The sequence below is a fragment of the Amphiura filiformis genome, chromosome 20, assembly GCF_039555335.1.
Source record: "Amphiura filiformis chromosome 20, Afil_fr2py, whole genome shotgun sequence".
NCBI lineage: Eukaryota > Metazoa > Echinodermata > Ophiuroidea > Amphilepidida > Amphiuridae > Amphiura > Amphiura filiformis.
In genome coordinates, this window is record NC_092647.1 from 10,287,481 (window position 1) to 10,423,312 (window position 135,832).

Below are 135,832 nucleotides of genomic sequence, written 5' to 3' on the forward strand. Positions count from 1 at the left end.
TAAATGGGAATGAATTTGGAACAGCAGCTTTGTTCCAAACTTGTAACATATTGTTCAATTTGATATTCTCTCAAATTCAATCCCTTGTGTGTCAAAACAAATAGAACTAACAGAAATTATTCACTCCAATGCATAGTTTTACTTCAGCGACACTCCAGATCTGTGAAGTGATAGATGGAGCAAAACCTTGACCGACAGAATATATCGATTTTTTATAGTGATCTGATAATATGTGGAGTGGTCAAGCAAAATCAGCCGGAAGTCGGACATATTTAATTCTCAGTTTCTTATAGGATTGTAAACAGCATTTGCAAAGCCACATTTTGCAGAAAACCCTATTGAATTTGGACAACCAGTTCAAAAGATATAAGCAGTTAAAGAGTTTCTAAAACAATAGGAAACAATGGCTATATCTCAAAATCAATATTTCCGACTTTGACTGATTTTGCTTGCTTTATCACATCACATATATCAGTATGATGAAACCACTGAATGATATTTGTTATATTTTCCCATCTAAAACCTCTGTCACCAAACACACACCTTGTCACCAAACACACATCTCACATTGGTCACAAATGGACTAAATCCCCAAGGATACAAATACCGTGGTCAAAACCCAGGGTCAAAACACACACATGGTCTTAAAGGCACCACATCGAATTTGTCCGATTAGGTCCCGATGACTCTATCATACCCTGGTGATGCAATTGTATCAAGCATAATAATTATACTCTGGTTGCTCTACGAAAAAGATATAAAAATCAAAACCACTAATCCCTCCAATTAGCTCCTGCTGATTTCCCATTATTTAATACACACCTATGACGTCGCGCTATTGTTTTACCGCTCCATTATTTTCCACGAATGGAGCGATGATTACAATAACACGCCATTCGTAATGCCTTTCTCTTTTTTCTGAGACCAAATACTTCTCAGTGAAAGAGTACTGGCATTTACGAATGTAGTGTTAATAACAATTGCACTTTCGAAAAGCAAGTATTTGCGAAAAGTGCAGTATTGTTATCATCACTTCATTCATGCAAAACAATGATACGAAAAACAACAAGACAATGATTTTCATTAATACAATAAATTAAGGAAGCGGATAGCAACATTTGCATAGTATTGTTACGGGACCTGAAAGCACATCAGACATATCGAATTGCATAAGGAATGTCCTTCTGATATCAAATAATTTTGATTTTGTGAAATTCGCGATAGTATAATACACATTTTATAGCAAATTATTAGTCCTCAAGTAAACTTTATAAATCTAATGACATGTAATTAAACTGTATGTAGCTGGGATGAAAAGCCGACCATCAATTGAAAATTTTGAACTTTCATATTGAACATAAACATTTTTCCAAAAAGACCTACATTTTGTTTAGTGTTTTGAGCTATTATCTTCAATAATGAAGGTCAAAATTTTCATATGATGGACGTATGCTGTTCACCCAAACATATCGTTAGATTTATACAATTACTTTGAGGACTTTTAAATTTCGAAACTATAAATTTTAATAATTTGCCATAAAATGTGTATTATATCTCGAATTTAAAAAAATCAAAATTAAGGACATTCCTCATATTCAAATTGCAATTCGATGTGTCTGATGTGCTCTCAGGTCCCACAAAAAATACGTGAAAACGTCGCTATCCGAGCCCTTAAACATAAATTTACAATGCAATCTGTGAAAAGCAAGGCAAGATCATAACGGACAGGTTAAATTGTTGGCTAAGTTGAAGGCCTACTTATTATGCAAGATATGTTTTAGCCTCACTTTGGAAAATACTTATTTTAGGCTTTAGACCCGTATACTTTTAATTATTTGGACCTTTCTTTCCACGCTCAATTTAGGTAAAAAAGGGAAGTTAAACATGTTTAAATATGTTTATAACATTTTTTCTTCTTTATATTTTTATACTACGTTTTCAGTGTCTTACTCCCTATTCCAGAAAAATACAGAACTAATTTTTTTAAATAAAAAAAATATTGTCATGTTTTGCCAAATGAAACATAGCTAAATCCTAATCCTTTAGCTAGTCTGGCAATAAAAGTCAAATTTCAATATTTGGTCAATTTGAGGTAAAATGGTCCCAAAACATGCAATTTTGCATGTTTTCTTACAATTGTAGTGACAAAATTGTAAGACTTGGCACAAGTCTAAGCATTCAAAATCTTCATAGGCTAAGAGTTAGCTCATAATTTTAATATCACATGTCATTTTTGCTAATTGGATATTAAAAAGATTGGAAAATGTGTTTTCCAAATTATTAGAAAGCATGAACTTGAAATTAGTCTTTGTTCAAGTCTTTGGGCCTGACTGTCACAGAATACGAAAAAGGTCGAAAAACACCCTAAAAATGTTTTTGGCCCTTATTTCCAAAAATTGACCAAATATTAAAATTTGACTTTCATTGCCAGTTAGGACTATAACCTAAAGGATTAGGATTAAGCTATGTTTCATTTGGCAAAACTGGATAATATATTTTAATCCAAAAAAATTATGTATTTTTCTGGAATGGGGAGTAGGTCCTACGTATAATTTGTTATTTGGGCAACATACTGCTACATTCTGTACCTATGCATTTAGGCCTATCAATCTGTTTATTTTTTAATTGTTTGCTTTGGGCATGTTTAATAATGATAAAAGCCACAGTAGGCCTATTTTCTGTATATAATTTTTATTTGGCTTTCGTACAAGCTGCGTTTTGTTTCATCTGACGGTATTTTGGCATGCTTGAATATCGATCAGCATGATCAGTAGGCCTATCCGATAATTAATTTTATAATGTTACGGATACTCCATGGGTCTGGAAGTTGAGGTCGGAGCTTTTATTTCGCGTCGAAGGCGGCGAAGTTTTCTTCTTTTTGGGGGGGGGTGGTTGTTGGTGATGGTGGTGTGTTGGTTTTTTTTCCCTCGAAGTACAGGGACATGAAGGTAAAATGGTTTGTAATACATATAGGGCCAACCAAGTTGTAGTAACTACAAATTTCGAACGTTTGAGGACTTTTAAACTCTAAACACTAACAATGTTTAATATTTAAACATGGCGTTTAAGAAATCGTTTATATCGTCAGTGTGTGCGATTTAGAGTGCGATTATTTGAAAAGGGAATGAAAGTGTTAGATTTTATTTTGGATTTGTAAGGGGACTGGAAGCTGAAGTCGGGGCTTTTATTTCGCGGCGAGGGCGGCGAAGGTTGTTTTTTTTGTCGCCAAGTTCAGGGACATGTAGGCCTAGGTAAAATGGGTTATAATAGGGCCAACCAAATAAAACAAAGTTTACACATTTACAATTCTCTTACCTTTCTTCGCCAAAAGAAGAATCATGCCTGATTTAAGTCCTTAAATGCTGAGAATCAACGATTATATCCTCGGAATGGTTCCATCATTACAATTATCTAGTCCGAATAATCAGACCCAGAACAAAATATTAATTTCTGACATGATCCTGTTCTGATCCTGTACGGCACTAACAATTATCCAAATTCAACGAAGCTAAAAAATAGTGTTCACAACTGCATGGTTGCTCAGGTATAGCGGCAGGTCTAGGTTTCTTGAGGTACACTACTGTTATGACCATTTTGCCAATTTTCCTTATTATGCAAAATAGAGACCTCAACGCAGCTACTTCAATAGTTAACACATTAGAAGTGGGCATAAAGACCTATTGATGGTCTAATCACTTGAATGATTTTGCAAATCTACGTTTATTTAATTTGTGTAACAAACATTTTAAATCTTTATAATTCAAGAGGGTGGTTACGGATGATTTGAACTAAACACCTGGATCGTGATGGGTAATTCTATAGAAATTTTACATAAAGCTAAGTCAATGTATTTTTCAATCGCACCTGCACAATCATTGTTATTATTACGGTATCAATCTGCAATTGATCAATTTGTAAATGAGCAACCTATTTCTATAACACTCCATTCGTGGAAAATAATGGAGCGATAAAACAATAGCGCGACGTCATAGATGTGTATTAAGAACTATCAAAAAGTGTGCCAACAGGTTTCATAATAACATTATTACATAGCAAATTTCTATCTTTTGGATTGTCTGCTGTGGTTTATCATTGGGGTGGGCTTGTCCAGCTGGAAGTGGAATTGACCAAAGGGGGTAATTATCAGTAATTGGGCCTGGATTAATCCCCTTTTTCGTAGCAAAAGCCAACTATAACATTGGTATCTAGCGCTATAATTTTTCATTTAAATAAAAAATGAAAGCGCTATGCAAATGTTCAGGGTATGATAGAAAGCCTATCGGGCATCAATAGTACTGTAGGACCATATGAGACATTGTGCTCAGGCTACAACCACAGGCGGGTTAACAAGAAACACCCACATCAGTAACTTTTACGATTTAGTGATAAATATTGTGATAAAATACAAGAATGATATTTTTTGAAGAAATTTCAAAAAATTTGAGGTTACTGAGCAGAAGTACACCACATTTCGCCATAATTTATTCTAGAAACGCTTGCTGTTAGAATAAGAAAAATTTTAATGCTAAATTATTGCACATTCTAGGGAAGCGTGGTTACTGTTTTGAAATAACCGAGTGAGAGGTTTTTCAAGAAAATATTTTTCCTGTCAAAACTGAAGCATCCTCTGTATAAAAGAAAATATGAATATTAACTGCACATCATATATAACTATTCGTGATACCCAATTGTGGCATATTTGAGGTCGTTTATGAGGCAGAGAATTTTATTTCAATTTTATATACGCCAAAATATTTTTTTAATTGAGCAAGAATAAGGATAGAAAAACGTTAAAAATCCTATGTATAAATAACATTAGACCCGGCAAAAGATTACTGTTTCGCTTTTTATGGTATTCTAATCTTTTATTTCCGAAGAAACATTTGGGGTCTAAAATGGATTTTTATGTAATTGATAAAAACATCGAACGTGTATACAAGAAAATGGTAGGTTCCTCTATAGTATTTTACTGACCATGCTAATGTACTGACACCGATGCAAGAGCACATGTCAAAATCGATATAATGTATTGTCCATATAGACGCGCATTTATCATTTATTATTGTTGGATTAACAACAATTGAGCGCTATTAATACACATTAATGTTTTTAGGCAAATAAAATTCCAAAATATGGTACGTTTTCTGATTTTGCTTGTCACGTGGTAGGCCTATATTGAAGTTGCGATTATATCTTCAAATAAGTTTCAAATGGATTCCATCAAGACAAGTGGCCGAGTGGTCTAAGGCGCTAGGCTCATAGAGCATATCGAAAGCGGCGTGGTCCGACGTGAGTTCGAACCCCGCCTCTGCCAAACTTTAATAGAAGTAATATTAAAATTTAACTTTTTTTAAATTTCATATTGGGGAAATGTGACTGGGAGAATTTATGTATGGCGTGGAGTGGTGTGGAGCAGAAGATATGATACTATCATTTATTCACTAAATGCAGCTAGGACCTGCAACTGACTCACATCATTTGACTGTGAATTTAATTGAATCTTTGATGAGCAAATCTTTGTTCACTGAAACCAGTTTCTTTTCTTTTCATTTTGGGTCTTTTGACAAAATATTGTGTAAATCTGAGATCTGAGAAATCATTGACCATCCACCACCCTAAATCATCATTTTATTATTGTTTGCTTAATTAAATAGCCAATCTTTTCCTACGAATCTTATGTACTTTTTTGGCAAATATTATTATATTATTTATATTCCACAATTTGCAATTTTGAGTCTTCATATAGAATAGACCTTTGCATAAAAGAACATAATTATTCATATGTTTTTATTTTCCCAGTAATTGTCTAAAAAAAGGTGAAAATTAGTGTTCTGTGAAAATGACCATGGTGACTTTTACCGTATAACAATGTGCCCTTTGACCTCAATGTTTAATCGATATAAATCTAGTAACTACATGTACTGTGATGTACAACATGCACACTGGCAACATACATGTAGTACTACATGGTTACATCTGAGGGTAGTGCATGTGGCCATTTGGGTATGTGCTACAAACATGAGTCACATTATGGGGCATTTGGTATAATCAATGGCCACTCTTTCTAGGCCAATTTTGGTACATGGTAATCATTGGGTAATTTTGTCCAAAATTTCAAAAAAACAATTAAAAAATACTCCCAATTTTCCCCCAAAATTTGGTGAAAATTGTAAAAACTCTTGACAATTTGTGCTAAATTTGGCCAAAAAAGTTTGATGGGTAACAATTTCATTAATTGGTATACATGTAGTGGTGGGTCCTGGGGGTTACTATAACATCATAACCAGTACATTAATGTACAATATCATATATCAAGGTGTTTAGACTACTGTATACGCTCTTAATATTTGTTTTATTTTCACAAAATTTTGCGAGTGGATGTGCAGTGAAGTTACTTTACACATACATAAATTATCCTGTTAAACATTTTGTACACAAAAATTACACCGTATACAATTATTAAAAGCACATAATTTTCTTGCTGTGTGCTTCAATAATGCCAAGGTTACAGAATGTACAGTAAAAAGGCTACATTACATCAAGAACCCTCTCTTATAGACCAACATTGTGCTATTCCAGTTGAAATCCATACACCCCCTATGGCATACATGACTTTAATCTCACACACACGGGTGTAGATTTCAAATAGAGTCACCCATTCTGGTAACCCGATTTGAAACTCGCACTCCCTGTGATTAAGGTCCTCCATAGGGGGGTGTTTGGCTTTCATATGGAATTCCCCAATTCTCACTGACCAACATTTGAAAGGTGATAGATACCACTATTAGAAATACAATATTTCCAAAAACATCAATTACTACACTTCCCTCAATAAAAGAATTGACTAATTACAGTATAAGTTTAATCATTGTTAATTAAATAACTTGAGTTAGCAACCACAGTTTTGTTAATAAAATTTCATTTTCATTTACAGAGATTTTTCATTGTGTTGTATAATAATACACAATTTTGTGATGAAGGTTTATTAAAAAGTTTAAAAAGACAGCTCTTTTACATAATAATAATTATACCGGTACATTGAAATTTATATTTGCTGCATTTTATCCTCTAATATCTTTGATAAAAAAAATTCCAGAACTTACATCTGAAAAAACAAAAACAAAAAAGAAGGACGTAATCTACTACTAGAGCTTTAGGATTTTTCAAAAATTTACATGTTAGATAATATATCATCAGGAAGACTTTCTATTACTAAAATTAAAAAAACCAGTCACAAGTTACAGTTGAATAGTAAAAACAATTAACTGCTACTATTTCAGTAAACAAAACTAACAAAAGTATTTTAAAATGCTTTAAAGGGAACTGATAGCTACGTTTGCACTGTATTTTGAGGGGACAAATTATTACAGTCCTTAAAGTAAACTTTATAAATCTAATGATATGAACTTAAAGTGTACGCAACTGGGAGGAAAAGCCATCCATCATTTGAAATCTTCCATCCGTATTGAAGATAATAAATGCTTTCCCAAAAAGACCTTTTCAAAAAATACTGTGCAAACGTTGCTATCCAATCCCATAACAAAACGTACAAATCAGTATTTTAAAATGCTTGTAAAAATAAACTGCATACTTGGGTTCAATTTTAGATTTTATGAAATACTGTATTGAATAAAGTTTTGAAAGGTTTTTATTTTCACTGTTAATTTCAAAACATCCACCAAAAGCATTTTGCACTGATTAACCTTTAATGTCTAATAGTTGGTAATTGCAAATATAGGAAACTGTAAAACTGCTTTACAGTTCAAATTGTGAAAAATAAATAGCGCAGAAATTTCATGCTTTACAGTATGACTTGGTATAAATTCAACATGGATATTTGCACGCATATTACTAATAATAAGAGCCAAGAAGGATAATCAACTCTTCTGAACAGTACATTTAAATATGTACTAACTACTTATATATCCCTGCTACCTTTATGCTGAAACATGGATATTTGAAAACAATTAAGTTAAATAGTCTGCATCTCAGCAAATTTCTATAAATTACCAATATTCCAACCCAACATGGTTACAACCCATATCTGTCATACATGTTGAGCACTAATGTTACAATGTTAAAGCCATAATATGCGATTTGCTCCACAGCGACGCCCTCAATTTTTGTTGGAATTTCTGCTTTTTGCATGATTGTAATGCCCAATGGTGCACTAAAATACCATCTGAAAGATTATGCCTGAAGTGTTTTAATTACAGTAAAATTTAAGTTTTTATACAGTGGAAACTCATTATAACGAACTTGTCAGGGACAGAGAAATTAGTTCTTTATTTCCAAATTCCGTTATATCAGGGTTGTAAAAACAATAAATAACAAAAGAATTTTGTATCTTGGTTCTGGAAAAAAACTTCTTTATAACAGGGTTTTTCTTGTATCAGATTTCGTTATCGAGTGCGGCTAAACACACCGTGTGTGTATTATTGAATCATTGACGTATAAATTGTGTGCTATTCGCTATTCGTCTTACGCCTTGACGATAAACTGCATATCGCTATTCGTCTTACGCCTTGTTTGTTCGTCCTAGCTGTGCAAAGCTATGCCATTATTTATGATAATAATACAGTCGGCAAGCAATTTTCTCTGGGACAATGTGATCTGTGAAAACTAACAAGTTTAAATAGGAATCTATTAATGCAAATCACACATTGTGGCTTTAACCAGTGGTGGATTTAAGCTGACATAGCCAGGACTTGTACCGATTAAGTTTTAATTTCAAAGCAATTTGCAATGGGTGCAAAATTTGATGAAAATGTTCTAAAATTCACAAAAGGTTTAAAAATCAAAACTGGGGGGGGGGGCTACCCCTTCCCTCTGGTTATGCCACATGCCCCTTTACTATCTTAATTTGCCTAAATAATGCTAACCGCAAAGACAAAAAAATGTAAAAATGTATTACTGTTTACGAGTGTAAATGTTGGCCACACTTATACCAAATGCTGATTTCTCACAACACTGAATAATTGGCACTATTTAACATTATGGAAGCTATCGACATGATGAGGATTTTGAAAACCAACTCACATAAATTAGTACGCATGCTTGTATTTAATGATAAAGTATGTAAAAATAGTATGTTATCAATATGTTTTGATGTAGACTGGCGAGATATTCTCTTTGATAACCAAATGCTCATTTCTCATAACCAAAGTATATTAAATAGTCACAATCAAATTCTTGTCAGAATAAAACATTACATTATAACATTGATGGTTTCAATTTGTAGTTAATATAATTATATAATAATTAATAGATAAACAAATTTTATGCTTTCTTGAACTTGGGAAACACTTAAAGCCATGTTGTAACATTTGCTGAGGAGGACACCGTCAATATTGTCAAAAATTCTGTTTTTACACGATTGTAATGTACTTTATTAAACTGAGATACCCTGCAGAAATCAAGACTTTAGGTGCTGTAGGTTTGTCTCAATGTGATATTTTGAATAAAGCACAGGAACTGTTGTTTAATTATTACGATGGAAATATTAGTAAAACACATACATATTAGTAATTAGTTCATAGCACAGTACATACAGGGCATGCCGTATGGTCATACACACATGTATCAAAGTACCATGCTGTAGCACAACCACAGAATGACATGCATTGGTGACATCGGCGCTGGTAGTAAATTCCAATTTTCTTTGCTTTACCTCAGTTGTTTGGCTCACAATTAAAATAGGACATAATGACAGTAGAAGCTAACATTTTATGGAAAGGAAATACTAATCTATTTTGTATGGAAATGTTACAATATGCCTTTAAAGGTGAACCTCATTGAAAATAAAGTTATATATCAATGGAAAGCTTATGATGCCATGAAGCAGAAAAGAATATTTTTTATTTGCCTAACGCACCAGGATAGACATAATCTCCATGCAAAGATTGGATATTGGCACCCCCTAAATTACAAAACGAAATCGCTCAAATTGGGCGCTTTTCGATGATGACGTCAACACGGGACACACAGTTACTTCCGGTTTGATTGTAAACACAATGTCCGTGCATTACTGTGGCATGCATCGGGCCAATGCACGAACTCAGTCATTGCCAACTTATTTTACATGAAACATATCTTCAATAAAATAAGAATATCATGAAGGAAACATCATGATCAAATCAAGAATGAAGTTCCTGAATAAAGTGTGTGGATTAAAAAATGGGAAAAGTGCTGGCCGGGGTGATTTGGGATAGGCCAAGCCATCCACGATATGCAGGGAATATTACAGTAAAGCACAAAGAGCTAAGATTAGCCAAGAACCGAATGAAAACAGATTGCAAAAATAACTGCTAGTGCTACCAGTTCAGATCGTCACACCAAGTTGAGATGGACTTATCACAATGAGAAAATGAAGGAATAGAATAAAGTACACGCACGGGATTTTTAATTATTTCTTAACTTTACAACCGGTCATGTATGATAGGCGTAAATCGTAGATACATAATGGGCGGGTGAACTCACTCAGTCGCCGAAAGTGTTCCGTATCCGCTGACTGTATGCACTGTACTTGCAGACAAAATGACCGATTTGATATTCACATTCTGATATTTCCAACTTATTGCTACTTCATCAGCAAAATTTATTCCTGTAGATGTTCCAAATATAAGGGAACGATTGATCAAATCTGCTGAAACACGGCGCAACTTGAACTTGTGCTACCGGAGAGACGGAAGCGAAGTCGCTGTGTTTGCCCACCTTGATCATGCGGCTGCCTGTAATTTCTTCAGCATAAAAGCAGCAATTTACGATCGTGTTCGGTAATCCATAAAACATGAATGTTTCACTTTTTCAGTACACTGATGGTAGTATCATTAAAAGAATCGTGACACAAGTGACAATATTTTAATTTTATTCAGATTTCAGAATTCCATCAAATAACGGTCTACTAAGCCTAAATTGTATTTATTTTATAATAAAGTATCTGTTTCTTTCAATCGTGATTGTGTGGAAAGAATGTACCGGAGAATGTATTACCGCATAATGCGCTATAATATGAAAACCTTTATGGGCTGGATTTGATGACATCGGGCGGTTTTTAATTAATTTTTGATTACTACAAGACGATATTTTTAAAAATCAGATATTTTTAAATGAATCAAGAATAGGGAATGTCACAAACAAGTTATTTAATTTGTTATTCGATCATGTTTATTCAGTCCATGACATGAACGGTATACGGTAGCAGCAATCATTTGCGCATGGAATTGATCCCAGCGAAATTCAAACTCAATTACCCAGTTATACCCAGCCAGTTATGACTGATTTTGTCAAAAATTTACGGAACATTTTCGTGTTGACAATAATTCTATTATTTCTAATATATATAGAAGGAATCAGCAACTTGAAGATTCTTCTCATTTCAAGCTTTATTGTGAAAATCAGACTTGCCGGGCAGCTTGCAAAGTACAGGAAGCAAGTCTTGTTTACATGTTTCCGAGTAGGATCACGTGATGCGAACCCTGAGCTTACGCCACGAGCATTCTCAAGGTCAAAGACGATTGATTTGGGTGCTTTTTGGGCGCCTTAAAAAGACCAAAAATTCATTCATTTTTTTAATTTTTCAGCTTTATTGGCCATCAAAAAAAATCGGAAAAAATTATTTTTAATATCCTGATATCATAAGCTTTCCATTGATATATAACTTTATTTTCAATGAGGTTCACCTTTAAGTAAACTTCTTCAGAAATGTGAATTGTCTTGCAATGATTTCAGTGCCATGTTCAAACTTGTGTGCAGTGCAAAATGGAAGAGTATCCAGTCATTTGGGGAAATGCATTGTGGGATACATGGTAAAATGGCAATTAGGCTGTCTGAACAAGATCAACCTAGTATTCTATATCGTACACAACTGCAGTAAAGATTTACATGAACATACTGAAGGAAAATTTGGTTTGAACTTTGAAACTGGCCTATACATACTACATGATCTACAATGACATACTGTGAAAGTGGCAATTTTAGCATGAAAATTTTTTCACTTTTTAAAATGGTTTCCCTTTAAATTTGCGATTTTAAGTTTCTTTTTGACTTATACACAAAAGGAATATTTTGCAGGTTGATGTTTTCGCGGTAGCAGCTTGGAACATGAAACGCGAAAATAAATCTAGTACAAAAATGTCCACTTTTACAGTATAGTTAGTGATGAACACACAATGTGATGAAAATGGGCTGTTCCATTTAAATTTGACATGCCCACTGTGGAAGATTTTGGAAATATCTTCCACAGGGAAAGTATAACATAATTATGCAGCTCCATTTGAATTTCACACACCATATGATAAAAATTCAAACTGAATCTTCTACAGAGGGTGGGTGAGTTTCAAATAAAGCTGGCAAATGTGGCAATTTCCAAACTCTTACACAGGGGGAATAAGGACTTTACATGGATTAGCCCAATATTGGTGTCAATCAACACCAATTTAATATTTTAAAGTAATTTCCTATACCTCAATCTAGCTCTAACATATAAAAGACATTGAGTCTTTTAAGATCCAAACTTTAAGTTTGTTTGGCTTATATAAGGCGAAAATTATTCAGCTTATGTTACTGCGTGCATCAATAAAGTCCCATCTCACGCCTGTGTAAATCCACATGCTTATGCACCAGTCACGCATTACGCAATGCACAACTAGCGCAAGTACGCCCACCTGTGTGTATGCCACTCTATATCAATACAAAGTGTTATGAGTCTTATTTTTTCCGCCTTATACAAGCCGAACAAACTTTAGTAGCTATATTAGCCCACTATAATGTTGGTCCTTTATTAGCCAATCACCATGGAACTATATCACAAATGTCCTGTATAAGATATTCTGCCCTAAACCAGTGCTTATAAGCCATCTAATAATTTGCCTGTTATAATTTCCCAATTACAAAAAAGTGCAACTAATGTTAAGCATTTATTTTGTTTATCCCTTCCTAATTCAATGAAATAAAAACTTAGATATCATCATTTTGCTTCCCTACATTATAGATATATTCTATTTCTGTACATACATTTTCACAAATCCACTCTAGCTTAATAAAATTCTAGCTAGAGTTAATTTTCTGCAGCTGCAGTGAAAATTGATGTGGTTATGAGCTTTTTCCAACTTTTTCCCCCACTGGCTGGCAGCAATTTGTGCTCAGAAGTGTCAATTACAGACAGTGAAAGAATTAAGGTACCAGTTAATTTCACCCCTGTATATCCTAAACAAAGACAGATATGACATGATTAGAACCAGCATCCAATAGCTGCATCTCTTATGTCAGATTTAAGACCTCATTTGTTAAAATCAGTCAAGAAATAAAGACACAGTGATCCAAAACCCCAAGGAAGATGCAAATTCAGAAGTTGCCGATTGCTCCATTGGATGCCCTATTCATTTGTGCACAAAGCGTTCTTGAACAAGCGAACTAGCACCATACTTTATCGAATAAAATATTAAAGTGTAATTGATTTCTTTCCTTCCTTGGGTTTTTGATCACCATTTCTTTAATTATCAACCAATTTAAACGAATGCGGTCTTTTAAAAATCAGAGCTAAAGGGTACAGGTATTGGCTGCTGGTTTTAATTTTGACATATTTGTCTTAGGATACACGGTGGTGAACATAACTGGTACATTATTTTTTTTACTGTCTGTATTATACAGCTCTATTCAGTACCCTATCACATAAAATAAATTCATATCTAACATATCTATACCATCACCCTGGGTTAGCTTCCTCCTTCCCTGAAGAAATTGTCTTCTTTGATTTTGATGTTTTCTGGTTTATCTAATTGGACCTCTGCTTCAGCTATATCTGATTTGATTGCTGATATTAAGTCATCTGAGAAAAGAAAATAACAAAAAGAAATTAAGTAAATAAATCTGCCCTTACAAATCAAAATGCAGTCCTGTAAAGCTTGATGTTTTCATGGCATTAAAATGTTCTCGTTTTGGAGAGAATCCATGTTTCTGTGACATGAAATTGTTGCATTTCTACATTTTCTTAAAGGGAAGTAAAATGTGACACGATCAAGGGAAATGAGTCGGATGTCGCTAATATTGATTTTGAGATATTGGCAAATAAAGTGTTAAAATTCTTTTGTTTTACATTGTTTTTAGCGATTGATAAATTGACGTAACTTCACAAAGTTGTATCAACATGGTGTTTTCAGTTTCTGAAAGCTCTTAATGTCTTCTTTAGAAACATATGTAAAACTCATTTTCAACCAGGGCCAACATGCGACTCATTCCCCTTGATCATGTCACAAATACTTGCATACATAAAAATTCATGAATCAGCTGAAATTTGCACTCCCTGTGTGGAACATTAAAGCCATAATGTACAATCTCATCATATGAAATTGGTTAATTTTTTTCAAACCTGATTTTTTTGGCATACGTGTAATGTTTACACATGTCCCAACTTGCACCTAAGTGGAATCAGCCAAATTTGTTGTGTTTGTAGGTTAACAAAGCAAAGGTCGACATAAAGTCAGAATTCAAAGAATTATGACTTAAAGTCTTCCTATAGAACTTCATATTAAAGTAAAAATGGCCAAAATAACCAGTAGGGTTTCTTTCACTTTACCTTGTTATTTCAGCTCAATATGGACAGAAACCCTTCCCGGCAATTATTTCTAGTACCATTTCAGTATTTTGAATATAGAATAATAAATTTACATTAGGGCTTTAATGTCATGTCTTCCACAGGGGGTGTATAGATTTCAACTGGAATTGCCCATTTTTGGAGCGGGATGATAAAAAAACCCACCTGCCTCTCCATTAAAAATCCAATATTTTCAATATTTCTCGTGAAACATGCCATATATTGTATTTAAAATTATTATATATATTGTTATGTTGACCTTGTGCTGACTGGGTGGGTACCTTGGGAGACTAGTGCATTGAAAGGTTTACCCAGGTTCTAAGAATGAAATAAATGTACCGAAGACAGAAGTAGACAGCTGTGTGTTATTTACTGAAGATAGCACACAGTAAATCAGGGTTACTGATTATTTTGATTTTTTTTTATTACAAGTCCAATTTTTTTAATTCCAGGAACTACTATCTGGTATTTACAGAAAATCAAAACATGTTTTTACATGTGAAAATTTCAAAGAAACATCATGGGGGAAAACCCAGTTAAATTCTGCACCTTTATGAATTTTTAGCAATGTATAAAATGGCATCATATAGGTATTTAATTGTATCCAAAAGTTGTAGAAGCATAAGGAATGAAATAAAACAGTCAATTGTGAGGGCACGGTGGCTCAGTGGTTACGGCCTTGGACTCATAATCTGAGAGCTTGCTCGACGTGCGTGGGTTCGATTCCCGTCCCCACCACCGTGTTGGCGCCCTTGGGCAAGGCGCTTTGCCTCGCTTGCCTCACCCCACCCAGGTGCAATGGGAAGCTGTTAGGGGTAGTCACAGTCGTTGTACTGATGGACCCTGCGCCACTTGTAGGCTGCAAACGTGGTTCCGACATATTCTAATGACGGCGGAATAAATGTAAAGCGCTTAGAGGCTGTTTACGGCATAAAGCGCTATATAAATGTCTACATTTATTTTTATTTATTTTTTAATTAAAAAAATTAACTTACATTGATCAAAAATGGTAAAAAATGAAAAGTTTAAATCAGTGATTTTTTTTTTGAAAAAAATCATGTGATTTAAATTGACATAATTTAAATCAAGCAACCCTGCAGTGAAAGTAGTGATGGGTCAGGCATGTCACGCTTGCTTTCTACTGAAGATAGCATACAGCAAATGTAGCCATGGTGCAGGTGTGCTATCTACTGAAGATAGCACACAGCAAATGAAGCCATGGGGCAGACGTGCTATCTACTGAAGATAGCACACAGCAAATGTAGCCATGGAGCAGGTGTGCTATCTACTGAAGTTAACACACAGCAAATGTAACCATGGGGCAGGCGTGCTATCTACTGAAGTTAACACACAGCAAATGTAACCATGGTGCAGGCGTGATATATACTGAAGATAACACATACCAAATGTAGCTATGTGGCAGGATCTACTGAAGATAGCATACAGCAAATGTAGCCATGGGGCAGGTGTGTTATCTACTGAAGATAGCACACAGCAAGCAAATGTAGCCATGGGGCAGGTGTGCTATCTACTGAGGATAACACATATACCAAATGTAGCCATTGGGCAAGTGTGCTATCTACTGAAGATAGCACATACCAAATGTAGCTATGAGGCAGGTGTGGTATCTACTGAAGATAGCACACAGTAAATGTAGCCATAGGGGCAGGTGTGCTATCTACTGAAGATAACACATACCAAATACAATACACTACTGAAAATAGCACACAGCAAATGTAGCCATGGGGTAGGTGTGATATCTACTGAAGATAACACACAGCACATGTAGCCATGGGGCAGGTGTGCTATCTACTGAAGATAGTACACAGCAAATGAAGCCATGGGGCAGGTGTGCTATCTGCTGAAGATAGCAAACAGTAAATGTAGCCATGGTGCAGGTGTGCTATCTACTGAAGATAGCACACAATAAATGTAGCCGTAGCAGGTGTGCTATCTACTGAAGATAACACACAGCAAATCAAGCCATGGGGCAGGTGTGCTATCTACTGAAGATATCACACAGCAAATGAAGCCATGGGGCAGGTGTGCTATCTACTGAAGATAGCACACAATAAATGTAGCCATGGGGCAGGTGTGCTATCTGCTGAAGATAGCACATACCAAATGTAGCTATGATGCAGGTGTGCTATCTACTGAAGATAGCACACAGTAAATGTAGCCATGGGGGCAGGTGTGCTATCTACTGAAGATAACACACAGCAAATCAAGCCATGGGGCAGGTGTGCTATCTACTGAAGATATCACACAGCAAATGAAGCCATGGGGCAGGTGTGCTATCTACTGAAGATAGCACACAGCAAATGAAGCCATGGGGCAGGTGTGCTATCTACTGAAGATAACACACAGCAAATCAAGCCATGGGGCAGGTGTGCTATCTACTGAAGATATCACACAGCAAATGAAGCCATGGGGCAGGTGTGCTATCTACTGAAGATAGCACACAATAAATGTAGCCATGGGGCAGGTGTGCTATCTACTGAAGATAGCACACAACAAATGAAACCATGGGGCAGGTGTGCTATCTACTGAAGATAGCACACAATAAATGTAGCCATGGGGCAGGTGTGCTATCTACTGAAGATATCACACAGCAAATCAAGCCATGGGGCAGGTGTGCTATCTACTGAAGATAGCACACAATAAATGTAGCCATGGGGCAGGTGTGCTATCTACTGAAGATATCACACAGCAAATGAAGCCATAGCAGGTGTGCTATCTACTGAAGATAGCACACAATAAATGTAGCCATGGGGCAGGTGTGCTATCTACTGAAGATATCACACAGCAAATGAAGCCATGGGGCAGGTGTGCTATCTACTGAAGATAGCACACAATAAATGTAGCCATAGGGCAGGTGTGCTATCTACTGAAGATAGCACACAGTAAATGAAGCTATGAGGCAGGTGTGCTATCTACTGAAGATAGCACACAGCAAATGACCATGGGGCAGGTGTGCTATCTACTGAAGATAGCACACAATAAATGTGGCCATGGGGCAGGTGTGCTATCTACTGAAGATAACACACAGCAAATGTAGCCATGGGGCAGGTGTGCTATCTACTGAAGATAGCACACAGCAAATATAGCCATGGGGCAGATGTGCTATCTACTGAAGATAACACACAGCAAATCAAGCCATGGGGCAGGTGTGCTATCTACTGAAGATATCACACAGCAAATCAAGCCATGGGGCAGGTGTGCTATCTACTGAAGATAGCACACAGCAAATGAAGCCATGGGGCAGGTGTGCTATCTACTGAAGATAGCACACAATAAATGTAGCCATGGGGCAGGTGTGCTATCTACTGAAGATATCACACAGCAAATGAAGCCATGGGGCAGGTGTGCTATCTACTGAAGATAGCACACAATAAATGTAGCCATGGGGCAGGTGTGCTATCTACTGAAGATAGCAAACAGTAAATGTAGCTATGAGGCAGGTGTGCTATCTACTGAAGATAGCACACAGCAAATGAAGCCATGGGGCAGGTGTGCTATCTACTGAAGATAGCAAACAGTAAATGTAGCTATGAGGCAGGTGTGCTATCTACTGAAGATAGCACACAGCAAATGAAGCCATGGGGCAGGTGTGCTATCTACTGAAGATAGCACACAATAAATGTAGCCATGGGGCAGGTGTGCTATCTACTGAAGATATCACACAGCAAATGAAGCCATGGGGCAGGTGTGCTATCTACTGAAGATAGCACACAATAAATGTAGCCATGGGGCAGGTGTGCTATCTACTGAAGATAACACATAGTGAATGTAGCCATTGGGCAGGTGGGCTATCTATTTATATATTTATTATAGCTATGAGGCAGGTGTGCTATCTACTGAAGATATCACACAGCAAATGAAGCCATGGGGCAGGTGTGCTATCTACTGAAGATAGCACACAATAAATGTAGCCATGGGGCAGGTGTGCTATCTACTGAAGATAACACACAGCAAATGTAGCCATGGGGCAGGTGTGCTATCTACTGAAGATAGCACACAGCAAATGTAGCCATGGGGCAGGTGTGCTATCTACTGAAGATAACACACAGCAAATCAAGCCATGGGGCAGGTGTGCTATCTACTGAAGATATCACACAGCAAATCAAAGCCATAAGCAGGTGTGCTATCTACTGAAGATAGCACACAGCAAATGTAGCCATGGGGCAGGTGTGCTATCTACTGAAGATATCACACAGCAAATAAAGCCATGGGGCAGGTGTGCTATCTACTGAAGATAGCACACAATAAATGTAGCCATGGGGCAGGTGTGCTATCTACTGAAGATAACACACAGCAAATCAAGCCATGGGGCAGGTGTGCTATCTACTGAAGATATCACACAGCAAATGAAGCCATGGGGCAGGTGTGCTATCTACTGAAGATAGCACACAATAAATGTAGCCATGGGGCAGGTGTGCTATCTACTGAAGATAACACACAGCAAATCAAGCCATGGGGCAGGTGTGCTATCTGCTGAAGATAGCACATAATAAATGTAGCCATGGGGCAGGTGTGCTATCTACTGAAGATAGCACACAGTAAATGAAACCATGGGGTAGGTGTGAAATCTCCTGAAAATAGCAAAGAGTAAATGTAGCCATGGAGTAGGTGTGCTACCTGCTGAAGATAGCACACAATAAATGTAGCCATTGGGCAGGTGTGCTATCTACTGAAGATAACACATAGTGAATGTAGCCATTGGGCAGGTGGGCTATCTACTGAAGATAACACATAGTGAATGTAGCCATTGGGCAGGTGGGCTATCTACTGAAAAGAGCACTTACCAAATGTAGCTATGAGGCAGGTGTGCTATCTACTGAAGATAGCACACAGCAAATGTAGCCACGGGGCAGGTGTGCTATCTGCTGAAGATAGCACACAATAAATGTAGCCATTGGGCAGGTGTGCTATCTACTGAAGATAACACATAGTGAATGTAGCCATTGGGCAGGTGGGCTATCTACTGAAAATAGCACTTACCAAATGTATCTATGAGGCAGGTGTGCTATCTACTGAAGATAACACATAATAAAGATATCACACAATAAATACAGCCATGGCACAGGTGTGCTATCAACTTTTAGATAGCACACAGCAATTGTAGCCATGTGACAGGTATGCTATCTATTGAAGATAACACACAATAAATGTAGCCATGGGCATGCAGGGACAAATGATTTATAGCCAATTGCACTGAAAAAACCCCAAGAAACTGTGTGGAAATGCGCGTAAAAAAACACCCAGCTAATTGCGCACAGAGAACGCGAAACTTTAATACCTAAAACACACATATAAAACAGGCAGAAAAACAAGGCTGACATTACAATAAAGACAAATAAAAGACCATTTTTGTTCACATTTCATAGTGAATTGTGCTGAAAAACGTAAATTTTGTGGAACAAATGTAATTGCGCGGAGAAAGGAAAATTTCATGGCAGGTGTGCTAAATGAAGATAACAAATAATAAAGATAACACAATAAATTCAGCCATGGCACAGGTATGCTATCTACTTATTAAGATAGCACACAGTATTTGTAGCCATGTTGGTGGTGTGCTATCTACTGAAGATAGCACACAATAAATTCAGTCATGGCACAGGTGTGCTATCTACTGAAGATAACACATAGTGAATGTAACCATTGGGCAGGTGGGCTATCTACTGAAAAGAGCACTTACCAAATGTAGCTATGAGGCAGGTGTGCTAACTACTAAAGATAGCACACAATAAATACAGCCACGGCACAGGTGTGCTATCTAAAAGGTGTGCTATCTACTTTTAGATAGCGCACAGTAATTGTAGCCATGTGACAGGTATGCTATCTATTGAAGATAACACACAATAAATGTAGCTATGGGCATGCAGGGACAAATGATTTATAGCCAATTGCCCTGAAAAAAACACACCAAGAAACTGTGAGGAAATGCGTGTAAAAAACCAGCTAATTGCGCACAAAGGCGAAACTTAAAATACATAAAACACACATATAAAACACAGGCAGAAAAACAAGGCTGACATTACAAAACAGACAAACAAAAGACCGTATTTGTTCACATTTCATAGTATATTGTGCTGAAAAACATAAATTTTGTGGAACAAATGTAATTGCGCAGAGAAAGGAAAATTTCATGGCCATGATGGCAGGTGTGCTAAATGAAGATAACAAATAATAAAGATAACACAATAAATTCAGTCATGGCACAGGTATGATATCTACTTATTAAGATAGCACACAGTAATTGTAGCCATGTGGCTGATGTGCTATCTACTGAAGATAGCACACAACAAATGTAGCCATGGGGCAGGTGTGCTATCTACTGAAGATAGCACACAACAAATGTAGCCATGGGGCAGGTGTGCTTTCTACTAAAGATAGCACACAGTAATTGTAGCTATGTAGCAGGTGTGCTATCTACTGAATAAAACACATATGTAGCCATGGAACAGGTCTGTTTTCTACTGAAGATAATACACAGCAAATTCAACTATGAGGTACAAAAAAAACACACGCAGAATCGCAGATAAAACATGGCAAATGTAGCCACTGGGCAATCATGTTATCTACTGAAAATAACATGTAGTATACAGACAACAACGTGCAATTGAATTGATCTTCACATATTTACAGCACTGCTGCTTTCATCAATTTTTATTACTTTTGGATGGATAAAATACTGGTATTTTCAAAATGAGAATATTGATAAGTCATTTTCTTTTAAGCTTTCAACATGATCACTGATAGTATGTTTACCATCACATTTGTACACCATAAGACTTACCTAATGATTTGAAGCTCTTTTCAGGTCTGACATAGCCAACTACTGCTATACTTAATGTGCAACCATAGAAATCATCCTTGAAAGTGTGCATTATATGTGTTTCCTGTATGATGATACAAAAAAGGAAAAAAGTGAGAAAAGGTACTACAAACAAGTTTACTCTAAAAAAAACCCTTACAAATCACATCTATATACATGTAACTTGGATTTGAACACTTACTGCCCCAGAGTGGGGTGGGGTGGGTGGGGTGGGGTGGGATGTGTTATTCAAACAATTTTGTACAAGGATATGCCATGTGCACAGACTTTCGGATGCTGACTTTCTCTTAACACCTATTTTTGTTTGCAACTTTTTCCAGTCAACCAATTGGGGGCAATGTAAGCTATCTTATCTGGTTTTTGAGAAAAGTGCCAAATTTGATTTTCCATATCAATTTTTTTCAGTCCACCATAACCCTAAGTATCCAAATTGACAAAAATTGCATATTGTGTTCTAAACACACAAATCTAGAATGTGTTTCTCAAATGTTTGAATTTATCCTTCTTTCTAAAAACATAGGTCAAAAGGATCAAAATTAGACTTTTTTCATTTTGACCAAAATTTTGGAAGGTATATATATTTAAGACAAAAAAAAATTCAAAAATTGATACGTATTTATTTTAAAACCAACATGTATATTAAAATAGAATAATACTTTCATTTTTATCTGTTAATCTCTTTCTTCCTCATCCCATATCTTAAATGCAAATCACTGTTCCAATCTTATTGCAATCTTACACATGTAATGCAGTACTGGGCTATTCCAGTTGAAATCCACCCCCCCCCCCTATGGAAGACATGACCTTTATCTCCCACACAGTGGGTGTAAATTTTGAATGGAGTTGCCCATTCAGATAACCCTATTTGAAATTCACACTCCCTGTGTGACATCCATAGGGCGTGTATGGGGGAGGGTTACAAATGGAATGACCCATTCCCTCCGGATATCCTATTATGAATAAACTACTGTCAGAGAGGATATCTTTCCCTTCCCAGAATCCTTTGCAACATGAAGCATCACCACTTTCCAGTAAATGACACTCCTATTACTTTGAACAGATTCCTTTTGTTTTCATGTTGAGAATAGTCTGGCTAAGCAGGGTCAGAATTTTGGCGTGAATCAGAGATCCGGATCAATTCTAGCAAAGATTCTTGTAAACAGTTTTGTGTGAATCAAAATTGGTTCCCGCAAACGTTTGTAGTTTACACAGAAGTTGATTTGCGGGAATCAAATGATTCCCGCAAACAGGGATGTAGCTACAGTGGGCGGTGGTGGGCGGCAGAGCCCACCACTGTTTTAGAGCCCACCACTCCGCTGAAATTTTGGCACTGGAGCCCACCACTCAGAGGCCAAAATTGCACAATTTTATTGAATTAGTCAAGAATTTGGTCCATTTTGGCAAAAAAATGGCCAAATATGCAAGATTTTCATTAAATGCCGCCCACCACTAAAACTTTTTTAGTTACAACCCTGCCCGCAAATTAATTGAATTGCAAGAATCAAGATTGATTCTCACACTGTGAAATGAAATTCTGACCCTGGATAGTCAAGAAATAAACATATTTTGCAAGATCTGGATCAGTACAGGAAATTAAATTGGAAGAAATGCATTGTGGGAAGTGTAAGACATCTTCTCAACCTACATGTAAACACAACCACTTTATACAACAACTTATTTGATACAATTCTATGTGTTCCAGCTGAAGCATTTTTTGAAGGTTTATGCAGTGAGTTGAATCTTATATACAATCGTATGCACTGATTTAATCCAGCTGTGCACACCATCAGATCTTTTGGGACAATTCTATTTAAATAAAACTTGCTGTGTTATCTGTATTGGGCTGTGGCTTGGATGTATGTATACATACATATTCTCTCTTACACAAGCTATACATGTATAAGGAAAACAATTCATGTAAACTTTCATGTAAAATTCATGGCAATCATAACAAAACATTGGTCGGCGCAAGCAAAGCACCGCGTATGTCGCTCATTAACAGGGCGCTCGTGTCAATCTGAGCAAGGGACTGCCGTTCTTCTCTGAAACTGAGTGTAAGAAATAATAACCACCACCCCATGACCTTAGGATTAGGCTATTCCAGTTGAAAACCCTCTATAGAAGATGTGACCTTGATCTCCTAAACAGGGAGTGTGGATTTCAAATGGATTCACCCATCCAGATAACTCCATTTGAAATTCACACTCCCTGTGTGGGAGATTAAGGTCACATCTTCCATAGGGGGTGTATGGAGTTCAACTGGAATAGCCCATTAGGGTTCAGTTTAGGATTAGGATTAAGACATTTGGATACTGAGGATTAAAGCCATGGTTGGGGTGATGGCCACAAGTCTAAACTATAATAAAACACCAGCTCAGTCCTTATGAAAAAAAATCTACTATCTACAACATAGACCCACGTCTACACTGATCCAAAGTGAAAATGTTCCAGTACTAAATTTGTGATTCCGAATAAATCACTTGAGCAAAGACATTCAAGACTTTTGTTTACTTGTATAAGTTCAAGTTGTATTTCAATTATTTCAAAGAAAGTCCCAAATACTACACTTCCTTTTCATGTTGATCCAAGATTTTCCATTTCCTTATTAAAAAGCTCCTTCCATGTTGGCAAGACGTCATCGATTTCATAACCAAAATATTTTACCAAATCTTAAGTGGGTGGATTTGTAAATCATCTGCATGACCCAGCACTTCAATTATTTGCATTAGCCAGCATCTGAGACTTTACACCATCTCTGCTTACATCACACTGTCTCCTCTTCACTATATAAGCCAAAATGGCCTCATTTATCATGACAAAGTTCCATAATCTCAATTCAGCAAACATAGCCTGAAAGTTGACCTGGAGTTGTGGAGTATGAGTTTTTGTACCCAATACATTTAAAGGTCACTAAATACTGCACAAGCATATTGGGGTTCAAGAATTGTGCCCTTGGGGATTGGAATGTATGAGGATCTGAAACATGCTCATCTACCCATGGCACAGTTCCTTAAACCCAACATATTTTCATATTATAACAGAATGACCGTTGGATGTGTTGGAGACAAACACTCATACTCCATGACTCAAGGTCAATTGTTTTTGAGATGTGATAGTTATGGAGATTACTAGTGAACTGTGCCACTGGGAATGCAACTATTGTTGAGTGTTATTTGACTCAATTGCAGCTAACATGCGACACGTGCCTTCCAAATATAATCAATGCTAAGCTATTTATTTTCACTTTTCCACTGTTTGGAGGTCATAACTTTGCTTTTATAACAATCACAGCTAACGTGTGACACGTGCCTTTCCTCCCAATACAGATGACATGCTACCTATTTATTTATTTTCACTTTTCCACTGTTTGGAGGTCATAACTATGCTTTTACAACAATCACAGCTAACGTGCGACACGTGCCTTTCCTCCCAATACAGATGACAGGCTATCTATTTATTTATTTTCACTTTTCCACTGTTTGGAGGTCATAACTATGCTTTTACAACAATCACAGCTAACGTGTGACACGTACCTTTCCTCCCAATAAAGTCTTAAAGGAAGTGTAAAATAATATGTATTGCAGTGAAGGGCAAGTCATTAAAATTGTCATTACAGGGCCTACTTATGCAATGAAAACTTGAGCAAAAACATATGGCAAACAGCAGTATTAGTTGAAGCCCCATTCAAATAGATACATGTACCTACCTTCTCTATTGTGGAATAGCAGGATCCATATTTTTTCAGTTTTATTAAAAAAACCTGCAGCATACTCTTAATTAATACATTGATCTTGCAGCAAATGGTCGAGTCATAAAAGACACCAATAATAACATAATATTTCCATGCAATGCAGGTGGTGGCCGCATTGCATTCTCTAAATTCAGTATATTTTCATCGTCAACCGTGTAATTGAATGGGATTATTTTGACATTTTAAAATGCTTGAAATATCACAAACAAATAGGCATATGTTGATAAATAATATAAATACAAGCTAAAACCGTTGGGGTTCGATAATCGAACCCCACAAAACTAACCGAGTATATGGAAAATGCCATACGGCCGGGCGGTTTCACAAGTTGCCGGCTCGATCATGTCATCCACCGCCTGATGCAATGTATGTCTTGCACTTATTGAATTTTAATTCAATAAGTTCAATTCAATTTTTTAAAAAGGCCAATAAATTAAAACAGACGTTTTGGGCATGTTCACCCGCCCGAGAACAATCATAGCAAAATCTGGTTGACTTTTAAGATTTTCCGAATGAGCAAATCGCTGTCTGCTGATAATGCCTCTAAATGAGAGGAGATTTATTTATTTTCACTTTTCCACTGTTTAGAAATCATTACTTTGCTTTTAAACTATCACAGCTAATGTGTGACACGTGCCTTCCTCCCATGGCAGGCAATTTATTTCTGGTAATCACTTTTCCACTGATTTGAATCCATTATTTGCAATCAATGTTGACACCTGTACACTTTTCATAATCAATTGTGTTTTCTTTTCTGCTACTTTCAAGATTACCTTTTCACTCTCTTTTATTATTAACCCTCTCCATGCTTGTGTCGACTGCAAACAACAAATTTCAAATTTTCTTTAAAAATTCAAAATTGTCAGAATTATACATTTTCATGATCATATTTGGAATCAGCATGAAAAATGCATTAAAATGAGTACAAACAAGCCTAGTATTGGTTCAGTGGTTCTTGAGACAGCTCTTGATATTTTGAGAAAATATCACAAAACTTGGTACTTTTTATGCTGAAGCATATGGCCAGAATGCAGAGCATTAAAATAACGGGTGTAGATAAATCAGAATCTAAACATCTATTTAGACAGGATGTGAATACTTAGGTGATGGTATCTACAGGGTTCTAGCTATGCGGGTTGGCAAAACTTTGAAAACAAACAAACATTTTGAGAAAAATTGGTGAAACTTGTGTTAAAGTTGGCCCACAATCTGGGCCTTAGGTATAGAAAATTAGAAATAGGTCCCACATTTGTAGAAAATTGGTATATAATGTGCCCACCCTCAACCATGGTCTTGGTCTTGAACTAGGTGGTCTCGGTCTTGGGTCTCAGATTGCCTGATCTCGGTCTCAGGCCTGCTGGTCTCAGATAAGCCATTTTGACTAAAAACAGTGGCGGCACCAGAATTTTTTTTTTTCTGGGGGCATGGGGGGGGGGGCAAAGTGAATTTCCGGGGGGAAAAATCGACAAATATTATGCAAAATTGCAGCAAAAAGAGGAAATGTACGTAATTTGGGACGTTTTGCCTCAAAACTGGGGGGAAGAAAAATACTCACCATGGATTTCTTTTCATTTTTATAATACGGATTCCATCCAATACTCATACACATTTTATGTACATCGCCACCGTCCACTGCAGCCCAACCATAGTACACGCCTGTCAGAAATTCCCTGGTAATTTGTCCACTACATCTTCTGGATAATTTGCTGTAAAGAGAGAAAAGGTTTTACACAATGTATGTGTACATTAATTAAATATCAAACGCACATTCAGTACATTGGGGAAAGGCGACATACAAAAGAACATAATGTTCTACAGTTAGACAGACTTACCAAGTACACGTAGGGTTGGTTGGTGAATGGTTGGGATTGTATTTTTTTGGGAAGAGGCTATAATTGAAGACCAAATTAAAAAGACCATTTCGCGGTGCATGATTGGTTGCTGACCTGCGAGTATAAAACCATTTAGTCTACACTCATTCTGGAATAGTTATATAGGTAGTTCTCAACTTGCCTGCTTTCGTGATTGATCCCACCCCACCCCACCGCACCCTACTCCAGTTACACTATTCCAGTCACCCTATCCCACCCCACCTGACTCCACCCTACCCCGCTGCCCTACCCTTCTACATGTACATGTTTAACCCCCACTGCTCTACCTGACTCCCTAAAACTACCAACTCATACCACACCCCACCCCTTCTTATCCCACTACTCTCACCACCCTAGTTTTCAATTGCCTGCCTGCATCAAATGTTTATGCTTGCCAAAATTGTCAATTGATTTTATTTTGAACAACATGCATTTTTTATTTTAAGATTCTGTACCAAACCCAGCAGTAAAATCCCTCTTGTCCTGATGATGATTTTATCAGTTTCAACTTAACAGAGCTCTATTAACAGGGGAGGCATGGGTACCCTGCTATAAATAACTTTAAAAAGGCAAAATTATTACACAGGGCCGTAGCACTAGCAAGGTTGAAAAATGTGGGGCGGCCATGACAAATGTGGGGCGGCCAAAATGCAAATATATGCCCAAATTAAAATAAAGATATAAAGAAAAACATAACAAATTTCTCAAAAAGTGGGGCGGCTATGGCATCCTTGGCTGCCCCGCTTGCTACGGCCCTGTTATTACACATTGGAGGATTTCTGATGTTATGATAAACAATATTTAAAATTATTATTTATATTCAGGCTTTTGAGTGATACAATAAAACTGTATATTGTACAATATTTTCAAAATACCCGGATGCAATACAATATTTCTTTAATATTGTACGCGTATCGCGTACGCGTTACCATGGTGACGGCACCAACACGCGTCATGATACAACAGCACAACAATACACTACAGACATCGTGAACGGCTCACAGGAGATTTCGTACTGTATAAACAAGTAAAATCACAATTCGCGGCAATTCTGGATGATGATAACCTTAGGAAATATAATCCACATCTACAAATAAACATATATATAATTATTCCGAAATTGTCTTTGGAGAGTAAAGAGCAGAAAACAAGAAGATCCAAAGGTAAGCTTACATTACAATACATATTGGTTAAAGGCTAGGTAAGCTTAAATTTTCATTTTAGCGCATAGCAAAAGCCTGATATAAATAATAATAATAATATTGAATGGCTTATTTTTGTTTGATACAAGAATATATTGCACTTGATAGAAAAATATTGCAGTACTCGTCTTCGACTCGTGCAATATTTTTCTATCTCGTGCAATATATTCTTGTATCACACTAAAAGCCATTCAATATTATATAAGTATTTGCAGACGGAAAAAATATTTATTGAAAGAAATGTTTACAATAATATCACAAAGTTAAACAAAATTTGCTGCACAATCTGGTGTCGTTTACCGCCTTTTACATTTAAAATGTACCGCATAAAAATACTGCCGCCGTGCAGAAGGTCACTTCCAGACTTCCTGTCTACAAGCTGTTATGGCAGCACTGAGGTGACCAGGTGCGTATTTATAAATATGCATAAATTTATAAATATAGTTGAAGTACACTGTATTTATCAAGCATGTTCTAAACTAATACAACACCCAGTACAATACATGAAGTTTGGGGTTAGGGTTAGCATTTGGGCAAAATAATTTATGCCCCTTGAGGCAAAATATTCATTGCAGTTCTGAGCTTGGCGTGACAATGATAGACTTGCCATGATCATGAAGTTAAATGAAATGTTAACTGTGCATGATTTTGTTATAATTTGCAAGCTATGAGGCTAAGCAAAAACAAATTATGTCTCAAAGCACATGAATGCTGAATGCATTTTTTTCTAAAGATTTTTTTTATTTTTTAAAGATTTTTTGAAAATTTTTAAAATTAAGATGTCATTTGTGAGTGTTTTTAAACACTCAAAAATGACATCTTAATTTTAAAATTTTTCAAAAGAAAGTACAGCATAAAATTGTGGTTGATTTACACAACTGAAGTAGGAATATCAATTGTTTTATACCTAAACAATGCGAGTATCAAATCAATTAACTTTTCTTCCAAATTTGTCTGAGAATAAAAAAAAAAAAAAAAAGCAAATAAAAAATAAATTTGCCATTTCAGCTGACATATACATGAACGTCCTAAGAAAAATGAAAGCGCAAGCAGCAGCTTTGAGACATAACAATTTCTTTTAGCCTGAAGGATTCATGAAATTTTCATGCAAATTTTATGTGTACATGTATGTCTATGTTTTTCTGGTCAATAAAACTGAACCTGAAGTATTTCCTCAAAGCATTCAATGCTATCAATCTTTAATCCTCAAAAGATTGATGATATTGAATGTATTTTTAACAACAAAACTAGTTTGATAAGGTTATAAATGTTGATTACATGCTCGTTTAAACATCAATGTTAGTGTTACCATGGTTACCTGCTATTTTTGACCCATTTCCAACAGCAGGGAGGGGTCAGCTATGAAACAAAACTATTAACCTCCTATCCTATGTGCTTTTGGCCCCTGAACATGTTTAAAACAAAACTGCCAACAGGTTACATACATGTAGGAGGTTTTGCTTTAAACATGTTCAGGGGCCAACATATGGGTTGGGATTCCGAAAGGTGGTTTAAACCTAGGTTTAGCTAAACCCAGGTTTAAACCTAGGTTTAAACCAAAGTTGCGTTTCCCGTAGCTGGTTTAAGTTAAACCTGGGTCTAAAGCTGAGTACTAAAGTCGCAAAAGCCGGGTCTAACTTAAACCTGGCAGGTGGTAGGTTTAAGTCCAGGTTTAAGTGCATTTGTCTGCATGCCAACCACTGAAGCCTGCTTGTTACGGAAGCGGACCACTGCAATTCGTGGTATTTGCAACTGGAAAAATGTGCCACAGAACCAATTTGTGGAAGTCATAATAAAAGGATTACGTTCCATAATGAATAGAGAAGAGTTGTGACAATTGTAACCAGAGTTTGAAAGCGGAGGTGATCGGCCAAGCTTGTACACAGCTGCAATCATGGGCATGGCAGTGGCAGTACAATACACGGCAGTGACAGTCATACCGATACCGGTACTCACGGCACAGTGCAATAGCATAGGGCAGCGTCATGACAGTGAAGGTAAGAAAGGTCGGCTTATTCGTGACATATTAATACTGTTTTACCACCTAAAAGCCCCTATATAATGCAAATCACTCATTTATATTGGTGACGATTTTAGGCTGTGGTATTGTTTTAGTCAAGCTTAGGAATCGATTAGGTTAGGCTTAACAAATTACATGTTAATACCGTGTACAGGAGAATAGCTGCCCTAGCCGAGGCTTTGTGGATTTTTATCAGCAAACGAAGCTCGCACAAAGCCTTTTCAATGTTCCCTTGTAAGTCCGGGCTTTTTTCCAATGAGTTTCAGCTTGAAATGAAGCAGCTTGAAATGAAGATGTAAGGACTCAGGAGTTTAATACTCACGGTAGAGTGATGTCGTGGTGTTAGAAGCCGTGTAGAAGAAGTAAAACGTTTAGGCCTACCCCATCAGGCGGCCCTGGCCTGGTCATGATGGTCCTAGCTGGCTAGCCTAGGGCTTAGGATATCATGGGATGGGCTGTAGCCATGGTAGCCTAGGCAAAAACTGTATCAGTACCGGTACCCACTAGACAGATATTTTCCGTAGGCCTATGTTCTTCAAGATGTAGGATTTTGTCTATGTAAATAATAGGTCAAGGCTTCAAGTTCAAGCTTGGTAGTGGAACATCCTAGGCCCTAGCCTTAATACCGGTCTGTACCATTTATTGGGGCATAGGCCTATGGCATAATTATGTGATGATATGCCTGCCCTACATAGGCCCTATGTTTACAGGCTGGCTAGGCCTGGACTCAGGCTGTTCCAGGCTTATTATTGAACTTGAAGCTCTGCCTAATTAATTATTTTAATATGAAATCTAGGCCTACCGTTTGTTTAATATTTTGTCGGACTCGTGCTAGAGCATTTATCAGGTCATCGTGGTATAACTGGTGGGCCTACTAGGCTTTGGTTTGGTCAAACATTGCTCATCATTCCTGTGACTGATTAATTTTATTGAATTCTCAGTGCTCACTGAAGTATATTTTTAGATACCATCATGATCATGTAGGCCTAAATATTACTACAAATTGCAAATTTTAAATGCATGAAACTCTGCGACTGATTAACAGCAGCACAAAATAAAATGGTATGCTTTGTTTTGTTTTTTTTTTTTTTTTCCCGGTTTACAGGTCAAACTGTCAATGTCATGTCAAGAGGAATGTTTTCTAATCTGAGTGATGATTCCCATGCACCATAACTTGAGGTTATTTTGGTAAGTTTAAAAGTATGGCAATGTAGGTATGAGGTAATTTACTGCCCCATTCCACAAAAAAAAAAAGCACTGATTTTATTGGATTAAAAAACCCATCAAGTCTGACAAACGAAACATAGCTAGCTCAATCGTAATCATTCATTTGGTACTGACTGTAGATATAAATAGAAAACGTTTACTATTGTACTAATTTCTTGGGGGGAAAAGCCAAAAACATGTTTTCTGACAATCGAGTCACAATTTAAATCAAATACTTGGAACATGTCTAAGCATTCAAAATCTTGAGTATATGCCACAATTTTGCTCTAATTTTTACTTTTTGTGTGTTACCTTTGAAACGATTGGTTAAAAGAACAAAACATGCTTTTTCCAAAAATTAGAATGCATAAATTTAAATTAGACTTCGTACAAATCTTTATACTTTTTGTTCATGAATATGATACCAGGCCTAGTAAAAGAAACATCTCAACAGAAAACAGCAATAATTTTATGAGAAAATTATAAATTTTCTTCACATGCCAAAATCTCAAAATTGAGAGTGGGGGTGTGTGTGTGGAGGGGGGGGGGGGGGCAGAGTTGGATATAGTTCTAATTCATATTTTAAACATACTATTTTTTTTTCTTTCTTTCATTACAGAACAATCTACATGATGAAGTAACCGCGATCCCCGGCTGAGATCCACTGGCCATCAAAGTTAGGACCACAGAATCGATATCGATGAGCAGTACAACCACAAGTGTTATGAAACTTTTTACCTTGCTAAATGTTATAGGCCTTTAACATGTTTAAGCCTAGTGTAACACAAACATGATAACATATGAGACTTCTGGTATCGATATTATTACTCCGGAATACTAGTTTGTGTACACTACTCAATGGAAATGAAGACAAGTTTTGTATGTTGCACGTTTTACACACTATCGTAATTATTATTAAGTCTTAGAAAGGTATTAATAATTTTAAACATGTCCTTTAATAGGTAACATGGTCTTCACTACTTTCCTATATGAAACCAGTACGGGCGTCAACCCCTGGAGGGGGACATAATATCAAATGTCCGAGAAGGCCTATGCCCCCTTCGCATTTTGGTAACTGAATCAATATAGTACCGGGGTAGTCTACAGTATAATAGCCATTTTGAGATATGCATAAAAATAATGTAAAATGTCCACCAAATGACTTCAAAATTTGGACATTATTTTGCTTTTTTTTTTCAACTTCTGAAGGGGCACATCCCTCCCCGGGGCGACCACTCACATAAATGGTCTGCACGCATGCGTGACCAAAAAAACAAGAAAAAGGGGGTGTTTTTTTAGGCAAGGCAAGTTACGTGAGTGACGCATGCAGGGTCTAAAAAACACTGATTTTCTGCAACTGAACAACTTGTTTAGGGTACCTTTTCAAATATTTGGTAAATTACAAGCCCAAAAAGTGTACATTTCTTCATTTTTACTAGGCAAAAAACTCATTAGGGGGTAAATTTTATATTAAATTATAGGCCCTAGATTTGCTGGTAGGGGGTTTAAAGAAAATTTGGTCACACATGCGTACACTATCATACTTGAGTGTCCCCCAGGGCATCCCTCTCATACGTGCGGCGCTGACATATCTTTTCACATCCGTGCCCCCTCCTCCATTTTCAGAACAGATCGACGCCCATGACAACCCAGCAAACACAAAAACCTTTTCAAAACGTTTTAAATAAGTTATATTTTGACTTTTGGTTTAGGTAAAAACGTTTTAATAACATTAAAATGGCGGGTTATATAAAGGTCATGATAACGTTTTAAAGCGTTTTGTATGAAAACACACTACAAAAAAAATTTTTACCAAATATTGTGTCAATACAGCAAACACAGAAATGTTTTTTCAAAACCTTTTAATAAAATTTAAATGTCGGGTTATATAAAGGTCATGAAAAGGTTTTTAAAACTTTATTGAAAATATTTTGGACAAACATTTTTCGCACAATATTTTTTCAACCCCAAAATAACATTCTGTTTAGAATGTTTTGTATCAAGTTTTCAAGAATGTTTTTGGAATGTTATTAAAACGTTTTTATACCCTTTATATAACCCGACATTTAAATGTTTTCTGTACGTAAAAACATTTGTGTTTGCTGTGCAGTAGATTACCAACAAATGTTATTTAATGTTATGAAAACGTTTTATACCCTTAATATACCCGTTATGATAACCCGACATTTAAATGTTATCCGACAACCTTTTATAACCTTTTGCGAATGATGTCGAAAACGTTTTGTGTTTGCTGGGAACAAACCTCTATGCTACTTGAACATGTTGAACGAATTCATTCAATGTTATTATTTAATGTACAAGGTGGTTAAAAATTACTTAATCACTATTTGAAGTGATGGATTATGTATCATGTTTAACATTAATAATAAAATAAATATGCTACACAGTTTGTACTTTTATTATAATAGGTCAGTGTTTTGTTTTAATATTCTAAATCTAAATTATAGCTATTTTATGCCTGCAATAGGATACACCAGGCATCTTCAATTATATAGGCCTTACCCTCCGCGCTGTCCGTAAAAGAGAGAACCATGTGATGATGCCTCCTCGATGAGTTGTAAATGTCATGAACGAAATAAACGGACAGCGCGGAGGGTATTCCGTAGGCCCAAATTATACTAACCTTGCGGAAATTTCCAAACAGCGTGCCACTTTGAATGCCCCTCTCAGCCTGACAAAAATTGCTTGCCCCTCTCGGCCTGCTAAAAAATTGCTTGTCTCTCCCCCCCCCCCACCCCTTGGCCAGCCAAAAACATTTGCGTCACACCATGTCAAACTTGTGGGAACCCAATTTGCAAATTCGAGCGCAGTGAGCATATTGGTCATGTGAAAAACGGAAAGAACGTTTTCATACTCTGCGGGATAAGCCCCTTTTTGAGCGTGCAATGTGCAAAAAATAGCTGGGTAAAATATGCTTGCTCTTCTCTTTGGCTTGCCAAAACAGCCCCCCATTTTACCCTCCCCAGGCTTCATAATTATTGCACCGGTATTATGTGAAATATCAAGAAATGAAATTTAAAAAAAAATACCATTTCAGCTTAATCACTGTTAGGCCTACAATGATGCAACGTGAGTGTTGTTTAAACTTGGGAAAATCATAGTAAAATAAGACTGAACTTTCGTGGATTATAGATCTCCGTATACATGGTATATGGTAAAAAAATAAAAATCATTTTCATCAATAAACTCAGAAACATGAAAAAGATAACAACTCTAGGCCTTACTAGCCGCTATTTATTCACAATTTCCCACACCAATGCCTATTATAGCCTTTCAAATAAATTGGAACATCATACCCATGCACAAAGTTCCGTGTAATATGCATAAGAGCATACACCACAGTTAGTACTATGCGGCTACTGAAACCAGGTCTAAGTTTAAACCTAGGTTTAAACCCAGGTCTAACTAGTCCGAGCTTTGAATCAGTAAAAATAACTTAAACCTAGGTTTAGGCTTAAGCCGGGACTAGTTAGACCCAGGTTTAAGTTAGCACCGGTTTAAGTTAAACCACCTTTCGGAATCCCAACCATGAGGTTTTTCCTGCCCAACGATGATATGTTTATAGGACATCATTAATCTTTAATGAACATGAAATAAGAAAAAACAAACAAATCTACCCCTTTTAAGGAGAAATTTTTTCCTGGTTTCTAGTTGAGTGTTGTGTCTGAGGAGGGGACTTTAGGGGATAAAGCCTGGGTTGGGTACTCAACACCCGGGACTCAATACAAATACCCATACAGGTCTGCTCCCCCAGAAAGAACATCTGTTTTTGGACTGTGAAGCTCTCAAAGCCCCTGAATTTTGACCAAAAGAGAGCACTGAAAGAAACTTGATTTTGATAATTTCAGCTCTAATAGACCCCTAAATTGCTCATTCCTCACATGTTTTGGGTTTTTTTTTCAGGCGATTGTCAATCAGAAAGATCAGAAAGACCCTTGATTTTGACTATTTGCAGCTCCAAAATACCTCCTTTTACTTGTTCACAGCTCTAAAAGACCCCTTTTTACAGCTACATGTATGCTATCAATTCCAATAACCCTCCACCTCAAAATTCCAGGGGAGCATACCCACCAAAAATGTATGATGTGCAGTGGCGGTGCCACAGGGGGGGGGGGCATGAACCCCAGTCAGAACTCTTGCCCCCCTGTTGCCCCCCCCCCAGTAAAAACCAAAAATTACGAAAATTTCCACTTTTTACGGCATTTTTGCACAAAATTTGTTGATTTTGCCCCCTCCCCCCTGAAATTCATGTTTCCCCCTCAATGCCCCCCCTCATAAAAATTCCTGGCGCCGCCACTGATGATGTGCCCCTCCCCGGGCTAACGTTCCCTTGTTCAGGAGAGCTGTTCATTTTACACCTGGGTGGAATGGAACAAGCAATTTATATCTTGCCCACAGACACAACACTTTGGCCCTGCACTGACAGGGTTTGAACTACTCCTCTTTTCTCCAAACGGCAAGAGTTTCTAGAATGCTGCTAAAATAAGAAAACTTTTAATGCTAATTTATTGCACATTCTAGTGAAGCGTGTTGACTTAAATTGCTCTGGTACTAATGGTAGTAGGTTTTAATCTGTAATGATACAGGCACATGTATTTCACACCATTACAAGTGAAAAGGGTGCTCTGTGCACTTTGTTGTCAATAGGCTCAGCTGACTAGTTCAGGAATAGATTACAGGAGTGGTGCTGCAGAATACAGTGGGCCCATTATCTTTTAACTATCTATATGACGCTATCTTGATGTCCATGCACAAAACACAATGTGTTGATATCTGGTCATGTTTTTTGAGGTAGGACCTATAATTGTGTCACATCTTGCAATTTGTCAAAAATCAACTCCTTTTTTGTATTTCTGATTATATATTTCAAAAGATTTTCACCAAAGCTATGCAAAAGTATAGATTTTTAGAAAGCATAGATTGTGAGGAATGCAAATCTGAAGTTTGAATGGATATCCAGGGTGTGCCAAAAAATATACAGGGTGATTCCAATGAAAAATACCTAAAAAATAACATTTCTTTACCACTCCATTATTTCTACATTATACTGGAAAAAGAACTTGATATTTGGAATGTACACAATTAGTCCTTTCATTATTTATATATAGATTGCACTGTGCACTATATTTGTTTTAAAGCCCATTGTGTTATACAGAGTGTGAAATAGTTGTACTTTGAATTGTTTAAAGTTTAATGTAAAATTTCCCTTAGCTAAAACTGGCATTAATTGTAGCATTTTAGAAGCTGAAATTAATGTGTATCGCAGTACTACTGTAGTGGCCCATACAAATTACCATGTTTTGTTCATAATATGGCTTAAAAAGGAAATATGATAGATGTACATGTGTACAATGTAGGCCTATGCGAGGAGAACAATATTTTCAAGATATTAATTTTTTAATTTTAAGTAAAAAAATATCAATAAATAAATGTTAATTGATGGGATGGGTTCCAAAAACTATGGCTCAATGTTTCAAATGAAGTTTTACATGTAACTGTTTGGCAGTCAATGCATGCTATGTGAAGGTGTTGCAATAATCGCAGTACTACTGTAGTGGCCCATACAAATTACCATGTTTTGTTCATAATATGGCTTAAAAAGGAAATATGATAGATGTACATGTGTACAATGTAGGCCTATGCCGAGGGAGAACAATATTTTCAAGATATTAATTTTTTAATTTTAAGTAAAAAAATATCAATAAATAAATGTTAATTGATGGGATGGGTTCCAAAAACTATGGCTCAATGTTTCAAATGAAGTTTTACATGTAACTGTTTGGCAGTCAATGCATGCTATGTGAAGGTGTTGCAATAATCATGTGTACCGTACATCAGTGATGAAGGGGTTAATTGTTTTGGGAAATTTGAAAAAGTGAAAAGAAGGTACAAATGTAGGAATATGCTATATTTTGAAACACATCATACGATAGATCGCATAATTATTTTCTATTTTACTCACATTATGAATGTATTATTTTCCATCAAAACAAAATGATATCACATCAAAAATATAATATGCAGGCCTGCACGCTGGCCTACCTCCTCTAAAACAATTAAAATTGACTATCATTGTTCATGTGCTTAAATTGTTCATCTGGTACAAATATTTTGGCAATTGCAGGGGGGGGGATCTGGACAAATAAAGGGGGGGGGGTGGCAATCTGCAGAAATGATTTCAAAACAGGCCATTTCAAAACTAGCAGAATTAAATCCCCTCCCCATTATAATGGTACACATAATTATTACACAACCCATAGATTAAAATCAAACATTTCTTACAACTTACAAGTCTGCTCTTTAAGCCATGATGCACTGCCACTGGTCTGCTTGAGTTGTTTCAAAGATCAAGATCATAAAAGGTGGCTTAATTTGAATGTGCCATTAACTCTGTTCATATAGATTGGGTGCCCCGCCTCCTAATCTTGATTGATCTCTGGAGATGAGTATGTTACTTCAATCAATACCAACAGGAAGTTAGTATCAACAGGAAAGTTGGAATCAACCACTGAAGCAGATCAGTGCATTATCTGGCTTATGAAAAGATCGGACCTTTATAGCTATTGAAACGTCCCATACCGGTACCGTATACATGTAGTACCGTAAGTGTTTCAAATGGACGAAATGTTTGATTTTTAAAATTACTGACAATCCTGATGAACTTAAGGGGGTACTACACCCCTGGCAAATTTTGTGCCTATTTGTGCATTTTTCTAAAAATTTATAACACATTGGTGACATGTTAGATATGTATATTATAGGGGCAAGGACTACAACTACTGTACTGAAAATTCAGCAACTCAAAGCAAGTAGTTACTGATTTATTGATCAAATATTGGTTTTCCCTCATTTTTGACTGTAACTCCACAACTGTTGTCTGTGCTGAAATAAAATTTCCAGTGCAGTAGTTGTAGTCCTTGCCCCTATAATATACATATCTTACTTGTCCCCAATGCGCTATAATTTTGGAGAAAACTGCAAAAATAGTCACAAAATTGAGTAGGGGTGTAGTACCCCCTTAAGAAAACCCATGTGGATATTATATGTGGTTGTAACAGGCACAAGCTATTGGGCTATTCCAGTTGAAATTCATACACCCCACATGAAAGACATCATCTTAATCTCCCACAAAGGGAGGTGTAGATTTTAAAAGTAGTCACTTCAGATAACTCATTTGAAATTCACATTTCACACTCCCTGTGTGCAAGGTCATACAAGGGGTGTATGGATTTCAACTAGTCTAGAATAGACCATTACATGTAATTACCTGTTGGGAATCCCAATTCTTTACTACCTCTGCCAAAGACTTTCACAACCGTACCACGAATGTAATAGGGTAAAAAGGGAGCCATTGGATCTTGTTTACAAACTGACATACTCTGCAAAGTTTTTCAAGGGTTGGCTGAAGCATCTGCAGAATTATAAATCTAAAAAACACCAAATAATCAGTTCTAAGTGTTGTATTCTTTTTCTTGAAACTCTGAATATGTATGACATGTATAAACCTGAGAAAAAAACTTCATCATGTAGGCCTACATGTAATGCAGAAGCTGAATAGCTTTGTTAGTTATGCAATGATTACCCATACATGTATCCGCAGGCACTTGCTTGAGAAGTCTGCTCCACAAATTTGCTCACCGATAGCTTCATATTCGAGGCTACAATGTAGAAACATTTGCATTCAAACTCTAGTTAATTCCCTGAAGCATGACACTAAGCCCCGGCAAAAAACGCAATCTCGGTTTTCTCGCCGCAATTCTTGCTATTGAGTAATTATCTCGCTTTTACAAGCAATAAAACAAGGTGTATTATGCCACAAAATCTTCCGAAAATCATTGAGTTCCATGCCGTGTTGACAATTCATGTCATCAAGTAAGCTTAAATGCACTCGCCAGGGTGTAGTTTCAGTGCTTAATTGGTCTCTAAAATGTCATGTCAAGGTAATTGAATACTAAATTATAGTAGTTTATTGTTAAATTTATTAAACTGAGAAAGGATTTATAATGTAAACAAGATATTGAGGTGGAAATAATTGAATTTCTGTTTACGTTTTTTGTCCTTTGATCTTGAGTCGGGCGCCGTGTTTACATACATTGGACTGCTTAGACTCCCAGAAGGCAGTATTTTGTTTTATTTAATTTTTAATTGTTCAATTTTGGCGGCGATTTTCCGGGAAAATCTTGTTTTTTAAAGCAAATTTGGGGCAAATCTCGCTTTTTATTTTTTCATATCTCGTTTTTTGCCTTTAAAAATGGTGTTTTTTGCCGGGGCCTACATGACACCATGGAAGTTCAGAAGTAAACACAGCCAATGAAATTGCACTTCAACAAATTCAAAATAAGCAAATTTCACTCATAGCATTGAAATTTTCAACGTTGTCCGACCGAAAAACGATTAGCAACGTACTCTAGCATCAAATGCGTAAAGTATATGTGACACGATCAAGGGGAATGAGTCGGATGTCGCTAAAATTGATTTTGAGATATTGGCAAAAGAGTGTTAAAATTCTTTTTGTTTTCTAATATTGTTTTCAGCGATTGATAAAGTGACGTAACTTCGCAAAGAAAAGTCGTATCAACTTGGCGTTTTCAGTTTCTGAAAGCTCTAAATGTCCTCTTTAGAAACATGTAAAACTCATTTTCGACCAGGGTCGATATGTGACTCATTCTCCTTGATCATGTGTGCATGGAGTTCTCAAGAAAGACTGATCCAACAACGGTAGCCATGCACTGCAGCTAGCAGCTACAATGAATAAATCTTATCTAGCTAAATCTAAATTGATATTGTGGGAATTATTTGTGCAAAGTTAAAGGGCAAAGCCAATGAAGCATAAAGGGGTGGTGCTTGAGGACAGTGACAAGATATGCATGACTGCATCTGATATTGGTCATTGACATTGTGACATCAACTTGATCAAGTCAAGGTACAGGACGAATGAATGAAATATAGGTATGAGCATGATGAGAGACAGTAAAACACATTTGCTAAACACAAAATGGCCTAAACCGGGGCCCAAACACAATATATTACATAAAAATTTTTGACAGCTAGCTCAAGGAAACCTACATATGTTGTCTATACTTCTGACCCAAATATATGATTTTTTATGGTGATGAGACAATCGCACATGGAATTTTAGAGGGATTTTGATAGCAGTTCCACATAGAAAAGCTGCTATTAAAAAGGTTATCAGTTTTGGCTTTCTTTTACTTTACTCAAGTCAAGGCTGTAATTTGATATATAAGGCAAAATAAAAAAATAAACATGTTTCACGTCCCCTCCCGCTTCCTTTTTTGAGGTTTCCTCAAATATATTTTTATTTTTTGAAATTCAGTTATAACTTTTCAAAAAATATGTCTAGGAAGTTGGAATGCTTTCTATAGCCTTGTTAAGATACAAGAAACATTTTAGGAAGGTTTTGTGATCATTGGAGGGGGTGTAACTCTCAGAACAACAAATAAAAAAGGGCCTCCTCCTTTTTCCAGGCATTATTGTATACGCTAAAACATCTCTAAGTATGGGTATTTTACACCAATTTTGCGATAAAAATAGAAAATAAAAAAGCCCCCCTCCTCCTCCTTTTTTTCAAAAACCCGGACGTGAAACATGTTTTATTTTTTACTTGGCCTAAAATAAAAATGATGTAGTTTGATGGCAAATTTGAATTTACCTTTCATACGGTACCTATGAAATAGCAGCATTATCATAGCAATTCATGACTTTGCCAAACTTGCTTGCTAAACACTGATTAGTACACACTGATTGGTAGCAATCAAAGTCATGAAGTGAACATAACAACTATTAAAAAACCGGAAGGAAGCTCTTACCTGTGGGAATGCCCAATTCTTTACTTCCTCGTCCAAATCCTTTCACAACTTTTCCTCTCGTAAAGTAGGGTAAATGAGATGCCATTGAGGACGATAAACGTCTACATGTATTAAACATATATATGAGCAAGGTTAAGCACTATTGACAAACTGACATGTTCTATAATAACTGGTAAAATCGATCAAAAGCTTACGCTAGCTGGGGACGAAATGTCTAGAAAACACCGGCCCACCAGTTTATGTACACATGTAATCACCGTATCTTCCATAATTTACGTAACAACTTTTATTATTTCCGTCGTACGAAGTTGGACTTTAATTTACCGTTCATAAAATACGTAGCCAGAATGGTCGAAGTGTAGTGCAGTTTGTGTAACTTTTCCTTACATCGCTGGATAAAGCAATTACAATCTTTAAAGAAATGATTTAATTTGTTATTTAAAATTGATGAAATATCTATACAATTAATTTTACTTATGAAATATAAGTAGTATAATAATTTGATTTACTACTATATCAACTTAAAATAATTCTACACAACGTTAGGAATAAACGTTATTCCCTCATCAGGGCGTTATTTTATTTTGGTAAACAATATCAGCAATCGATCAAACTGCAAGGTACCAATCTGCGCTAGCTGCAATACCTGCAATCTGCATTGAATCAATCTGAGCTGCCAGCTGAGCGGATCAAAACAAACAAAAGGTCAGGAAGATAAACTTGGCTTGGCTTTAGCCCTTGATATCATATCCAATATGTATTACTGTATCTCTGTTTCTACCTTGTAGATTATAACTCAAGATAGATCCAGGCACTGGGGACTCTACGACTAAGACTTAGTCGACTAAGACTATTAAAGTGAAGATAAAATTAAAGGAGTATTTTGTGATCCTAGCATCCTCTATTTATGTCATTTTTCATTAGATATCCACAAAAAAACCTATTCCCAAAATTTCAGTTGATTCCAATTTTGCGTTCGCGAGTTATGCATGATTTAATATGTGTATTACACTGCTCCATAAACAATGGCAATGCGTTGTAATTTCGTTCTGGTGCACCAGAACGAAATTCAAATTTCACGATATCTTTGCTAAACTAATTAATCTGCAAGAAATATTTTGTACATAAACATGATGTAGCCAGAGGTTTCCAGTGATATAAAAATCTCAACTTTTTTTGAGAAAAGTGGGGGGATGAGGCTGTGGATCATGAAATGCCCTTTTAAGGTAACCCAATCAAATTTGAAATTTATATACATTGTAAGATGCTTGCTAATTTTTGTTTTGCTTTTTATTGTTTTGCTTTTTATTGTTTTGTTTTTTGTTTTAGCTGCCATACAATGTAGCCCGAAACTCTCAAGTCAGTCTTCTTCGCTACGATTTCCATTTCCGACATCTCGGATACAAAGTCTGAGCCGGAAGCAATATTGTTTTTAAATAAAGAGTTGACCAAATATTTTCCATTTGCTACATATAGTACATGTATAAATTAAATGTTCGCCAAAAAATATTTTACAGTTTTAACATTTCGACAACTTTTTTTGATGTTATTGTAGTTTTTTTCCACATGTTATTTAAAACATTAAGACCAGGGAAAAATGTAACCAGGTTGGTGCCCCTCAACATGTGTAACTTTGAATGTGATTGCCTTGGTGCCCTTACATTGTACTCCCTTCTATATGTGGCTCACGCAAGCAATACGTACGGTAGTATCGCTTGCATGGTAAAGCATGTCTATCTTGTAACTGTGAAATAATGGTTGTTTTTACTCTGTTCAAAAGCGTGAACGTGAAAATGTACCAAATACAGCCCCGAAATGGTCTACTTTTAGCGGACCTCAACTCCGATCCCGACCCATTGCTTACCTTGTGACGAATTTGTAGATCCTAAGTCTCTGTGTCGAAAAATGCCTGGTACTTGCCTGGTACAAACATAGAAATGACCACATTGCTTCAGTCCCATTAATGAATATTTCTTCCGTACTCCAATGGTTCCAGCCAGTTTGTGTCGGTCTGACGCTTGTCGATCCTAACACACACGTGATAGCCACGTACAGTCTGGTCTGAGACTAATTTTTTACGCATGCGCGATGGAGTTATTATGCCCCTGTCATACTTGCATGCCGTTTGCTGCTGCGGCAAGCGGTATGACGTATCAGCCAATCGTAAGCCTTGTTTATGTCCGTTTAGCTGCACTGCTCATGCGTCAATGCCGATCAGCGGCATGAAAGTATGAAACCAGCATTAGACCTGCCATTTTGCCATGTGCGTTCTGCTCGCTAGATATAGCGGATGAGAAAACTTTTTGTTGATCTTTATCAAAATTTTCGATAACGGATCATGCTAGAATTTCAGTTTTTATTAATGAAGTTACATGTTGTTTTGAGGAATAACACAGCTTTTTTCGGGAAGTTTCGAGTTTAATTCAACTGGTGGTGTAGGATAGCAAGGTGAGTAAATTTGTGATGAGGTTTTTTTTTTGTTTCAACGATCCGATAGTAGGATACAAGACATAGGCTAAAAAGGTCATGCATGCGCGGTGGTGTTCTTGAATTCACTGGTATCATTTGAGGCTGTCTTGGTACTGGTACCTTCCTTCTTAAATACGTGCTTACCTCAATTGTGTCATTATAGACCATCTATGATTGTTCTTACCTAGTAGGCCTTAGCAGAAGCTGCCCAAGTTGCAAATTATGCCAAAATGACCCTTTTTGTTTGGATTTGACCAAAACCAAAATGTGTTCATAACATGTTTAACGTAACTTTCAAAAGATTTTGAGTTTGCTGGGTGATGGGTGCTGGGTCCTGTTGAGTTTGGTAAGTCAAAATCTTTTACAAGAAGAGGTGCATGTTATTCAAAATAATCAACATTTTGGGAGAAATGGAAATTTTGATGCTGGCGGGCATAGCCGGGCAATTAGAAACTTTAATGTGATTCACTTCCAAAAATTTGCCCATTTGTAAAACTCACTACCGTACGTATAACAAATTGGGCTATTCCATTTCAAATCCACACCACCCCTGTGGAAGATTTTGGAAATATATTCAACAAGGGGAGTATGAATTTCAGACGGAATGAACACATTAGGCAGCTCCATTTGAATTTCATACACCCTCTGAGAAAGATTCAACCTGAATCTTCCACAGAGGGAGGGAGAGTTTCAATTGGAGCTGCTAATGTGTTCATTCCATCTGAAATTCATACTCCCTCTGTGGAAGATATTTCCAAAATCTTCCACAGGGGGAATGTGGATTTTAAATGGAACAGCCCATTACAGTATATCTTCATTTTGAACCCACAGGATATTGGTACTGATCTGCAATCCATCAGTAACTTCTTAACTTCAAACTAGTCATTCGCCATGCTATCCAACATCTGCAGGAGGACAGCATCTTTGCACAAATTACAGAAGTTAGTCAAAACTAAGTCCATCGCAACCAGAAACATCTCTACCCCATCATCCTCCCCACCCAGCAATCCATTCAAGTCAAAGTTACTAGTCTGGGGTGCGGTTGCAGGGGGCGTTGGCCTCGTTGTGTGGAGATACAGCACCACATCTGAGAACTCAAAGAAAATTGAGGAAGCTGTTTGCGAGGAAACTGATGATGAAGATGACAAGAAGGTGATGAAGAAGACTTCTTCTGATGAGAAAGTGGACAGATGTAAAGGAAATGGGGATGATTATGAGAGGAGACTTCAAGATGCAATTGCAAAGTCTCGTGATTTATTGTACAGGGCTAAGGTAGGTGTCAATCAGCCCTAATATGTGGTGTGTAAGCCTGTACGACCAAGTCGCCAATCGTCAATGTTGCGACAATTTGGCGATAGTCGCGACTACGACTATTTATTGCTAATTGGCAACTATTCCTGAAAGTTCAACAAGCAACAAAATTGAAGTAAAGATGGGTACCGGTACTAAAAGTGCTAAAAATTGTTTAAGAACTTGGACTACCGCCTTGAAAATCGTTGTGAAAGTTAGTTTTAACTCTACCTATTAGTATTATTCCTTCATGTGTATATATTTAATCAGCCAACTGTTTACTGCACAAAGAAGGTATGTTTTTAAGTATATGCTGAACAAAATAAGTAAGCTTGAACTTCAAGCAAACCTTTGATAGTCACCAATAGTCATACATGTAGTTCCGACTATTTGTGTGGCGATTAGTCGACTTCTAAAAAAGCCTATGTCGTGCAGCCCTATATACTGGTGTGATCAAGCAAAATCAGTCTGAAGTTGGGCATATTCAATTTTCAGTTTTTTACATGATTGTATAAAACATCTGCAAAGCTACATTATGCAGAAAACCTCATTGAAATTGGACATTTAGTTACAAAGATAAGAAGTGTTTCCAAAACAGTATGCAACAAAAATAAATTATTGTCTTTGTTTGGCTATATCTGAAAATCAATATTTCCGACATTCAACTGATTTTTCTTGATCACATCACATATGGTAAAAGGTGTGTCTATCTACTCCTTATTCCAGAAAAATACAACACTAATTTTTTACGATTAAAGAAATATTATCCTGGCAAAGTCAAACACTAAAATATGGCCAAGAGTTGGAAATAAAGGCCAAAAACATGTGTTTTTAGGATTTTTTTGGTATGCTGTGACAATCAAGCCGAATGACTTGTTACAAGACTAATTTCAGGTTATGCATTCTGATTAAATTATTTTTGGATAACACATTTTCTAATATCTTTTATAACCAGTTATCAAAATTGACATATTTAAAAACATTAAATTTAAGCAAAGTCGTACAATGTAGCATATACTCCACATTTTGAATGCTTACATGTAAACTTGTGCCAAGTCTTTGAATTTTGTGACTAAAATTGTAAGAATTCATGAATGCAAAATTGCATATTTTTTACCCATTTCCCCTCATATTGTGAAACTACTAAAATCGGATTTGTATTGCCAGTTAGACTAAATAAAGAATTAAGATTTAGCTATGTTTCATTTGGCAAAACAGTATTGTATTTTTTAATCAAAACAAAATTAGTGTATTACTTTGAGTCTGTCAGAAATGGCAACATTTTTAGATCCCCCATGTTACTACCAATACCCCTTGCAAAAAATATGGTACTGCTACTGGAAATGCTCTGGTAAATCACCGATATGTTTATTTATCTCTTTTACATGTAGGATGAGTACGGCACTCCTGGTATTGTAGCAGCTATCAGTGTTGATGGAAAGCCTCTATGGAGTGAAGGTAATTTCAACTATAGTTAAGGACAGAGAAAATGCGCAATGCGCAAAAAACGCCAAAAATTGCGCATTTTGGGTACAATCGCGTATTTTAGGTCCAACCGCGAATTTTAAGATTTGCCCAAAATAACTATTTTTCAAGTACTCATTTTCCAAAAACCTGAAGTTTTCACTAAAATCAAAGAATCCATAATGATCTGCAACACAATCCATGTTAAAAAAAGTAAAGAAAATATATTGCCGTCGCAAAAATTTGGAAGAAAATATAGAAGAAAAACAGTAATTTTTTTAAAAATATTGCATATATTTGAACTTTTGGGGGAGAAAAATCATGCATTTTGGTGCAAATTGCGCATTTTTGCGGATTTTCAAAAACTGGCGCGTGCATTTTACTCTCAAAAATAGCGCATTTTCCCTTAGCGTGGTATCTTGCGTGTACATATACATATACGGCACATTGATCGCAAGCATAAAAGTATGTAAGTGCACTAAGTAATGCTAAGCTAACGCATAATGCACTGAACTTCAAAGCTAGTGCCGGTGACTGATATATACCCTGTTTGCTCTAAGGTTTTTAATGGTCGCTTGTCATGCACAATTTGCAAAATCTGTTTTACTGTAAAAATTAACCTAATGGTGTATGTGGGGTCCCATGACATAACTGGAATTTTATGCGGAACTAAAAGTGCCCTCAGATAAAAAATCACCCTAGCAAATAAGGGCACAGACTGTTAAATTTTGTAGGGATTTTCAGAGGAGGGAGCTCTTTATTTGCATGTGAAATTTACCAAGGCAAAGGAGCTCATGCGCACCATTAGGTGAATGTTTACAGTATTTGTTTTTAAATGATTGGTGATTATAATTTTTGAATAATACAAAGAAAAACTAAACCAAATTGTACAAAATAAACTGATTTCAGCCAGGTGACAGCCTCAAAACAGTTATGCTATAAGGACCAATTACTGGTCCATAAAAGTGACGAAAAAGGCCTCTTGAGGTCCAAAATGTTTCAAATAAAAGCAAACAGGGTTTATATGTAATTGTGATACAATTTTTAGGGTCATTTAACCTATTACAGAAAAATTTTAAAACCAGATCAACAGACCCTACTTGCAAGTCCATCCTCACATACAGGCTTATCATTGTCACCTAAACATCTACTTTAAGCAACATTAAATCTTATTATGCAATGTCTACAAAACAGGTCTTGGTTATTCTGATGTTGAAAACCGTGTGCCATGCACATCATCTGCCGTCCTCCGTGTTGCCAGTATTAGCAAGTCTTTCACTATGGTGCTAGCAGGGATGCTCATGGAAGCAGGAAAGCTTGATATTGATAAAGATGTCAGAGATTATGTTCCAAGTTTCCCTGAAAAGAATTGGGAAGGAGAAAAGGTAATGGATATTTAAATGAGTTATTATAATATGCATCTGTGCCGTGGCTTCAAAGTGAGCAAAAACCTGAAAGCATTTCAAGGGATACAGTCATTTTATTTTGACATCCAAAATGTAGCCCGATATTTTGATATGAATGGTTTGCATGTAGATAACCCAAGGCTCAGCGACACAGAGACATATGTCCGTTAGCTGCCATAGTGTATGTGAATGATTGTATCTAGATAATCCAGGTTTCAGCAGCTCAAACTTATGCCATTCGACTTAAATGCTATATGAATGATTGCATCTAGATAACCTTGGTCTTAGCGGTACAAAGACACATGCCCATTGGCTGTGATATAAATAATCTAGATAAGGCAGGGCTCAGCGGCACAAGGCGTATGTCCATCACCTGTTATATGAATGATTGCAGCCCTATAATATGATATGAATGATTTCTTGTAACTATAGAAGACACATGTCCATAAGCTGCTATAATATGAATGATTGCATCTAGATAACACAGGCCTCAGTGGCACAAAGACGTATGTCCATTAGCTGCAGGGCTCAATGGCAAAAGATATATGTCCATTAGCTGCTATATATGAATGATTGCCAGGTCTCAGCGGTACAAATACACATGTCCATTGATTGCCATATGAATGATAAAATCTAGATATCCCAGGGCTCAGTGGCACAAAGACATATGTCCATTAGATGTCTTATGTAGGATTGTATTTAGGTAACACAGGTCTTAGTGGTACAAAGACACATGTCCATTGGCTGCCATATGAATCATTGCATCTAGATAACCCAGGGCTCAGTGGCACAAAGATGTACATGTCCATTAGCTGCTATCTGGATGATTGCACCTATATAGATAAACCAGGGCTCGGTGGTGCAAAGATGTATGTCTATTAGCTGCTAGATGTGAATGATTGTATCTAGATAACCCAGGGCTCAGTGGCACAAAGATGTATGTCCATTAGCTGCTATATGGATGATTGCATCTAGATAACCCAGGACTTAGCAGCACAAAGATATATATCCATTGGTTGCTATATGGATGATTGCATCTATATAACCCAGGGCTCAGCAGCACAAAGGCGTATGTCCATTATCTATATGAATGATTGCATCTAGGTAACCCAGGACTTAACAGCACAAAGACATATGTCCATTGGCTGCTATATGGTTGATTGCATGTAGATAACCCAGGGCTCTGTGGCACAAAGATGTATGTCCATTAGCTGCAATATGGATGATTGCATCTGGATAACCCAGACCTTGGTGGCACAAAGATGTATGTCCATTAGCTGCAATATGGATGATTGCATCTAGATAACTCAGGGCTTGGTGGCACAAAGATGTATCTCCATTAGCTGCAATATGTATGATTGTATCTAGATAACCCAGGGTTAAGTGCCACAAAGGCGTATGTCCATTAGCTGCTTTATGGATGATTGCATCTAGATAACCCAGGGCTCAGTGACACAAAGACATATGTCCTTTAGCTGCCATATGGATGATTACATCTAGATAACTCAGGGCTCAGTGGCACAAAGAAGTATGTCCATTAGCTGCTGTAAGAATGATTACATCTAGATAACCCAGGGCTCAGTGGCACAAAGACGTATGTCCATTAGCTGCTGTAAGAATGATAACATCTAGATAACTCAGGGCTCAGTGGCACAAAGACGTATGTCCATTAGCTGCTGTAAGAATGATAACATCTAGATAACTCAGGGCTCAGTGGCACAAAGGCGTATGTCCATTAGCTGCTGTAAGAATGATTACATCTAGATAACCCAGACCAGGGCTCAGCAGCAAAAAGATGTATGTCCATTAGCTGCTGTAAGAATGAATACATTTAGGTAGTCAAGGGCTCAGCGGCACAAAGACGTATGTCCATTAGCTGCTGTAAGAATGATTACATCTAGATAACCCAGGCTAGGACTCAGCGGCACAAAGACGTATGTCTATTAGTTGCTGTATGAGTCTGATCACCTAACCGTTAGTTGAGGGGAAAAAACAGCATTTAGTACTAAACATTTTTCTAAAACATTTTTCCCAATGCAGGCGAAGATCGCCACCTGGCTTTCTTACAACATTTTTGATTGATTAATTATGCACAGATATATTCGTCTGAGTGACCAATCAAAATTCAGCTTCTACATATTTATTTAAGCTCAATCCAGACCTCTTCAGCCCTACCAATCATTCGTACCATGTTCCAGATTGACTCAATAAATCATAATAGTCTTCTTGTAACCAATCAGCAGGCAGTACTCATGGGGTTAAGCCTCTTCAGCCTACCACCATTCTAACCATGTTGCTGATTGGCTCAATAAATCATAATAGTCTTCTTGTAACCAACCACCAGGGAGTACTCATGGGGTTAAGCCTCTTCAGTGTAACCACCATTCTTACCATGTTGCTGATTGGCTCAATAAATCATAATAGTCTTCTTGTAACCAATCAGCAGGCAGTACTCATGGGGTTAAGCCTCTTCAGTCCTACTACATTCTTACCATGTTCCAGATTGGCTCAATAAATCATACTAGTCTTCTTGTAACCAATCAGCAGGCAGTACTCATGGGGTTAAGCCTCTTCAGTCCTACTACATTCTTACCATGTTGCTGATTGGCTCAATAAATCATAATAGTCTTCTTGTAACCAACCACCAGGGAGTACTCATGGGGTTAAGCCTCTTCAGTGTAACCACCATTCTTACCATGTTGCTGATTGGCTCAATAAATCATAATAGTCTTCTTGTAACCAATCAGCAGGCAGTACTCATGGGGTTAAGCCTCTTCAGTCCTACTACATTCTTACCATGTTCCAGATTGGCTCAATAAATCATACTAGTCTTCTTGTAACCAATCAGCAGGCAGTACTCATAGGGTTAAGCCTCTTCAGTCCTACTACATTCTTACCATGTTCCTGATTGGCTCACTAAATCATAATATAGGCTTTTTTATAACCAATCAGCAGATACTAGTAGTACTCATGGAGGTAAGCCTCTTCAGCCCTACCACCATTCTTACCATGTTACTGATTGGCTCAATAAATCACAATAGTCTACTTGTAACCAATCAGCAGGCAGTACTCATGGGGTAAAGCTTCTTCAGCCCTACCACCATTCTTACCATGTTACTGATTGGCTCAATAAATCATAATTAGTCTTCTTGTAACCAATCAGCAGGTAGTACTAATGGAGTTCAAACCTTTTTGCTTCCCAATCCAGGTAAAGATCACCACCAGACAGTTGCTTTCTCATCTCAGTGGCATACGACATTACAGCAAAGACTACATCAAGAAACAAAGCAAATCCAAAGATAATGAACCAGAAAAGAAACCTGGAACCACCAAAGAAGATGACAAGAAAACCACCAAAGGAAAAGATGCAAAAATTGGGAAGAATGCTGAAAATGTGCTAAAAAGTATCACAATCGGATCAGAAATCCAAAGTGACAAAGGATGAAACTAGTGATATGACGATAAATAAAGACTACAAAAAGATGACGGATGGAGAAAGGAAAGGAGACGAGAGATTTAAGGAATTTTATGGGGATGGAAATTACTCCGATGTAATGAGAGCTATTGATATCTTTAAAGATGATCCTTTGGTTCATAAGCCTGGTGAGTAATAATGTACATGTAATGGGCTATTCCAGTTGAAATGCTTACACCCCCTCCGGAAGACATGAACTTAATCTTTCACACAGGAAGTGTGAATTTCAAATGGGGCTATCTGAATGGGTGACTCGATTTGAAGTCTACACCTTCTGTGTGGGAGACTAAGGTCATGTCTTCCATAGGGGGTGTATGGATTTCAACTGCAAAAGCTTGCAATAGCCCATCATATGCATTAAAATGAGTCAAAACTTACATGGAGAGGGAGTGAGTAAAATGAAGAGAATTCCTTTTCAGGGAATAGTACATAACCTGTGAATAATTTCTTTGTTCCCAATAGGTTCAAAATTTCAATACACCACCTATGGCTGGTCCTTAGTCAGTGATGTATTAGGAGTGACAGGAGAAAGACCACTCCTGAAGCAAGTTGGCAGATATATTAAAAGAGCTTATGCCATCCCATGGTTTAACCCAGGGGTGGCTTTGGGAGGGGGGAGACTGTTTACACCTAGATGTTCTAGTCAAAATAATATTGTCTGTATAAAGATTAGATTACACATAAATCGGAAAAATCTGATTTTTGAAAATGCAACAACAACAAAAATTTATTTAAAAAAAACAATTTTCAAAGTTTTCGGCAACTTTGGAGAACTACTGGACCTATTATGATGTGCTAGGATCATAAGGTAATTCGTAATTTTTTCTTCAAATTACTGGTGAATGATCCTAGCACTTCAGAATAGGTCCAGTGGTTCTCCAAAGCCACCTAAAACTTTGAAATTAAAAAAAATAATTCAACAACAATTTTTTTTTTAGTAGCAGTATTTAGGGTTTATAGCTTCTTTTTTCCAAAGTTTTGTTTCGCTTCTCACTTCACTCTAATTAGACACGACCTTAGTTCCAAAGGTTGTGCGGCGTTCTGGTGAGCGTGCTTCGCATGCACCCTGTACATATTTTTATTTTTACAATGTTGGCAGGTATGAGATTACCTCTGAGAAAATTGTTACGATTGTAAGCACTAAGCAGTGTCCTAAATAACTAATTTACATGTCGGAAGTTCTTTGCTGAGCCTTCAACAGATCGGGAAGTTTTTATGTGATTTTGTCACATTGTAGATAAAAATCAACATCTTCAGGGGCTTCTCCTTATTACTGACCCCCACATGGGTGCTCTTCCTCTTGACCATGTCATGGAGTGTGTCCCCTAGACCCCATACCATTGATCCCCCCTATTTGAAAACTCTGGTGCCACCCATGGCCTAACCTATGCTAATTTCTTCTTCAATAGGTTCCAAATTCCTCTACACTACCTATGGCTGGTCCTTGATCAGTGCTGTATTAGAGGTGACAGGAGGTAGACCATTCCTGAAGCAGATGGCAGATATATTCAGAGATCTAGACATGATGAACACTGTGCCTGATGAAAACATACCTCTTATATACAACAGAGCAAAGTAAGTAGGGTTTTAGCTCAAAACTCAGTTGGTCAACCCCAACTCCGTCTCTGCTTTTTGCCCAAGTAAATGAAATAGCTGCCAGGTGTCATATTTAGTAAATGTATATAATATAACATGCATAAATGGTCAAATATCTATTAGGGCAGCTATTTCAGATAGAAGCTCACAAAAGCAATTTAACTTATTATGTTGCCAGAGATTATAATGAGCTGTTCCATTTAAAATCCACACTACCTCTGTGGAAGATGTTGGATATACCTTCCACAGGGGGAGTGTGAATTGCAAATGAAATTAACACATTAGGCAGCTCCATTTGAATTTCATACACCCTCTGAGAAAGATTCAACCTAAATCTTCCATGGAGGGAGAGTGAGTTTCAAATAGAGTTGCTTAACACCAACTCCCTCTATGCTTTTTGCATAAGTGGAAGGAAAAAAGGAAGAAAGAAGATGAAGAGTAAAGTTGTTGCCCCCACCCGGGATTTGACCCATTGACACCTCAGGTGCCAACCAATAGAATGGGTTTAGCAAGCCACATGTGTGACCGTCGCCTGGCCAACGGTTTCGTGCCTATATGTGTCTTTATTTTTGTTTTTGTGGAATATTGAGCTAGCTTGATTTCATTACTGCTAATTGTCCCAATGTACAGAAACTCGGGGAGCTGATCCTGGTTGTGATGCTCATTCTATATGTAGGCTAATTAGGGTACTGCACCCTGTTTAGAGCTGCATCCTTAAATGATGGTAAATGAATGATAAGAATTATGTGGCTTGGACCAAAGTGGTCAGTGTCTTTCTGTAAAGTGCATTGGTTGTCAATTAAAGCTTCTGTTTTTCATGCTTAATTTTCCCTTTATTTGAATATTTTATTCCAGAGGGTACTCTCATAACAAGTGTGGTCGTCTTGTGAACACTCCCCATGTAAACCTATCCCTCAAATGGGCCGGTGGGGGGTATCTATCTACCGTTGATGACCTCATCAAGTTTGGGAATGCTATGTTGTATAGTTATCAGTACACAAATAAACATAAAGGTATGTGAACATCTTGTCATCATCAGACTGCGGTAATTGCCTATCATTTTTTCTGTCAAATTGAACCACTTTTTCAGCCAAAGTACCATGTGCATCTGCCCATGTCATTGACCAATCATGTTTATTGTTTATAGTACAATGAGCTTAGACAATAACATGTATGGTAGGAGGCTGATGATGTAGGACTTTACTTGTATTCACATCAAATCCAGGTGATGTAATACTAAAACTACTATCATACCAAATCTACTCTATTAGTCGCCCCCTTCTATTTTAAAAACATTCCCTCCATTTTATTTAAACCAAGATGTTTAAAAATTCCATGCTATCTTGTGCAAGTAAGTTAACCACGTTACACACATGATCGGTAACAGTCAAAAATGACATCGCAAACCTGGAAGTGAACCAGTTCAACCAGAAGTTATTGATCCTAAGTTCATAGTTAGTCTTTTCATGTGATTTTAAAGCTTTCACTCACACAATTCAAAAAGCTGCTGAAAACTCACTTGTACAATTTTTAGTATTTTTCATTTTGTCTTTACATTGACTTTTATTGTTTTCCACTGGCTGGTTATTGTTTGTTGTTGGTATTGTAGTTTTGTGCGTTTAGATCAATTTTTTGCATAAGCGCCTTAAATCACCTTTATGTATGTATGTATGTATGATTTTTCGGGGGGATTTATTTTTTGGATATATAGCCCATGTGCGCCATTAAGCGAATCTTTGTAGTAGTATTTTATTAAATAATTTTAATTTTGACACCTTTTTATAATTATATTCTTTTATATGCAGAGAACCACCTACCACCAGGCTACCTCAAATCTGAAACCATGACCACCATATGGAAACCAGTACCTAATACAAATGGAGCATGGGATGTTGATTCCAAATATGCAATGGGGTGGGCTGTAGTTGATTTAGATCAAGACCACGGACAATGTCGCAAAGCTAGACATCTGGTATCGCACACTGGTGGCGCTGTTGGATTTAGTAGTGTACTTCTTATTGTGCCGCCTAAAGACGAGGAATCGTCGACTCGCATAGTTGGGAATAAAAATGGCAATGATAATGGCAAAAAAGTGGATTCTCCACCACCAAAGGGCGTAGTAGTGGCTATTGTTACTAATCTTGGTGCTACAAGTTTATATAAAACTGCTGTGAAAATTGCTGATATATTTAAAGATTTGTGAGTCTGCTGGACCGGATGGTCACATTTATAAACCTATTTATGGAGTTATTAACAAGCAAATTTATTTAATTTAAAAAGTTTTTTTTCCTTTCTTGATTGGCCTGTACACAAACGACCTCATCTTTTGAAGCAGCCTAATTTGTACTAAAGGGCTATTCAATTTAAAATCCATAGCCAACTTTTTAAAACTCTATGATGATAAAACTGAATTTCTGCTCATTGGATTAAAGCAACAACTCAAAAAAAATTCTGTGCAGTACATTAAAATATGTGACCGTTCACGGCGAATGAGCCGTAAATTCCTCCCCCAGTCAATTTTGTTTTATTTCGTTTTTAAAAATAAACATCATAAACTAAAAATGGTATATGCTTCAAACGATATCCAGAAGCGGGGTTATGGTTTGTTAAACTTTGCTCCTTCAACAAAATTATAGCTTTTACGTTTTTACATGTGTCTCTTTTTCCACATTGCTGGCAATAAATATCAAACAGTCATAATTGGCGGTCATTTCAAATCATCCCCAAGTCAACGAGGTTTAAGAAAGTTCTCTCATTGTTAATTGTTGGTTATGCATACCTGTACAAAATACAATGCCTGGTAACCCACCACTTGAACAGGATTTAGCAAAAGCAAACAAAGACCAGAGCTATTAAAAGTTCTATAGCCATCTAAGATAGAAGCTTATTATCCACTTCAACAATAGGATTATTGATTAGTTTTTGACTATCAAAATGAGACAGATGTCGGGCCAGCTTAAGTTACCGATGAATACGACCTTCGTACACATTTTACACCGTAACTCAGAATACAATTTAGGGAATTTACGGCTCATTTGTGCTGCCGGGTCACATATGTGAATCAAGGGCTCCTCCAGTTCAGAAAGTTAGGAATCATAGTGTAATGTAAGACATATTTGTGACGTTTGTACCACATGTATCATTGATTGTAAAATCATCATCATTTCATAAATTTGCAATCTTGGTCATTAACGGAAATATTTGACAAATGAAGCAACTTGCACGTTTTGACTACATATACAATCCCGGGCATAATTGTTAGAACACTTTAACCTGGATACTTCAAATATGCCTCCCATTCCCCCGATCAATGTTGGTAGCAAGAAATATCCAACATTGATTGGTGGAGGGGGAGGGGTGTAGTAGTAGGGAAGGTTTCAGACTTCACACAAAAGAAAGTGAAATATTAATATGTCAAGTATAACAGAAATACGGTTTCAAACAGTTATACTTTGACACAAGTGTTCAAACTACTTATGACCGGGATTGTAGATTGGATATGGAAATCTTGCTGCTTTTTAGATTACTACACAGGTGTCGACTGCAGACTGCAAGTTTCAACTTTTTTTAATTCAAAAATTTCTGAATTGTAAATTTTCATGACCATATTTCAGCATAAAAATTGCATTAACCCTAACCCGCCTGAATACTACAAAATACTACTTGATATATGCGCTGTTCGTGCATGCATCCCACGTGGTGTGATGACGCAATCGACCTAAGTGATATATAGGCACGGTTTCGCTGGCTAGCGAAGCCCAAGACCTGTGGCAAAGTGTCGCCGACCGAGTGCTTGGCATGCGAGGGGTCTCGGGTTCGAATCCCACCCAGAGCAAACAACTTCTTTCCTTCTTTTCTCTCTTTATTCTTTCCTTCTTTCCCTTCCCGTCGCCGAAAAGCCCTTAGGGGGTTAGGGTTAGAATGAATACAAACAGGCCAAGTATTGGTTCAGTGGTTCTTAAGTGTTGAAGCCTATGGCTAGCACGCATCAGAGAAGATTTATAGGGTATCCCATGATACTAGTGAAACATCCGGGTACTTGAGAACCAGTCTACTAGAAATTTCAATTGAATGAACACAGCTGTCAACAGCGTGATGATTCTCTGCGTACACCGTGTAATGAACGCCAGCGTGTGCGTAACGCGGAAGTGAATCAAAACCTTGCCAACTTACTCATGATTGGTTAATATTTTCATTATTTTTTCCATGGTCGTGCGTTCGCATTGTACTTTGAAATATGTGACATACGAAATCGGTCGCAGCTGTTGGCAGCTGTGTCCATTAAATTGGAATTTAATTACTAGCATGAAAGTTCATCTGTGTTGGTAAACTTCGTAATTGGAAATTTAAACTTATGATCTCAACACAAAATTATAGACGTACATCAAATTTTCGGTCACAACTTTGACCTTCATCTGGAGACTGGCAACCCAAGTTTGGGATCAGTGACCTTTTGGACACTTTGACCCCAAACCCGGTCGTACACTCTTGGTAACTTGTATCGGCCCCTGTCGCGGTTGAGAATGGTTGGTTGACTCTGATGTAAATTGACTCCTTCACACCCCTTTCAAAGTATCTGAAAAATATAAGGTGGTACAGAGTGGGTACAATCATGTTATAATTATGTTAACCGATTATTAAAGAACATACATGTATATCAGTGGCTACAATCCACGCTGCATTTTGTTGCAAAAGGCTGAAATCTATAACTGTAATTTTTACAAATTGCATGTTTTCTACAAAAAAAATACTGATTTTGACCAAGGTCAAAGGTCATTCATCCAATTGATTTTTCTGAATTTTTTGTCTTTATATGACCCCTCATAATGGTGTAAGATTTGTCTGCATATAGGCCTACCTGAAGGAAAGTTGTACCTATGCCTATGTGACCCCCCCCCCCCACCGCACACAGTGTGCAAAAGTACCCTGGCCACTTAAGAGTCATTGAGCATGTTTATAGTAAGCCAGCTCATCGGTTATTTAGCTTTAAGCAAAATATTCTAGAATACTTTGGTATAAGTATACTGTGAAATCAATCAATAATCTTTCCCTGCAGCCACAGGACCAGCCTGTAGAATCTGTGACCAAATCATAGAACAAAAGTTTGAGAGTCATTTTGGGATCTTTGATTGATTCCGAATAAATTTAGCTTGGGCTCACCTCCTGAAACTTCCGGCGAGAGGTCAAACAAAGTCACATGGGGGGGTCAAATTTTCAAAATGCTCTAATTATGTTAAGTAATATATCAAATTACTCGTATGGTCATGAGGATTCCAAAAATGTATAGTTGGTTATGTGTCAGACCTTTCAGGAGGGCGCTATGACGAAAAAATGTTCATAGGTCAACGACCTTTTTGAATTCTGACCATAGTTAACAACGTCCGATTTTGGTGATTTTGGTGTCTAATTATATGTTTGCTTGCATGAGAAATACAACTACGCAACTTAAAAAACTGTACAAGGAACCGATGACCTCCTTATTACAATATGGATGCTTTTGGCAGCCATGTTGCAAAAGAGGGTCATCGGTTCCTTGTATAGTTTTTTAATTTGCTTAGTTGGATTTTTCATGCCCGGAAGTTTCAGGAGGTGAGCCCAAGCTAAATTTATTCAGAATCAATCAAAGATCCCAAAATGACTCTCAAACTTTTGTTCTATGATTTGGTCACGGATTCTACATTGATAGAAATATCATTTTGGTCCAAAATAAAAGACCACTATAATAGTGCTGTCTCTAAAACAAACATGATTTTCATAAAACATTCAAAATAAATGTAGTTCAGAACCAGAGGTGGCCCTTATTTTATGCTGTTCCGCTCCCTCTTCCACTCTCTCTTCCCTCCTCCTCCTCCTCCCCTCTTGCCTGTCCCCCTCCCTTAGTCCCCTGCCTCCTCCTTCCGTCTTCACATAAAGACATTTCTGTGTTTGCTGGGAATTATGTTTAAAAATTCAAAAATCACAATTTTGATGAAGTTAGAATATTACAGGTGATACAAGGCAGGGAATTTAGTTGTAGAATCTTATTTCTTGCATTCCATGTTTGGTCATCTTATTAAGGGATCAGATATTAACGTTTAGCAACAGTTTCATATAGTTTTTGTGGGAGCTGAGAGTACATCAGACATATCGAATTGTATTCTGAAAACGAGGAATGTGCTTCTGATATCAAATAATTTAGATTTTTTGAAATTTGCAATACATATTTTATGACAAATTATTAGAATTTCATATTTTAGCATATATTTTTTTTGCTATTTAACAGTCCTCGAAGTAAACTTGATAAATATAATGATATGTACTTAAAGTGTATGTAGCTGGAATGACCTTTCATATTGAAGATATGCATTTTTCCCCCAAAAGACATCAATTTTGTTGGTATTTTGGGGAAAAAAATTCATATCTTAAATACAATCTTAAATACAATTTTGGTCAAAATTTTCAATTGATCGCCGGCTTTTCCTCCCAGCTACATACACTTTAAGTTCATATCATTAGATTTATAAAGATTACTTCGAGGACTATTAAATATCAAAAATATCTTAATAATTTGCCGTAAAATGTGTATTATATCACAAATTTCAAAAAAATCAAAATTATTTGATATCAGGATATTCTTTGTATTCAGAATGCAATTCGATATGTCAGATATGCTCTCATGTCCCACAAAAAAATACTGTCCAAACGTTCATACCCCAGCCCTTTTTTTCATGATGATATTGTTTTTATATGTTAGAATCAGGTCACATGTTGACATGTTATGATTTGTTACTTCTGTTCATAATTTTGATATGAATAAATGTGAGGACAATCATGTGCAATGAAAACAAAATTAAATCGTTGTTATGATGATTATTTATGATGCAAGGCATTTTTTTGTCTTTGCCACCTGACCAAGAAAGCTGGCTACGCCTATGGAAGGCTTAATGTGCAATAATTTGAAAATCCAAGTTTTTCGCAGATAAACCAAGTTTTTCAACCGAAAACTTGCTTTTTCAATCGAAAATCCAAGTTTTTCCGATTGAAAACTTGGTTGAACTTGGTTTATCGGTGAAAAACCAAGTTTTTTTAATACCAGGTTTTTTGATAAACCAAGAATTTCAATTGAAAAGCCAGGTTTATCAGCGAAAACCTTTATTTTCAATCGAAAATCCAAGTTTTTGAATCCATTTGAAAAACCAAATTTTTCAAATCCATTTGAAAAACCAAGTTTTTCAATTTGAAAGTCCAGTTTTCGGTGATTAACCAAATTTTTCAACTTGAAAACCAAGTTTTCATTTTGAAAACTTGGTTTATCAATTACTGCACATTGTGTGCCGATAATCCAAGTTTTTCGGTCAAAAATCCAAGTTTTTCAAATCTGTTTGATGGACCAAGTTTGAAAAGTATTTTACCAATAAACTTGGTTTTTCGATTGAAAAACTTGGATTATCGGCACACAATGTGCAGTAATTCGATAAACCAAGTTTATTCATTTTTTTTCAATTTGTAAAACCAAGTTTTTCGGTGATTTGTTACTTCTGTTCATAATTTTGATATGAATAAATGTGAGGACAATCATGTGCAATGAAAACAAAATTAAATCGTTGTTATGATGATTATTTATGATGCAAGGCATTTTTTTTTTGTCTTTGCCACCTGACCAAGAAAGCTGGCTACGCCTATGGAAGGCTTAATGTGCAATAATTTGAAAATCCAAATTTTTCGCAGATAAACCAAGTTTTTCAACAGAAAACTTGCTTTTTCAATCGAAAATCCAAGTTTTTCCGATTGAAAAAACTTGGTTTATCGGTGAAAACCAAGTTTTTTTTAATACCAGGTTTTTTGATAAACCAAGAATTTCAATTGAAAAGCCAGGTTTATCAGCGAAAACCTTTTATTTTCAATCGAAAATCCAAGTTTTTCGAATCCATTTGAAAAACCAAATTTTTCAAATCCATTTGAAAAACCAAGTTTTTCAATTTGAAAATCCAAGTTTTTCGGTGATTAACCAAATTTTTCAACTTGAAAACCAAGTTTTTCATTTTGAAAAACTTGGTTTATCAAATTACTGCACATTGTGTCCGATAATCCAAGTTTTTCGGTCAAAAATCCAAGTTTTTCAAATCTGTTTGATGGACCAAGTTTGAAAAGTATTTTACCAATAAACTTGGTTTTTCGATTGAAAGTTTTTCAGTGATAAGACAAGTTTTTCAACTTGAAAAACCAAATTTTTCATTTCAAAAAACTTGGTTTATCGAATTACTGCACATTGCGTGCTGATAATCCAAGTTTTTCAATCGAAAATCGCACATTTTTCAACTATCTGTTCAAATCTTTGATAAACCAAGTTTTTGATTTGAAAAACCAAGTTTTTCGAATTTGAAAAACCAATGAGTTTTTCAAATTTGAAAATCCAAGCTTTTCAGTTTGAAAAACTTGGTTTATATCGACTGAGCAATTGAAAAACTTGGATTTTCAATCCATTTTCAAATGCTCTGTCGATAAACCAAGTTCTTCAAAGGAAAAACTTGGTTTATCATCAAAAATCTTGGTTTTTCAAATCGGAAACTTGGTTTATCGATACAAATTTGAATCAAAGTTTTTCGATTGAAAAACTTGATTTATCGGCGAAAAACTTGGTTTTTATCGAAAAACTTGGATTTTCAATTACTGCACAATCGCCTTCCATATCGCCCCTGTTTATAGGAAATTAGAGCATGTTTTAATTTTTGACCCCCCCTGTACTATGCCATACATGTAATAAAAATAGAAATAACTATAACTTACTAACTGGTAAATGTGAGTTTTTGGAACCCAAATTGTAGGTAAAAATGTCTCGTGGACGTTAATATTTTTAAAATACTGTAGTATCTGAACCTTGTAGTATGCGATCATTGGTATGATGGAGGAACGTCAGAGGATGATTTAAGCACTTCCCAGCAAGTCTTGCGGTTAGCCAGCTGTGTGAGTGAACATGACACCACTGCCCGCCCACTGCATACACACGTGCATGGTTAAATTTGAATTTGGACTGATATATTTACAATAAATACACATTCAAAATGCCAGTCGATTTCACATTTTATGTTATCTACAGAAGGTGTGAATTATCCTTCATGCATACATCACTTTAGATCTGAAATCGACCAAGTAATAATGACACACGGGCAATTCTAAAACAACATCTTTTGCACAGAGTTCAATGGGATTTAAAAAGTAAAGTGGCAGTTGAAACTCTAGTGATAACACTTTTACAGTGCATGATGGGGCTTCCTTAAATCATCCTCTGGAGGAACGTTATCCCTATCTTTCTATGATGTAACACATTATCAAAGCATTTGGTTTTTTTGTTTTATCAAAACAATTAGTTGAAAAGATTAAATATATGAAGTTTGCCAACATATTGTTCGATTGCGTTGCCACGACCTGATAAGGGACCGTTCACAAACACTTGTAAGGGGGGGGGGGGCCTGATGCAAAAAGGGGGGGGGGCCTGAAAATTTTTGACCCTCCTAAGGGGGGCCCTGAAAAAAATGGCCACAAATTTTTCTGGGAAAATTGAGTTTATATGCTTTCTATGGGGTTGACCGATAATTTTCATGTCAAAAGGGGGCCCTGAAATTTTCGAGGTCTGTAAAGGGGGGGCCGAAAAATTTTCGCGATAAAATTTTTTGCATCAGGCCCCCCCTTACAAGTGTTTGTGAACGGTCCCTAATTATACAAGACGAGAGAGAAGCTGGGAATTAAACAAAAAAAAGCTCTAATAATTTGAAATTGGATGCGCGCGATGAAGAGGGGCTCTAAAAACATCATTTTTTGGCCGAACTTCCTTATTACATTTTTAATAATTTCTACACTCTTATATCGAGGGGATATGAAGGAGTATCCAGGCGGCGAGCGGCATGATGGGCGGAAAGAGACGGCAAAACTGCTCAGCCGTACGGCCATTCCCTCGGTTAGTTTTGTGGGGTTCATTTTCTAACCCCATTCTGTTATACCCGCATGCGAAGCATGGACAGGTATATTGCCATCCTGTGGTTTCTTCTCCTGCTTCTTTTCCTCCATCAAACATGATTCTGTCAAGGCGAGAGCGCTAAAACTACAAGGGCCCCAGGGCCCATATGTGGTACACTTATTGGCCCTACCCCGTAGATTTAGAATTTAGAATGTTTTTACTGTTTCAGTGTGCATGTTCTCCTTATTGATGGTTTATGCCTTTCACGCTTTCCAAAATGAGAGCTGTTTTAAATGTATTTGTGCAGTTTTATCTGTGTAGAACCCCGGGGTGTAGAACATTTTGATTTATCATAATAAAATTCCTTTAAAAAAGGAATGTGGCGCCCAATGTGAACTTGGACGTGATATGGTGAATTCCATGGTGTGTAGATTTGGTATTATAATGATTTTTCTAGGGAAGAGTAGAAGATGATCAAATGCAAGAAAAATGTGTTTGATTGGGGAAGGTGTTCTGACAATCCAAATATAAACTTAGTCCACCTCAAATGACCTGTAACAATTTGTGATTGACATTACTTAATTCACCTCGGATGACTTTGATCTGAAATTCAACATTTTCGCGCTTACACCAATCATATCCATAACAATTTAACTCTTACAACTTCCTGTCAACTCTCTAATTTAAAACTCTAAATTTCTGTCTGTTTGCCTTTTCTGTCTTCATTGGTCTTGTACCCTTTTAGGGTTGGTACAATTTGTGACCCTACTGCTCATACCCGACTTTTCATACCCCACTTGACCCAACTTTTTATTGTTATGATAAATCATTTTAGATATTTCAATGAATACTAAATAAAGTGTAAATGAAGTCTACCGAATTGAAAAGGCTAAATCAGTGTAATTGGTGAAAAATTATGATTTAGAAATTATTATTTATAAACATTACCCTTCCTCGTGCGCAGCCATAATCTCCAAACCAGTCGTTCAGAAGTTACCTTTTCATGAGGAAGTATATCTGTCTGTCACATTAAGATATACGCATGGGGACATTATAAACGTCAATATTGTCATTGCATGTTATTCAGCCTTTTCACTGCTACCAACATTTGAGATTAATTGAGTATTGACTTCAATGTACCGCTCAGTTGCTACAAGCAAGTTCAATCAAGTTAGCATATCAAGGCTTAATTGGTCAATGCATTGTGATAAGCAAACACTTATTGATTGGCTTGAGCAAACTTTATAACCAGGTTTAGGGAGTGTTCAGAACATGGGGGGGGGGGGGCTGGGCACTTGGAAATTGGAGTCAAAAAGTTTTGACCCCCCCTCTTCCTTCCTTCCATTATACCCCATCTTTGGACATACAAAACCTTTTAGATCAACCCTTTCCAAGAATTTAAAAAACAACTTATGATTTGTGCAGTAACGAACTCAATCCCAATTTACATTATAACAAGTATGCACTAAGTTTTAATGGTTATACATTTTTTTATAATTTATAGGCCTTTAGGCCTATTTCCTACACTGAAACATGCAAGTTTATAGGGTGACTTGTATGAAGTTTAATTTCATTGTATGCATTCTCATTTTTTCATGTTTCATTCTTAGAAGCAATAATTAAATAAAAATAACACAAGAAAGGGAAATTTAGAGAAACATCTGGGCACATACTCAAGATTTTTAGTGCTTTAGACTTGTTTATCAGGGGCGTAATTTGTCTTGGTCAGTGGAAAATATAAATTTCGGGGCAAGGACGAAAAAAAATGTCAGTTGCATCATTTTGACCCGGTATTATCAGTGGAATATATACATAAACTCTTTTCTTAAAAAAAGCTTCCAAAAAGAAATGTTGTGCGTTCTTGTTCTTTTGGTATTTTCTTGTTAAAACTTTTTGACCCCTGCCCCTATCAGGAGCAAAAACTTTTTGACTCCTTTTGAAGACATAAAACTTTTTGACTCCTCTTTTAGAGACTAAAACTTTTCGACCCCTCCATTTTGCCACCCCCCCCCCAAGTATTTCTGAACAATCCCTTAGTCCAGGCGATTAGAATTGCACAGGGCTCAAAACTCATCAATACTAATCACAATTTTGTATCTAAATATGGCTGAACGAGGCTTTGAAATTTGAGATGAGAAAATGCTTGAAAACGCTGTTCTTTATCAATAATATTTAAGGAAATGTGTATGGTATTTGCTTAATATTTGATTACCAACGGAATAAACTGCGAATATCTAATATAAGTCGGGTCAGGTGGGGTATGAAAAGTCGGGTATGAAAAGTAGGGTCACAAATTGTACCAACCCATCATTTTATATTACACTACAGTTTGTTACAATAGATAAGCAAACATTGCTGGGTAGATAACAGGATTTAGTTATTTACTTAACCCAATCATGGAGGTAGTAGCTAGTACTACCTCCATGGCAATAACCGCTATATAGATTCTATGGTAGGCCTAATTAGCAAACAAAAGCCATCAGTTTATTGAGGCCTCGTTAATTGGTCTTATCACTATGGACCACAAGAGTCTCATCCCAATGGCATAGTCCAATAACCTCAATTACATAATCATAGTGCAAAATTTGACCTCAAGTTGCAGAGTATGAGTTTGTGTACCCAAATTTTCAAGGACTGTTCCCATGATAGATGAGCATGTTGTGGATCCTAGTGTATGGTCAAATGTCATCGTCTATCGGGTTCTAAGGCACACGGTAAACTGGTTGAACGCATACAAAGGTCAGGATTTATTAGGTGTTTTATAAATCCTAATTTTGTATTTTAAACAAAGAATATACGCTCACCATTTTATCCCGTGCATATCAGAAAACAATAATAAAATAAAATCCAAGCAAATTGTGGTTTTATTTATGAGCTGGCTGCTGGGCATAATTTTAGCAAAACAATTGCGAAGTCAATCTAGCAAGAGTGAAATTAGAAGCGTTTCACAAAGTAATGCCTATATTGTGGCGCCTCCGTAGAGGGCGCCACAAAATGTGCCAGAAATAACCCAAGCTGATCAAAAGGGGCAATTCTCAATTAGATGGCAATTAATCAGTGGTTTTGCTCCCGCTTTTGTTTAGATATCAGCAGACAACTTTTAAAAGCTAATTTGATCAAACTTTGAACCTGTTATCATGTGTATACTCAGGGTTGTATATCCCTGATACTGAAGGATTAAATGCTAAGTAGTAAGTACTGATGATAAGGAGATTCGTTACATGCGATTAAAATTGATCAGAGAAGTATGACACATTCCCATCATGCACCAGTAGCGACACAAGAAAAAAAATGGGGGGGTAGTGAATTTCAAATGGAAAAATAAGGAGTGTTCATAAATACTTTGGTGGGGGACTGTACTGGAAATTTTTAGAGTCGAAACTTTTTTGACAACCCCTCCTCGAGAGAACCTGGAATTTTGTTGACCCCCCCCCCCTTCATAGACATGCAAACATTTTAACAAAAATTTTTAGCAAAATGAGCACAAGATGACAGGGGTGTCAAGAGTGACCAATCATTAAAATATCGTACACAGAAAGTTGAACACAAGCACATCTTTGTTTTCATATTTTTTCTTATTACTTTCTATTTTTCTCTTATTTTTTTTCATGGTTGAAAAGCTTATTGCACTAAAGAACCATATTGACAAATTAAATATTGCTGATTTTAGAGCTTTTTGACTCTTGGTGGTTAAAAAAAAGGAGATGGTCATTAGAGCGGAACAGTTTTTGGGTGAAGGCATTTCTGCCATAATCATGATAATGAAATTAATAAAAAAATTGCATTTGGGCTTTGTTAATTGGGTTTAGTTGAGTTGAAATCGCTTCTGTGTTATGTGCTGTAAGAATGTTGTCTATTTTCTAATAACTGAATTCTCGAAATAAAACTGAACAAGTTTAATTATCTGTTCAATAGAATAATATACTGCGTCACACCACTCCACGCCATACATAAATTCTGCCAGTCACATTTCCCCAATATGAAATTTTTTTAAAGTAAAATTTTAATTTTAATTTTACTTCATTAAAGTTTGGCGGAGGCAGGGTTCGAACTCACGGCGGCGGACTGCTTTGGACACACTATGAACCCAGCGCCTTAGACCACTCGGCCACTGGTCTTGTTGAAATTCATTTGAAACTTATTTGAAGATATAATCGCAACTTCAACATAGGCCTACCACGTGACAAGCAAAGGCAGAAAACGTACCATATTTTGGAATTTTATTTGTCTAAAAACATTTATGTGTATTATTAGCGCTCAATTATTGTTAACTGCGTGTTTTATACAAAAAAAATCCAACAATAAACATGATAACTGGGCGTCTATATGGACAATACATTATATCGATTTTGACACGTGCTTGTGTCTCAGTACATTTCCATGGTCAGTAAAATACTATAGAGGAAAACCTATATACCATTTTCTTGTATACACGTTCGATGTTTTGATCAAGTATGTGAATATTCGACATTAGACCCAAAATGTTTTTTCAGGAAATAAAAGATTAGATTACCATAAAAACGAAACAGTAATCTTTGGTTGGGTCTAATGTAATATTCACATAGGATTTTCAACGTTTTTTCTATCCTTATTCTTGCTCAATTAAAAAAAATATTTTGGCGTATATAAAATTGAAATAAAATTCTCTGCTTCTTAAACGACATCAAATGTGCCACAATTGGGTATCACGAATCGTTATATATGATGTGCAGTTAATATTCATATTTTCTTTTATACAGAGGATGCTTCAGTTTTGACAGGAAAATATTTTCTTGAAAACCCTCTCACTCGGTTATTTTAAAAAGGTAACCACGCTTCCCTAGAATGTGCAATAAATTAGCATTAAAATTTTTCTTATTCTAACAGCAAGCGTTTCTAGAATGTATTATGGCGAAATGTGGTGTAATACTGCGTCTGCCACGCTATGGCTGGACTTACTTAAATGATCCGCCAAATGCACTGTGCGCTGTGTGCGGGCAGTGAACCTCGTGTTGCATTATATGTCACGTAAATTTGGTAAACAGCTTGTTCAGGAATGCGTGGAATGCGGGCAAATTATGCACGTTGTGAACTTGACATTCTCAGGAGTATTAGTAGAGGGTACATAGATTATGTCATGAAAAAGACATTAAGACTTGTTAACAATTACTTATATTATTATCAGAAATCTACATGTAACCTTTTTTGGGGACACCCGGGTACAAAATAACAACCGTGTCAAAACACAGCAATATGATCACAACAAATAGGCCTAGCACTAACTGCTGCGAAGGTATCCACCCAGCAAACACAAAACGTTCTTGAAACGTTTCAAAGAGGTTATATTTTGGGCTTTTGGTTTTGGTAACGATATGTTAGAATGTATGCCGAAGTTATCAAAATGTTTTATACACTTTATATACTCTATATAACCCGACATTTAATTTTAAACGTTTTCTGGCAACCTTTTTTTAACCTTTTGCGACTGATGTCGAAAACATTTTGTGTTTGCTGGGCAGATCTTTCTAGGCTGTATATTCGGCCTGTTGTCGTTTTCATGATTCTGACATCACAGTTTATATCACTTTCGCCCTGATCTCTTTCCATAATATGGTATCCATAAAGGGTATATGGAATACTACTGTAATAATTGATGTGCGCGGAGCGCGAAATGTTTTTAATTTTGGTATTAAAACACAGGACTTTCATTATTCTCAATTATAAATTAATTATAGTTAAATACGCGCGAAGCCCGCGAATTATATTTTATCAATATTCATGATATTGGTTAAAACTTTTTTGAGCCCCTCTTCTATAAGGAGTCAAACTTATTTGGTTCCCCTTTTTGAAGACCTAAAACTTTTTTGACCCCCCTATAATGCCCAGCCCCCACCAAAGTATTTATGAATACTCCCAAAGAGGTCTTTGGGTGACAGAGCATGAAAAAAAAAAAAAAAAAATATATATGGGGTCTTGGGGTGAAATGCTGAAAAAGGGCAATAACGGCCCTATACATACGCTTTACCTCAGAGTGCCTGGGGGAGGGGGCATAGCCACTGAGAAAATGGTATATTGATGGTGCATTCTAGAATTCTACAGTATATAAGTGTAATAACACAAAACAAGTGGCATATGAAATATAGGCTAATGCTTGTTTCATACTTTCGTGCCGCTAAGCGGCGTGACGCACGCGGATTGCAGACAAACGGACACAATCGAAGTTTGCCATTGGTTAATACGTCTTGGATGACGGGGGCATGAGCCTATTCCAGCAATGCATTGTGGGAAGGCATGCTTTGTTGATGTGATGTGATACAGCGAGTCAACACGAACCCGAAAGAAGAGCCAGATTTTCGGGGAAAGATTGGGAGAGATGACTCTGGTGCGGGAGGCCATTGAACATGTTGAAATCAGGACATACAACTACATCAATTCATCATTGGAGCACTCCTGATGGGGATGTGAGTTGTACACATCGAAATATTGAGACAAATATATCAATATAGGCCCCTGTGTGCTGAATGACAGCTTAATAAATCTACTTGCCTGGGAAAGATACAGTTTTACCTATATTTAGATGGTGTTTTATAGTCTACACTTGCATGATTTGAAAGAAAACTACACGGAAAGCTTACGATCTGCTGAGATATGCAGAAAATAAATTATGTCGTCAATGATCATTTAACTGCCTTTTGACACGGGAATAGGTGAGCACTCGCAAAGGTACTTCGGCAGAACCACTTGTACCACCGGGTTGTACCATCGACCACGAGTTGGGCTTCCTGTTGTAACATCATCTTTCTAAGCAGTGTAACATAATCAGATATGCATGTTCAAGTTGGTCGACTTCGAACTCTTGTTGTGGATTGAAATCGCAATTTACAAAAACAAAATAAGATTTATACGAAGAAGTGTACATTAACCATTTTTGTGGGTTTTTATTTTGCTTTTTTAAACGCGAAAATGTCGTCTGAAAAACAAAAAGGACAATATGTAAAAGTCAACACAAGAGGAGGAGTGGATAGCTACCTGGACGAAACGTATGGAGATGATGTTGTTGGTGCTAATAATTCAAGACCGGAAGTAGTTGTGGACTTTGATGAAGAAGACAAGAAGATAGAAAGATGTTTGAGAAATTTCAACCCTATTGTACTAGCGTTAGCAGTATTGGTTATATTAACCTTTGTGTTCTGTATTATATATTTTGGCACTTTAAACAGTCGCGGATTACTTAATCCTGAAGCACAGGTTATTGTGACGTCACAGCCTGAAAATACACCTTTTACCATGGTAACAGGTAGGTTTGTCGAATTTTAAAACATATAACACTGGCATTGCCATTTGCAATAATATGCAAAATAAACACCTACCAATAACCCCCTTAATCATGTTAATGAATGACCATAATTCCAAAACAGTTGATCGTATGCCAATTTGGGATATGCATTCGAAGCAAAATATACTTATTCGCATTATGATTATGACCCCGGGATTATGACACCTCATTTGTTGAAATGGTCCCAATATTACTGTCGCAGCGTACATTTAAATGAAAGTAACCCAAGATTTGACAGTAGCAAAATCCTATTGCCTTGTATTCAGTATCCATATATGGAAGGAAACATGTTCAGCTCTCATTGGATTAATCTTCTTGTTTCGTGAATTTTGCCAAAACATGAAAATCAATTAAAAAAAATTCATCATCAATATTCACATGCCAGATTTTTGGGATGGGGTGAGTGGGAATAACTCTTGTGGGGTGTGGCTGGGTGTGTGGTCAGTGAGTCTAAATGCATGTTTGGAGATGGTTGAATATGTATTATAATTATATGGATTAATTTAGTCAGTTAACATAGCTCCATAACAACCCACCCTCATCTGAAGATGCTCATTGCTTTAGCAGTGCCTCATTTCAAATATATAGTTTTAGTTTTGGTTTTGGTTTTGGTCACGTGGTTTCCTATTGTCCTGCCTAACCACTTGAATCACAAGATATCGAACTCATTGTTTCTACCTTTTGTTTAAAACTAAACATTTGTGGCAGGTAGTTTCGGTTTTGGTTTCAGTTTCTTATAAGTGGTGTGACAAATAAAATTACAGGATTTTCGAGTTACCTGATCTAAGTATACAAAAGAAATGTTTAAATTTCGCAGTGCAATATTCACGAGCAGAGAAGTCGAACAAAGCAGTCTACATTTGAAAGCATTGATTTAGTTTGAAAGCATTGACAAGAGACTACGAAATCAGCCTAAGCTGATTTCACTGTGAAAATATATAGACCATCGAAATATTTGCATTCGACATTACAAAAGGGGCAACTATTGTAATTGTATAGGTGCTATAAACAAAATCGATTCATGTCCTTAATCCCATGTACCAGAATCGATGGAAGGCCATTATATGACCTCTAATAACCTAATGACTTTTACTGAAGCAATTTTTACTGCAAAAAGTAGAAGATAGAGGGGAGAAGAGATGTGTGATGTGTGGGCGTGTGTGTGTGTGTGTGTTGGGGGGGGTGGAGGGCAAGGGGGATATGGGCCGGGAGAGAGAGAAACATATGAGAGAGAGCATTGGAAGTGAAAGAGAAGGGGAGGAGAGCTCGAGATGAAGATATCGAATGTAGGGGGGAGGAGGAGGGGAAAGGGGTAATTTAGGGAAGATGTGGTTATATAGGAGGGGAGCCCCTCTTAAAGAGGTATGGGTTGTGCTTCCGGGGATAATAAACTAATTCATAATCAAATCATCTCCATGCATCGTTTATGTTTCATACAAACAAACAAATCCCCCACCCCACCCCATCCTTCAATATACGCGCATGTATATGATTTCTAGGCCTACATGTAGAACTCGTGAGTGTAATATGCCACCTACCGTCGACAGAGAGCATCAACTGTCGTCCGCGGGATAGATTTCCGATATCAATCATGATAATAATTATGTTAGCACAATAGGCTATTGTATACTTCTGGTTATATACCCTATACTGTGTCCTCCCAGCATAATAGTGTTATGATTACAGACCAGATCAGCTCTACTTTTTAATCCCTTGATTTTTGGTTTCTGAACAAAAGAGAAACCAAAACTATATATTTGAAATGAGGGATTGTACAAAATGTAACAAACAAGTCAATCACCATCGCATTGCAGATGACGTATTTCTCAAGTCAGGAGATGAATTTGAGTGTTACCAATCATGTGAAGATATCCCAAATTCATTCTGTTCTGAAGAAGAGGAATCATGCAAGTGTCTGGATGGCTATAAACCAAGTTATTCCAGGTAGGAATCGGGAAGCGGGTGGACATCAGGGTGGACGAGGGGCCCCGAGGGTTCAGGGGCCCGAGAAAAAGTGAGATGTTAATTAAGCAATAATGTGTGATTTGCAAAATAAAGAATAGATAGTATTTAAATGTTAGTTTTCACCGATCACATTGTCCCCTTTTAATTTCGAGCCAAACAAATGAGGTAAGATTATACGCGCCCGAAAAGTAAAGTATAGTACCATTTTTTCACACTTTTTTTTTTATACTTTAACTTTAAACGTAACAACAGCATACTCGTAACACATTAATATTATTTATGAATCTTGCAATTTGCCGACAATCACACATAGCTTTTACTACATTTGCCGACAATCACATGGTTTTGACGACAACAGTCAATTTTTGCCGGCATGATTCACGAGACGTCTTAGCAAGCACTCCATCGGTAGAACTCTGAATAAGACCGGAGATCTCCGGAATATAAAAACAAATTTTACTCTAAGTAAACCACTAAAATCAGGCTTCTCTCACGTGCTATTTTGTACACCACTGGGCATTACAATCATGCAAAATGTTGAAATTCGAAAAGTGAGGGCGTCGCTGTGGAGCAAATACCCGTCACGTCACATTCTACATTTTACAGATAAGTCTGTATAATTATATCTAGACCATTTAAGGTTTGTAAATTGGGATCACAAAAATTTTGCACATGTAAAGGTGGGAAAGCGATTTTTGGCAGGCCGAGAGGGGGGGGGGACAAGCGATTTTGGTGGGCCGTTCGGAATTTTACAGGGGGGGGGCTCATAATTATCTGTAACATGTAGAGTGTGACGGGTATTACAGAATTATGTACGTAGCACCTGGTACGTATAGCTTTATTAAATTCATCCCTCTGTTTGTCTGCCAGTAGCTGTCCGTTTACCCCTCTCACACTTCTCTTTTTTCCGTATTTTTCAGCAAAAACGTGGAAGGTGTACGTCGGTTGGTGAGCTGCCTTTGACATAGATGGAGTGTATAAGGCAGGGGCGGCGCCAGGGTATTTTGATAGGGGGGGCAAAAAAATTGTGGAAATTTTGTATGCAGCGCGAAAGCGCTGGCCGTCTCGCTTGCGCGACGCAGGGGGTGTCTGAGGGGGATGTGCCCCCCTCAGAATTTAGAAAAATTTCTAAATGAAAGCCCAAATGAAGCCATTTGATGCACCATTTTCACCCTTTTTAGGGTTATTTATTTATTTTCCAACCGCATATTTTGTATGGATTTCATTCACGGGCCCGACTTTCAGCCTGCTGGTTTTAAGCATGGACCTACTCAATATTAGTAAATCCAGCACCTTTTGGCAACAAAATAAGTCCATGGTACAAATGTGCACGAATTGAAATATGGTGGAAACGTTAAATAAAATCGCGCGAAGCGCGAAAAAAATTGGCACTTTTTAGGCTAAAATGACCAAATGTAAGGTTAGTTTGGTCAGAAACCCACATACAGGCGTCAGCATTGGGAAATGATTGTATGGACCATCTACCCTATCAAAATATAGTCGGATCTACGCCTCTGGTCGCAACGCGGTGTATCATAAATAAGTCGGGTACATTGTATATGATATGCCGGTGTTTTTTTTAAAATAAATTGGCACGATAAAATTATATGAAGGGGGGGGGGTTCTTGAGGTTGGAAATATTTCAAATTGAAAGCCGCAATCAAGAGCATAGGCGGGAGGTAGTCGCCCCCTATGATCACTAAAAGCCAAAAAGGTCCACTTTGCGAGCGTAACGAGCGAAAAAAACCCCATTTTATTATGCTTTTTCAGTCAGAAAAGGACAAAATTTGCCCATTCGCGAGTGTAGCGAGCGAAAGTAGTTGGGAGAAGGCAAGAGAGGCCATGTGACTATTATGGGGGGAAATTTGCCGAAAATGGGCCCAAAATATAAAACCCAACAACTTTAAAACTGCGTAGGTCAGCATTCCACAAGGGGCAAGATGTCCGAAGGGGAGTTTCCTCCTTCTAACCATGCCCAGGGAGGGGAATGGCGCCTTTTCTTCTTCCCCCTCCTCTCTTTCTCTCCCCTCCCTTTTCTCTCTCCTTCTTCTCTTTCTCTTTTTTTTTTTTTTTTCCTCTTTTTTTGAAAATCATAGGGGGGGGGCTATTGCCCACCTGTGGCGCCGCCCCTGGTATAAGGAATACTCAGACTGCCGCGATGATAATTATGCGTTATGCCATAATGATTGTGAATGGTATTAGCTGATATTCGCTGTCGAAGTTATGTAATAATCGGAACTACTGTTGTAATCAACGAGATTTCAATTGTCATAGAGTAGCAATAGATATTATGTAATGCTTTGTTCGTTTGATGCCGATTAGAGATTCCGACAGGCTATTCATAAAAGTGGTACAATTGTTTCGAACAAAGGGTTCCGCCATTAAATTGGTCACTGATCCGGCATCATATTAACGCTTTACACAACAGGCGAGTATAAATAAGTGACCACAATACAGTCGTGTGTAAGGGCAGTCATGTGTAAAGTGGTACCATTGTTCTCAGGTATCCCGCATGTGCGCTTGTGGGGGCCTGAAGTCTATAAAGGAGGCTTTAGTTGTCGATGTAATCTTTTTTATCACCCACCTGACTTCAGGCGCTTCATTAAAATAAATTGAATGATTCGAGGAAGATTAGAAGGGGATAAATACTTGAATTTGTCAGCTGTCATGTGTGCTTCATTTTAAACGTTTACCGACCTTCTAGTTTCTGAGTAATTTGTGTCCGAATTGATTTATTCGAAGGTAACTTTTGACGTTTTCGCTAAGGTTACCTACGAATATCATGGCAAAAACGACTGTTCTCATTGTCTCATGATCTAGACAACACCGTGATGGACCCTGGTATAAAGCTAATTGTAGTTGCCCTCAAACGAAAGACCACAAGACGTAACTGACGCCAAAATGGACTTCACAAGTCTGTAATAACGGTTTAAGCGATTTGTGTGTAATTACGGGTTAATTAAAGTCACTTTAGTGCCCTTGATTCTTACTTCAATCCTCATTCAACCGCTGTGAACCGACATTATTAATACATGATAGGGTCTCTAGTATCAATAAACGCACATAAAGAAAACAATACATTCAAAATGCTTTATAAACTGAAGATTTGGTTGCGATATCCACCAAAAGTCTAAATTGTTACCTACAATGACATTGTGTAATGAAGTGTCCCTACCAATGGAAATTAATTGTCAAAAACTTTAAGTGGTACCCCTGGACAATATTATTACCAATATACGGATTCATTCAACAATTATTTATTACGTGAATTTGCTGTGTAACTACCTTTTGTCTCGCCTGATAAGGCAGGAGATTATATAATCACTTTTCCGTGTGGGGGTGTGTGTGTGGGGTGGGGTGGGGGGGGGGTGGGGTGTGTGTGTGACAATTCGTCGGTCGCAACACATAGTGGCGTAGAGTGATTTTCCAAATTGTCCGTTTCACATAGTGGCGTATAGCTTTTATAACTATTATAACAGTTATTCCTTGTTAACTATTAAAGACACAGTTTAATAGTTTGAACCTTAAACTTCAATTTCAAATGGAATCGGGCCACTGAGAGATAACAGTGGAGAAGTATAGACCCCGTTACTAGTAGCATATCCTTCAAAATCCGTTTGCTCGGAAACGTATTTTGTCCTTCACGTACGCCACTATGAGCTACTATGTGTTGCGACCGACGAATTTGGTTAAAGTTTTGATTAAATGCTCTCAGATGAACAGTTCAGATCCTATTGCAAGGAAACTTGGGCCATAGGTGAAGTATGAAGGTCTTTATGTTATGGTGTTGTGTCACATAATTTCAAGGTCATTTCAAGGTCACCATAGGTCATTTGAGGTCAAATATTTTCTTGAAATTTGGATTGCCATCAGCCCATGTATTTCGCCATGCTTTGACGTATCGAGCTGCAATTTTGAACAGTGATAGGGGCAAGTGTGTCGAGCTGCTCAGTGATGGGGGAAAGTGCGGGAGGGCAGTACGGGGGAGGATGGAGGGGGTAAGGCAGAAGAAAACAGCAAAATACCCTGTAAACAAATTATCTGGAGATCCGTATGGGGCACAGTGACATAACTTGGTGGGGAGTAGCACGTCCAGAGGTTCTCGACCTGATTAGATTTTGGGGTCATCCTGGGTCACCCAGGGGTCATCTGAGGTCAAATTACTGAAAACTATCGTATGGGCATGACATTTAGTGGGTACAGTAAACATTTAGAACCAAACTTTGGAAGGTCATCCGGGGTCACTTAGGGGTCATCTGAGGTCAAATTACTAAAAACTGTCGTATGGGCATGAAACTTGGTGGGTACAGTCAACATTTAGAGCCAAAGTTTTGGAAGGTCATTTTGGGGTCATCCGGGGTCACCCAGGGGTCATCTGAGGTCAAATTAAGAAACCTCAAAAAAGGAAGCGGGAGGGGACGTGAAACATGGTTTTTTTTTTGGCCGTAGCAAGATTAGGGGATTAAAGGTCCGTAACCCGATCGACAGCATCATCCCCCCGATTTTTTTCATTGTTGATGAGGTTTTGGTATCACATGATAGATCATAGGGCCTGCACTTTGGCTCGACATTTGAAAGGGGCGTGAATTCATTTTTGGATACGCCCCTATTATAATTAGGTAATACTCGACTCACACACATTCCCTATATGTATATACATGTACCACATGTAGTCAATCTGTCTGCTTTATCTGTATTGTGCCGTTCTTAAGCAAATACGGTAGTTAAACACGATTTCATCAAACATTATAACAATAGCTCTTTTACAGTGTGCCATCATCCCGGGCAATAATTGGGCAATAATAGAGGATGAGCGTGAAATTATTGATTGGCTCCATACAAAGGAATTGAACCGGTGTCCTTCACCGTAATCATGGCACAATGCAGTGCATTCAATCAAACGTTGTCGTCAACCTATTTGATCGTATTTGTGCATTTGTTATGTGTGTGAGACGAGCTGTCGCGGTAGATTGCAATAGCTTGTAATCATGCTTTTGTTGAATGAATTTGAGTACTCCGCCATATTTACGGTATGATACGTCATAATCTAGGTGATTATTTGCATTGGATGTCTTGAATACGCTGGCGAGGTTGTGTAATAATCGGATTAATGCTATAACAGTAGGTGAATACAAGTTTTGAATATATCGCGTTGCAAAGCCCCATTCAGTGATCCCAGCGAAAGTGAAAAAAAAAAATCAAATTGTTACTTTTATAAAAAATTTTAATGAAAAAAATTGGCACAAAACCCAAGAAAACGGCAGTATTGACGAAGTTGAAGCCCCATTCAAATACATGGAGCTAATTTATATATACTGTCAGTATAAATTACAGATTCACGTAAATGCATTATTTTTGTCTTAAATAGGCCTACACGGCTTAGGGCTGAACCACTAGCAGAAGACACCAAGTTGATGTTTTATGACCTTTGACATTCTTTTGTGGCGAGTGACATGGTCAGTTCAATTCACGCCGAGTGTCCTTGACAGGTTTAACTCTGCTTCGGTGGTCATGAAGGAATTCAAAAGATAACCTCTGCCCCAACAATCCCAAGCAATTGTCTGAAACTGCTCTTCGGATGATGTATCATAAGAACTCAGTCGTGAAATGATGATAGTCATATAATGACCAAAAGATTATTACTGACTATATCATTGAAGACTGAGTTCCGCAGTCTTGTTCAAAATCTGAATTTTGATGATTTTTACGATCGTCCGGATGAAAAAAAAATCACTGAATGGGCCGTTAGTTCCCTCCTCTCCTTACACTGGCAATATGGATCAAAGAAAAATAAAGAAAAAAATAAAGAAAACAAGAAAGAAAAAAAAAAGACAAAGAAAAGAAACAACAAAAGAAAAACAAATATGAAAAGTTCGAACAATATTTGGTTTATAAAATTAATGTGACCGTGATGAGGCTCGAACTCACCACCTTCCGATTCAAAGTTCGAAGCGCTAGTGTACCAAATTCTGATGTCTTACCAAGTGAGCTGTGCTCCTGAGATACGAATTTCAAATAAAAATAAAATAATACACTGTATACCTGCTTGTGTCGGTAATTGATTTGCTCAAATTCCATAATGGTACAGTGCAACAGAGCAAAAATGCCCAAAATTTAAAAGCTATATAATTTATGACCACTATACTTGCTTACTTACTTAAGATGAGTGGTGTCCTCGAACTACAACAGCACGCCAAACCCTTCTGTCCTGCATGGCCGTTCCCAAATCCATAACATCCAGTCCAGTGTCCTGTTTCAATACATCCACGTATGTTAGAGCCTTAGAGGGGGTCTGCCAGGTTTTCTGTTTCCATGTTTTGGTGTCCAATGGATCAGCTTGGCTACAGGCTCATTTTTGCTTCTGTATGCATGCCCAGCGAAACGTGTCCTCCTCTCTCTGATCTTCTGTGAAAGTTTTGGTAGGTCCCCATACAGCTCTTTGTTTGTGATGTGCTGCTTCCAATTGATGTTGTAAACTGCTCTAAGCATTCTTGTGTAGCAACCATCAAGTTCTTTACATAATTTGGGAGACATGGTCCATGCTTCACATCCATAGGTTAGTACAGATTCGACGGTAGCAGAAAATAAACGAGTCTTGAATTTCCTTGGGAGAGTTGACCTCCAGATTTTGTTGAGGCTGTTACATGCTCTCCATGCAGCTGCTTTGCGTGTTTTTACGTCTTTTTCCGTGCTAGCCATCCATGCACCCAGATACTTGAAGTCGCTCACCTCATCTAGTTTGGTGCCATTGTTTGTCTGCATAGATATCTCTTGACTATGGTTGAAAGACATGAACTTTGTTTTTGAAGCATTCATTTTGAGGCCAACTTTTCCAACAGATGATTCAACCCTTTGCAGTAGCTCTTGTGCTTGGTGGATTTCCTCTGAAAGTAGGGCTATGTCGTCTGCAAAGTCTAAATCTGTTAGCACTTCAGGTCCTATTCGTCTGCTTCTTCTCTTTTCCAGCTATACCAGCTTGACCACTATACACTACACATAAAAATACTAATACAAGGGAATTTCAACGTAAGAATCCAAACAATTAAGTACCAACATGCACAGCTTTGTCCTTATATCACATTTGGGTTTTAACAAAATGTTATCAAACCTCTACTGTGATTGGCAGCTGCACAAGGCATCTCTTTGATAGCTGATCATGGCCATCCATTCAGCAAGTGGCTACTAACTGACCTTGACAGGCTTGAATGAGCACTGTCATCTGCTACAAAACCATCACACTCTAGGACTACACTCTAGGACCTGGTCACTCCATAATGCTACAGGGAGCACAGTACTTTGACAATGGAGTGAAAGACTATTATTATTGATTAGGCGCGGATTTTAAAAGTACAGCTCCTATGCGTGTATAGCAAAAAATTGGAATAGAATGTTTGGAATCATGTAACTAAAGTACTAAATGCATTCTGCAAAATGCGCTCTGACCAATTTATAAAGCATTTCATTAGCTTTAATTTGACATATTGTTTGACATATTTGGAATTATGGTAAATCATTAAATAAAATATTTATTAATTAATCAATTATGTCAATTAATTAAAAATTTAATGCAAATATGCATATTTTCTCTGACAGAATTGTAAGATTTGACAAGAGCCATCTTTATTGTAAGTTTGATTCTTATAACATACCGGTATCGTATTGCGTCCCGTTATAGTTGCAGAAAATACGTGTGCAGGACACACATACGCACACACCCCCACACACCCAGAGGATCGTACCGTTTTACAATCGTATAACATTCATTGGCGCTAGTACTATAGTAGTAGTAAATTTCAATTTTCTTTGCTTTACCTCACTTGTTCTGCTCAAAATTAAAAGGGGACATATCTGACAGTAAAAGCTTACATTTTATGGAAATTATGTTTAACTATTTGCGTAAGGGATCCAAAATGAGCGTTTATTGCGTTTCGACAGTATTTTTTGTGGGACATGAGAGCACCTCAGACCTATCGAATTGCATTCTGAATACGAAGCATGTCTTTCTGATATCAAATAATTTTCAGTTTTTAAAAATCACAATATAATACAAATTTTATGACAAATTATAAAAATTTGATAATTTTGATATATAACAGTCCTCGAAGTAAATTATATAAATCTAATGATATAGTCTTAAAGTGTATGTAGCAGGGAGGAAAAGCCGACGGTCAATTGAAAATGTTGACCTTTTATATTGAAGATATGGATTTTTTCCCAAAAAGACCTAATTTTTTTGGTGTTTTGGGAAAAAAATCCATATCTTCAATACGAAAGGTCAAAATTTTCAATTGATCGTCGGCTTTTCATCCCACCTACATACACTTTAAGTATAAATCATCAGATTTATAACGTTTACTTCAAGTACTGTTAAATATCAAAAATATCAATTTTTAATGATTTGCCATAAAATTTGTATTAAATTGCGAATTTCAAAAATCAAAATTATTTGATATCAGAATGACATTCTTCGTATTCAGAATGCAATTCGATATGTCTGATGTGCTCTAATGTCCCAAAATAAATACTGTCCAAACGTTCATACCCCAGCCCTTAAACAGCACAAAACAGTTAAAGCAGACAAATTTACTATACATAGGCCTATACATGTATGGTATCTGTATGCCAGGGACTGTTTAAGAATATAACATTAGATTTATGATATACTTCGAGGACTGTTATTTATCAAAAATGTTAAAAATATCAAATTTTAATAATTTGTCATAAAATTTGTATTATATCGTGAATTTCAAACAATGAAATTTATTTGATATCAGAAAGACATTCTTCGTATTCAAAATGCAATTCGATATGTCTGATGTGCTCTCATGTCCCACAAAAATACTATCGAAACGCTCAAAACAGATCCCTTAATTTGGTTAATTTTCTTTTCTTGTTTTCTTTATTTTTTTCTTTATTTTTCTTTGATTTATATTGCCAGGGTAAGGAGAGGAGGGAACTAAAGGCCCATTCAGTGATTTTTTGATTTTTTTCATCCCGACGATCGTAAAAATCATCAAAATTCAGATTTTGGATACTAGACTGCGGAACTCAGTCTTCAATGATAGTCAGTAATTTTTATATTTTGGACATTATTATGACTATCATTTGAGGACTGAGTTCTTATGATCCGAGGAGCAGTTTCAGACAATTGCTTGGGATTATTGGGGCAGAGGTTATCTTTTGAATTCTTTCATGACCACTGAAGCATAGTCAAACCTGTCAAGGACACTCGGCGTGAATTGAAAGACCATGTCACTCGCCACAAAAGAATGTCAAAGGTCATAAAACACCACTTTTGTGTCTTCTGCTATCTAAAGGCCTATGGCTGATTTTGTACCTTTCGTCATTGTCATAGATGTGCTAACATAGCTTGCTAGTGCAGTGGTTCAGCCGAAAGCCGCGCCGTGTGTCCAAGACAAAAAATAATGCATTTACGTGAGTCTGTAATTTATATACCGGTACTGACAGTATATAAATTAGCTACATGTATTTGAATGGGGCTTCAACTTCGTCAATACTGTCGTTTTCCTGTTTTGTTTTTTTGCCCAATTTGTTTTTCATTAAAAAGATTTATAAACGTAACAATTTGATTTTTTTTTCACTTTCGCTGGGATCACTGAATGGGACTTTATAGCGCGGATTATTCAAAACTTGTTTTTACCTACTGCTATATAGTATTAATCCGATTATTACATAACTTTGCCAGCGTATTCAAGACATAGGTTATGTAGGGATAAACTGTACATGGGTATAGAGGCCCTGCATGCTTTTATCGATTGGCTCCAAACAAAGGATTTGAACCGGTGTCATTCACCGTAATCACGGCGCAGTAGCCTACAGTCCATTCAATCAAATGTTGTCAGTGTGCGAGACGAACGATGTATAAATCTGGAGGTCACATCATCACTTATCATGCTTATTGTAAAAAGTTTGTCCAATGCATATACTGTGTGTATTGTTCCCGGGTATTGTCAATACAGTCAAGCAAACAGGTATTATATTTTGAAAAGGCCGCTATAGTATATTCACAGGGGTGTCTTGAATGGCCAATCATATGGGACATAATCAAATTGCAGTGACTGCTTCCTTTGTTACCACATGTCAGTCATCTTGTGATTATTGGACCATGTAAACCTGCAAAAAAACGAGCCAAAGTGCAGGCCCTATGACTATTTTTCTCATTACTATCCTGAAATTTGACGCTCCAAGTCGACGTATTTCCGGAGAAATCATGAAACACAGCGGCTTTTACAGGTTACCAGTTTGTAAATACTAGAACTTACTTCGGATTTATGGGTACGGGATGAATTGCGAATCATGAGTCTCCTCAACAGCTACTCAGTTTGGTTTCGCGTCATACACATTCTGTGAAAAAAGCGAACCACACTAACTGCTGTGGAGACGGTGCGCCGTATATATTTATAAAACTTCCACGTCGGACGTAGCGGGCCGAATAGCTCAATTAGTTAGCGCATCATGCTTCACCGTGAGGTACCCGGTTCAAAATCCGGTATCGGAAGATGTTTTTCCTCTCCATTTTTAACCCAAACCTTTTTATATTCATTTGAAATGTACATATTGCAAGGGAAATATATTTTGTTTCCTTTTTTTTTGAAACGGTACGAAAAACAACAACAAATATTTTCCGTTCAATACGGGCCGGGCATTGTACAGCATGTCAGCATTCGTCATACGAACGGGAATTGTTGTTGTTGCTTGCCTGCCCAGAATGCAATTCACGTATACCAAGGTATTGGATTGCAAATTATTTGGCTATTTATTCACATTTACGCTGAAAATGCTCTCGTTTTTTCACAAAGCAGCATAAAGGGGGCGATATTTGATATTATTATGTAATTTTAAAGACAATCCATATCCAAAACCAATAGGGTTACCCCCTTTAATGAAAGGTTATACCTTGAAGATTTGAATGGGTAGGCCTACGGAATGCAAAGCACGCACTTTGACGAACTTTCTTTTCTTTATTTGGACAATTTATAACTATTTCGGGGTGAATTCGGGGAAAACGGGCTCCTTGCCCATTTGTTTTTTGGAATCCGTAAACCTGAAATGATAATATGATTTGATTGGTTCCATTTTTTATGCCCCTGTGGTTTCCATGAGGGGACGGGTCGAAGGTCACAGTGGGGCCAAAACTTAAAAATAGTCCCACCATGTTGTAATGTATCTCAAATTATTCATCTTATCACAGGGGATAGAAAAGTCAATTGTCATATTTTTCTACGGTGCTTAGTTCAGGAGTTATAAGGTCAAATGTTCAAAATGTTATGCACAGAGGTCAACATTAAAAAAAAATGGTCCGATTTCAACGATTCTGGTCTCCCTTAACATAAGAAATGTCAAATATATATACTTAATTCACAATTTTAGTGCAATTTTGCAAAATACAAAAACTGTGCATACAACACAATTTGATTGAACCAACAAGTACTGACCCGATCGAAGTCAACAACCTGTGGAAAAGGAGTGAACAGTGGCGTAATTGGGGTGGGGGGTTTTCACACAGACGTGGGCAAACTTTTTAATCAAAATTATAATTTCTTTTCAGAACGTTTCCGACGTACCAAATCTATATTCCGTGCTGTTTAACACATACACATATTACATGATGCAGTCATGTCTACAGTAGAATTCATCTCGACCTTTGCAGGACTTAACCCCATTAAAAGCTATTAAACCAAGATAACACTCATTGAAACAGCTCAACTGATTAAATCGGATCTTCTCTGGCTGTGCACATGTGACTGTTTTCATGTGCGATATCGCAATAAAGTTTGTATTATAGCTTCAGTTGGGTAACCGATTATAAAGGAAACGAAAGGAAACAATGGTATGTGTACCATTGTTCACGAAATGAGACAATGGCGTGCTTTTTGTAAACCAGCATTCTTGAAAATGAGCAACATAATGATTGTTGACTTAACACGGTTTGGAAATAATTTCTTCATATTTTTGGTGTTATCTGTCGTTTACATATCCTTCCTAAAACACAAAAGTACGACCGTCTCCAAACACCTAAATTAGCTAAAAATTTAGGACATGTTACAAAACTATATTGTCTAGAATTTTAGAAGAGTACTTTTAATATTGGCCGGTTATTTTTCACACCGCGACGTTAACTAGGCAATGTACTATTACCTATAACATTAACTAAAACACCAAAGTACGAATATTTCCAAACATCTAAATTAGCTAAAAATTTAGGACATGTTAAAAACTATATTTTCTAGAACTTTAGAAGAGTACTTTTAATATTGGCCGGTTATTTTTCACACAGCGACGTTAACTAGTCATATCCCCATACTTTTAACGTAGGGCTATTTGTAGAGGTCACGCGTCAATGGGAAAGAGCACTGTGTATTGTGTATAGGAAAACGGACAGTAACTGCAGTATGAACAACCATTTTTTTAATAAAATAAATGTTGTAGCCAAGATATAAGAGTATAATCATAGGTAATTTCCATTGCCTGATGCGTAAGATAACAGAGATGTGATGATGGAGGTAGAACTTTTTGACCCCCGTATAACAAAATGGCTGATGAAATATAGGCTAAGTACGTATAATTCCAGCAATGCATTGTGGGATGGCATGCTTTGCTGATGTGATATGATTACAGCGGGTCAACACCTACACGAAACTAGAGCCAGGTTTTCGGGGAAAGATTGGGAGAGCAGATTCTGGTGCGGGAGGACTTTGAATTCAGGAAACACACTCCAGCGCTCAACCGTGACCAAGGACTGGAGCCCCCTTTATTGAGAGAAGATGAGAAGAAATCTTATCTTCTCTGCTTCATTAATAATGCCCTAACAAAAGACAGAACTTAAAAGGTCGCGAGCAAAACATTTAACTTCACCAGTTCATCAGTGAAGCCCTCCTGATGAGGAAGTGTGTTGTACATATCGAAATATTGAGGTAAATATCTCAATACATTTGTGTTGAATGACAGATAATCTACTTTGCCTGGGAGAAATTCAGTTTTACCAATGTTCAGATGGTGTTTTAGATCATTTAAAAGATTACGATCTACTGAAATAGCTTGAAATGCAAAATATGAATTTATATGTCGACGCGACAATGATTATTTAAACTGCATTCTGACGACGCGGCACTGATCATTTAACTGCATTTTGACACGGGAATCAGGGAGCACTCGCAAAGGTTACCAGATCGTGACTTCGGCAGATTCACTTGTACCATCGACCAATATATCGCAAGTTGGGCACTCGCAAGGGTTACCAGATCGCGACTTGACAGATCAACTGGTACCATCGACCACTGGAACACATTTAATAGTCACTTGTGTTGTAACATCATCTTTCTAAGCAGACATTTTTACTGCCATTGACCTCTGGTGCATGATCAGATTTGCATGTCCAAATTGGTAGGCTTCGAACTCTTGATGTGGATTGAAATCGCAATTTACAAAAACAAAATAAGATTTATACCAAGAAGTGCACATTAACCATTTCTGTGGGTTTTTGTTTACTTTTTTAAGCGCGAAAATGTCGTCTGAAAAACAAAATGGACAATATGTAAAAGTCAACACAAGAGGAGGAGTGGATAGCTACCTGGACGAAACGTATGATGTTGGTGCTAATATTCCAAGACCGGAAATAGTTATGGACTTTGATGAAGGAGAGAAGAAGATAGAAAGATGTTTGGGGAATTCCAACCCTATTGTACTAGCGTTAGCAGTATCGGTTATATTAACCTTTGTGTGCTGTATTGTATATTATGCCATTTTGAACAGTCGTGGAATAATGCAGGGTGTTGTGACGTCACAACCTGAAAATACACCTTTTACTATGGTAACAGGTGAGTTTGTCGAATTTTAAAACCTATAACACACTGGCATTCCCATTTGTAATAATATACAAAATAAACACATACCAATAAGTAATTACCCCTTATTGAATGACCATTATTCAGTATGTTTTCAGCTCTTATTGGCTTATTCTTCTTGTTTCGTGAATTTTGGGGAGGCAAAAACATGTGATAATCAAAAGTCATTATTCACAAGCCAAATTTGGGGGATGGGGTGAGTAGGGATAACTCGTGTGGGGTGTGGCTGGGTGTGTCAGTGAGTCTAAATGCATGTTTGGGGGTGGTTGAATATGTATATCATTTTATGAATTAATTTAGTCAATTTATTCTAGTTTCATACAAACGTATTGTAGGCCAACCCATCATCCCGTTCTGAAGATGTCCATTGCTATAGCTTAATTATATTGTATAAAATGTAACAAACAAGCCAATCACCATCGCATTGCAGACGCAGACGTATTTCTCAGGTTAGGAGATGAATTTGAGTGTTACCAATCATGTGAAGATATCCCCAATTCATTCTGCTCTGAAGAAGATGAATCATGCAAGTGTCTGGATGGCTACAAGCCAAGTTATTCAAGGTAGGAATCAGGGGCGTTGCAAACGGGTGGACAGGGTGGACGAAATCCACGGGCCCGAGTGGGTTAGGGCAGAGAAGGCTTTTCTCATCTTCTCTGGTTAGGGCTAGGGCTGATGAAGGAGATGTTAAAAGGTTCAATACCACTAATTCTCTTTAACACAGGTTTCAATGAAAAAAATAGGTAATTTGAACATGTTGAAGCACGATTCTCTTATACACGGAACTCCAAAGTGAAAAGACATTATCAAAATATAAGAGCAGAAGGGTGAATCTTCAAATTACCAACATTTCAGCATAATCATTATGATGACCAAAGATGTTTTTGTTTCAAAGCACTGATGTGTAACGACCACAATTGTATAGTCTGCCCTCCTTTTTCGTGAACACATCAGAGCGCACTGGTTGGGTGTTAAAATCGATGTGCAGCGGATGAATTCGGGAACTTTTCATCAATGTTGTAAAGAAATGGTAGGAAACATGTCATTTCTACAGGTTACTCTGAAATTGGCACATTTTTGACTATACAGCTTGGTATTGTTGAGCACCTTTTTCAGGTGCCATGCAAGAAAATAGTCCCTCTCTTTTTTCAAGCACTGCCTAGCTCTTATTAGTGGTATAATATTAGACGAATCCAATGAGCCAAGTCATGGTCATGATTGTTAGTCGGCCATTATTGGGTCCCCGCAGCACTGGTGTTGTAACTGCCCAGTTGGGTGGATTAAAGCCGCTTAAAATCGACGTTAGATTCTTTTGTGTTGTAAACTGTCATCATTCTTTTGTCTACGTGTAACATGGGTGATAGATTGCAGTTTAAAATACCCTCCAAGGCCGCATCATTTCACATTTTAGGTGAGATGGAGCCGACGGGGACCCAGCTTTGGCTGCCACATTGAGGTGTATGAATGCGTGAAAGTGGATTTGTCTATATTACCAAAATGACCCCACACGGCTCCAAAAATGTACAGTGTTACGAGTATTACAGAATTACATCACCGTCTTTCATCTCTGTATGTCTGCTTGTATACTGTGTACCCCTCTCACATTTCTCTTTTTTGTGTCTTTCAGTAAAATGGGGACGGTATTCGCTGGTGATGTAATAATCGGGTTAACTACCATAACAATAAGAGGGTAAAACAACTTTTGAATATATCGCGCTGCACTACAAGCATGTTGCACTCATCACCTGTGTATGTCTGCATTCATAGATTGAATACATTGTACAATACCTCTCTTTTCAAAGATACTAATCTTACAGGTACGAGTGATAAACATGATACGGTCAATAGATGTATCACGTTAACTTGCTAGTGAAGTGCGATATATTTAAAAATTGTTTTTCCCTATTGCTCCGATTATTACATCACTTCGCCAGCGAATACCTCATGGACCACAATGGCCTCATCCCAATGGCATAGTTCAATAACCTCAATTACACAATCAGTGCAAAATTTGATCTCAAGTTGCGGAGTATGAGTTTTTGTACCCACATTTTCAAATGTCATTCATTGAATGTGCAAATGTATGGGGGTTAAAGAACTATACCCTGATAGATGGGCATGTTATGGATCCTAGTGCTCGCAGTTTAACTTGCCCATACAGTAGCTGTAAATATTAAAATGATGCAGGCTCGTGCACTGATATTCATGATTTAAGGGATCTGGTATGAACGTTTCGACAGTATTTTTTGTGGGACATGAGAGCATCAGACATATCGAATTGAATTATGAATACGAGGAATGTCCTTCTGATTTCAATTTTCATCCCAGCTACATACACTTTAAGTACATATCATTAAATTTATAAAGTTTACTTCGAGGACTGTTAAATATAAAAAATATCAATTTTTAATCATTTACCATAAAATGTGTATTACAATGTATATCGCGAATTTAAAAAAATCAAAATTATTTGATATCAGAAGGACATTCTTCGTATTCAGAATGCAACTCGATATGTCCGATGTGCTCTCATGTCTCACAAAAACACTGTTCAAACGTTCATACCTCACCCCTCAGGTAAATGGAAATAACTTGAAATATCGAGCAAATATTAAACCCATTATGCTTAGAAAAGTTTACCCTCTCACATTTCTTTTTTTTTCGTATCTTTCAGTAAAAATGGGGACGGTATACGTCGGTTGGTGAACTGTCTTTGACATACCGTAAACGTTCGCCTAATGGCGCTTTTGGATTCTTAGAAATGTGAGAGCGCCATCCTTGTAAAATCTCAACAGCATTAAGGATACGTGTATGTTAAATTGAGCAACCTGGACATAATGCCTCGGAAAAAAATATCGTGACATGACCCAATACTTAAGGTCACTAGGTTAGTTGCTAGAGCAGCAGATGTTTCGGGGTTTCTTCAGGTATTCTTTCTCAAAGTGTCATTGGACTTAATTTGTAAATCGATTCATACGTTATACCTAACTCATTTTGGTAAATCTTTTTATAACATTGTAATTTCTTCATATTTTTTAAATATTCTTCAGTTCAAAATTACACCCTTCTATTGTCTGACCCGTTAGCTCAGTCGGTAGAGGGTGCGTCTTGAATGGTGAATGGTACTTGATTTCTGCCCCCACTTTTATGTGAAGAAGGGTCAAGAAATGTTTTTGGATTTTGTCCCCATTTTACGAAAGAATATTGTGAATTTTTTTTAAATTTAATTTTAATTTTCTTATTTTTTTTAAAGATAAATAGGTACTGCGAACAAACGGCAACAAAACCCGCTGACAAAATTTGCTCCACCTGCTACCTATCAATGCGTGATATGTGACCGTTCACGGCGAATGAGCCGTAAATTCCTCCCCCGGTCAATTTTGTTTTATTTCATGTTTAACAAATATACATCATAAGCTTTAAAATGGTATATCATTTGACTTCAAACGATACCCAGAAGCGGGGTTATAGTTTGTTAAACTTTGCTCCTTCAACGACATTGAATACGACATTCGTACACATTTTACGCTGTAACTCAGAATACAATTTAGGGAATTTACGGCTCATTCGTGCTGTACGGTCACATATATTCCACTACATTTAACAATTAAATGACCTTTGAAAAATAGAACGGCCTCAATGTTTCAAATTGTGTAACTACATTACTTTATTCATTTATGCATTATAAATGATCAGCTATTTTTTCATTTCTTAAAAGGATCGAACCCAAGTAGATGATCAGACCATTGATCATATAACTATCAGACCACGAAGTAGTTACGTAACTCCGTGATGGTATCGGAACCAAGCACTGTTTATATGGCGATCATTACGATCACGCTATTTTGGTATGGCTTTTTTGTGTACTGATTGTTTCGATCGTGGTTCATTACTTAAGCGCGTGATCCCGTTGACATAGTAACATTACGTAACTTCGATACCGAGCTTCGATACTGAATAGTTGTTGAGAGCACATAATATGGAAAGCCATTGGGGTATTGTGTGCCTTCCAAAGCGCCTTATAACATGTTCTCATTGTGTTGTGGAATCCTAGCCAGTATTCAATGATAGCTATAGAGGCCTTGCGTTTATCGATTGGCTCCAAACAAAAGATTTGAACCGGTTTCTTGCCCGTAATCATGGCGCAGTGCAGTCCATTCAATCAAATGTTGTCATCAACCTATTTGATCGTAGTGCATTTTGTTATGTGTGTGAGACGAACTGTCGCGGTAGATGCAATCATGCTTTTATTGAATGCATTTGAGTAGTCCGCCACTAGATTTACGGGATGATACGTCATATGCACAGCCTCTATTCAGTTGGTCGTTGTATGATTTTGTTCGTTCACTCATTCAAATTTTATTTATATCATTTGAAGACTATAGGTCATTTATGATACATCCTCCGTGGAACAGTTTCAAACAAATATAGCTAGGGATTATTGGGGCAGAGGTTATCTTTTGAATCTTCTTAGAGGGCTATCATTTTTTTCGGAAGGGGGGTCCCACATTTACAAAAAGTCTGCGTCAATAAAATTGCGCACCCCCTATTTCGGCAACAAAAATTGTATGATCCCAAACCCCAAAATTGTATTGAAATCAGTCTTTTTGAATAAAATAACACACTTTCTATGGTCATCGTGCGACTCCCTACATTTTAGTCATAAAACATTTTATGACCCCCTGCTATTATTCTTTCCAATACTTTATGACCCCCGTATATTTGGGACCCCCCCTTCGAATAAAATGATATACCTCTTATGACCACTGATGCATAGGCAAGGACACTCGCGCGAATTGAAAGACTTCTCGCACGCGACAGTTCGTCTCACACACATAACACATGCCTATACAACCAAATAGGTTCATTACAACATTTGATTAAATGGACTGATTTACTCTAAAATGAAACGAAAAAACAAAGAATCACGAAAAAAGACACATACAAGATAAAATAATAAAATTATATAAACAATGTTAAAGATAAAATCAAGAAAATAGAGAATAAAATTTCCTCAAATCAGAAAAAAAACATTGACAGACATCATAATCTATCAGAAATTACTGCATGAGATTCGAACCATCAAACTTCTCCACAAGTTCTCTTTATCCTCGCACTATAGTCTAATGCTCTGCTCACTGGGCCACAATGTATCAGGTGAATGATTACCGCATTATCATGAACAAGTTTGTTCGATCTTGCTCATAATTGTATGTGTCGATAGGTTTCATCCTTTAACCCTTACACACCGTCAACATCCCTATATCTTCGTGTTAAAAATTGCCGTGATAGTACGATGAATCCTCACGTTTTTCAACAACTACGCATGGTGATTTTATTCAAGATAGGCCGTGCAACTCAGGCTAAGCATACAATTTGAGATTTTGAGCGCCTGCCACACTGTTTCTATTCTATGTTTTACGATTTTCGCATGATCAATATATGGCTGGCCGTAACCGCCACAACGTGTATGGCAAGCTAAGCGGCTCAGAACGTGGGACTAGCTACGCGCAGCTTCTTTCTCGTTACGTGCAGCTTATTAACCAATCAGATTCGCGGTTTTAAACACGTGGAGCTGATGTAAACATCCTCTCTCACAAATATTACGTTGTTCATTTTGTAAATGAAAATATCTGTAGTATATCAGCAAAAAATGGTATAGGTGCTATTAAAGTAATATCTGAACAGAATGATGATTGTTCTATATTTAGGGGCTATCATTTTCTTCGGAAGGGATCTCAAATATAGGGGTCATACTTTTTGGAAAGAAAAATAAGGGGAGGGGGTCATGAATTGATAATGACAAAATGTAGGAGTCACAAGATGACTACAGATAGTGTGTTTATTGTATTCAAAAGACTGATTTCAATACAATTTTAGCCTGTCTAGGGGTAAGGTGTATCGGTGGTGGGAGTCGGGGGTCATAACATTTTGACGCCGACTTTTTGTAAATTTAGGACCCCCCCCCCCCCTTCCGAAAAAAATGATGACCCATTTTACTCTCTCCATATTTACACAGTGGCATGTGATATCGCTTTCCCTGCAATATCTTTACACAGCGCTTTACATCAGTAGTAGTTGTTGTTTGACCTTCATATCCCTTGCACCGCTAATACAGCCCGAGTATAAAGTTACTTGCTATTATATTAAACACGGTGTAAACTTGGAAACACTAAATAAATATGCTTTGTGTCATTTTAGCCAGGCATTAGCAACATGTTCTCTTGACACGTGCTGTGATTTGGCCTCCTTTACCAGTTCGTTATCTATGCTAATTCCGTAAATTAATTACAAGATAATAATTGTGAAAGAGGATACCTATAACTATACTACGCGCAGCTAACGACCCAACCACGTGATTAAATTTGACTATTTTGATTGGTCAAACAGCTGCTCGTAACGAGAAAGAAGCTACGCGTAGCTGTTCCACGCTTTTGGCCCCCTTGGCTTGCCATAAACGTGGAGCTGCTACGCGTAGCTTACTTTTCACTTCGCGGAGCTAAATTGACCAATCATGTTAGATCTTTTCATTACGCGGAGCCAGTGGATGCATTCTCGTTCCAGAGAGAAAACTCTTGCCAAAATTAATGTTTACTATGGGGATATTAAATGAATCGATTGTAAATAAACCACAACCAGTTGTACAGGATCAATACCATTGTTTGATTAGTGTATAGTCAATGTTACCTTGCATGCATGCATGTGTCATGTGTGTGGCGTGTTTGTTTGTTTGTTTGTCTACTGTGTCAGGCCAGGATCACTGACACCCACGGTACTGATACTCTCATACTATCACGGTGATCATATTGTTGAATGTTGTTGACTTAAAAATAATCATGATGCAGTCATGTCTACAGTAGAACTCACCACGACCTTTGAAGGACTTAAACCCTATTAAAAGCTATTAAACCAAGATAACACTCAATGAAAACGGCTCAACTATGTTACATCAGATCTTCTCTGGTTAAATACACACTGCACTTGTGTCTGTTTTACCTGTGCAATGAGCAATGAGCTGGTATTATAGTTTCAGTTGGGTGAACGATTATAAAGCGAACGCAAGGTAACAATACTGTGGGCTTTTGTTTACGAAATGAGACAATAGTCTGCTTATTGTTAACCAGCGTTCTTGAAAATGAGAAGCTTAATGACTTAACACGGTTTAGAAATAATTTCTTCATATTTTTTGGTACAAAAGTACCAATATTTCCAAACACCTAAATTAGCTAAAAATTTAGGACATGTTACAAAACTATATTTTCTAGAATTTCAGAGAATACTTTAAATATTGGCCGGTTATTTTTTACACAGTAGTGACGTCAACTAGGCAATGGCCTATACTTCTAACATACACTATTTGTAGAGGTCACGCGTCAATGGTGAGCGCACTGAGTATTGTGTATAGGAAAACGGACAGTAACTACAGTATGTGTGGCCTACTACTAGTATATAAAGTAAATCCGAACTGGTTTGCAGTTTGCTGAAGGTCGAATTCCGCAGGGACACCGCGCAAGTTATACAAATTAGCTCCCGGCGATACACTGCAGATCACAGAACTGCGTGCATAGTTTACCACCACTCTGCCTAGCTATATAGTTATGTACAATACTGTATGAGTTTCTTATGAGTGCATGTCCATCTTAATAATAAGTCAGTTCGTACTTTTCATAAACTACTTTTTGAATCATAACTTTCGTGACCGAGGATATCTTGCAACTACGTGACGCTCGTCTGGCAAATTCTTAATGAATAAATTCGCTTCACGTAATGAGTAAGTCGTACTTAATTAGTCAGTTTTACCTCCGAGTAATGAAAAACTCTAACATGATCATGATTGGTCAATTTGGCTCCACGGAGCAAAAAGTCAGCTACGCGTAGCAGCTCCACGTTGTGGCGGTTGCGGCCTACCATATCAGTATCCCATATGATATTTCTATTGCAAGAAAATTTTATTTGTTGTCAGGTTTTATCTTAAATACACTAACTGGAAATTAAATACACTAATTAGTGAGGACCTGTATTTTGCTGTGGATATGTTTAACTGCAATTTGCGGGTAAAAATTTGAAATCCTGAGTAAAAATTTTAATCATATTCAACTCTTTGAGAAAAAATTTATATAAAAGAATGCATCCAGCTGCAATACAATGTACATTATTGACACACTATCACTCTCTTTATCTACAGCAATAATAGAATATCGATTTCAATCGAATTGAATACGATGCTCAGTTTTGAGTTTGTAGTTGACTACTAAGCGACCTAACTCCTTTTCTTGCGTTCGGTGAAATAAGAGTCGCCCGTCGCTCACCAACGGAGTATTAAATTTATATTTATCGAATAGGAAGTCGACACTGTGCCTTAATGATCAGTGATAATAGTCGGCTTTTACAGGGATGGCGCTCTCTCATTTCCATGAACTCCATGCCGCCATTAGGCGAACGTTTACGGTATATAGACATGTCTGATGTGTAAGGATTACGCAGACTGGCGAGTTGATAACCAACACAAAACAAACAGATAAAGATTCATAACCAGAAATTTGCAAAACATGTACCAAACAAGAAAAACAAAACAAATGCAGGCTTAAGATGGTAAAAACACCCGCGAAAACCACAGTCGTTTATAAACAAAGTCAAATTTGCTGACGATACTGCTATGATTGCTTTAATTACAAATGATGATGATTCAGTCTACCATCAACAGCTTGATGATTTTGTAAAAATACTGTGATGCCAATTACCTGGCATTAAACGTTTCCAAAACTAAGGAAATTATTATTGATTTTAGGACGTCAAGTACAAGTCCGCGTCGGTAATTTTTTTTGTTTTTTGGATAACCCAATACACATATCAGTCAGTATTGCTATCAGCAGTCGAACATTATATGAGTTGGAGTATAATTGCTATCAGCAGTAGATAACAATTGGTGGTATATTGCTCAGCAGTAGATAGCAATCACTGTTTAATTGTTATATAGGCCCTTTATCAGGTGTAGGCATGTAATTCAATATTGCAGTCAGCAATCAGTAGAACAAAGGCGTATGTGTATGCAGCAACAGCAGTTGAAATCAGACAGCGAATAGAGGTACCAATTTAAAATTTGCACATAAACACTGAATGTCTGTATATCGCACCAATAGCCTTCAAAGTATAAAAGGCATTCATTCAAACCGATCCCTATAAACGTAATCGAGTATCATACCCGCCCCCCCCAACACACTAAACTAGCTTCGTATAGGCGGCACCGGTGGAATCATCGATCTTTTGGTTTGGTCCCTTATTGTACAGGTCGTTGATATCAATATTATTGAAGAGGTCAATACTCTTTTTCAGTAAGTAAATTGGGTTATCATATTAAACATTCATCAAAAATCGAAGCCGCTCTGTACCAGAGTTTTATGAATACGATATCATGTTATTTGACACTTACGATTGTGTTAAAGGGAACATTGATGTGCAAATATTATTTTTAAGTCAAATACCAAATTCAGTCAAGAGGTCTTCGTAAAAGCGCTCTGGTATTCAAAGCTATCACGAGAAAGTCTGTCGTGTTACCTGGCAATGCACGTTTGAAGCAAATATTCTCTATACCTGATTAGCAATGGGCTATCATTCCAGAAAAATGTCCCCATCGAGGAATTTAGAAATTAATTCTGTTTTTTAAAGCTTTTTTTGTCTGGCATCCCAGACCTTTTATTCCACCAACTCTGAAATTATAATGAAAACATAAAGGAATTCCAGTTTATTATCAAAATTCTTCCTTGGAATTCCGTGGGCTTTTTTTGCAACTGGGGGAGGATATTTTTTTTATGGAATAAGTAACCCAATATATATCAGTCAGTATAATACAAATTATTTATCAGTCAGTATAATACATGTATTACTATCAGCAGAAGCATTATGAGTTGGAGTAATGTATTGCTATCAGCAGTAGATATCAATTGGTGTTGTATTGCTCAGCAGTAGATAGCAATCACTATTTATTGTTATCCCGGGATTGTTATATCAGGTGTAGGTAGGTAATTGAATATTGCAGTCAGTAGAACAAAGGCGTATGTGTAAAATGATATCAGCAGTTGAAATCAGAAAGCGAATAGAAGTATACCAATTTTAAAATTTGCAGATAAAAAACGAAACTGTGTACTCGCACCAACATGACCAATGATACTGTGCAGGCACTTGTAATTCAATACTTATTGCAACCATCAGTCAGTAAAACAAAGACGTAAGTAAATGTTATCAGCAGTTGATATCAGTCAGCGAATAGAAGTGGCCAATTTTGAAATTTGCAGATAAAAAACGAAAGTCTACATATCGTACCAACATGACCAATGATATTAAAGTTCAATACTTAATTTGATTGGCCGTAAGTGTGACGAAAGTGACATGTCCAAACTAAATCGTTACCATTGACATTGTGGACTCTACTACATTATTTAGTAACAATTGCTGGTGACTGTGGATGAACTCCCATCAGTTTCTTACAAGTTAGTCAGAAAATTCGCCGCTAAAATCGGTAGACATTCGCCTGGACCTTCGCATGACTTGATTAGATGGTTTATACTGAGAATCTTTCGCAACGTTAGGGGCTTTGTTTACACCGGTAATCTGACCAAAGACCTTGTTTGGAAGATCTTTGGTATCATGAAGAACTGACGATATATTATCCGACTGATTTTCAATTTCTGATTTCATCAGCTCCTCATCCATCTTATTTGTCAGGTTAAGGTATTGCATAAGTTCATTGGTACTTATCTCCTCCCCATCATCCGAATCTTTATCCAAAGACTGCAAGTAAGAAATAAACATCTTATCCAGGTAACTTCGTTGTATTATATATTTATCATAGTATAATTTTCGCTTCTTGGTGCTGAAATCTGTAATAAACAACTTCTCGAAGGGTTCTTGCAGTGCCCCAATCGCGGCTAAACTAGCAGCAAGGTAGGAAAGTGCTGGCGAAGCAAGTGCTCCAGCAACTATGCCTACTATCGTTGAAGTTATCATAGAAATAGCTATGAAGACCCTGAAACAACCTCTCATGTAATGGTCAATCTTACACCATTTCCGGAAAGACCTCTCGTTTTCCTTGAGGGCGACTTCTGTAGCCTTCCACCTGCTGTACATATGGGTGACCTTTGCTTGTTCGTTCCAATCTTGTACAAGAGTCCATGGATATTTGTTTGGCGTGTCATCGGCTTTCGTAGACATGTTACTGGTCATTGTTGGTGTCGGCGTAGCACTTTGCTGCGAAAATGCACTAGCTTTCAATCAGTTTTTAGCAGTTTATTGAGTCCTTTTTTGTCGTGCCGAATTGAGGCACATTTTCGTCCTCTATGATATTTCTCAGGAAGACAAGATATTTCTGTCAAACTTATCAAACAAGCGGGAGAAGACTAGTTATATGTTATTACAACGCATATGGTATATTACTGCTTTATTGACTGTTGCATAGGCCTACAATTATAACACGGAAGTAGGAGACTGGGCGGCTGCGTAAATTGATCAATCAATTCAATAATATTGAAATTATTAATATTTGAACAATCGCTTTTATATCAGCGGTACTCTCCTACCGTCGCGACGGTGCGTTCACACATAATAATAAGTTATGGGTAGACGAGGTATTGTTGGTCGAAGCAACCTAGAAATCGATTTTCATTATCTAGATCAATATATTATTGAAAATAAACACCTTGATGTTTTGCAAAAGTTCATTCTACAAATCATATACTTTGCAAACTTGCTTAATTTATTGTTGTTAATGAGTTATGTACGTTTTACAAAAGTGTTGTTGTTTCAGCCCTCTTTACAACGTAACTCAAGAACCGCAGTACCTATAAAAGTATATCTATGCTATTTTAATTCTTCTACACGCTCCTTATGAATTGAGCAATGCAGTTTCTGCCAAAGCTCATTACCATTCGTAAGATGCTGTGAACTACCAAATCACAACAGTTTAAAATAATTAATAACCTTAACAAAACAATACATAATCATGATAATAGGCCTACAAAAACAATCACGCAAATACAGTACTCTACGGAGCCCCCGAAGTGACATGAAAGGAAAAAAAAAGCTATATCGGGGTCCGACTTCTTTTAGTCACTCGGGGTACGAGATATTAACTCGGGGTCCGAGATAGTAATTCGGGGCCCTGAGATAGTAACTCGGTGCCCCGACTTAGTAACTCGGGGTCCGAGATAGTAACTCGGGCCCCGAGATAGTAACTCGGGGCCCCGAGATAGTTTTTTCTTTCTTTCATGTCGGGGGCTCTCGGTATTATTTGCATAACAAAGTTTCAATGCCCCCTTGCTGCATTGGTATAATTATGAGAGCACATTATAAATTAATTATTAATGTAACTATTTCCAAAACGTCAATAACCTTGTATAAGATGTATTAATATTCTGCTTACTTCAACATAAAAAAAAGATTTGAGGCATTTTCTCAAAATATCAAAGGCTATCTCAAGAACCAATGAACCAATACTTGGTTTGTTTGTTTTTGAAACTTGTCTTTCGCAGTCGACACCCGCGTGGAGAGTGTTAATAATAAATAAAAACTTGAAATAAACATTTGGGAAGTAGATAAAATTGCTATCAAATGTGGGTGTACTTCTTTTTTTATCAAATGTGGGTATACTTGTTTTTTTAAAACCACCATGTAGCCTATAATAACCATAATACTATCAACATAGCAGAAATATTGCCCGGTTAAAATTGCTCCCGGAAAGTGTTCAATTCGATTTACGAAGTGCATAATATAAATTTGGGCTATTCATATACCCTCCTTGGAAAACATGACCTTAATCTCTAACACAGGGGCCGGGCACAGGGGGTGACAATTTCAAATGTAGTCACCCATTCAGGAAACCTGGCCCATTTGATATTCACACTCCCTGTGTGGAAGATTAACATGATTAAGGTCATGTCTTCTATAGCGGAAGGTTCCATCCCGGCAAACACAAAAATGTTCTTAAAACGTTTATTCAAAATGTTTTCATAACATTTAAATGTCGGGTTATATAAAGATCATGAATACGTTTTTAAAGCGTTATTATCAAATAATTTAGGCAAACATTTGCTTGGAAAAATATTTTGTCAATAAATAACATTCTAAGTAGGGCTACAATGTTTGGATGTGTGCAGACTTTCTCATTTTTCTAACAATATTTTTTTTATGATCTTATTTTTTTATATTATTTGTTTTATTTCCCTCCGCAAAGAAAACCATATTCTTCAGGGTCACAGTGATAGTTCATCAATAACTGATGGATCAATGTAATCTTAGACATGTTACAAGAATGGACAAATGTCTCCTCCCCCATGCATGGATCAATTTAATCGGAGACAGATTTAAAGCCATAATGTGTGATTTGCTTCACGGCGACGCCCTCAATTTTACTCGGATTTCTACTTTTTGCATAATTATAATGCCCAGTGGTGTACTAAAATACAACGTAAAAGACTAAGTCTGAATTTCGTTTCCTATCCTGTAGGGCAATTGGTGAAACGATTTATTTATTTATTTATTCATTTTATTCATATTTATCCAGGGTAGCCCAATTCAGCCGATAGCTGGTCTTACATGGGGCCCTGAATACATTCAACATGCAATTTATATAAAACATACAACTATTAGATACAAAATTAAAATACAGAAATATATACAATTTTCAAAGTAGAATAGAAATACATCATTAACAAGTACATGCTCAATTTTTTTAAGACTTGAATCTTTGCTTGAAAGTCTGCACATTTATAGAACTTCTTACATCATTACTCAGTTTATTCCAAACCTCAACCCCACTGTATGAAAAAGATGATTTAAAGTACCTACATTCATATACATATGTATAAATGTTTTTCCTGTGTGTGTCATTTCGTGCAACTTCTTTCGAACTTTGTGATAATTTTATTTATTGCAGTAGCGATATTTGTGTGTGGCCTCTCTCCCATATGTATCATTTCAAGTTCTCTCTCGATTGAGAGACTGATTTGTTGCGGCGCCTACATTTATGCCCAGAGTTTTTTTTTTTTCTCCCGTGTGTGTCATTTCATGCAATATCTGTTTACATTTTGTGATGAAAGATTGATTGCAGTAGCTACATTTATTAGGCTTCTCTCCCGTGTGTGTCATTTCATGTAACTTCTTCTCACGTTTTGTTATGAAAGATTTATTACAGTATTCACACGTGTGAGGCTTCTCTCCTGTATGGTTCATTTCATGTCTCTTCTTGTCAGGCAGTCGACTAAATGATTTATTGCAGTAGCTGCATTTGTAAAACTTCTCTCCTGTATGTAACATTTCATGTATCCTCTTTTGGCTCAACCCGCTCAATGATTTATTGCAGTAGCTACATTTAAAAGGTTTTGCTCCGGTGTGTGTCATTTCATGCGTTGTCTTCTTACGTTTTGTGATGAAATATTGATTGCAGTAGCTACATTTGCGAGGCTTCTCTCCTGTGTGTGTGTCATTTCATGTAACTTCTTCTCACGTTTTGTGATGAAAGATTTATTGCAGTAGTCACATGTGTGAGGCCTTTCTTCTCTATGGTCCATTTCATGTCTTTTCTTGCCATCCAGGTGAGTAAATGATTTATTGCAGTAACTACATTTGTGAGGTTTTGCTCCGGTGTGTGTCGTTTCATGTGATGTCTTCTTACGTTTTGTGATGAAAGATTTATTGCAGTAACTACATTTGTGAGGTTTCTCTCCTGTATGTGTCATTTCATGTTCTTTCTTGCTGCCTAACTGCCTAAATGATTTGTTGCAATACCTACATTTATGAGGTTTTTCTCCCGTGTGTGTCATTTCGTGCAAAGTCTGTTCACGTTTTGTGATGAAAGAATGATTGCAGTAGCTACATTTATGAGGTTTTTCTCCTGTGTGTGTCATTTCGTGCAAAGTCTGTCCACGTTTTGTGATGAAAGATTGAGTGCAGTAGCTACATTTGTGAGGCTTCTCTCCTGTATGTGTCATTTCATGTCTTTTCTTGGTGCCCAACTGCCTGAATGACTTGTTGCAATACCTACATTTATGAGGTTTTTCACCCGTGTGTATCATTTCATGCAAAGTCTGGTTACCTTTTGTGATGAAAGATTTATTACAGTGATACATTTATGAGGTTTGTCTCCTCTATGTATCAGTTCATGTTGTTTCTTGTTACATAATGAACTAAATGATTTATTGCAGTAGCTACATTTGTGAGGTTTTTCTCCCGTGTGTATCATTTCATGAAGCCTCTTGTAACACAATTCGCTAAATAACTTGTCGCAGTAGCTACATTTATAAGGTCTGTCTTCTCTGTGATGCTCTTTTTTATGTTGTTTAACAGCGCATGACGTAATAAATGTCATATTACATATTTCACATTTCTGTGCCACATTGTGCTGCTGCTTTGTCTCATTAACATTACTATATTAAAGAGACAGAACTAAAAGCTTTGTTAAGACAATATCTACATTTTAGTCTTTCTTCTGTGCGATAACGTTGCGATTCTGTCCTGTTGTTTCAAGTCCACTTTTACCACTCATTAGATCCGCTGTCTTTGGAGGTTTGAGTCAGGGGTGCAAATTGTGATTTCTTCCTCAGGAGCAAGGTTTTAGGCTCAAGATTTCCTCACTAATACCATGCATAAAATAGCTTTATTCTGCACTTCAAAAGATGAGAATAGCGTGTATTTTCGCGCTTCCGAAAAAGGTTTTATGAGGAAATGTGCGCGCGTAGCGCGAAAAAATTTGGTATTGTACACTATTTTGGGGTCAATTTTGGTGGGACAGAGGCTCCTTTTCCCTTTTATTTTCCTTTACCCCCCTTTCATCTTTCATTTTTTGTCAGAGGGAGCATAACTTGTTCAGTTCTTTATGGTTCTTCATTTTAAATTTCCCAAAAATTGTCATGCCTTTTGTTCCCATAAATTCCTCATTGCTGCCTCTATATTTATTTCCTCAGATATGATTGCCGCCTCTCAGTAAATTTCCTCAGATATGTGCCCTGTTTCCACCTGCCTTCATCCAACTTCTTTTTTTCTGTTAAATTTCATTGAATACCTCCTATGGTGATGAATAATAAATTTCCTCATATCCCATTTCCATATTCTAACACTAACACATTCCTCTTTTTTGCTCTAATTTCTTGAACAATAATGTGAATTCCTCTAAGTTTTGCACAACCAGTGTCTTTAAATATTTCCTCTCTTCCATTCAGTAGCTTCACTGCCTCACAGCCCTCCCCTATTATTCTGTACCTCACTCCTCTTCCTTTTTTCCTCTTCCCCCTTCCTTTTGTCTCCCCTTTTCTTTTCTTCTCTCTCCCTCCTTTTTCCTCTTTTTCGTTTTTCTTCCCATGGCATTATTTCCTCAATTTTGACTCTCATTTCCTAGGAGCGGTGCTCCCTGCTCCCACACAATTTGCATCCCTGGGCTCTGTACTTCTCTTTATTATGCTTCAAACAGTTAAATATTGGTGGTTTCAGACTCATTGTTGTTTTAATTTTTCTGAAAAACTTGAATAACTAAGTGTATAAAAATCCAATATGGCCGCAGTTACCATGGCAACGGTGGATTCGGCGACGAAAAATAGCCAGAGTATGCACAATTGGCAAGTGGATTACGGAGAAGTCTAACATGATCTTGAAGCAAATCCCACTGTTGTTTTAGTCTTAACATGACTGGAGTAACCTGAAAAAATAAAATGGAGAAAAAAATTGCTATAATAATAGTGTCATTCCAGCCCATAGCTCTAGTATAGAGCCTCTGCCACTGCCCAATAGCACAAGTAATTATGAGGTCTGACTATACCATGTTCAAGCAATCTGAGTTCTGACTCGGAGCTAAAGCGCCTCGATGTCGGCGCTCCGTGCCTCTTTACACATCGGCGCTAAAGCGCCTCGATGTCGGCCTTTACACCTCGGCGCTAAAGCGCCTCTACTGTTGGAAATCCCGATCCGAGGGACCTGACCAAGTTCTATCAGGGAACCTCTATTATTATCGGGAATTGCCTGTCATACATGATCGCACACAAGGTCGTAGGTCGTTGGTGGGACCTCATCTGCCCAGAACATATTGACCCAGGTCAGCATACCGTCATATCCTTCCCGACATACTTAGTAGCCAAGTCCGTAGAAGAGTGGATCCACACACTATGTACACAAATACACATTTAGCCACATTTTATTATACGATTAATACGAAATTATTAAACATTACACAATATTCTCTAGCAAATCGGTTATACGGCGGAACTGGTAGGCATATTATAAATTCGGGATATTAAATATCTTCCTGACCAGCCAGATCTGCGCATGGTCAAAGACGAGGATAGACGAGTATCAGACCGACGCAAACTGGCTTAGTCTCCACATCAGCCAGTTTGGTTCCGCCCTCCACAGGGAGCGTAACCTGTGTAGGAGACTCGGTCGGACCTGGTGGGACCTCATCTCTCCCCATCGATTGAAAAATTGTGATCTATAATCCCCGACATTGCCCTTATGAACTGACATCCACCTGGTTCTATCCAGCCCATTCAGCATGTTCAGCAATCCTTCTTAGATTTTGCTCATAAGTCAATCAAAGATCTAGATGTTCCAATTTCACTCCATTGCGGAGTACAGTGGTTGCGGAGTTATGAGTTTCAAAGTTCGGAGCAAATCTAGGTATTCTGAAGAGTTAGCCGGGGTGTTTCACAGTGGTCATTAATTAATTGTGGAGAGTTTCATATGAAGGTAGATTGAACATTCGTAGAATGGCACCGAATCCAATTCACCAAGTCAGGGGTGGTGGTGGTGGCAGCGGTGCATGTAGCATCCTGGGGTGACAGCGAGTGGTGTACTCGTGTACAAACGTTATGGGTAGTTTGTATTTTAAGTACACATAATTGTAAAGCTGTTCAATATGTAATTTAAATTTGTCCTTATTATGACTTTATGTCGAACTTTACTCTGTTGACCTACAAAGACAACAAATTTGGCCGATTCCATTTAGGTGCAAGCTGGGACATGTGTAAACATTACGAATGTGCAAAAAAATCAGGTTTGAAAAAAATTAACCAATTTTATATTATAAGATCATTATGGCTTTAAGGTCACGTCTTAATGTATGGATTTCAACTGGAATCGGGACTGGAATAGCCCAATGATTTACTGCATCACCTACGTGACATTGATGAGGGTTTCTCTTGTATAATATTGTTTCATGTAACTTCCTTCTTCTCACGTTTTGTATTGAAAGATTGATTACAGTAACCACATTATGTGAGGCTTCTCTCCTGTAAATGTATGGGTCATTTCATGTCTTTTCGTGCCACCTAGTTGGCTGATACGTGAGATTTTACTCCTATGCTAATTCGATTAAATGATAGCAGCCACATTTGTGAGTCTTCTGTGCTGTATGTATCAGTTCGTGTGTTTTCATGTGCCACCCAGTTGGTTGCATGCAATGGTTTGTTGCAGCACAGTACATTTGTGAGATTTCTCTCCTGTATGTGTCATTTCGTCAATTTCGTTTCCTATCCTGTAGGGCAATTGGTGAAACGATTTGTTGCAGTACTTACATTCATTATGTATAAAGGTTTTTCCTGTGTGTGTCGATCTTTTGTGATGATTTTATTTATTGCAGTAGCTATATTTGTGGGGCTTCTCTCCCGTATGTATCATTTAAGTTTTCTCTCGATTGAGAGACTGATCCCGTGTGTGTCATTTCATGTAATATCTGTTTATATTTTGTGACGAAAGATTGATTACAAAAGCTACATTTATGAGGCTTCTCTCTAGTGTGTGTCATTTCATGTGACTTCTTCTCACGTTTTGTTATGAAAGATTTATTACAATAGTCACATGTGTGCGGCCTTTCTCCTCTATGGTTCATTTCATGTCGTTTCTTGCCATCCAGTCGACTAAATGATATATTGCAGTAACTACATTTGTGAGGCTTCTCTCCTGTATGGTTCCTTTCATGTCTCTTCTTGTCAGGCAGTCGACTAAATGATTTATTGCAGTAGCTACATTTGGGAGGCTTCTCTCCTGTATGTAACATTTCATGTCTTCTCTTTTGGCTCAACTCACTGAATGATTTATTGCAATAGCTACATTTGTGAGGTTTTCCTTCGGTGTGTATCAATTCATGCGATGTCTTCTTACTTTTTGTGATGAAAGATTTATTACAGTAGCTACATTTGTGAGGCCTCTCTCCTGTATGTGTCATTTCATGTTCTTTCTTGCTGCCTAACTGTCTAAATGATTGGTTGCAATACCTACATTTATGAGGTTTTTCTCCCGTGTGTGTCATTTCATGCAAAGTCTGTTCACGTTTTGTGATGACAGATTTATCGCAGTAGCTACATTTGTGAGGTTTATCTCCTGTATGTATCATTTCATGTTGTTTCCTGCTAATCAGTTGATTAAATGATTTCTTGCAGTAGCTACATTTATGAGGCTTCTCTCCTGTGTGTATCATTTCATGTTGTTTCTTTTGGCTCAGATGTGTAAATAATTTGTTGCAGTACCTACATTCATGCTGTTTTTCTCCCGTGTGCGTCATTTTATGTGACTTTATCTCATGTTTTGTGATGAAAGATTTATTGCAGTAGTTGCATTTGTGAGGCTTCTCTCCTGTATGGGTCATTTCATGTATTTTCTTGCTACCCAGTCGACTAAATGATTTATTGCAGTAGATGCATATGTGAGGCTTATCTCCCGTATGTGTCATTTCATGCATCTTCTTGATATTCAGTAGACTAAATGATGTATCGCAGTAGCTACATTTGTGAGGTTTTTCTCCCGTGTGCATCCTTTCATGCAGTCTCTTGTTACATATGTTGGTAAATGACTTGTTGCAGTAGCTACATTTATAAGATCCGTCCTCTCCGCGATGCTCTCTTTTATGTTGTTTCATTACGCATGACGTAATAAATGTCATACTACATATTTCACATTTATTTGCCACGTTATGCTGTTGCTTTTTCTCATGAACGTTTTTATTATAGACATAAGTAAACCATTTAAGACAATATCTACATTGTGGTCTTCCAGCGTCTTTCCTCTCTTCAATAACGTTGTGATGCTGTCCTGTTGTTTCAAGTCCACTTTTACCCCGACGACAGCTCATCAGATCCGCTGTCTTTGGAGGTTTGAGTACTTTTGACTTGTTAGTTTGAATTCTTACTTCATACTCAATTTGCATTTGACGACCATCTACTTTTCTTGTCTTATTTTTGCGAGTAACCATGGTAACTTGTGGCAACATTTTCAATCCATGATGATTCCATAATTTCACACATCCAGCCTTTGGTGGTAGTTTTGGATTGGTATACCAGTATGATTTGATACTGAGCTCATGATTATGTACGTGGGTTTTATATCGTTGGATGTTTTCTATGAAGCGTCTCTTGCAGTATTTGCACACATGATCTGGAAGCAAATCCCACTGTTGTTTTGGTCTTACCATTATTGGAGTAACCTGAAAAAATAAAATGGAGAAAAAATTGCTATAATGATAGTGTCATACCAGCCCATTCAGCAATCCTTCTTAGATTTTGCTCATAAGTCAATCAAAGATCTAGATGTTCCAATTTCACTCCATTGCGGAGTACAGTGGTTGCGGAGTTATGAGTTTCAGAGTTCGGAGCAAATCTAGGTATTCTGAAGAGTTAGCCGTGGAGTTTCACAGTGGTCATTAATTAATTGTGGAGAGTTTCATATGAAGGTAGATTGAACATTGGTAGAATGACACCGAATCCAATTGACCAAATCAGGGGTGGTGGTGGCAGCGGTGCATGTAGCATCCTGGGGTGACAGCGAGCGGTGCACTCGTGTACAATGGTTAGTCTGTATTTTAAGTACACATAATTGTAAAGCTGTTCAATATGTACTTTAAATTTGTCCTTATTACTATAAATTTGGTATCAAGAGATAGCTTCGTTGTCCGTGTACACATTTGAATAGCTTAACTTACTTAAAGAAAATAAAGGACTGGTAGTCACACTGAGTCACATGGGTAAACCCATAAGGCCGACAAATTAATGTTTTGATTTTCTGGAATTTGACAGATTTTTTGTACAGATTTTTCAAGAAATGTAAGACTTTGGAATGATTTAGGAAAACTTTAAACATTTTAGTAAGTTTATTAGTGAACATGGATCACTTCCAAGTCCTTTTGTGGTATTCTATGTCGTTTATCCCTCAGAATACAAATATCAGATTTGGCAAAAAAAAAAAAAAGGAGAAGGACTCCTCCTTACTTCAGGCACTGTTGGAAAAGAAAGAGGATTTTCATTAATTGATGACGGTGGGAGGCTTGTTCTTTAATATAAACTTGGCATTTGTTGTAGTTTTTGGTCTTTTTCCAACAGTGCTCGAGGAAAGGATGAGGTCCCCTTTTTTAAATGTGAGATTCTGAGGGATAATTCCACTGGAGTAACAAATAAGAATTGGAAGTTAACTTTTGTTTTCTAATAAACTTCTATGAAGTTTTTTTTTTTTTTTCTAAAAAAAAAAATACATCCCTCCCTCATCGATTCATGAAAATCCTCTGGACGAGAACCAAAACACTTATAACAGGCTTGTAGAATTATTTCCATGATTATACTAAACGTAAATTTTAATAGTGACCTTTCCCAGTATGCATGCACCTCCATCGTCGGGATTAACCTCCACGCACAGAAATCCAGTGTGGCAGCATAGCAACAGCATTATACATGATGCAGTCATGTCTACAGTAGAATTCATCTCGACCTTTGCAGGACTTAAACCCCATTAAAAGCTATTAAACCAAGATAACACTCATTGAAGCAGCTCAACTGATTAAATCAGATCTTCTCTGGTTGTGTACAAGTGTCTGTTTTCAATGTGCGACATCGTAATAAAGCTGGTATTACAGCTTCAGTTGGGTAACCGATTATAAAGGAAACGAAAGGAAACAATGGTATGTGTACCATTGTTCACGAAATGACACAAAGACCTGCTTTTTGTTAACCAGCATTCTTCAAAATGAGCAACATAATGATTGTTGACTTTAAAACACAGTTTGGAAATAATTTCTTCATATTTTTGGTGTTATCTGTCGTTTACATATCCTTCCTAAAACACAAAAGTGCGACCCTCTCCAAACATCTAAATTAGCTAAAAATTTAGGACATGTTACAAACTTTATTTTCTAGAACCTATTTAGAATAATTTAAATGTAGCTTTTACCGTTTTTTTGTGGCATCCTTCAGAAGTGAGCGGCCCGATACCAATATTTTCGGTCAAATCTCCATTCAATTAACACGGGGGAGTTGGCTAGCTATGCCTTGCCCTCACTCATATTTTACAAAAGTGCGACCATTTCTGAACATCTAACCTAGCTGTAATTTTAGGTCATGTTAGAGAAATATATTTGCTAGAAGTTTTGGAGAATAAATAAAATATTGGTTGGTTATTTTTCACACAGTGATGTTAACTAGGCAAGTGTCCATTCTCCCAACATACATCATTTGTTGAGGTCACACGTCAATGGTGAGAGCACTGTGTATTGTGTATAGGAAAACGGACAGTAACTGCAGTATGAAAAGCTTTATTATTACATTTAGAAATCAGGTCAGGTGGAAATTTATTCATTTATACCGAAAATAAAGTAGTATAAGAAATATATAAGTTACCAGACTATTCTATATAGGATCATACATATGAAAAGATATAACTACAGTTTTGGCTCACCTGCGCTTGATGAAGGAATAAATCAAATACAAATTTCTGCGTTAATATGATCGAGTATTGCCTGCATGCATGAAGTGGGGAACTTGTTGCTGCTTTGATCTCTTGACATGCCTTGGGAATAAATGAGTACGGCCATCAACAGATGTTGTGCTGGATGGTAGATAGAGGGCAGCAGCACAAAATAGCAGACGGTCCAGACCTGTCCAGACCACAGTGTGTCCAGACATTGAGATGGTCCCCCCCCGGGGTGGTCGCCTGTCAAGTATCATCAGGGCCGGATTTACCATAGGGCCAGATGGGCCCAGGGCCCCACATTTGTGTGTATCATGAAGCATCAATTGAAAATAATATTAAAAAAACGTCCGTGTGAGGCATTAAAGTATGCTTTTCCACTGAAAACATAAGTTAGTCAAAAAAAGGGTCTTATTTAACTAATTAAAAATTAGTCATACAAGATATACATGTAATTCTTTTATTCAAGGAATACTGAAATTATGTATTTATAATGCTAAAAGAACAGTAATATCATTTCACATTAATTTACATAATTTCAACATATTTTTATGACCATAATATTCAATTTGTAAAATTGCATGACTAATGACGAATTTATGAATTCACGATTTATCACGATTTAATTAGTCATTTATGTGCATTACTAATTGATTACAAATTGAATGACTAATTAAATGACTAATTATTTATCAAAATCAGATTTTGATAAACACCAATATTTCAGCTTTCAAAACAGCTTTAAGGGGGTACTACACCCATTGCATTTTTTTTGCATTTTTTTGCATTTTGTGAAGAAATGAGAAAAAGAAATTGGACAAAGTGGTATGCAAAATGAAGGGCAAATCTTCTCGTTCAATTGGTGGCATCAGTATCAATGAAGCGTACATGCTTCTAATGATATAAGCCAAAAGGTGGTACATCACTGATGTTTTAAATTCACTTCATTTTGGACAGCTTATCAACGGATTTCGTTAAAATTTTGGATATGTGTTGCTAACACATTAGGGAAATAATGTTGATATGTAAAATGGACTTGGTGCTCCACAACTATCAAAAAACGAACTGGTTAAAATGCTTCTATTTTGAAAGTTGAGCTATATTTTGTATTTTGAACTTGCGACACTATTTGACTGAAACTTAATTAAGCCATAGGTAACAGGTTACCACAACCACACAGCAATGTTGAAAAAGATTGTATTTTTTGTCACCTATACCACCATATTAGGTAGTTTTCGGTAAGCTTCATTTTTGTGATTTTGGTAACTATTTTATATTTATTTGCCCAATCCATCTCAACTAGGCAATCTAAATTGTACTCACTATTTACATCCCAAGGTATTTTAGTATATCCACCTCACACATTTCCATTATATATCCAGTAACAGACAAAATATCAAAATTGATGCCTCATTATGACATGTATGATATCACAGACTATCACATGTATTCAAAATTGATGCCTGAATTTGACCTGAACCAATTGACCTATAACCTGACCTTTGATGACCTTATAGCCTTTAAATCTCTTTTCCTAACAACACATTATAGAAGATAAATACATGGTGTAGTATTAAATTGTCTATGTGGAAGAGATTAGGCCTATTTAATTTATTCAGTGTTATAATCAGTGAGTACATTTCTATAGATGGTACAACAAAGGATTTAATGTATTCTATTCATGTACCCTACTTGAACATGTTGAAAAGAATAAATTATGGTTTGTTATGAAACACGCATCTGAGTTACTAGGATACATGTAAACAAAAAATATATAGGGCTAAAATGACTTTCTATACAATGGTTTAAAAGCACCTTTTTTTTATCTTTTTTTTTTTTATTTCACATGATCCGTGCATATATCGCCTAGCTATAAATGAAAAAATATTTTTTTTAGACCAATCAAACCAATATATGGGTGTAGTACGCCCTTAAGTAACAATAACTTTTTGTAAGATTATTAGTGTCTATTTAGGGGGCCTATGTATTGTATTTTCTTTCATTCAATGGCACCGCATTGATCTCAATTCTCGCTATTCGCAATAAGGGCGCCGCCATTGGATTTTGCGATGTAATCGTGATGTATCATGGGAAAAGGTCGACATCCAAGTCCGCGCAATACGAATATTACCATGCTATTACATAGGAACACGTGACAATATTTTTTAGTTTGTCAAAATAAAGGTGTTACACGCGAATCGATACTCAATAATACTTAATAATGTGATTTGAAATGTGCACAATTAATTTTATCTCTATCGATTTGCGTGTAATACCGTTATATTGACAAACTAAAAATATTGTCACGTGTTCCTATGTAATAGCATGGTAATATTCGTATTGCGCGGACTTGATGTCGACCTTTTCCCATGATACATCACGATTTTCCCATGATACATCACGATTACATCGCAAACCGCTGGCGGCGCCCTTATTGCGAATAGCGAGAATTAGATAAGCTTAGATATTGCTTCGGCAACGTGTTTGAGTATGAGATACAACTTATATCAACAGGTGTATATTCTCGATTAATTTGTGTGAAAAGCAATAATAATTAAATGTAAAAATTATAATATTCAATTTCATCATAAAGTCATTTTTTCATTCGCCGTCAGCCTTTATTGTATTATTGCGACGTCTTGCTCTAGACAATTTCGCTACAATAATGTATAAATTATATTTATATTTGTTGTAACTTGTGTAAAAAAAATGACTTTTGCCCTCCTGAAATTCACTTTACCCCCCCGAAAAAAATCCTGGTGCCGCCACTGGCCGCAACACCGTGGGATTCATTATACCCAATGACCCCTTTTTTAAAATAACATTTTATACCGATAAAATACACACCAGTCCCTAAAATATTGTTATCATAATTATTGATTCAATCATGCATCGTGTTGCTTGATTTATTTCCAAACTGCAAATTCGAGCAAAGAAATCAAAACATTCTCGCGTTTGTTGACAACTTCGTGTGCTAACCATAGGCTTGTACATAAAAAGCCCACGTTTTGAGATATTTCTCAAAATATCAATAATTATCACAAGAACCACTGGACCAATACTAGGCTTGTTTGTACTCATTTTAATGCATTTTCCATGCTGGTTCCAAATATAGTCATGAAAATGTACAATTCTGAATTTTTGGAATTTTTAATTTTTTCAAACTTCTGCATTCCCACGTTGAGAGGGTTAATAGAACACTGTGCCACAATATGTTAACATAACAATCAATACAACGATAAAATCAGAGATAGGAGGTTATAATTTTACAACATTTAAAACCCCAACAAAATAATGTTTTCACAGTGTTTTCTTGGCTTATTTCACATACACATTCATCAGCAATCGGGCACATGTTTTTATTACGTTTTATCAATACAGCATGGCATGCTTTTAAACCCACTAGCAATATATTCGTATGCGACATTTTAAAACGTGTTTATATTAACCTTTTCAGAATCTGACATTTAATGCTATAGCAACATTTGGAAATGTTACAACAACATTGTGAGAAACGTTTTCAAAACATTGATAAAACTGAGTGTACTAGTGCTAGCAGTATTGGGAAGATATGCGTCATAGCCTGATATAGTCAGCATTTAGAACATGTTGAATATCAAAATATTTAGGAAGGAGAACGATGGGATAGGAATGCTTCAAAATATAATATATTGAATATATCAATGTACAGTTAAACGGGGATTGTGATTATTGTCGTTATTCTTCTGGGGACAAAAAACCCCATATAATTGCTGTTCATCGTCGGTTTATTATCCAGTTTCAACAACACTGACTGAACTACTGGTACCGTACGACTCTACATCAAGCTCGGTAAGTTATGTATTTTATAAGCTTTTTATAGCCTTTATATTCGTAGTTGTAGTCCGGAACTATAGTCCGGAATTATAGTACTTTCCATGTCTACAGTATATGCCGGGGTATAATGCGGTATTCGATATCATGTACAGCATAATTATAATTGTGCAAGTGAAAAGCGCCCTCTTTGGCAATTAGAAAGTATCGTTGTGACATGATGCTTACATGAACGTCAAGGGTGTAGTCTTAGCTCTAAAAGGCCGTTTGTTCTGTTGCTTGTTTTAATATCGAGATATGTTTAGTTAACAACGAAAGGGTAAAATCACAATTGTGCCATGCACTTTTACCAGGGAAGATGGCTGTACAATACATGTATAGTATGTAAATCGATGATAGCATCAAGTTTATCAAGAGTTCCTTCGTGAAATCAAAGGAACGCATCAATTACACAATAGTACAAAATTGTTTTTATTGTTTTGATACAAGTATAATGATTCTCTTTTCCCACAGATTAAAAGATACATAAATAGTTCACATTCTGCTGTAGAATTAAATACTTATGCATGTCAATAATTTTATCATGGTAAATACTGTTTTCTACGGAAGCATATTAGTGCCAAAAAAAAAAAAAAAATTAGAAATATTATTGCGAATATTCGCAATAATTAGAAATATTATTGCGAATATTCGCAATAATTATTGAGTATAAAACTATCGACAGTAGATAGCTGGTGCAAAGTGTGAACATAAAACTATCTAGAGTAGATAGTGTGTGAGTAAAAACCTTTCTAAAGTAGATAGCAAAGTGTGAATAAAACTATCAACAGTAGATATCAGGTTATGAGTATGACAGTAGGCCTATATATAGCAGATATCAGTGTGTGGGAATAAAAGTATCTTCAGTAGATAGTAGGTGTGATTATAAAACTATCTAGAGTAGATAGCAAAGTGTGAGTATAAAAGTATATTCAGAAGATAGCTGGGTATGAGTGTAAAACGAGCTAAAGTAGATGGCAGGGTGTGCGTATAAAAGAATCTTAAGTAGATGGCAAGGTGTCCGTGTAAATATATCTACAGTAGACAGCAAAGCATGAGTATAAAAATATGTAGAGTAGATAGCAGGGTGTGAGTACAAAACGTTCTAAAGTAGATTTCAAAGGGTGAATAAAACTCCCAACAAGTAAAAATCGGGGTGTGAGTATTTATAGTAGATAAAGTATCTTCAGTATATTAGAGGGCGTAATTATAAAACTATCTAGAGTAGATAGCAAAGTTTGAGTATAAATGTATCTTCAGTAGATAGCAGGGTATGAGTGTAAAACGAGCTAAAGTAGATGACAGGGTATGCGTATTAAAGAATCTGATGTAGATGACATACCCGTAAACGTTCGCCTAATGGCGCTTTTGGATTCTTAGAAATGTGAGAGCGCCATCCTTGTAAAATCTCAACAGCATTAAGGATACGTGTATGTTAAATTGAGCAACCTGGACATAATGCCTCAGAAAAAATATCGTGACATGACCCAATACTTTAGGTCACTAGGTTAGTTGCTAGAGCAGCAAATGTTTTGGGGTTTCTTCAGGTATTCTTTCTCAAAGTGCCATTGGACTTAATTTATAAATTGGTTATACCTTCATTCTTCTGAATATTCTTCAGTTCAAAATTACACCCTTCTATTGTCTGACCGGTTAGCTCAGTCGGTAGAGGGTGCGCCTTGAATGGTGAATGGTACTGGTTCGAATCTTGATTTCTGCCCCCACTTTTATGTGAAGAAGGGTCAAGAAATGTTTTTGGATTTTGTCCCCATTTTACGAACGAATATTGTGAATTTTTTTTAATTTAATTTAATTTTTCTTATTTTTTTTTAGATAAATAGGCACTGCGAACAAACGACAACAAAACCACTGACAAAATTTGCTCCACCTGCTACCTATCAATGCGTGATATATTCCACTTCATTTAACAGTTAAATGACCTTTCAAAAATAAAACGGCCTCAATGTTTCAAATTGTGTAAATCTACATTACTTTATTCATTTATGCATTATAAATGATCAGCTATTTTTTCTTTTCTTAAAAGGATCGAACCCAAGTAGATCAGACCATTGATCATATAACTATCAGACCACGAAGTAGTTACGTAACTCCGTGATGTTATCGGAACCAAGCACTGTTTGTATGGCGATCATTACGATCACGCTATTTTGGTATGCCTTTTTTGTGTACTGATTGTTTCGATCGTGGTTCATTACTTAAGCGCGTGATCCCGTTGACATAGTAACATTACGTAACTTCGATACCGGGCTTCGATACTGAATAGTTGTTGAGTGCACATAATATGGAAAGCCATTGGGGTATTGTGTGCCTTCCAAAGCGCCTTATAACATGTTCTCATTGTGTTGTGGAATCCTAGCCAGTATTCAATGATAGCTATATAGAGGCCTTGCGTTTATCGATTGGCTCCAAACAAAGGACTTGAATCGGTTGCTTCCCCGTAATCATGGCGCAGTGCAGTCCATTCAGTCAAATGTTGTCATCAACCTATTTGATCGTAGTGCATTTTGTTATGTGTGTGAGACGAACTGTCGCGGTAGATGCAATCATGCTTTTGTTGAATGCATTTGAGTAGTCCGCCATATTTACTTCAGTTGGTCGTTGTATGATTTTGTTCGTTCACTCATTCAAATTTTATTTATATCATTTGAAGACTGAGCCTATTATGATACATCCTCTGTGGAACAGTTTCAAACAAATATAGCTAGGGATTATTGAATCCTCTTAGAGGGCTATCATTTTTTTTCGGAAGTGGGTCCCAAATTTACAAAAAGTCTGCGTCAATAAAATTGCGCACCCCCCATTTCGGCAACACATATTTTATGATCCCAAACCCCAAAATTGTATTGAAATCAGTCTTTTTGAATAAAATAACACACTTTCTGTGGTCATCGTGTGACTCCCTACATTTTGGTCATAAAACATTTTATGACCCCTCCTATTATTCTTTCCAAGACTTTATGACCCTCGTATATTTGGGACCCCCTTTCGAATAAAATGATATAGGGCCTACCTCTTATGACCACTGATGCATAGGCAAGGACACTCGCGCGAATTGAAAGACTTTGTCTCACACATAACAAATGCCTATACAATCAAATAGGTTCATTACAACATTTGATTGAATGGATTGAGTTACTCTAAAATGAAACGATAAAACAAAGAATCATGAAAAAGACACATACAAGATAAAATAATAAAATTATATAAACAATGTTAAAGATAAAATCAAGAAAATAGAGAATAAAATTTCCTCAAATCAGAAAAAAAACATTGACAGACATCATAATCTGTCAGAAATTACTGCATGAGATTCGAACCATCAATCTTCTCCACAAGTTCTCTTTATCCTCGCACTATAGTCTAATGCTCTGCTCACTGGGCCACAACGTATCAGGTGAATGATTACCGCATTATCATGAACAAGTTTGTTCGATCTTGTTCATCATTGTATGTGTCGATAGGTTTCACCCTTTAACTACACGTACCCTTAATGATCAGTGATAATAGTCGGCTTTTACAGGGATGGCGCTCTCTCATTTCCATGAACTCTATAGCGCCATTAGGCGAACGTTTACGGTATCTAGAGTAGATATCAGGGTTTGAGAATAAAAGTATCTTCAGTAGATTGCAACATGCAAGTATAAAACTATCTTCAGTAGGTAATAAAGTGTGAGTATCAAACTATCTATAAAGTTATAGAACCGTGACGCTGAAGCATGAAACACCGAGTGCATTAATAAGTAGGCCTACATAATCAAACTGGTGGTGTGATTATTGCGAATATTCGCAATAATTATTGCGAATATTCGCAATAACATTGCGAATATTCGCATAACATTGCGAATATTCGCAATAACATTGCGAATATTCGCAATAATTATTGCGAATATTCGCAATAACATTGCGAATATTCGCAATAACATTGCGAATATTCGCAATAATTATTGCGAATATTCGCAATAATATTTCTATTTTTTTTTTTTTGGCACTAATATGCTTCCGTAGTTTTCTTTAACATTTTAAAAGACAAAATAAATATTGCACACTTATAGGCTAACGCGTAGTACTTGTTGGGAGAGAAATTAGACAAAAAAGCCTGCACGCGCGCATGACTCTAATGCACGAGCCCCGAAAGGGGGGGGTGTATTTAATATAGATGCATCAACATCAGCTATCATTGATTTATATATATGTACAGCCCTCTTCCCTGGTGAAAGTGGCACAATTGTGATTTTACCCTTTTTTGTTGTTAAGGGAGGTGTTATGAGCGAACCGTGGTTTGGATTCCAGAGGGAGGGTGCCTGTAAGAGGCACAGCATGATGCAGTCATGTCTACAGTAGAATTCATCTCGACCTTTGCAGGACTTAACCCCATTAAAAGCTATTAAACCAAGATAACACTCATTGAAACAGCTCAACTGATTAAATCGGATCTTCTCTGGTTGTGCACAAGTGACTGTTTTCATGTGCGATATCGCAATAAAGCTGGTATTCATAGCTTCAGTTGGGTAACCGATTATAAAGGAAACGAAAGGAAACAATGTTATGTGTGGCTTTGTTCACGAAATCAGACAATGTCGTGCTTTTTGTAAACCAGCATTCTTGAAAATGAGCAACATAATGATTTTTGACTTAACACGGTTTAGAAATAATTTCTTCATATTTTTGGTGTTATCTGTCGTTACATGTCCTTCCTAAAACACAAAAGTACGACCCTCTCCAAACACCTAAATTAGCTAAAAATTTAGGACATGTTACAAAACTTTATTTTCTAGAACCTATTTAGAATAATTTAAATGTAGCTTTTACCGGTTTTTTTGTGGCATCCTTCAGAAGTGAGCGGTCCGATACCAATATTTTCGGTCAAATCTCCATTCAAATAACACGGGAGTTGGCTAGCTATGCCTTGCCCTCACTCATATTTTTACAAAAGTACGACCATTTCTGAACATCTAACCTAGCTGTAATTTTAGGTCATGTTAGAGAAATATATTTGCTAGAAGTTTTGGAGAATAAATAAAATATTGGCTGGTTATTTTTCACACAGTGATGTTAACTAGGCAAGTGTCCATTCTCCCAACATACATCATTTGTAGGGGTCACGCGTCAATGGTGAGAGCACTGTGTATTGTGTATAGGAAAACGGACAGTAACTGCAGTATGGCCATCAGAAAATGAATAACTGAGATCGCGCGCCAAATAAACTTACTGCAGTAATTTTCCAAGTCTTTAAAAAAAATAGACATAGGTGGGAATCGAACCCGGCACCTTCCGGTTCTGAATCAACAGATAGTATCACTAAGCCAACTTCCTATCTGCAATAAAACCTGTGATATTAAAATCAATACTAATGTACGATGTCATTCAAACTCTAATAGAAGTCCCACAACTAAAGTAGCAATCGATAAACCTGCTCACTCAATCATCAAATAATCAATCGAAAAATAAATAAATATATAAATAAATAAATAAATAAATAAATAAATAAATAAAATAAATAAATAAATGTGTCCGTTCTCTCGAGCCCCAAAACGTCATTAAATAAATAAATAAAATAAATAAATAAATAAATAAATAAATAAATAAATAAATAAATAAATAAATAAATAAATAAATAAATAATACAAAAAGAAATTATAAATTAGTTTTTCTAGGACCTACGCTGGAAAAATAAATCAGCGCATAAGAAAAGGAAACAGACGCTCGGATTCGAACAAGCGACACTGAGAACAGCAACTAAGAAACCACAATGCCTTAGACCACTCGGCCATAGAAGCACACAGTTTTCTCCAAATAAAAAAATATATATTAACCTTTAACGTTGCGCAATATTGGCACGTGACACGGGCACATGTCTGTGGGTAAAGATACTGCATGATAGAAAGACGTGCAAAGGATCTATCCCTGAAGTTAATGGTCATTGACATGTAACCAATTTTTTTGTATACCAGCTACACTCAACCTATACAAAGAAGTATATTATTAGGCGTTGACGCAATCATGAATGCGGGAAGTATAAAACCATAGTCGCCACTCGTGCACTTGTTTGAGTCCACAGGTATTCCGGAAACAGCATTCAACCCCGAATTCAGAGGTCGATTTTGGGTTGTTACATGCAAATACAAACTAATTATATCATGAAAAAACCCACCAAGAGGACTACGATACTTATTCAGAGCCAATCTACATTCTGTTATTTACAAAAGCCGACGGTCAAAGTAAAATTATAAAAGGAGCAAGACCAGATATCAACGTTAAATCACGGTAAGCCTAAAATCGCATCGAAAACGCAAAAATGCAGTCACAAAATTTATAATATTACTAAATCACCACAACGAATTGTAACAAAGTATGTGCAAAAAGATTTGTCTTTGGCATGTCGCTTTTTTGAAATATCGCCAAAAATATGAAATTTTGGAAAAACGCCCCAAAATTTAAAACAAACACGAACCTTCCAAAATAAATATATATTAGCACTCGGCGGCCCAGTCACTACCTGTCGCTGTGATTTGGGGGTAACTCGTTGCTTCCGTTCTCCAGATACCTGTACTTCAAGGTCGCTCATACCCCAGCCCTTAACTAAACATAATATCTCGAGATTCAAACAAGCAAATTGAACCGAACAAACGGCATTGGGCTATTCCAGAAAATAGATGCACACCCCCTATAGAGTAGTTCGGATATCCAGACTATTTTTCCAGTCGTGATTGTTGGAAATCCAGACTTTTTAAGTGTCCAAAGGCGAAAAAATCCAGCAGAAAACTAGTTCAAAGTAAGAAATCCTGAATTTGAGAGCTCATTTTAGACATTTCCGTGATTTTTCCTTCATTTAATTGGATTTCCAAGCTTTTTCAAGCGACATTGACAACTGGAATTCCAGTTGTTTTCAGAAAGCAGACTTGGAAATCCAGACATTTCTTTGGTTAAAAATTTACTCCTCTATAGGGGGTGTGCACTTATTTTCTGGAATAGCCCATTTGAGAGCTAAGACTGCGCCCTTGACGTTCATGTAAGCATCATGTCACAGTATTTTATAATTGCCAAAGAGGGCACTTTTCACTTGCACAATTTTTATGAGACAGGCTGTACGATGCATCATCAAAACAACGTTTAAGCCCGGGGGTCACTCTCACACAAAAGTGCTACCCACCCGCGTCCGACCACCTCTGAAATGCACCCTCAGTGGCGAATTTTCACATATTTAAATGGCACCCATTAAGAGGTGGGGTACGAACGTTTGGACAGTATTTATTATGGGACATTAGAGCACACCAGACATATCGAATTGCATTCTGAATACGAAGAATGTCCTTCTGACATCAAATAATTTTGATTTTTTGAAATTCGCAATGTAATACACATTTTATGGCAAATGATTAAAACTTGATATTTTTGATATTTAGCAGTACTCGAAGTAAACTTTATAAATCTGATGATTTATACTTAAAGTGTATGTAGGTGGGATGAAAAGCCGACGATCAATTGAAAATTTTGACCTTGCGTATTGAAGATATGGATGTTTTTCCCAAAACACCAAAAAAAGTTAGGTCTTTTTGGGAAAAAAATCCATATCTTCAATATGAAAGGTCAACATTTGCAATTGATCGTCGGCCTTTCCTCCCAGCTACATACACTTAAAGAATATGTCATTAGATTAAAAAATTTACTTCGAGGACTGTTATATATCAAAAATGTGAAAAATATCTAATTTTTTATAATTTGTCATAAAATTTTTATTATATCGTGAATTTCAAAAAAATGAAAATTATTTGATATCAGAAAGACATTCTTTGTATACAGAATGCAATTCGATATGTCTGATGTGCTCTCATATCCCTTAATGGCGAAACACATGCAAAATCCTACCCTAAATGGCGTAGCACATGCAAAAACAATACCCTAAATGGCGTCAACTGAGAAATATCTAATTTATACCTTAAGTGGCGTAAAACAAGAAAATCAACTAATTTGATACCCAAGGTGTCTTTTTGATGTTGCAGACCTATAGATAATAAAGAAAACATGCACAAAGGTTAAGAATCAATTAAAAAGTGGTGATTTTTATCAAATTTTGAAATTAGTGCAAACTTACTCAAACAGTAATATTACTAACCCTAAACGTCTAAGGATTTGGCTGAAAAAGGACCCCTAAATGGCGATGCTTTCTGAAAAAGTACCCCTTTTTCAAAAAGAGGTCAACGACGCTGTGTGGTGAAAAGCATACCCTTTTAGACATTTTTCGTGGACGCGGGTGCGTAGCAAGTCAAGAAATGAGTGATCCCCTCGGGCGTTTACGCGTCTTGACTAATAAATCCCAACACAAAGGAAAAATTGGGGAGTTAAGGGAAGGGGTATACGAAATAGACCATTTCAACATGATTTCATTAATCCTAAAAGTGAATTGGAATATTCCAGTTGAAATTCATATAGGCATACACCTCCTGTGTAAGACATGACCTAAATCTGCCACACAGCCCAGCAAACACAAAACGTTTTCGACATCATTCGCAAAAGGTTATAAAAGGTTGTCAGAAAACCTTTAAATGTCGGGTTATATAAAGGGTGCATTAATGGTATAAAACGTTTTCAGAACATTAAAAAACATTTGTTGGTAATTTACTGCATATTAAATACAAATGTTTTACAGTAAACATTTAAATGTCGGGTTATATAAATGGTATAAAAACGTTTAAATAACATTCTAAAAACATTTGTGAAAACTTGGTGCAAATCATTCTAAACAGAATGTTATTTTGGGGTTTAAAAAATATTTTGCAAACAATGTTTGCCCAAAATATTTACAATAACATTTTAAAAATGTTTTCATGACCTTTATATAACCCGACATTTAAATGTTATTAAAACGTTTTGTAAAAAACATTTTAAGAACATTTCTGTGTTTGCCTGGTACAAATATTTTAACATAATGTTTTTTAAGTGTTGACAAAATATTTAGCCAAAAATGTTTGCAAAAATAGTTAACAATGACATTTCGAAAACATTTTAAAAATATCTTTGTAGTGTGTTTTCATACAAAACGTTTTAAAACGATTTCACGACCTTTATATAACCCGACATTTTAATGTTATTAAAACGTTTTTACCTAAACCAAAACCCAAAATATAACTTATTTAAAACGTTTTAAAAACGTTTTTGTGTTTGTTGGGAGGGAGTGTGAATTTCAAATGGCGGTACCAATTCAGGTAACCCATTTAGAATTCACACTCTCTGTGTAGAAGATTAAGGGACCGTTCACAAACACTTGTTTGGGGGGGCTGATACAAAAAAATTCATCGTGAAACATTTTCGGCCCCCCCCCCTTTTCAGATCTCAAAAATTTCAGCCCCCCCCCCCTTTTCGGACATGAAAATTATGGGTCATCCCCATAGAAAAGCATATAAACTCAATTTTTCAAAACTTTTAAGCCCCCAAAGAAGGCGCTTTTCACTTGCACAATTTTTTTGAGACATGCTGTATGTCTGCAATCACAGATTGAATACAATATCATGATACCGCTCTTTTCAAAGATACTAATCTTACAGGTGCGAGTGATCAGCTTGATATGAGTACTCTATTCGCCGTTGAAGTGACGTAATAATCGGATTAACTACCATAACAATAGATGAATACAATTTTTGAATAGATCGCCCTGCACTACAAGCAGGTTGCACTCATCACCTGTGTATGTCTGCAATCATAAATTGAATAAAATCTATGATAAGCATTTCTTTAACATCTGTGGTTCAATGGTAGTTAATCATGTTACATCATCACTTCTACGGCGAATTGACTAATAGTAATATTTTTCTAATATTTGCAGAAAGGTGTTTTTGACCAATCACACGGACAACTTTAATTAAAACATACAAACTATGAGTGTTCAGGCAAGAGGACTGTCCCCGAGGGACTGCCCGAGTAAAATGATGATCATGGAAAACAAAGGTAGGTCAAATGCCAACTTCCATTATTTCACAACACACCACAAACGGTTTTTGTTCATTTGGTTCGGGATTAAAGCATAAATAATTAATAACATTATTTAACATTTTAAAAATTGCATTAACAATAACCAACGGAACAACAACGCCCTCAATTTTTCTCGAATTTTTACTTTTTGCATGATTGTAATGACCAATGGTGCACTAAAATACCACGCGAAAGACTAAGCCTGAAGTTACATGAAATTTAAGGTTTAATATTAAGGACCCGGATAGCGACGTTTTCATGAATTTTTGTGGGACCCGAGAGCACATATCAGACATATCGAATTGCATTCTAAAAACGAGGAATGTCAGTCTGATATAACGTATCCCAGAAACCAATTAGTTGCAAACATTCACCCTGGAGACATTCTTTCCCGATTACTTTGTACCACTATACTAAACCATATTTTATTGCTGGACACTTCTGGGATAGTCAATCTCCCCCTATTATGACATTTTATGGACGTCCACCCGGCCGGAGGTCTTCTGGATACCTCCCGATATATGGACACAGTAATCCAGAAGTATCCTGCTAGCGCGAGATAATTCACACGATACAAAGTCCCCGAAGACATCCGGGAGATCTCCGGAAACCTTTTCTTTTTGCTATGGGATCTCTCCATAACCCCATATGAAATTCATACTCCCTGTGTGGAAGTTTCTAATTTCTAATGTTGCGGGTATAAGGATTTCAACCGAAATAGCCCAATTTCCCATTTAAGTAGACTTTAACACAGTTGTTTGATGTGATCATTTATTAATTTTTCCAACAAAACATTGTATAATTAGGGATGACCAATGAACCATCAACTTGATTAGAACACTCCCATAGACATGCAGGGAGCTCAACTGTGCACTGCTTGCACATACATTTCTAAATTGATCTCATTCTTTTATTTTTCAATTTTTCTGTAAAAATTGGGGAAGTTAATGCCAATTATATTTTGTAACTATCTTGCATATTACAGCAACATAACTTATTTCATTTTCCTGTAAGTGCGAGTCAAAATTGGTCCATCGCCACAGTGCGCTTAATTGCCAGTGGCTGAGTTCAGCACTGCTCAAGAATGGCACAAAATATTCATGTCAATAATTTCAGGTGAAAAACGTGGCCTACTGAGCTGAAATTTAGCAGAGTTGCCAGTAATACCTCTATCATACCCTCTGTAAAAAGGTTAAAATATTGAACAAGTAGATCTTGAGTTACAAATTAAATCACCAGCTTCCCTTTGGAATTTCCATACTCCTTTCGAATCATGCTAAGAAGACACCTTTCTGAACATAAATGTGAAGTTTCGTGCTCATTTGATGTATTTTTCACCTGATTTCAACCCAAAACGTTTTCTTATATTTAGGCCCATACCATCTACAACTTGCTGCTGGCTATACCGGTACCTTGTTTAGAACTTTCAAAATAAGTACCTGAATGTGCATTCATAACTGTTTTAAAATAGCCCGCGAAAGTCATGCAGGTAACTCCGAGGTCATGTATTGAATTGTTTTGAATGGGGAATACTACGGGCACCAGCACCTTTTGTTAGAAGTCACACATGAGCATGATGAGTGAAGTGGATAACCTCTATTGTTGTGAATGAGTCAATGACCTTCAATGACACTTAATATTTAATTTGCATACACCTACTAATTGGTCATATTAAACCCAATAACATCCAAATTTTGGTTGTGAAAAAAAAAAGTTTACTTGGACTTAGTGCAATTTTGATTTTGTGCCATATCGGCCATCTTGGATGATTTTTGGCAAATGTTCGCTAAATGCATGATTTCAATGCCTCGGTTTGAAAAAATAATTTATGCAATTGACTAGTAAAGTGCCATTTCATAAGAGACCCCTTTGATACTTTCACAATATGCTTGTTTCATGTTTGCATATATGTTAAAATAAAGAAATATATAAAGGTAAATATATGCTTATGCCAATTTTGCTCACAATTGATATTTTTGGACCTTGTCATTTTATTTTGTTCCAATGACCGGTCAGAATGGGATACTTTTAAAATTCATAATTCGAAAAGTTTTTGACCGATTTTGACCATTTAACCACCAAAATACTTCTTTTGTAGCAATAGGGGCAACATGAAATTTTGATGGTTATCCCTAGTATAATGTTCAATTCTAGACCTGGACAATGCCAACAATAATCATACTAATAATACTCATATATTTTATAGCTATTTATAACACAGATGCTCGTTTCTATATCAAATTATATTTTTACTGCTTTTTTTTATGGTATTCTTTATTATATAAACTGCACACCTGTATATAAATGGAGGGCGCTATTAACATACATTTTAAATTGAGATTGGCCAAATATTATGAGTTTATCCTTACATTTCATGATAATTTTTTTTTTTTGGAAATTTCCTTGCCATTTAGTCTTTTTCCGATGTTCTAATGTTATTATACAAGTGTCTACCCCTTCTAAAAATGTAAACAAAATTTAAGATAAATAGCGCCATCATTGTTCACTTTTTCTTAAAAATGAATACATGCCATCAAACAACCGTGCTTTGGCACTTTATCTCTCCTTTAAATTTTTAAAGACTGTACCAACGATTCTGCGTTAAGAAAGAGAGAGCGACCATCCAACTTAGAAACAATCGATGAGGGACACGAGCCGCGACAAAAATGTGCTAGACAGATGTCTCCACAAGATCAGTACAATGACACTAATGACTACGATGAGAGAATGACTCGGCAATATGGTGAGATGCTATTATCATAATAGGAGGAGCCTACTTATTTCAGTTAATAATAATTATTCTATTTCAAATTAATAATATTCTATTTGTTGTGGAGTGTGTTGTGGGTGAATACCAATCATTCATTGTTTACATAAATGAAAATCACATCTTTTAGCTATAATTTGCACAGATCTCTTTTGAAAAAAAAAGAAGATTATATGATCTTGGATCCCATTGCAACATCTATATGTTTTGGGGCAACCGAGTATGACAGTGTTACTGTCTTGTAGGTTGTGTAAATGTTTTTTGGCACCTGGCTCCTTGATCAATATTTTGTTTGTTTGTTTGTCTATCTACATGATCTATCTGCCAAGTTTCTTTCTTTCTTTCTTTCTTTCTTTCTTTCTTTTTCTTTCTTTCTTTCTTTCTTTCTTTCTTTCTTTCTTTCTTTCTTTCTTTCTTTCTTTCTTTCTTTCTTTCTTTCTTTCTTTCTTCTTCCTTTCTTTCTTTCTTTCTTTCTTTCTTTCTTTCTTTCCTTCTTTCTTTCTTTCTTCTTTCTTTCTTTCTTTCTTTCTTTCCTTTTTCTTTCGTTCTTTCGTTCTTTATTTTTTTTCTTTTTACGTTATTTTTATTTACTTACTTATACTTACCTACTTTACCTCCCACCCACCTGCCCTGGCCGCCCTGGCCGCCCATCCACCCACAAACCTACTTACTTACTTACCTACTTACCTACCTACTTACTTACTTACTTACTTACTTACTTACTTACTTACTTACTTACTTACTTACTTACTTACTTACTTACTTACTTACTTACTTACTTACTTACTTACTTACTTACTTACTTGCTTACTTACTTACTTACTTACTTACTTACTTACTAGCTCTTACTTACTTACTGACTGACTGACTGACTGACTGACTGACTGACTGACTTACTGACTTACTTACTTACTTACTTACTTACTTACTTACTTACTTACTTACTTACTTACTTACTTAATAATTAATTAATTATTTAATACCTACTTACTCACTAACTTCATTGCTTTTTTCTGACAGGTGCACACGCAGATCAACAAGCAAATGGAATCGACGATGCTCATGTTATTATTTCCATGCTATATCTTGGTATGTTATAGAAATAAAATGTAGTCAATTGCTTTGGTATAGTGCAGAAATAAAGTAGTAGTAACTTGTCACTGTAGTAACTGTAGTAACTTGTCCCTACAGTGATTACACAGAAAATAAAAAAGTACAAACTAAAAGAAAGAGGGAAGGCGATGGGGGAGAAAAGTTAATACAATTAATACGTGTCAGGGAGAGGATCAGCCTCCTAACGAATGACGTCATCAAACCTTTGGTTTGTTCCTTAACAAAGCAGTTAACGCTGCTGGATGAACCAATACAATCTTGTTAACATAATTATTATAAGATACATGTTCAAGTTGTATTTAAAGGACACAATCTTTTATCTCTCTTGAATTTTAGCTCAGAATGCGCAGTGCATGCAAAGCAATTGATTTAGAGAATAAAGGTATTGTTTTTAGCCCCTGGAGTGCATCTATCGTCTCATATAACACGAGCGACATCATTATTTTAAGTTTACGCCAAAATAATGATGTCGCCCGTGTTATATGAGACGATAGATGCACGACAGCGGCTAAAAACAATACCTTTATTCTCATTCTTAAACACTTCAATTCAAATAAAAATATCATACAAATTTTAATCAAATTATATCTAGATTTTGCAAGGAATTACCTAGGGCTTAAAATCGATCAGTCTCGTTGTTGCTGTGCGCCTCCGATTGGTCCAAATAGCAAGTACGCGTATCACGTTGACGCACACTCGCTTACCCGTGTGATATCGTGTCATATCACACGGCTAAAGCTGGATAAGAACCAATAAGATTGCAGTAACGTTCTCAAGTGTTTAAGAATAGTTTATATATCTTGCCGAGACTATTCCGAAGCCTCTAATGCGCAGTCTCCATGTGCATATTGCTAAAGTACTTCAATAAAATTATATTTAAACAGTTCTTACAAAGTTGGACGGTTTAGAAAGATCTGTGAGAGACCTTAAAGCTATGGTGACGAATGAACAGATTGTGGAAGAAGAAGACATCATTCCTGGTCTAAAAATCAGTAAAATGGAGGACATGGAGTCATTTCAAAAGGAGTTGATTGGGAATGAAGGGAAGCAGAACAAACTTGTGAGTAGCTGGTTAAGAGTCTCTTGTATCTTGATATATTCTTTACGATGTTTGCAGAATGTCGAACATCGATTCGTCTGTTTGTTAAATTCATGTTATACGCATGAATTAGAGAACAGCGACCAGACGTTGGCGTTAACTATTTAAACCATGTATGTCTTCCCCTGTCGATCACTTTCATTACAAACGGGGTATAACGGGAATTAAGTTTTTAGGTGTTATGAGGGTAAAACATTAAAGGGGTAAAATCAAACGATTCTCTCTGTCTCGTAAAAATTGAGCTATATTTTTATACATCTACAAGTGCAACTCGATTCTTTTCCTTGTTACAGATCAAAGCCCTTGCGAACTTAACAAGCAGAGATGACCTGGGACATGTTTGCAGATCAATTATGAGGGCATTGATGACCAATGGATTCATGAGTCTGTACAGCGTGAAAGGACAGAAGGGCAAGGCCGCATTTAAGGACACATTCATATTCCAATTAGTAATCAGTAAGTTTATTCATCAGTTGTTAACATCGAATTGACAAATTACGAACTTAACCAAATATATATCAACGACAGATAGAATGTCTTCTTTTACATTAACAAACCTCTAGACTTTTGCCTCCTTTACATGATGTCACTTCCTAACAGCATCGCATTTTACACCTGGTTAAGGTGTGACAAACAAGATAACGTGTTTTGCTCAATGACACATCACTTTGGCTCCGAAACCACAACGTTTTTCTTTCAAGAGTTAAAATAATACATAATCATAAGTTCTTGTATTTTTGTCCATAATGACGAAAACAAACTCAAACCTCCCCTTTGTTGATATTTTTTCACTCTAACCCCCGTAATGTTGTTGTCACTGCCAACGATGGGCGTAAAACAGAAAACAGCTTTTCTTCACTGTGCAAAAAACAACAATACTTTTGGCAGACGACAAGTTTCAAATTTACTTTAAAAATTCAGAATTGTACATTTTCATAACAATATTGTAACCAGTATGTAAATGGATTAAAATGAGTAAAACAAGTCCAGTATTGGTTCAGTGGTTCTTGAGATAGTTCGTGAAATGTTGAGAAAATATCTCAAAAGTTGGACTTTTTTATATTGAAGCCTATGTCCAACACGTAGAGCATTAAAATGTGCTTAACTATTTGAATCTATTTCTTTTCTTTATCATCGCAGAGGCAATGAAACTAGCAAGCAATGGCAAAGCATCCCAAACCGATATTATTTCTGAGATAGGAGAGGTGCTCCGTAATGCACCTCACCAGCCCGGTGGCTCAAAATTCAAAACAAAGGTTAGTTTAGTTCAATTCTTCAATGTTCATAATTTTACTACAATACAATGGTAAGTAATAGAGATATTGGAGGCTGTTACACTCCAGCTTCCCTTTTAGAGGGAAGCTTAACCTACCCAATGTGTTACAATTAAAACCAATGGTAGAATACTGTAAACATTCCAAGGTCTAACCTGATCTCCCACTCTGCATGTATTTTGAATGCCCTATTAGCGCATGTTGCTTCAAAGTAGGATTTGCAGAGTTTCAAGCGGGAGGTTTATAGCAAACTAGGCGCCAACCCGTTAGCATTATCTACCAAGAGAACTGCTATTAATGCAAAAAAATATTTTGCTTGCACCAACAGATTAAGCTGTAAAGGAGCATGAGGACAGGTTGGAAATTGATGATGGATCACCATTGGGGTATTCAAGTTGAAATAGATAGATCGATAATTTGGTTCTGCGTATTTTGATACCTCATTCGGCACGATATGGCTTTATTTGTCTGAAATATAGCAATTTGAATAAAAAGAGAGCTTTTCAAAAGTAACAAAAATTTACATTGACTTTTCCCTCAAACACGCAGATATTGACCACAGTGGAGTGAACGTTCATCTGTCAATGCTGAAATGAGGCCGTAACAAAGGCAGCAGTGTTCGGATACTTTTTGTGCGCAGTATATCTTCCATAGGGGTTGTAGTTGGCATACTCTACAAAAGGAAAATAATCTTCATAAAAATATGAGAGAATTGGTCAAGAAAATAAAATATATTCCTCTTAGATTTATAGATATTGCGGTTCCTTTGTTAACAGGTCATGGCGAATTGAAGGCATACAGTAAAGCCAAGAATTTTCTGCTTTACAAATGCTAAATTCCGCTTTTCTCCGCTTTGTAATTTTAGCACATTTGTGACATTAAAAAGCCCGCGATAAAGTCAGTAACTTCACTCCGCTGACCCGTGTACAACTTCAACTCAGGCGTTGTACGGTAAATCTATGACGTATTTTACTTTATTTTGATGAATTTTGAAGACCCATTTCATTTAGTATTTTATTTATTTCTTTTCAACATGTTCAATTGTATTTTTTTTCTTTTTCGAGGTCATTTTTGCTTATTTTTTCTCAGAAATGCGTTTTCCGCTTTACCTCCGAATTCCGCGATTTTCGCGGAATTTCCGCAACGCGGATAATTCTTGGCTTTAGCATACAAGGTGTCCCTGAGAGAACTGTATCGTCGGAAACGTAATTGTTTGGGTATTTTAACGCCACAACTAAAAATAACAAAATACTTCCAGCACCTCCTGGGAGATACTGGAGGGATGCTGCAGCCAGCCAGCCAAACAAAATTGTTTCGCTTGCCCAAGATCGCATTAGTTGGAGAAAGCTTGTAGCCGACTGATGATGATGATGATGATGATGATAGTATAATCAAAGTGCTAAGGCCATCTCGATTTAATAATTTGTCTCAAAACCCCGCGCGCATTAGTAAGATCGCCCGTTTTTTCGCGTTATAATTCCCACTGGATTGAGTAAATTTCAGTTTTTGTCCGCTGTTGTATTTTTTTCCGATTCTCCACACAAATATCTCACGTCTAGCGTCTGACATCGTCATCTTTACCACAGTGCAACCTCCCTATTGGATGAAAAGATTGTCTATTCTTGCCACAGATACACACAATTAAAGTGGAAAAAAAAATTAAAAAATCAATTAAAACCGCATTCCGTAATAGGTTTTTAACTTGGGAAGGGCTTTGAGACGAATTATTAAGATAAAAAATTAAGATGGCCTTATCACTGCGCATCATCAGCGCATGATGCATCTGTTGTCATTGATAGATATTGACTTCGTGGAAAGGCTTGAAAATGAGGGAGTTTCGTAAAATTCTTTTATTTCAAAAACAGAGCGGTCAATTGTCAAAATTCAAAAGTATGTGATAGCTGATATGTTCCTCAACATCACCAGTTATTTAGGTACGTTTGATTTATGCGTTAAAGTACCCCAAAAAACTGAGTTCCCGACGATACAGTTCTTTCAGGGACACCCTGTAGACCGCTTCGATTGTTCAAGCTGAAAGTGACAGTTTTATATGAATTTTCTAAAACATCTTCACCGTGTGTTAATCAAAACTGCTTACGTACACTTTGAAGAAGAAACAAACAACCTTTTAAAAACCGAGTTAGCGGTATACATCACCATAGTGTGGTCTATCATGCATTAATTTTTTGTAATAAGAAGTGCAACTGTCAGCACCGAACACAAGGTGTCTCAAAAGAAGCTTACATATGTGACCATCCACCACGAGTAGTCCAGCGGGTAGTAAAGTCGGCTCTAGATCATTTTCTATTTATTGCAGATTTGGAAAGAATGCACTTTCAGCTTGACAATGACACCTCAACAGGCTTCGTCGGACATCTGTAAGTGAAGTTATGGTTCATCAAAGGTCAACTTTCTTATATATTTTACATAGAAATCCATATACTGTTTTTGATTGTATCTCAAAATAGAAAATGCCGACTTTACGACCAGTTTGTGGTGGATGGGCACATATATAAAATAAACCGAATTTTTGGTACTGTATATTTATCATTCCTGTAAATGTCTGCTTAGTTTCAACTCCTCATCTCAAAAAGCGACTTAACTGAGTTCGAGACGACTGGGGTTTAAAGAGTGACACCATCAAATGTTCATACTATGAAAGTTGAACACAAGTACACCGTTGTTTTCACATTGTTCATGTATTTTTCTTATTAGTTTTTACTTTTCTCGTATTTTGTTTTTCATTGATGAACTTACTGCACAAAAGAAAAATATTGACAAATTTTATGTTGCACATAAGAAATAAAGCAAGTTTTATTCTCTGTTCAAGAGAATAAAATACTGCGTGCACATAAACTTCCAGTGCATACAAAAATCCAGTGCATCCGGCCGGATTCGAACCGGAGACCTTCGTATACCCCGCACGACGCTCTAACCAACTCCGGGAACCAACTGAGGCACGTTGGAGAAGATCGGAAGATATAAATCTATTAGGCTCGAATAATGTTTTATTTTTCAACTTGTATGCTACTCTGGGGAAAGATTAAAATTTGTTCATCCTATAAACCCAGAGAACTAAGTACTATAATGTTCAAATTTAAAAAAAAGAAAAAAACAAAAGCAATTTTGGAAGCAATTTGACCGCATTTCGGTTTTTGTTAATTTTGAGAAATCCAGAAAATAATTATATTTCAGGCCACCTACTGAAAAAAATGCTTTTAGCCTAAGACGTATTTCTTTCTTGTTAAGATACGCATTACACGCCCCTGAATAAATTTCGAGATTTTTTTTATCCCAGCTGCAAACACTTTAAGTACATATCATTTAATTTATAAAGTTTACTTCGAGGACGGTTAAATATAAAAAAATATCAAATTTTAACCGTTTGCCATAACGTTTGTATTATATCAATAAATCACAATCATTTGATATCAGAAAGGCATTCTTCGTTTTCAAAATGCAATTTGATCTGTCTGATGTGCTCTTATGTCCCACAATAAATACATGAAAACGTCGCCATCCCAGCCCATAAAGCAACGTAATATTCCAAGAACCCTATCACCAGTAAACGCCGTATCTATCCTTTTAAAACCGTAGTACAATATATAGAAATACTGCCATCATCACAGATAATAATAAATATGTACATTAATAATGTAAATAATGTAAAGTGTGCCCTCTAGAGGGCTGCATAAGTCCGCACAGAAACGATGTTCATCATATTGTTTACCTTGAATCATTTTTCATACCTTGAAGTAGGGATGACCATCATAATTTCATGTTGCCCCTTTTGCTACAAAAGATTGTTTTCTGGAAAGAACTCATCGACAGAAGTATTTTGGTGGTTAAATGGTCAAAATCGGTCAAAAACTTTTCGAATTATGAATTTTCAAAGTTTCCCATTCTGACCGGTCATTGGAACGAAATAAATTGACAAAGTCTAAATATAGCAATGTGAGCAAAATTGGTATAAGCATATATTTACCTTTTATATTTCTTTATTTTAATATATATGCAAACATGAAACAAGCATATTGTGAAAGTATCAAAGAAGTATCTTATGAAATGGCACTTAACTAGTCAATAGCATTAAGTATTTCTTCAAACCGAGGCACTGAAATCATGCTTTTAGAAAACATTTGCCAAAAATCATCCATAATGGCCAAAGTGGCACAAAATCAAAAGTCCAGGTGAACTTTTTTTCCACAACAATATACACTACACATAAGAAAAATACTAATGTACTACAAGGGATTTTCAACATAGGAATCCAAACAATCAAGTACCAACATGCACAGCTTTGTCCTGATATCACTTCTGGGGTTTTAACAAAATGTTTAACCTCTATTGTGATTGGCAGCAGCATAAGGTATCTCTTTGATAGTTGATAATGCCCAGCCATTCAGCAAGTGGCTAATAACAGACCTTGATAGGCTTGAATGAATACTGTCATGTGCTACAAAACCATCACATCCAGGGCCTGGTCACTCCATGTGCTACAGGGAGCACAGTACTTTAACAATGGAGTGAAAGACTCATTATTGATTAGGCGCGTATTTTAAAAGTACAGCTCCTGTGCGTGTATAGCAGCAAGTCAGTGCAGATGGTATAAATATAAGAAAATGTTTAGGGTTGAGATCAGGTGAATAATACAACAAATGAGCATGAAACTTCACATTTATGTTCAGAAAGGTGTCTATTTAACATGATTCGAAAGGTGTTTGGAAATTCCAAAGGGAAGCTGGTGATTTAATTTTTAACTCGAGATCTACTTGTCCGGTTTTTTTTTCCTTTTTACAGAGGGTATGATAGAGGTAATAACAACAACTCTGCCAAATTACAGCTCAGTAGGTCAAGGTGTTCACCTGATCTTTTTCATCTGAATATTTTGTGCCATTCTGAGCAGTGCTGCACTGGGCCACTGGCAATTAAGCGCACTGTGGCGATGGACCAATTTTGACTCACACTTACAGAAAAACCAAATAAGTTATGATGCTGTAATTTGCAGGATAGTTACAATACATAATTGGCATTAACATCTCCAATTTTTACAGAAAAGTTATGAAAAATAAAAGAATGAGCTCAATTTAGAAATGTCTGTGCAAGCAGTGCACAGTTGAGCTCCCTGCATGTCTATGGGAGTGTTCTAATCAAGTTGATGGTTCATTGGTCATCCCTACTTGAAGTCTTGTCTATGGGAATTTTCAGAAAGGTTATTTAACGTTATGGTTATTCATTGCGTTGGTGTGGTACTTTTGTGGATTGAGTACGGGTTCACTCTTAGAATTAGAGGTTGTATTAAAAATAGGGCTTCCAGGAAATTGCTAGAAACAGAAATTGGTCCTTTTACAGAACCCTTTTACAGAATCCTTTGCATGTCTAAATTGGTTCCTTTTGGCCCTTGCAGAACCTTTTGAGTTCTTTGTATACAGAACAGTTAGTTTAGATGCCATTTTCAAGACTTTTTGCGTTAAGACCACCAACATCTGCCATATAGCCTAATGCTAGCAGTAGGCACCCTACTTATATTTTTGAAACTATAAAGTTTTAATTCGATGAAAATAGATAAACTCCTCAACAAAAGTTTGGAAAGTTTTTTTCAGGCATCTCTATCTCAAATTATTTGTGACATATTCATATCGTGTTGCATATCAATGGATAGCTATAATACTCCCCTTTACAATGACACCCCATTTGAAAGAATAACAAGCTGCAATCCCATATCTTCACAATCTGGGACCTAAAGCAATCCTCCAAGATGACACCGCTCGCCCCACAGAGCCACAGTAGTCAACGACTACCTACAGAATATGAGAGTAGAGCCAAAATGGCCTGCCATCAGGCCAGGCCCGGGGCCAGACCTCAACGCGATTGAACACTTGTGGGACCAGCTTGATCGTGCTGTACGTGCCAGAGAAGCCCATATGCAACCACATTTAATGCCCTGCGACGAATCCTTGTTGAAGAATGGAATGCCAGGTCGGTGAGCAGCATGAGAAGAAGGTGCCTGACTATTGTGGCTGCCTGTGGTTTTCCCACCCGCTATTGAGGTTAGTGGCTAGCGTTGTTTGAGCACAGAATAATGGTCAATTTAGCAAATTCTGTTTGAGACCCCACTACATTCACAAGGCGTGTACTCAGCCGTGAAAAATGTTATTGTTTCAAATGAAGTGTCATTGTAAAGGGGAGTATTGTAGCTATCCATTGATATGCAACACGCTATGAATATGTCACAAATAATTTGAGATACAGATGCTTGAAAAAACATTCCAAACTTTTGTTGAGGAGTTTATATCGTGTTTTGCATGTTAACTCTATTTAAGGTTATATACACAGTACAGCTTAACCCCTGTATATACTACGAAAGGTAGTGGTGGTGGTTGTGGTGGTGGGGGAGGGGGTTATAGCACCCCAAGGTTTTCAATAAAAACGCGTGTATTTACGCCCAAAAGACTTTAGCTAATTGAAGTTCCGCCCTTTGCGCTCATTTTAGTGGTAACATTTTACCCCAGCACCTTACTCGGGTGTTAAATCCGACCATCAAACATTACCTAGGGGGGGGCGGCGGTTGTGAGGCATTATAAGAGGCATTATGACCAATATTTATTAAGATTGCATGGTACCTATAGGAAAAATGGCCGGATGGTGTCCAAATTTGTCTAGAATATACCTTATGGTCGATACTATCGATTGAGTTTGATATTTTATGAATGACTTGTAGTATAAATGACAACACGCCGTTATCCACATCCACATCCACATTCACTACGAAACATTGAAATGCTTGGTTGAAATTACATCAGGGCTAGGTACCTGTGTCGGTTTTTTTTATTTTTAAAATTTGTTTTGCATGTAATACGAAGATAACATATTCAAATCAATATTAATTTTGATATTTTGGCCTAAATACATTTGTTTAGCAAGATAC

The 135,832-nt window shown here is 36.8% G+C and overlaps 4 protein-coding genes across 4 annotated transcripts; 2 read left to right on the plus strand and 2 right to left on the minus strand.

The window, feature by feature from the left end:
* Nucleotides 1-13,278: 13,278 nt before the first annotated feature.
* Nucleotides 13,279-41,589, minus strand: LOC140142550 (riboflavin kinase-like). Its single transcript, XM_072164545.1, is given in 5 exon segments — nt 13,279-13,828; nt 21,393-21,495; nt 26,738-26,844; nt 26,847-26,888; nt 41,330-41,589. Coding segments are annotated over 5 exon segments (483 nt in total). The 5' UTR covers nt 41,448-41,589; the 3' UTR covers nt 13,279-13,715.
* A 377-nt stretch (nt 41,590-41,966) lies between these two features.
* Nucleotides 41,967-57,871, plus strand: LOC140142744 (serine beta-lactamase-like protein LACTB, mitochondrial). The gene is given in 9 exon segments (XM_072164736.1): nt 41,967-42,034; nt 44,630-45,070; nt 46,480-46,546; nt 47,747-47,937; nt 51,167-51,388; nt 51,390-51,561; nt 52,843-53,008; nt 53,885-54,042; nt 54,835-57,871. Coding segments are annotated over 8 exon segments (1,755 nt in total). The 5' UTR covers nt 41,967-42,034; nt 44,630-44,689; the 3' UTR covers nt 55,233-57,871.
* A 46,827-nt stretch (nt 57,872-104,698) lies between these two features.
* LOC140142581 (uncharacterized) lies at nt 104,699-108,875 on the minus strand. Its single transcript, XM_072164574.1, has 2 exons — nt 108,801-108,875; nt 104,699-106,563 (listed from the first exon to the last, which is right to left on the minus strand). Exon 2 carries the CDS (start codon nt 106,549-106,551, stop codon nt 104,728-104,730), a length of 1,824 nt encoding a protein of 607 aa, XP_072020675.1. The 5' UTR covers nt 106,552-106,563; nt 108,801-108,875; the 3' UTR covers nt 104,699-104,727.
* A 3,407-nt stretch (nt 108,876-112,282) lies between these two features.
* LOC140142556 (uncharacterized) lies at nt 112,283-130,472 on the plus strand. The gene is made up of 8 exons (XM_072164550.1): nt 112,283-112,643; nt 122,506-122,627; nt 125,233-125,394; nt 126,439-126,507; nt 127,416-127,591; nt 127,924-128,086; nt 128,771-128,886; nt 129,233-130,472. The coding sequence occupies exons 2-8, from the start codon at nt 122,558-122,560 to the stop codon at nt 129,242-129,244; spliced, it is 768 nt and encodes a 255-aa protein (XP_072020651.1). The 5' UTR covers nt 112,283-112,643; nt 122,506-122,557; the 3' UTR covers nt 129,245-130,472.
* The last annotated feature ends 5,360 nt before the right edge of the window (nt 130,473-135,832 follow it).

Coding starts and splice junctions, on each gene's coding strand:
- LOC140142581 (XM_072164574.1), bottom strand. CDS start 106,551: ATGGTAAGACCAAAACAACAGTGGGATTTGCTTCCAGATCATGTGTGC.
- LOC140142556 (XM_072164550.1), top strand. CDS start 122,558: ATGAGTGTTCAGGCAAGAGGACTGTCCCCGAGGGACTGCCCGAGTAAA. Junction 125,395..126,438: donor GAGAATGACTCGGCAATATG/GTGAGATGCTAT, acceptor TTTTTCTGACAG/GTGCACACGCAGATCAACAA. Junction 128,087..128,770: donor CATATTCCAATTAGTAATCA/GTAAGTTTATTC, acceptor TTATCATCGCAG/AGGCAATGAAACTAGCAAGC.